The following is a 121,896-nucleotide window of genomic DNA, read 5'->3' on the forward strand; positions in this document are numbered from 1 at the left end:
ATGACCACTTTTTACACATATTTCTGCATCATATAAATACATATATACATACTCAATTGGTGATTTAAAAGCATTGAAGGACTGGTTTAAAGGTGTGATATTTTGCTCTTTTTTTTAAATGGAATTATGCATTTTAAAACATTTCCCTGTGGTCTACATAAACTGTAAATGCTATGCTTGGGTCTGAATTCTTCATTAATTCAACTCCACAGGTCCATCTTCAACCCTATTTCTGAGTAATGACACCAGAAAGGTCGTTTGGAGCGCTGGCCCCTTAAATGCAAATGAGCCACTTCAGACCCCATCCCTTCCAGGTAGTTGACTGTGTCTGTCCCGTTCAACCACAACAGTTCGTTAATACAACCATCAACTGAACATTTTAGGTAATCAGCTTGAAGTTTGGACATGTTTTCAGTATGGACTACAACCGCTGCTGCTGACAAACAGTTATGTCGTACTCTGAGAAATGTTCGGCGGAAGTCTTGACCTTATATGTGCAGATGTTGCAACATAACTAGTTATAGATGTCACAAATTAAGCAGGAATTAAAACAGGTTGTAGAAATCCACTTGATTTTTGCCAAAATGAATTTAACCTCTTAAGACCCAGGACATGTCAGCAAAGTACAAGCTTTTTTGTTATGTATAAATATGTGCCTATATTGGAAACATCATAATGTAACAGTTTTTTCAGATGCAGTTTTTAAAATTTTTATGGAATGTCCTTTGTGGTGGACAGTTTTCTTTCTTTTATTTTGTGTAAAGTTGTGAAACTCTTGTCCACAAATGCGGACAGTGGGTCCTAGGAGGATAAAGATAGCTTTGCAGCACCTGGAGGGTTCAAATTCAAACTTTTGGAATACACAAATAAATGTACTAAAGACTAATAAAAGTGGGTTTAGCAAAATATAACCCCTTTAAGTCCATAGTTTAATTAGAGGGCCATTTGTGTAAGTTGGTCATATATATAAGCTCAGTAAGTTGCTGTCAGACTTACAAAAGCAGACAAAGTACATTTAAAATGTTGCACCAACATTTGAATATGTGTAAAGGAACAAATGGATGGTTTTTTATAAATGTTGTAGTTGAGACAGCAAACCAGATAAGTACAAACCAATATTTGGTCAGTCCTCTTTCTTGGGACACTTCACTATCACAGATAAAATCATCAGCTAATTTAAAAGCTTTCAATAATAAGGCACATCTGTGAATGTCGCATCACATCCTAGCACTGGTCTAAACTGTCATTAAATTCTTGATGGTCAGTTGGTATTTAAGCTTGTTTTTCTTTTCTTAAGTTGCACTGTTGTTTGTCTGGCTCCCGATCTGTGTTGTCATACTTTCAACTTTTCTTTTGTTTTTGGTCTTTATTCTTACAAGCCTAACTAGGGACCAAGGTTATTATCGTTAACAAAAGCTGACAAAATGACGAAAACTAGAATTGAAATAAATAAAAACTATTATTAAAAGAAAAAATGATAACTAGCTGAAACTGTATTGTGTGCTTACAAAACTAACTAAAACTTATAAAAAGTTATGGATAAAATTCTCTTAGTTTTCATTTTTGTTGATGTCGGATTGATATGAAATCGATTTATTTTACTCGAGCAATTTTAGCTGGCGGCACCATTCGGCACTTCACGGTCTGTCATTTATCGTCACTTGTCATTTTGAGTTTGCTTCTTGTCTCCACTCTACCTGGAAACATGGAGACTAAAGTTGGGAGGAAGCAGCAGAGTCCTGTATGGGATTTATTTGAATACAATGGCAAGGAAGATAAAAGATATGAAAAAACTAAAACTAAGCAATTAAGAAAAAACGAAAACTAATAAAAACTTGCCAATCTGCTCTAAAAACTAATTAAAAGTAACTGAATTAGAGAAAAAAAGTCAAAACTAAATAAAACTAAACTATAATGAAAAACCCAAAACTATTATAACTTTGCCAGGGACAAGGTCTACAAATTAGCTACCACAAGTCCTATTTACATTGCATCAGGTGCATACTTTACAAGTGTAGCAATACCTATATGTATTGTCTCTATCAAATAAAATAAAGATAAAAATACATTTTTCCTTTCTTTTTCTGCCGCCTATCCCCTCTGCAGACATCCAGTTATCATCATACCATAATAGTGTCTCAAAAGGACATTAATATATAATCACACAGCAAGAATCTGCTACATGAGTGTCTGATTTAACCAAACCAGGCAAACTGATAAACAAGTAGTTTGGTGTTGGGAATGTAGGGAGTTTCACAAATTATAATGACATTATGCATTTTTAGTTTTAACAGAGAGCTGGATGCTTGTTTCCACTAAGACATGGAAGTTTTTTCTAAAGTAAACCTACTTTTTTCCATTTTCTTAGAACATACGGCAAAGAAAACAGTACTGTACCTCTATATTGTTTAGGGTTAATGGCTTTAACCATTTAATGGCTTACTAATGACCAAGAATGATCCCAAAGTGGAGGAGAAAGGTTTAATACCAGAGGCAGTGGAATGGGAAGGAGGAGGCACCATTTGACTATGAGGGGGAGACTTTTAGAGTTTGGTCTGATTCTGACAGACCTGGGATTTCATGGTCAGGTGGCTCTTAGATGAGGATATTGTTATGACTAGCTGCATTGTACCCGTGGTGCCATTGTACCATCGCATGAGAGGCTAAAATCGCCCGGCATACCTCACAACATTTGAATACGGACATAAAATTGTGCCTAGTAGATCATCAGGTAATGTGTCTATTCATTTGGCAAGTTTGGCGGTGATCGGGCCTGTGAAGGTCTGTGGTGAGCTCGGACTTGGTCTGAGGTGAGCTGGGACCCGGTCTGTGGCGAGCTGGGACCCGTTCCAAGGTTAGCTGGGACCTGGTCTGAGGTGAGCTCGGACCCGGTCTGAGGTGAGCTGGGACCCGGTCTGTGGCGAGCTGGGACCCGTTCCAAGGTTAGCTGGGACCTGGTCTGAGGTGAGCTTGGACCCGGTCTGAGGTGAGCTGGGACCCGGTCTGTGGCGAGCTGGGACCCGTTCCAAGGTTAGCTGGGACCTGGTCTGAGGTGAGCTCGGACCCGGTCTGAAGTGAGCTGGGACCCTGTCTGTGGTGAGCTCGGACCCGTTCCGAGCTTAGCTGGGACCTGGTCTGTGGTGAGCTGGGACCCTGTGAAAATCGCCCAGCATACGTCACAACATTTGAATATGGACATAAAATTGGGCCTAGTAGATAGTCAGGTAATGTTTCTATTCATTTGGTGAGTTTGGCGGCGATTGGGCCTGTGAAGGCTGAGGAAAATCCGTACAAAGGCCCTCCTGTGCTGCAACATCGATCAGACGGACACCGGACACAGAACGTGCATTATATAGTAGGATAGGATGTGATGGACAACCTCACTTAAAGGATAAAATGTTTGCAACCAGCACATTCATAAAACTGTTTTTTTTTTTTTTTTTTTTAGCAGATAGCGTGTTGAACAGCCAACTCTTAAACAGCTGAATGGGAGTTGTGTCAACTTTTGTTTCTGTTTGTTTGTTTTTTTTCCATTTCTATTATTTTCCAGTACCAGTATTAACTGACTTTTTTCTTAACAACTGGATTGCCATGAACATTTGTACACACATTTACTCAGCAGCTGAACCAGTAGCTATTCACTCTTAACTTTCTTTTTTGTCTTTTGGCATCTTTGACTCTTTATGTTCATACTTCCCACTAATCCTTCTGCTGTTTTTCCTGTTGTTGTTTTGTTTTTTTTTTAAATCATCATGTTTCAGTTCCTACCCTCATGTCTCCAGATTAAATGATCACCTCCTCTGGACTCACCCTAAAGTCATCGCTGTGTATTTGTGGTATAATTTTCTTCTCCTCTTGTCAGATTGTCTTTATTCATCCCTGTGTCTTCATTGTTTTCCGGCAAGTCTTTCTTTTTTTTTTGTCGTTTTTGGGTCTGCCTTCTACCCAGGGGCACCAATACCAATTGTGGGCCCCATAAAAGGTAGCTACACTTTGTGGACCCTTTCATAAAATTCAGTATTTTGTCAATTTGTAAAAACGGATCGATTTGTTAAAAAACCAGAGGGTTTTTTTTTTGTTTGTTTTTTTTTGTTTTTGTTTTTTTTTTTCTTTTTTTTTTTTGTCGGGAGTTGTTGTTTGTTGTTTGTTCTGAGACTGCCAAAAGTTCAGTTCAGGTGAACGTTAGTCCCAGTAATGTAGGATATAGGTGTAAGAAAACTGTCACAACCTGCCTGTTATTTCAATTAGTTGGTTGCCCCCCGACCCAAGGATGAAACTCATTGAGCAGAAGTATGGATGTAAAAACCTGAGGGGAGGTTGATCCCCCCCACCCCTCCTAACAAATCACACCCTGGGTAAATGTATGTGGGGGTGCGGTCCATACATAACGTTACGTGCACTAGCATGAAATGAAATTCAAACTTAACATACTTTCAACGTCCAACTCCCGACTTCCACGCCTCTCTTATACAACAGATCTTACACGAAATCTTTAGAACTTCCAGCCTGTATCCACTGGACCCCCTCCACTGCTCTATGGACCCCCCAGAAATGCTGGGCCCCATGAATTTGTGAATTTGTCATGTTTACCCCCCCTTATCAGCGCCCCAGCTTCTACCTGCCTAGAATTGTTTACCTACTGAACTTCTCGTGAAGACTTTCTGTTTCTGTGAACTGCGCATTATACTCCGTTCTTTGTCATTTTCTTATATAAACTATAAAGAAGCAGCTGTAGGAATCAAACACACTTTCCTCTGTTTACTTCTAATTTACATTGTTCTATACCTTTACAAGGAAACCCAAGAAGTCATGTTCATTGCGGCAGAGACTGACATATTATGCATCTTGCACACCACATGTTAGGCTCCAAATACTGTGGTAACATAAACAGCACAATCTGCCTTTAATACGTGGTATCACCAAACAGACCTGAACCAGGTACTGTAGTTTTCTGCACAGAAGGCTTCGTAAGCGTTACATGTACTGGTCTGTTGATTCCCCTAACTCATATTAAATTATTTTCCTGTTTATAATAGTGATGCATTTTCATTATACGTGCAACAATGAATTGTGAGTGTGATTTTGGCTCCAGTGCATCTCATTTGTCAGCGTGAAACATGGTGGAAAACAAAACATCTGGTAATGAATTTGTCTTGAAGATGAGAGTATGGTTTTGGAGGTAGTAACCCATTCTCATCTTTTATACCTCCCCTCTTTCTTCCTCCTCTTCCCTTTCATTTATTTATCCTCCTCTTTTGTCATTGCTGAAGAGGTTGCCTGATACACCCCACCACCGCCGCCGCCACAGCCAACAACCCGCCTCACTTTTTGCATATTCATTTCATGTTAAATTGATGGATTAAGTTATCCCTGGCTCAAAATCAATCTTGGCTTGCTATTCCTTTACACTGGACCACAATCCCAGAGAGAGAGATGGAGAGAGAGAGAGAGAGAGAGCAAGAGAGGGAGAATACACTGAGACACTGATAAGGCTCAGTCCCATTATATGTCATTTTAAACAAAGAAGCAAAGCAGCCTGTGGAGACTCCCTATCAGCTATTAAACAGAGACGTAGCATGCAGCCTGAGATTGATGATTAGCATTTTCTCCTGGTAGAATAAAGATGCCGGCCTGGCCCAGCGATAACCGGAGAGACTAAAAAGAAATGCTTCCTTTCTTCTTTTCTCTTCTTTTTGTATTTTTTCCTCTCTGTTGGCTCTCGAGTCCATAAATATCCATAACTGCTATTTTTTTTTTTTTTTTTTTTTTTTTTTTTTCTATTTACTACCCTTTTCCGGTTTTCTTTCTTACTCTCATCTCCCTTTCCCATGTTCCCTCCCTCCTGTCCTTCTCTCTTTACCAAGGCAAATAAATGCACAGGCCATCTTGCTGTCCTTTTGTCTTGCGTCCTTGTTTAATCTGTTAGGAGTGGACAACACAGAATCCCTTATGTCACAGTCGGAGACTTGTAAGTCCTGGCCAGATACAAGGCAGAATGACACAGAATGAAAGCGGGGTAAAAGGGGGGATTTAAGTAAGAGTTTGATAGGAGCATGTAGGACTATTGTTTTCTTTGCTGCAAGACCAATGTCAACCATTGTGCTGGGACAGTTTAAACACCATGTAAGAGCTGCTAGACAGCTGGGTTTTAGATCTAAAGAAAGAATGTTTCTGCCTGATAATCTGTCCACTGCTGAATGTCACTTTATGCAGCCAAGAAGAAAATTGTATACTTTAAAGCCTACATAGGGTCCTCTCATTGCATTTTCTGTTTCCGCTATAAAGCTATTTTTTCATATATTTATTAGTTATTCAACGTATTACGGCAGTTTCCAGGGTCACGTCCTCACTGACCTTCGCTATTTCACTTTCCTCCAGTTTTCTTAACTTTTTTTCAAAGACATGCCAATGCATTTCCAATATTTGGATTGTTTTTTGTTTGGTTGATTTTTTTTTCATTTTGCCATTTTTGCAGCATTTGTATCCGTCTTCTGTGGTGTGAAAAGGCTTAAAACTGCTGTATTTAATTTTTTTTATTTTTGGGCTCATTACTTTTGGATCACATTTCCTATTTTGTCACATTTTCTTTAAAAAGCAATTTTGAGATATGTGGAATCATGCAATTTGTGCTTTGTTGTAAACGTGAGATGTGCTTATGCAGGAGGTTTTTATATTTATTTATTCATATCAGTGGGGCTCGCAGAAAATCATCCCCAAAAACTCTCCACTCAATTTTTTACTGTTTATCATCTACAGTTAGTAAACAACACAGACATCCTCATGAATGGATAGATGGTGACACAGACAAACTTTTTTTTTTTTACTTTGGCTTCACCAGTTATTTCTCATTAAGTTTGTATTGAGTTCCTCACCTGAACTTAAAACAAAAAAAGTACATTTTGAGCTTTTTTTCTTTTTTACTATCTAATTTTAATGTTATCAGTACTGGACTTTTAAAGTTAAAGATGTGGAGTCTTTATTGTATTCAGAAGTTGGACTGTGCAAATATAGAATATAGTGCTGCCATTTTCTTTGTTTTCTTGTGAAAGCCCAGTTATTCTGTCTTAAAGTGATGATAAATGCATGGAATTTTGATGTAAATGTTGATATATATGAATAGTACGGTAGCAGTAGGAATTGTTACATAAAACCTTGTTATAGAAATCAATCGAGATTTTTCAAAACTACATAACCAACCAAACACAACATCATAATTTGCCATCAGGCTAAGATAATATTTTGACTGGTGACCACAGTACAAGCTATAACCACATTTTCGTCTTTTTTGAACCCACACACACGCATGCAGAGATGCATAAACATTAACAGTAAGGCGGCTAAAACACACATTAAGTCAGATGTAGGTGGATGTTCACATGTGCATAGACAGAGACACACTTGTTTGTATAGAGGTCCTCCTGGTTGTCTTCCCATGTGGTCAAAAGTGCATCACTAGAGCTCCACCATTTGCTCACAACTAGTACTGCAACAAAGACCCCATGGTTTTTCTTTGACATCATGCTTTGTTTTTAAAATGACAATATACAGTATGGTTGATACTCATATTTGCTTTCTATATGTATTTTGATTTGTGTTGTGCAATTACTGTGGTTTACAATTCAATATAAACAGCAATAATGTGCCCACATTCTTCATTAACCCATAAAGACCCAAACAGCCACCAACTACCAAAACCATCTACTGATCTAAAATGTTTAATAACTTCTAAACTGCTAATCCTATCAATCCATGTAAATAATTGGTGTAAAATACCGTTTGTGATCTTTTCATGGTCATCAGATATGACCCATTTGGACGTTCAGAGGTGCCGTAGTTACCATCGAAAAACCGTCATCTACTACAACATTGATTCACCAGTAAAACCCATGGAGTTGGATCAATGACAGTGGATGGACACACTGGGTTTATGTTCAGTTAATGATATATTTTGCTAAAAAAGTCACTTTTTGATCAAACATCCCTCAACTTTAATCTGAGCTTTTATGAACATCTACATTTACATTTATGCATTTAGCAGATGCTTTTTTCCAAAGCGACTTACAGGGGAAAACCAATCAAATCAATCAATCAAATTTTATTTATATAGCGCCAGATCACAACAAAAGTTATCTCATGACTCAACTGGTCAAAACCAGACTCTAAGCCAATTTACAGAACTCTACATGATCAGTGAATTAAATATAAGAAAATACCTGATAGTCACTGAAAAAAAACACAAAATACAGAGGATAATATCATAATACATTGTAATAAATCACCTAAAAAAAGATAAATATAGAAGAAAAATAGTATTTTGGAACTGCCATAAAAGTAACACTGGGTCTTTATGGGTTAAACAAAAACAATGTGAACTGATGTTGCCATTTTATGAGTTAAAGTAAATCTACATGAAGAACACACATGACACAGAAACTGACATGTACTATATTTAACCATTACTTACAACAAATAGTTTAATAGTGTGTAACAGTGTTATTCGGTTTAGCTTCCCAGAAGTAACTGGTGTTTGTTTGTTTTTCACTGTACTTTTTACCATTATGATGCTATGCAGGGTTTCTAGTGATTCACTTTTTCTGCCCATATTTTCCCAGGTCCGAGGCTTAGAACTGGCAACCATTCAATCATAATCCTCTAACTTCTCAGTTGTCACCACCACCATTGAGATTTTGACTAGATGCTCAGGAGAAGATGAGGAAATGACCGAGGAAAAGAAAAAGAGAAGTCCGACAGGAAAAAGAGAGCAAAAGCAAAATCCCATTGCTTTGATACCTTTGTCATCACTATAGATGGTCAATTAGACTAAACAGTATCTGCCTTACAGAAGAGGGCATGATGACAAGTTAGTCAGGGAGAGAAAAGACGAGACATTTGTTGCCATGTTGACAGATGTGGAGACACGGATGGACATTTCTCCCCCACCATGAACATTTGACACAAGAAATGTGACATCAGCCTTTCACCGTGCGACTGCATATTCACCCTGCTATACCAGCCACGCTTCTTCCATTCCCGCATTCCCTGACCACTTGTTCCTATCAAAGGCGAGTAATTTTGTTTTTGTCTACATCTTTCCAATCTGCTTGTCAAGGAAGGAATTAATCCTCTGTCTTGCTCTCTTTTTCTTTGCTCATACTTGTCTACTTGACTTTTGCCTTGTAGCAGTATGACAAGAAAGAAATCACTTCTTGCTCACTCAGTTTGAATGTGTTTTCAGATATTTTTTGTTTCCAAGCTTTTATCGTAATACATGTTTGGTACATTATGCTTCATTTTTAACCTTCCGGTATCTCGTCCAGCAAGGCCCTTACAAAGCACCAAGTGTGCCTTTTTGGCACACTTGTGGAATAATGTCAAAAAAAATTTCATACAGTTTGTTTTTAATTCTTTTACACTTTTTTCTATTTCATCAACTCAAGCTGTAAATAAAAATACCAAATACTCAATAATTATCACATTTTTTAACCCTTTAAATGCTGTGTTTGTAATGTAAACAAACCATTTTTTTGGATGCAAAAAAACAAAAAAAAAATTTTTTTTCAATGTACTACATAAAAAGTGGATCACATATTATTTGATTTTTGCAGCCTGGCATATGTCAATGATTAACAGCAACAATGGTTAATTTGAATTACTATTTTTGGCGTTAGGTCAAATGTTCAAAAATACTAGCATCTGTCACCAAGTGTGCGTAAAATGCACACCTATAAATCAAACAATTAAATATTATATATTGATTTACTTTTCTCCTTTAATTTGATTATATTTTTGTAAATCAAGGTCAGCCCTAATCATACATATCAAATGGAAGGAATAGTGCGTTTTAGGCACACTTGGGAGACAGATGCTAGTCTTGTAATTTTCTTTTGTTTACAATGTGCAAATTTTAGTTGGTGGCCAGAATTTTAAAGATCATGCAAAAATGAACAACTTCTGAATTCTAACCTTATTTCAATTGTGAAAAATAATATGAAGTTTTTTAAAACGAAGTGCAAAGTGTGCCTAAAAGGCGCACCCAGATACCGGACGGTTAATATCAACACAACACAACAGATACACATTCAGAAATAAACAGCATAGATAAAGTGAGAAAAGAGGAAGGAAAGAAGGACAAAAAAAAAAACAACATACAATTTAGCATCTCATCCACCTCCAACCCCCTTCCCCATCCCCAGATACATAGTGGATCAGTTTGAATGTGTTACAAAAATGATTTGCCTTTACCTCAAATACAGTAGATGTGAAATATAAAACTAAATCGATCATAGATATTTTTCATCTTCTGGTGTTATTAGCAGAACCCGACTGACATGAATATCTACAGCAAACACAGAAAATGTTAAAGCTGTATTTTACACTCTTCACTGGAACACAACTCCACAAAGTGAGTATCATTTAAGTCAAATCATATGCATAATAGATTATTCCTGCTAAATAATGTAGCGTGACACCTGCTACACCACCAAGCTGGCAGCGTTGTTAAACTTGAAAAAGCAGAGTGACGCTTGTTGAAAGATCTTAACCAGTGTATCATGATAGTCTGGTGTGAGACTGGGCGTGCATTGTGAAGTTGTATATAAATACAGCATAAAAAAAGGGGGTCAAATATTCAGCCCGATGATAACAAAACATAAACCGCATTTATTCCATCTCCTAACAAAGGGAATTTCACGTGCGTCTCTCTGTGTTTCGCTTTCATACATACACAAATAAACACAGGCTCAGGTCACCGACGTCCTTGTGTCTTATCAAGGTTTTAGCGCTGAGGCAGATCAGTGGTTTCTGTCAACCAACACTCGACCCTTGATGATAGCACAAAAGGGTACATGTATCTGAATCATGTTGATGTGTGTGTGTGCACTGGCAGCATGCTCCAGTTTATCTGTTTCCTTTTCCTCTCGATCATCCAGTCACATTCCGATGCCATGACCTCCCCATTCACTGGCAAACTGGCTCCCATGTCTATTTATTGTACCTACCCTGGACTTCTTTCTTTCTTTCTTTCTTTCTTTCTTTCTTTCTTTCTTTCTTTCTTTCTTTCTTTTTTCCTTCCATCTTTCCTCCCTCCCTTCCTTCCTTCCTTCCTTCCTCCCTCACTTCCTTCCATCCTTCCTTCCCTTCCTTCCTTCCTCCCTTCCTTCCTTCCTTCCTTCCTTCTTTCCTTCCTTCCTTGCTTCCTTCCTTCCTTCCTTCCTCCCTCCCTCCCTTTCTTCCTTCCTCTGTTCCTTCCTTCCTTCCTCCCTTTCTTCCTTCCTTCCTTCCTTCCTTCCTCCCTCACTTCCTTCCGTCCTTCCCTCCCTTCCTTCCTTCCTTCCTTCCTCCCTCACTTCCTTCCATCCTTCCCTTCGTCCCTTCCTTTCTTCCGTCTTCCCTCACTTCTTTCCATCCTTCCTTCCCTTCCTTCCTTCCTCCTTCACTTCCTTCCGTCCTTCCCTTCCTCCCTTCCTTTCTTCCTTCCTCCCTCACTTCCTTCCATCCTTCCCTTCCTTCCTTCCCCCCTTCCTTCCTTCCTTCCTCCCTCACTTCCTTCCGTCCTTCCCTTCCCTTCCTCCCTTCCTTTCTTCCTTCCTCCCTCACTTCCTTCCATCCTTCCCTTCCTTCCTTCCTTCCCTCCCTCTTTTCCTACCTTCCTTCCTTCCCTCCCCCCTCTTTTCCTTCCCTCCTTTCTCCCTTCCTCCCTCCCTTCCTTCATGTTCACTCCATGCTGACACACATTCTTAAGTACCTCAAGGTCAAAGGTCATCTCTAAACTATTCCAGCTGAATGCTTCTCTTACTTATCACATACATGTCACAATTTGTTCCGAGTATCAGTGTTACCACTACTTTTTTGAGATGAATGGTGGTGCTTCTATTAAACATTACCCTTCAAAAGAGGGCACTCAGTACCACTCATGAATTCGTACAAAGAAAAGACACACAAACACACGCCTACTTAATCCCCCTTTACACGTAACCCTGTGTAGCCTATCTTTGTTTTTCCCTGTGTAAAATTACAATTGTACAGGTGTCCAGCCGGCAAAGCATTGCTGACAGACAGGCATGCAAGAGGACAGCCAAGCACTTGTGTTCCTCACAAAGATCTTTCTTGTCTTACAACTGGCTGTCCTGCCCAACATGTGGCTTTGGTTACAAAACCCGCTCTTCTAGCAGGAGCCCTCTTCATCTCCCTGAAGAACACAGAGGACGATGGAAGGTGCTTTCCAAGATGAGCTGCAAAGTGGCTTCCTCTTTCAAAGGACTGAGGATGTACATGGCTCATGGATTCCTGTGTTAGCAGTGAGATAGCGTGGCACCTGCGGAGGCCAGACAGGAAGAAAGGACAAGAGACGAGAGGAGAGAGATGAGAAAAAACAGAGGGAAGCCGCTTAGATTCGATGCCAGAGAAAGAGCCGGCAGCTCTCTCAGATTTCAAACGTCCGTTGTGTGAAATTGTGGTTTCAAACGCTGACAATGTGACTACGTCCCCACCCCTACCCCCATAACCTGCACTCATCGGAATATCATGAAATGTGCAGATTAGTGCTTTCACAAAAGCATGCTATACAGAACCGACTGTGTATCCCACTCCTACCTAGATGTTTTAGTCCAATTCCCAGTCTGGGATAAACCAGCTACATTACACTTTTGTTTGAGCAGCGATATCATAGCAAAATGCGAATTCTCATGGAGCCACATGTAAAATGTATTTATTTCCCATTCAAAGGCAAATGAAACAAAAGGAATTTGTACTTCAGGCTCGGGACAGGGGTAAAACAAAGGGCCTTAGGTGATTGACACATCCAGAGAGTCTCCTGCCAATCTTGCACACAATCCATTTCCTCAAGCCAAAGTGTTCTTTTTGTGTGTTGAATATGTTTTGGAACATGCCGACCATTGATTGACATGGGCGCAGGGGCTGGTAAAACATTACTGTGGTGTGAAGCAAACAACGGTCCGTCTGTCACTCTGCCTCAGATGTTTGGCCTGAGGGGGTATACTGGTATAATAGTGGTACAAAAATCCGGACATTCACTCTTTTGTTCTCATTCTTTTTCTCGACCCCTTTGCCTTTTTACTCATTCATTGCTCTTCTAAAACTATCACGCTCATTTATATTTCTGCTCTTGAATTATCTTTCATCTTTCAACCTTGTAACTCTGCTCCGTATTTGTCTAGCATCCATGGTCTTTGTATTCTCTGTCTCAGAAAGGACCCATTGTTTCTTCGAACATCCCTAATGGCCAATTTCCACAACCTTTGTCCAGAAAGAAGAAATTTCAAGTTTGGAATTACAAGGTTAAAAATACAGCATCACTCGGAGGCTTTTCATTTCTCAGATCCTCTCTTACAAGTAGAATGCACTGGAATGGCAACTTTTATCACGTTAAAGGAACTATTACTACTTATATGATGATTATACTGGGATGCTTACCTAACAACATAAATACATTGATAATTGTGGCGTAGATTGTACATGTGACTGGTGCAACAATGATAGCAACATTTTATACTTGTTTAGGTTATTGAGACTTCCTTTTTTTTTTTAAACAGTTCGAAGGCATAGCAGTGACACCCAAACTGAGTCACCACCTTACACCTTTGGGTTTCCAGATGAAAACAATAAAAAAAGCTGTATATATAAAATGTCCTCATACTTGTGTATTTCCAAAATGTCATATGGATTGATTCAACACCAGCATTACAATTTTAATCAGCGGTGTAGAACCAGGTGTTAAAACGCATGCGGCAGCCCTTCAGGCCATAAGAAATTGGACAAGGCACCAGGAAATTGTGTCTCCTCCAGAAACAAGTGTTTTGTGATTGTTTACCCCATGTCTTTAAATTGCATTTCTTCCTTTTTAATTTAAGCACCTCAGCTATGGGATTCAAGGAAAAAAAAAAAAGAGAAAGGGAAAGGGGGGTGTAGGGGGAGGAATGGGGGAACCTTTTCTGCTATTTTTCTTTCCTTTTTTCAATCCCTCCATCCACTCCAGTATTAACCCTGTCTGATGTGATTCCTGTCAAATGCAAATGTCACGACCTGATATGGTCAGCCCACAGGGCACTTTGACTACATGCTCCACACCCAAATTAAAATATGAAGTTGAATGCTTTGTGTATATGTGCACCTGCAAAATGTGCAGACATTTGTTAGGATGTGTGGTGCTGGTAAAGGATCATGTTGGAGCATTTTAGGCTGTGTGTGCGCACACATGTGACTGACCTTGATATACTTGAAATTACATAAAACCATAAGGAAAACATGATTGCTGCCAGGTCAGGCAGAAATAATGTGTAAAGAATAAAAAAGACACATTACAAAGTACGCTGCTCTTGCTCTTACCACACACTTAGGTTCCTATAAGAGAGAACCATTAGCTTTGTGGGGCTTTAAGCAACTGTACATGCACAATTTAGCTCAAAGCACTGTGGCAAGAGTTTTCATCTCAAACACAGCGTAACCATGGTCTGTTGCAACCCACAAAAAATGACAGATCACTGCGTCTTTATGCATTTATGTGTGAGAAAGAAGGAGTGAGATAGAGAGGTCTTGTTTACACGGTTTAAAATACATCCTGGTTGATCAGATCACAAGTGGACAGCACTAAATATAAGCAAAGAATGACCACCAAGACATATCGTGATCAGTCGCAGCAGTCTTAGATTAATTTAACCACATGTCTTTTGTGTGTAAATGCTAATGTGTGCTGCTACATCCCCGACAAGGAAGGAAAAAAACAGCATCAGTATCAATACAGCATAAAATTGCATGCAAAATTATAGTAGAGTACAGATGTATGATCTCAACAGTTGGGTAAACTTGAACTTTTTTTTTTTTTTGTTTGTTTTTTCTTTACCAAATCTGGTGCTTTTCCAGTAACAGAATGATGTAATAACTGTGTAAAAGGAGACATTAGCAGGAACAAAATGTGAGCACTCAGCTGGACACCTCAGAGATGCATGACATACACAGGTGTGAACGTCCATGTGGCTTTGCTGTCACTTGCTTTAGGATCACCCATAAAATCAAGTGAAAACTGGTATCACATGTAAAGACAGAATATTGTGTGTATGTGGATGGGTGTAAATAATAAGACAAAGGCAGATGTGTATTACAGAGATTAGATACTGAATATAATATATTTTCATTAATTTATTCAGCAGTCATTTAATCTCTGCGTATGCGCCTCATTTACATGGTAGCTACAGGAAAAAGATGGGGAAAAAACAGAAAACAATGTCGATAATAGAGTAGATTGATAATTTAGAGTCCAGCTCTTCAGATAGCAAGAGGACACAGAATATTTACTGCAAAACGAATTGTATGTAAAAGCTGTTTGTGTGTGTAGGCACAAATACACACAAATATGTATACGTGTGTATGTGCATGTGTGTGTACAGGGTGGGGAAGCAAAATTTACAATGAACATTTAGTTGTTTTTTCTCAGCAGGCACTACGTCAGTTGTTTTGAAACCAAACATATATTGATGTCATAATCATACCTAACACTATTATCCATACCTTTTCGGAAACTTTTGCCCATATGAGTAATCAGGAAAGCAAACGTCAAAGAGTGTGTGATTTGCTGAATGCACTCGTCACACCAAAGGAGATTTCAAAAATAGTTGGAGTGTCCGTAAAGACTGTTTATAATGTAAAGAAGAGAATGACTATGAGCAAAACTATTACGAGAAAGTCTGGAAGATACTATTAAAGAAGAATGGGAGAAGTTGTCACCCCAATATTTGAGGAACACTTGCGCAAGTTTCAGGAAGCGTGTGAAGGCAGTTATTGAGAAAGAAGGAGGACACATAGAATAAAAACATTTTCTATTATGTCAATTTTCTTGTGGCAAATAAATTCTCATGACTATCAATAAACCAATTGGTCATACACTGTCTTTCAATCCCTGCCTCAAAATATTGTAAATTTTGCTTCCCCACCCTGTACATGTGAATGGAGTTGTACAACATTCTTAAATTCACCACTATAGATGTACTTTGTAGAATTCACCACTAGAGAGCAGCATATAATCACTTATACATAGCCATTGAATTGACGCACTACATGCATACAACCAAATGCTCTTTGCACATTTCAACAGGTTAAAACTATTGTTCATAATGTGTTGCAATACAATACACACGGTGCAATACATACTTGTTTTTGAAATAACCAAGCATTTCAGTAATTGTTATATTCAAAGTTAAATGTCCTCGCAGTTTTCATTACAAATTCATTTAGATTGTGGCTCTTAACCTCAAAAGAGGTAATATTATATAATCTCCAGTTTCTGTGTCTTATCAATAACAGATAACTTCTAATTAGTTTGGTAATGCTTGTGCTGTTTGTTTTAACATCACTAGTTATTTTTATTTGGAGACCTGACAAAATTAAATGCTGTCCACATGCACAGTCTTAAATGTACCGGGAGCTTAATATAACAGAGGTATTCTAAACCTTTGTACTTGACAAGATCAGGATATTTTTGTTTTTACACTCATTTGGACTCACAGATTTTATTTGAAACACAGCTTATTGCCTACAGCTTATTGCCTACAGCATGCAAAATAGTCAATTATGGATACACAGTGCATCATATCCATACATAAACACCAGCAATCACTATAAAGAAAAGCACCTTTACAACAGTACAAGACAACCAACACAACTAGTATAAGACAAGTAGAGCTGCACACACAGTCCAACAAAATGAATAATATGCTGTAGCCTATAAATGGAGAACATTTCCTATGTTTTCTATATTTTCGCAGAAATTAATATTTTTTGTCACATAATCCTGCTGTCACCTACCATGGAACAGACCTATTGTTGTATTCATTCACATATAGTCACCTCATATTACATATGAAGAATTACTCCAGTAAATAAATAAATAAACTTCACATTTTAAACGTTGACAGAAATACTTGACTTAAAAAGTTGTACTTTAAATTGAGATATATGCTCAAGACAGAATGGTAAAAAGGAAAAATCAAACAATTAAACAATATTATTTTATATCCTTACAAAAATGTAGCATTCATTGTGGAGTATATTGTATCTGCCCGTTTTAATCTCACATGTTCACGAGTCATTAATTATTCCATTATACTCTTAATCAGGGGTGTCAAACTCATTTTAGTTCAGGGGCCACATGCAGCCTGAGAGGATCCCAAGTGGGTTGGATCAGTAAAATAATACAAGTGAAAAATAAAAAGGAAAATTACATTAGGAAAGTGTTTACATCTACAAAGTATTCTTTACAAAATTGTGAATAACATGAACAACCATGAAAAAGTTGAAATTTCTCAAGAAAAATAAGTGCAATTTTCAATCAATCAATCAAACTTTATTTGTATAGCACTTGTCATACATGTTACGTGTAGCACAAAGTGCTTTACACCAAACCCCCCATTGGCCCGCAGTTATAAATAAAAATAAAAGCAACAGCGTAAAGCAATGTTAAAAAATAAGAGTTTAATTAAAAGCTAAACTAAAAAGACACAGGCGTTGGACAAAATAATGGAAACACCTTCTATGATGCCACAATGTTAGGTGTTTCCATTATTTTGTCCAACCCCTGTAGGTTTTAAGTTTACTTTTAAAAATATGAACACTTGCAGCAGACCTCAGGTTCTCAGGAAGACTGTTCCATAGTTTGGGGCCATAAAAGCTGAATGAGGCCTCACCATGAGTTTTAGTGTGGACTCTAGGAACAGTTAAAATATTACTTAATTTTAACAATATTATGCCTCATTTTATCATTTACACATGCACATTACAACTTACAGACCACAGCGGATCTACAAAGACACAAAACATCGAGTAGCAGACAAAAATACTGTTAGAATTGCACTTAACATCTCTTAAGACATTTCGTTTCAAATATTTTTATTTCGAAGCTTCATCACAGTTACAGGTTTGAAATCCTCTGATTGGCACAAAATGCTTCATTTTTAATATCAACACAACACTGCAAACACACATTAAGAAATAAACAGCATTAATAGAGTGAGAAAAGAAGAAAAAACAAAAAATAAAAAAATAACAACAATTTAACATATCATCCACCCCCCGACCCCCCCCTCCCCATCCCCGGAGCCATTAAGATAGGTTGGTGCAATGCTATGCTGTGGGCTACTGCTTATGTAGTGGATCTTAACTATTTGGCCCCTCCATATATGACATCACTGGTTTCCAATTTTTTTCAAATCCTCCCAGCTTGTAATTAAGTGTGTATCTAATCCTTTCTAAGTGAAGGGTGTCCATCATTGTTGTTATCCAGGCTTTAAAAGTTGGTGTCTCTTTTGACTTCCACTCTTAAGACATTTCATGTTGTTCGTATTTTTTTATGTTGTGTACATTTGTTTGTGAAAATATAGTTTGTAAATGGAGACATTTTCATGTAATTTTACTTTTTTACACTAAAACAAACAGAAAAAATTAAAGTTGTCATTATTTGTAGGTTATTATCATAGTATTTTACTGGTCTGGCGCAATTGAGATCGAATTGGACTGCATGTAGCTGAACTAATAATAATTTTGATACCCATTATTGCTTATATCTTCAGTGTAATTTTTCCATTTTATAAATGTATCCCTTGGCTGACCAGTTTTGGCCCACGGACCGTATGTTTGACACCCTTGTTCTAAATCAGGGGTGTCAAACTCATTTTCATTCGGGGGCCACATTCAGCCCAATTTGATCTCAAGTGGGCCGGACTAGTAAAATAATAACAGTGAAAAAAGTAAAATTATATTATGATCGGGTTTACATCTACAAAGTTTTCTTAAAAATCTGAACATGAACAACTTGAATTGTCTTAAGAAAAACAAGTGCAATTTTACCAATATTCTGCCTCATTTTATCAGTTTATCACTCACACATGTGCATAACAATCACACAAAACATTTAGTAACAGACAGAATATTGGTAAAATTGCATTTACTTTTCTTAAGACATTTCCTTTTGTTCATATTTGTTCAGGTTATTCACATTTATTTGTAAAAGTATAATTTGGTAATGTAAACATTTTCATGTAATTTTACTTTATATATATATATATATATATATATATATATATATATATATATATATATATAAAACAGAGAAAATTTGGGGTTGTCATTATTTATAGGTTATTTTATAATATTTTACTGGTTCTGACCCACTTGAAATCTAATTGGACTGAATGTGTCTGTATGTGGAACCTGAATTAAAATGATTTTAACACCATTAATTGTTAATATCTTCAGTGTACAAATTCACAAATTCATCCCGGGGGCCGGATTGGACCCTTTGGCGGGCCGGATTTGGCCCCCGGACCGTATGTTTGACACCCTTGTTCTAAATAATGCCGTGCTGAGATTGAGGATGGACCTGAGTGGAGTAGTGAAGGCAGCATCACAAGATACAGTATGTAAGGATGGATACAAGTGATGCTGCTGCGCATGCGCACTGTCAACAGAGAGGAATCGTGGCTCAGTTAGCATCCAGAGCTAGCGGACTGGATGGGAAACACGGTGTAGAAGAAGGCGTCTTGCACACCGTAGGCAGAAAGATATCGGCGGCTTCAAATATCCCCAGCTAATCCTTGAGCTACCATTATCCCCCCATGCTGTCCGGGAAAGGAAGATAACGTTAATAACCTGCACTGCCACCTCAATTAGCCACCGTGCAAGACAGATAAGGGTAACTGCGTCGTGCGTGAAGAGTCTTCCTCTTAGGCAGAGGAGTTTCCTTTTCTGAAAATCAAAATTCAGTCTCGACCAAGGTTTCTACTAGAATGAGGTTGCCGAATAATCGACAATGTGCGGTGGAAGGAGATGGGAAAAAGATGGACCAAGCTCCTCCGATCCGAAACCCTTTTGTGCACGTCTTGAAATTCACCCCTCTGGAAAAGGCAAAGGTAATATAATGTTTGCAGCCATATAGTTTATCCTAATACGGGCGCGTTTATATTATTTTATTTGTTTAATTTTAACCAATTCATGCGGCACACTAAAAAGACTGTCATCATTTTGTTGGTAGTTTTTTTTTTCCTTGATTACATTCTGTCAGCACAGCTAGTGTTAGCTAGCCTGCTAACATTAGCTACATACATGTTGCTCTCTTATTTACTTGGCTTTCCTACTTGCTTTAATTTTGCTCTAGAGGGCTGGGAAATATTGGTTAGAATACGGCAGCATCAGACTGTAGTTTGTTCAAGGAGTATTCTCATTTATAAGAATCCACTCTTGACATCCAGGAATCCGCTAACAGTCTACTTCTATTAGAGGCAGTTATTCGAGCATGGCCGCCTGTCCAGGATGGGCCTAGCTTGTTGCTTTCTAATTGTGCATAGCTTCAGAATGCTCCTGTCCATTAGCAGGTATTAGGAAATTAAGCTTTAACCTGTGACTACACTTTCTATCTGTTGCAAACATGGGACAATTCTTTAGCTTCTTTGCATTTTGGATTAATTTGTTGGTGCGTACCTCTTTACCAGCATCTGACACGTGTGGATTTGGAGGCTGAATAATGGGATGGGAAACTGACAGCAGTGTTCTTTTTTTACCTCCCAGCCTGGCATAAACTAGATTTACCAGCTGATATGACAGATTTGCATCCTACATTAGCTATGCAGCTGATAATCACTTCATACATGGAGCCACCTTGCAGGTTGCATGAGTTTTGCAGTCACTGGTGTTCAATTTTGTGATGCTGTCTGCACAGAAGTCATACAACAGGATTTCTAATAGACTATCTGGATACATATTGTAACTAATAACAGGGGGTCTTTCTTGTGGGCAGGTGAGAATATCTTGCATATTTGCATCTGAGGTTTGCTGTAAATTTAGAGGCACATGTGTGGCTTTTTTTAAAGCTCACCTCTCATGAACTGTCTGATGGCTTAAGTAGTTAAGAGAACTTGGATGGGAGTCAATGACTGTTTTTAACCTTGTACAATGAGACACTGCAGAGTATTTTTGTTTTGTATTCACTGCTGAGGCGTGTGGAGCTTTGTCCCTGGTGCTCCACGTGTACATAACTCTTGGAAATGCACCTGCTACATACCACTGTCGGTCATACTAGTTAATGAAAGTCCTCTTCATAAACTTTTGAAATTTTTATTTTAGTCCATCTGCTTTGGGTTACTGTTTGCTCTACAGCACTCATGTGTCATATAAATTACATTTGGTGTCCAATAATGAAAACATTTTCTTTGGATGGACAAAATAGCTACTGTTAATTTTAATTATGGTAGCCTGTATAATTTGTAAATGGTTCATAAAGGATAAAATAGGACAGAGGTATGATGTATTTCAGGAACAGGTTTCAGTCGAAGGATAGAGTGTATGGTAGTGTTCTAGCACAACAGAAATAGTGGAGTGTCTTGTTACAAGAAACAATGGTGACCTAGGGAGGTTCACATATATCTCTATACTTGTAACTCTTTCAACAAAGACAGGGAGGAAACAAGTAGAATGTTGACCACATCACAGCCGGGGCAGTGAAGAGGTTACATACGTTGAGGTTTGTTTCAGCAGGGCTATACACATAATTTTTTTTTTTTTTTTTTTTTTGAGTTTGCATTTGTGAGGTAACAGCGGCTGCATCTGTAAAACCACAATGTTGGAACAGTAAAGATCATTTCATGACCCATTTACCATAGGTCATGAAACAATGAAAATTGGTTTCCTAGTTGTTCTGATGTGTTTTCTGCATGTTGCTGTAGTCTTGCCCCTTTTCTCAGTTATCAAGTTGTAGTTCCTTTTTGCCTCGACTCATCGCCCCTCCCACGAGAGATACAAATGGAGGAGCCGAGGAGAGGATGGAATGGAATGGGCATTTAACAAAATAAGACATCCTTGCCTTGGAGTTGTCAATTTACACCAACTAAAGTATCATGTATGGAACAGCTGCCTCATCCTTCAGTTGTTCTTTTGCAATTTACTACTATATTCTATGATCTCTGTCAGATGAGTGTTCATGTAAACTTATTCATTTTTAATTCAGTTTGCAGTGTGGCATAATGTAATAAGTAATGTAAGGATGTGAGATTATTTTAAGGCAATTTATACAAGTTTGATCGCACATTTGATCTTTCTAAATGACTAAAACACTTCAGGTTTAAGAAAGTTTTGATTTTCAAAGTCCTGTTCAGTCATATCTTCTATAGCAGTTCTCATGGTCCTCAATATGCATTTCAGGGAATTCAGACATTCTTAAAGCTGCGTGTGACTTTCATCACCAATTTTTCATCAAATCTGTAAAACCCGAGTCAAAGCCAAAGTATCATTAATCTGTAAGTCTTTTTGTGATTATGCATCTGAATCTCTTCCCCCACAGTGAACAATTTCAAAGTGTACTCCACCATACACTTTATGTGTTTACAAACAGAGCTGGTAGGTCACTCGGACATTTTCAGAAATTTGTAGGGATGTGCACTGTGCGGAGTTCCAAGCACCCGCTTTCGCTTGGTCAACATGTTTGTTGTTGCTGCTACTGCGGCTGCATGGAGCTCTGCTTCCCACAGTGCATGTTGCTACAAATTTCCAAAAATGTCTGAGTAACCTACCAGCTCTGCAAACATAGAGTGTTTATGGTGGAGTACACTTCGAAATTGTTCATCATGAGGGAAGAGATTCAGGTGCGTAATCATGGAATGGCTCACATGTTCATGATACTTAGGCTATGATTCGGGTTTTACAGATTTGATGAAGAATTGGTGACGAAAGTCATACACAGCTTTAAAGACTCCACAGCCAGATTGATTCTTATGTCACAATCAAGGATGGAGTCATGGAAGTGAAAAACAGGGGATTGAGAACAGCCTTTGCTGTCATGTCCACAGCAACATGAGAGAGAAGCTGAACTGAAACACAGATGACTGGAGCCAAATGTATATCCCCCCTAACAACCTACTGAATCTACCATCATTTGTTCAAAGAGAAAGGTGGTTATGACTGAATGGAACAGAGATGATGGCATTGTTTCATCAGAAATGAATTGTACATTCATATGGAAAAAGGTTTCAGGTTATCTCCTGTACTTGTTGAATTTACTCACTGTGAAGTATGCCTGACTTGAAACATTAAAGCTGCTGTAAGTTACGTTTAAACACCGATCCTGTAGATGAATTATAAATGACACCATTTGTAATTAGCTAAATTAACCTTGTTACTCATAGTGGAAATTTGTGCAACCATATAAACAAGAGGAACTGGACACGTTACACGTCTTTCCATCCTGTGACTTTCAGTTCTTTTTGTAAAGAACACGTGTCTAGAAAGGTCACCGTAGTGGCGTCGACTCTGTTTGATCACAGGAAATGTAGAGCCTCCTTCAGATACTCATTAGCAGATTCTGCATGATTCAGTATTCATAAAGACTCTCTTGCAGTTTTGCACCTTGATGAGACAATGAATCAATTTATAAAGATGATAGACACTTCTCCACTGTGGGAACATGCTGTAGGTGTTTTTGTCATTAATGCATTTGAGTAAGCAAACTTCCCATTTCTCATCTACCCTGAAACGTTAAAAAAATGGTAAGATGTAAATTGGCCAACTGTTGTTACAGTTAATTTAATTAGCAGTTTTGCAATGATGAACCTAATCTACATTCTTGTGATTTATTGTGGAAACCCTGCAAACACATAATCCTTTTTGATCCAGCTAAAGTAGCAGTGAGTCAATAGTTTATTCCCACACTGCTAAGATGGATATAGCTTGAACTGTGGCATCAATGAGTAATCCCCAGTATATCAGCTGCCCCTGTACAGTATTGACTGTCATTCAGATCTGAATTTGTGTGTCAACATGGATAAAGTCAGTCCTTTGAGGCCTTCTTTTTATTGACACATCTCTGTCTGCTGTGTTTCTCAGTTCATGTCCTCCAGACTTATGAATGTATTACTATATTTTATCTCATCACCAGTACCTGAAGTAACACCCCACGCACACCAGTGCTGGTTCTCTCTCTCTCTCTCTTTTTTTTTTTTTCTCTGACAGAGCTATTTTTGGTTCTGACTACCTGCGAACAGAAGAATGACTGGTGCTGAGGCACAGAGTGAAATTACCTATGGATGAATAAAATACAGAAAACTCTTTTTGCAGTTAATTTACAGTTTGGTTGCATTGTAAGCCTAAAAATTCAAAAAAATTAATTTCCCATCCATTAATTTTTAAGGTTCACACATGCATGTAAAAACTCCTTTTTCAATGGCTGAATTCACTCAACTCAAAAACAACCTCTTTGCTTTGTATATTCCCCCTGCTGTAATGCTAAGTGACGTACATGCATTCTTGTGGTTTGTGTCTAAATAAATTTTTCAACAAATGCATTACATTGCAGTTGTAAAACATTCTCTGCAAGGCCCATTTTACCATTTAAAAATGTGCATTCTGACAGGTCTGGGTTTTAACTGTAGACTTCATATTTGTTTTAAAGAGAATAATATGGGGCATGTATTTACCATAAATAATAAATGTATCTTAATGCAGCTTCAGAAAGGTAAGGAAGCTGTACACATCCAAATATACTGATAATGTTATGGCATTGCAGACATTATTTGGTATGTTAGACTTTTTGGGTGGAGGTAGTGGAAGAAGAAATGGGGGAAATTATATATTGAATATGTGAAAGCCATTCAGTGATATGCTTCTCATTGATTGGTTTTGAATTGAATGTACAACCAGACAGGAATTTACTCTAGATAAGATGGTCTAAATAGACTTCATGCCCACCAGTAGTGTTTGCTATCAAGACAAATATTGACTAAAGATAAGTACTGCTATCAAGGGGATGTAAAAAAAAACTGCAAAATAAACAGTTGCCGCTTAGACCTGAACACTGATACTCAGTTTTGTCAATCTGAAAAGGATGTCTGTCTGTTGTATATAGCCTTTTGAGGAACAACATAGGTGTCTTTAGCCGTAGTCAGTGATTTAATGTATAAAACACACAATTCCTGCTTTACTGATGATCAGGGGCTGCACTGTGAAATTACTGCCTTTTCAATGGAAGCAGGATGGCTACGTACAAGGAAAGGCCTTATACATCTGTGTTGCTCCCCCCGCCTTTCACTATTTGCATAACTTTTGTATTTGCAAAAAAAAAAAAAAAAAAAATCAAAACATGTATTTGCTCAGTACGTTTATTGTTACTTGTTGATTTGTTTGAACTTTTCATCACAGACCTTCCACTGCTTGTCACATTAGTCACATTACATGAAACATCAATAGAAAAGTTTGGAAACTAGAGTGAAAGGCATGTTCTTGCATTGCTTGTATTATTTAACCTAATGATCAAAGTAGAACAGAAAACAGTGTGGGGTAGGATGGGATTTGAAGCGAAAGAAATAAAGAATGCACACTTATACACAGGGCATTTCCACTGAGTCATTTATGGAATTGCACTTGGTTTCTTCTAACCTGTTTCTTCTTGCTCTTTTCTTTATCTCTTCCAGATCATGTTAATGACAGTCACACTGTTCCCCATCCGTCTGTTCATAGCTGCATTTATGATGCTGCTGGCTTGGCCTTTCGCCTTCCTGGCCTCAGTCGGGCGTTCTGAGACCACCGTTGAACCCCAGTGCCTCTGGAGGAGGTGGGTGAACTTACTTTACACTGTGGTTTTTATGCTTACACTATAACATAGGAGCTACCTACATGTCAGCTACTAACGTCACAGTTGTAGGCTTAGCTATAATAACCACAGTGGGATTTTTGTTAAACATCAAATTTATTGTGAGGCTTTAATAACTGCACTGTGGTAGTGTGTGTGGGTTTTTCTTTACTATATAATTTATTATTTGTTCTCGACTGATAAAGTAGATGGCTCATTAGTCTCATTTTTGGACTTTATATTCTCTGAAATATTGTGTCAAAGAAACTCCCACGCTATTTGCAAGTTTCTGTCTATTCTAAAACCAAAGACTAAAAATACCCTCTGAAAGGTTAATGAACACGCATGTGAAAAATGTATGTTAATAGTGGACTTGAATATACAGAGGTTGGACAAAATAATGGAAACACCTTCACCTCAAGATGATAATGCCCCAATCCATACAGCTAGAATTGTTAAAGAATGGCATGAGGAACATTCTAATGAAGCTGAGCATCTCGTATGGCCGGCACAGTCCCCAGACCTCAACATTACTGAGCATTTATGGTCAGTTTTAGAGATCCAAGTAAGACGTCAATTTCCACCGCCATCGTCTCTAAAAGAGTTGGAAGGTATTCTAACTGAAGAATGGCTTAAAATTCCTTTGGAAACAATTCACAGGTTGTATGAATCAATACCTTGGAGAATTGAGGCTGTAATTGCCGCAAAAGGTGGACCTACACCATATTAAATTATATTTTGTTGATTTTTTTAAGGTGTTTCCATTATTTTGTCCAACCCCTGTAGAAGATTCAACACCGGTGAGAGAAGTCTAGAGACAATACACGTGACTTTTTAAAGAAAAATAAAGGTGTAGTAGATGAAAAGAGGAGTGAAAAATGTATGAAATGAAAGGTCTTCATGCATATTCTTCTTTTCAGACTGGTGGACATAATTCTGAAGATCATCATGCGGGTCATGTGGTTTGCGGGAGGTTTCCATTGGATCTCTGTAAAAGGGCGGAGGGCACTGCCTGCTGAAGCACCCATTCTCACCTTGGCGCCCCATTCTTCTTATTTCGACGCAATCCCAGTGACTATGACAATGGCCTCTATTGTCATGAAGGCCGAGAGCAAGGATATACCCCTCTGGGGCAGTAAGTTACACTACACAGATACAGACACATACATTAACATAGATAAGTATATTGCTGCATTTCTTATCCTCAAGATTATGGCCCAATCCCAATTCACCCCTTGGCCCTACCCCTCCATTTTACGCATTCACGTGAAGGAGTAGGGGTGTCCTGATTCTCAATGAGTCGGAGGGAAAGGGCTAAGGGGGAGGGCTGTTTGGCCCTCGAAACGGAGATTTTTCAGGACCAACAGAGGGCTATGAGAAATCTCCCATAATTCCGTTTGAATAATAATAATAATAATAATAATAATAATAATAATGGATTAGTTTTCTATAGCACTTTACATTATTGATCCATTATTCAGTTGCTCACACATTCTCACTTTGGTTGTGGTAAACAACGTTTGTGGCCACAGCTGCCCTGGGCAAGATGGAAGTAAACACAGCAAAAAAGTGCAGCAGTGTGATGAAAGAAACACACAAATGTAACAATTCTTTCAGAAACAAAGTTGTCGCATCTGTTTATAGTGGCATCGATGACTGCTGATGACGTAACATGTCTCAAAGGGTTGTCTCATTTCATAGGGAAATATTTCAACCCCTACTCCTTGCAGCTCTGTTTCAAGGAGTAGTGCCAAGTGCAAGGGCCAAGGGGTAGGGGTAAGGGGGAGGGCCAAAGGATAGATTGGGATTGGGCCTATGACTTAAATTTGTTAAGAGGAAACAGGGGAATCTAATGCTGTCATTCTGGAAGAAACAAGGAATCTAATCCAGGACTTTATTTTAAAAAAATTACTGACTGTAATACACAGTGTCTTTATAAAGTTGTTACCCAATCATGTTCAGTCATGTGGAGGTTTTAAAGAAGTTGATGATTATGTTACATTTTGTGGTGTCCTATCTTGTGTAATATCTTGCAAAGGGCAGGTCATAACAACTTCTTTTATTTTGCTCCTGACATAGAAATAAAAGAACTACCCAATCAACCCAACAAAGATTTATGAGTAGAGGAGGTTAAAAGTACAACTTGGCTGAAGTTTACCAAGACAGACTTGGCAAGCTAGTTCTGGAAACAAATCTCATCTCTGTAATCTTTTTAGTCATATTTTGAAACCATCCATCATATGAGAAAGGAGGAACACTGCACTTACGACTGCAATTATGACACGCAGAAAGTGTCACAAGATTCCATACCACTACCTGTTATTCAAGACATATACACCCATCATGACCATAGAAACAGGATTTAATTTGCTGTTTCTGACAGAATGTCATCTGTCCCACAGCCTCATTTTCTGGTGAAGAGACCGTAAAAGTTTGGGTTTTTACGTCACCCTATCTGCTCCTTATGGTCTGTGCACACTTTGTATAAATCTGCATCTCTATGCAGTTCCTGGTAATCAAAAAAGTTTGAGAAAATGTATTCCAGCCCAACGTTTCCTCTAGTAGTAGTTGTCTTTGCTGTATTGTGTTTCAGACTAAAGTATGATCTTTCTCCCTGTTGTCATTAGGTTTGTTTTTACAGTTTTGTTAGAGCTATTGTCTGTCCCTCATGGTCACATTAAGCTAAGTAGTCCCGGTGTATTGTAATCATCATACTTTGTAACAGTGGATCTAACTAGTTGGTGTGTGTAGTAGGTGTTTTAGCTGATGATTTAGGAAGTTGTTCGAATGCCTCTGGCTGCAGCCTGTTATGGACCCATGTGTATATTATCTTGGCCTTCCTTTCTCCTCTTGCTCTACCTACACATTCAGTAATGAGCCAATTTGTTACCATGGAGTTTTTCTTGCCAAGTTACTGCAGTCTTACTTATTCGCAGTAGAGCCAGATGCAGTATATTTGGACACATTTGTTCAGTGTCACTAAGTGCCAAACTTGGTAATGTGAGGTACCTGATGAGGCCCTCTGACCACTGGCCAGGAGCCGGGCACCGGCACCAGTACCCGGCCAAATTAGTGGAATCCAGAATAGGCATTAAGACCTGATCAGCCAGTGTGACGTGTGTAGAGTTTCTCAAAGGACTAGCTCGAGCCCTAATCCCTTCCTGTCAGGCAGACAGTTGGAATCAGCTTCTTCTTCTGTTGGCCTCACTCTCTTCCTCCTTCGTGTAATGTTACTGTTGTCCCTCTGAGCTTGGTTTTCCTCTTTCTTTTTGACTCTTTGGTCCCAGTCTTTTTATACACATTTCCTTGTGTTTTTTTCCCCGTTCTCTGTTCCTGTAAAAATGCCATACATAGTTAAAATTTTTATTAGGTCAACCATGCTTTAAAATTCTCCAGTTACTAAACTTTTTAATTTAGGATCATCAGGTTAAACATCATTTAGTTTAGATGCATTGTTTTGCAGTTTAAGTCTGACACAGACAAGTGGTTTTCTATAGGAAGTGAAATCGGCAGTTGTGGTGTCACGCAGTAGTTTAAAGTGTGTCTAACGGTCAGTGGCTGTTGGGTCACTTTAAAGACATGAGAAGATAATTCTTCCACTAACAATAGTATTTTTGTTGCACGTTGTTTAGTTTGAGCCAAATATAAATTTCAGTATGAACACACAGAAACGCATGACCCTATATCATATGCAGGGTTTTTCCTCTCATGGCTGAGTAAATGCCACAGTTCCATAGAGGAATAGTTCAAACAGTCACATTCTCCTACTTCATCCATGCGATGAAGGCATGGGGCTCGATCCAAAGAAGACTCTCTGTCCCTTCACGCCTGGTTTAATCATTAGTGTTATGGGTGGAGTAAGCCATTCCCGACAAAAGACTGTTGATATTGGAACTCGGTCCTTCTCCTGAATTTGACAGAAAGTGTAATGGATAGTGGCAGTGTTATATGAGGGAATGTTTCGTATTGCTGTGCAATGATCACAATGAGCATTTGAGGTATGGGGGAAAAAACAAGCATTTGTAGCAGTGTACACATGATATGTAATTTAATGTGTCAGCAGTTTTTTTTTGTTTTTTTTTTAAATTTATTTCTAATGATTTTCTCTTTCTGCGTTCTGCTTTCAGCATTGATTAAATACATCAGACCAGTCTTTGTGTCAAGGTCAGACCAGGACTCCAGAAAAAAGACAGTTGAAGAGATTAAGCGCAGAGCTCATTCTGGAGGTGAATGGCCACAGGTAAATGAATGGAAATCTTTATGCATGCGTACAAAAATCTTGTTGTTGTGGCCACAGTAGCACCTGATTTTAACATGGATAAAAAAAAAATATTTAATCATGTTTGCAACACAAAAAGAGGAAATTAAACAATAAAAATTGTCACTGGTTTGGTTTTTCTAATACACTAAATCTGTATAAAAAACATTTATATTCTTTTACAAAAAATAGATATAATCGTGCTAACATTGCTAAAATGTTCTTTTTCTTGGACACTATTTTCCTGCAGATAATGATTTTTCCAGAGGGAACATGCACCAATAGATCCTGCCTAATCACCTTTAAGCCAGGTAACGCACCCCCCCCCCCCCCCCCCCCTTTTCATTTAAAGTCATGTTGCTGGCTCTTTACCCACATCACAGAATTGCAATGTCATGGTGTATTATACATATGCAATGGTCATTTGCCTTCACAAAAATAAGAAATAAATCAAATGTCATATTTCTGATGATGTATTATAATTGATTGAAAGAAAAGACAAACAGTCAACATGGGTGAATACTGAATGAAGATCTGACCATTTATAGTTGATGTCTTTTACACATCTGTAAGCCATGTTGTATCTGCCAGTGCTGAACCGTTAGTATCTGAAACTGTTTGCTGACATGTGACATATATCAAACATGTAAATGAATCCAGAAATTGGCTTGATGACATTTTGCCACTGCAGTAAGTATTGTAATATCCATGCTGTTGTTGTTCAGCTAAATTCAGTGTAATGGACATGTATCTCTGTATATTTTGTCTTGTAGGAGCTTTCATTCCAGCTGTGCCAGTGCAGCCCGTGGTTATTCGTTACCCAAACAAACTGGTAAGATTTCTGACGTGTTATTAACACAGCTCAGTCATAATTGAGTTTCCATGTAACAGTCTTTTTTTATACAATAGTGTATTCAAACAGTGGTCTACAGCATACTCAGCATCTGTATTAATAATCTCCTTTTTCCTCAAGGAGAGAGGACTTGTAACATACAGGGTTTGAAAATGCTTGAATTTCAATGTTGTGTTTTCAAGGTCTGAAAAGTGCTTGCAATTATAACTCTGTGATTTAATTTATTTATTTTTAATATTAACTCTGCCAGGTTAGATCTCAAGCCAAAGCTACTTACAGATAGGTGATACATTTTGAAAAATAAAACTTTATGTCAAAAAAGAAAATTGCCAGGTGTCTCAGGTCGACTCCAGGTACATTTTTATTTTAATCTTTGGCTCGGTGCGATTGTGTGTGAGGAACACCAAGTGGCTTCCCTTTTTTTGGATAAAACTTTGTCTTCTCCTTTAACTTCTAAAATTTTGCTATTATGAAGCATAATTTTATATGTTTATAGTTTAATACAACGTACATCATTGTGATAAAAAAGTGAAGAAAAAATGATGAGTATTTGTATTTCTGTGGTATGTGTTGCTGGGTATTGTACCTCAGTGATAAGGTGCTGTGCTGGAAAATGACCCTTAAAAGTGCATGAATTTGACCTTGAAAAATGTGTACAAACCCTGAACATATGCGTAAATACTGTATTCTCAGCAGCAATATGAACGGTTTTGAGATGAAGGGTCAGTGCTAAGTTGTATCTGTGTTGTTGTAGCTCTCTTGGCATCCTCATGGTCACACAGTGGGGGAAAAATATAATGGAGAAACTGTTCCAAGGAAAGCGGAATCGTGTTGCTAATTCAGCAGAATTGCATACATTAAAGCTGCAGAGGGCAAAAGTTGGGGTGGGGGGCAGAATATGAAGGTACCTTGATTCTGCAGCAATCGTCTCGCTGTTTAAATCAAAATAGTAAATGTAAAGGAGGATAACCTTGTGCCATTTCATGGTAATATGGAAAACCAAAGCTTCTGAGTAGAGATCTTCTCTACCTTTCTGGAAACACGTATGATTGACTAAAATGTTGTCATGGGTTTGATTTTCTACAGCCTGTAAATGGCACCAAGGGGAGGTGCAGAAGTTTAGCTCCCGGTCAGATCGACTGAATTGTTATTTGATGAATGATGATCATGAAATGCCAAAATAGTGCCATCATTAAAGTCATAGTGTGGGACAAGATGACTCCTCTGCCAGATCCTCTGGTAGTAGTAGCATTAGTGATAGTAGATTTTTAACAACACAATTAGATTGATTGTAGTTCTGTTTTTTATATGTATATGAGAATAATTGGTTAGTCAAATGGGGAGTCTAATCATAATGTTATTTACAAGGTGAGGGCCTTTGTTTAGTTGTTTTATTGGGCTGTGGCAACCTTTTTTAAAATACTGAAAATGGAAAATGAAATTCTTAACACAATACTGTCATGTCTATGGAGAAAACCCTAATGTTTGCAATAGCCTGGCTTCAGAAATGCCTGACCTTTTTAAAGCAGATTTTCTGTTTACACAAAGCATTAGCAATAATTGTTTACATATTATACTGTACGTGTTCAAATAAGCGTCACCTGCCTCTCAGGTGTGCAGTGAACAGTTCGGAAACGGCTTTTACATTTCATTCATTAGTATATAGTTATTTATTTATTGTTTTCCTGAGTGGTTAATGTCTGCATGACTTAATTTGTTTGTACAGGACACAATCACATGGACGTGGCAAGGACCTGGAGCGTGAGTACATCTTTCTGCATTCACTTACCCCCCCTACTGTCCTTAAACTACTTAGTGTCTTTGGATTTGGCTTTCATCACTATGGAGGCAGGATGCTGTTGGCCATCTTCCCAGCATTGCTGAGCTGGAGCAGAAAACTGCAGACTTAAACTAAATTTTAAAATGTACACAAATACAAGCATATGCATAGTGTTTAATGTAACCATAACACAACACTTATGCATGTATCTACATATGTATCGATTTAACTGTTTACTTTTTATGTAATTTAACGAACAGTCACAAAATCTGACTAAAGCACAGCATAAGTCATCACCTCTCCGTCTCTAATTGTCATATCTTTGTGTTATCTAGGTTTGACATCTTGTGGCTGACACTCTGCCAGTTGCACAATGAGTTTGAGATAGAGGTAAGCATTTGATCAAAGTATTGAATGCATGTTCCATTAGTTGTTTTGTGTTACTGGGCAGTCATTTTTGCCCCTATATTTTAATTTTGTATTTGGTCTTTCCATGAAACTGGGTTAATTTTGGTATCTGGCACTTTGACAGCTTTTTAGACCCAATAATCAAAGAGAAATTTAGACATATTTCCCCCCAGGATGTACCTAATGATGGCCTCAGATATATACAAAAAAAAATTATACTCTTGCTCTGAGCCATCCCAAAATTAATGCATTTTTAATAAAATATTGGGGCCAAAAACAGGACCAAAATTGGGACATGAAAAGCTACCTAGGTGTTTGATCTGGAAAACATGGCTTGAAATGGTCTTATGTCCCGCTAGAAATAAAGACACTGTTAAATGTGATGATCCTAGTGGTTTTTCTATTCCAGACATGAATCAGTAGTCTCATTCCAGGTTTTGTGCATAATCCATTGTGTCCACTCGTGTTACATGCAGAACCTGCCCATTTAAACACAAATAAATCGCAATTGATTTTGCAACAGCAGCCACTTTTGTGAAACACTCTGCCTTGCATATTTACTTCGATTCCCAAAATGTACCTGTGAGGGAATAAAAAGATATTTGAAACTTTTGGGTCCTTTTTTACCTTGGTTACATCAGGATAATCATTGCATGAAGATCCACCCACTAGTCATAATTTCAGGGGAGAACTCAGATATCACTGAGTTGTCTGTGGGTTTGTCTTGTGTAATAGTGTGGGTATTAGGGGAAAAAGATCTGAAAGAAAAAGATGGGGGAGTTCATTTTAGAAACCTGATGTCTGTGTTACATGAGGATTTTTATCTGCGTGTGTCAAATAAAAATGTGTTTTTATCTGAAAACTAGTTTGTCTTTTATCTCAGTAAATATTTCTTGCTTCATAACAGTCTACATCTTGTTTGAATTTTTAGCTCCTCTGTCCTGCTTTTAGGGACCAGTTTCATTGAGGCACCCATTTCCACATCGATTAAATTATCTACAGGCTTCATATTATGTTAGGAGTAGTTATTTGCTCAGGCTGTTTGAGGTAGTGTAATTTGTGCATATCATTGTAATTGCATCTTTTCACATGAAAAATAAATGTATTAACTTTAATGTCTGGCGTCTCTGCAGTTCCTTCCCATCTACACACCATCAGAGGAGGAGAAAAAGAATCCTGCTCTTTTTGCCATCAATGTGAGGCGCATCATGGCTAAGTAAGTGCAAATATCTTGTGTGGCAGCTCAAAAAGGTTGACTGATCATAGCTACTTGCTGTCTTGTCTGTTTGACTCATTCTATCTGTTATCTGTTCCTGAGGATTACTGTTTTAAGGGTCAGGTCACAAGTTTCTTAAAATCATAGCAGCATGAGGTATCAGAAGTTTTGATAGTTGGGCCTCATCTTGTCTGCTTCAGATGTTAAATGGGACATGGATCTGAGACTGAGATCTTCATGTGTTTTAATATCTCTTTTAAATTAAGTCGGCTGTTTGATTAAAAAAAATATCCTTTTATTAGCCAAGGAAATATTTTTTAGTGCACTTTAATTTGTACTGGCAGAAAAATGTCAAATTCTGTTCACTGTAATTAAATATAAAGTATTGGGTATTATTGCTGTTACTATGTAAGATCATAAACATTATCCTTCTGCATATGACGCTTGAGCTATTATTTAAAAGCCTCACTGTGTATTTTCTGTACAACTCAACCTTAGTGTCAATATGGAACGCTGAGACTTTTTTATAGACTGCTATTACTACCATTGATTACTGTAAACACTCCCACACACTGTGCTTCAAGCTGGGAATGGGAAACTTAAGTACTGGAGATAAACAAACCAAAAAAAAAAAAAATGGTACACTATTCTCAGCATTAGTGTTGCTATATTGGCTGCTGCATTGGCCCTAGAGCACCTTTTTAAACTAAGTTTGTATTGACTCTCACACATTGATGTCCTGTCTTTGTCTCCTCCTTGCTGTGCTTAGAGCCCTGGGGGTACCCATCACAGACTATTCATTTGAAGACTGCCAGCTGGCCATGGCAGAAGGCCAGCTGAGACTGCCAGTCGACACCTGTCTGTTGGAGTTTGCCAAGCTTGTCAGGAGGCTGGGGTGAGTGACTCAAACCCTCTAGTGCAATACATGCAACCAGGAGCACTAACTAAGGGGCAAAACCAAGAGACAGAGGCGACACACTCGCCTAACACCACAGGGACCCGGATTCAGTGGTATCTTTGTTTAGCATTCCAACAGATGCCATATGTCATGTGGGCAGATGGAAGTCGGTTCAGGAGCATGTCCACCTTGCAGTTCCAGTGGCACCTCTTAGTTGTAAGGTGGATTGTGTAATCTCTACACACTCTGCGTCATCCCAGGGAAAACTCTCTCTGGCGGTGACAAAGAAAACTGCTGGTGATGCCCTGTCTGACCCCCTCCCCAAGCCAACAATTGAGTGAGCAGTGCCAAAGATCAGGGATTCTACAGAGGTGGAACAAAGGTGTTGGACAGGATACAGAGCAAACAAAAATGACCAAATGATACAACAATCCTCTGCAATAAACTACAGATAAATAAATCAAATGAACACAACTGCAGCTTGGTTCTGTTTTTAAGAAGTGGTTGTATTTATGTTTAACATTTAAATAAAATCTGTTCCCGTCTTAGGCTGAAACCTCAGAATACCGAGAAGGTCCTGCAGGAGTACGGGAACAGAGCCAGGAAGCTGGAGGGGCAGAAGCTGAACCTGGACGACTTTGCTCAGATCCTGGATCTGCCCGTTTCAGACATGCTGCGAGACATGTTTGCTCTTTTTGATGAGGTAAGGCTTAAAACTTGCAACAACCAAGACAGCTCCAAAGTCCTGCTTCATTGTGCTTGGGATATTTTTCAAATCATGATTTAGAATTTGAATTTAGTATGGTCGTCCGTTGAGGTAATGAATGCATTACAGAACAGTACATATGCCAGATGCTACTTAACACTTGCACTGCCATTGTTTTTCCTATGAGATCTAGTTTCAGTTGCAGCCCTGTGTTCTTCAGCTACTTGTGTTAAATAAACTATGCATAAGCTTACATCCAATGTCTTAATGTTTTGTACATTTTTTTTTCCCCTCCGCTGTTTTTCCAGCATGAAGATAACTGCATGGATATCAGAGAATATGTGATAGCCTTATCTGTTGTATGCAGACCTGCCAAAACTCTGGAAACGATGAAATTGGCCTTCAAGGTATGTTCTGTTTCAAGCTTCACGCTTATCTTTGCAGCCGGCAGAATAGAGCTCTCTGTGTTCGCTTTGGATCAGCATGACATTTGCTGTACTAAAATGTCATGTACTGTAGGTTGTCCTGGGTTTTGCACTGCAGACTAGAAAAAAAATCTTTTTGTCGTCAGAACACAGCCCGCTGACACATCTGTACACTCACCTGGTTTTAGCAGTTTTTTTCACTGTTTACATTCAGATGAGTGTTAACATATCAGCACTTGAAACGAGTGTTCAGGGAATCCATTGGATTTTTTTCCTTTATCATTATTTCAGAATGAATGATTTAACTGCCCCTTCATCTGAAACTGTTAGGTGTACCTCTTAAGGGTAACATCTACATGAGATCTGCATTTTAATTTTTTGACATTTTATTTTCTCCAGATGTTTGAGGCTGAGGAGAATGGAGCCGTTACAGAGTCAGAGTTGGCAGTCATTCTGAAGACAGCTTTAGGAGTGGCTCATCTCAGTGTGTCGCGTCTGTTTACTGCAATCGATGCTGAAGACACAGGGAAGATCACATTTGGTAAGAACACAAATTAAATAAATCAGCTTTTTTTTTTTTTTATAAAGTTCTCCCTGGCATGTAATGTGGTGGGGATATACAGTAGTAGTCAGCATGTCCATCTGTGTGTCAGTAGCTGGGTTTCCATTACCCTCAGAAATGCGCAAAATGTAAATTGCGCAATAGAAAACTAGTAATGGAAACACCGAAATGTCGCAAAAACTGTCAAAGATCACAAAAAAGGTTTTCCACTCTCATGAGGTGGTTTTTGAGATGTTTCAATATAGAAGTATAGTGCAAAAGTCTAATGGAAACACATTTTTGCGCATTTTTACGCATCTGTGTGCAGTGGTTTTGCTCAGGACAAACATCTCACCTATGACCCTGTACTCAGAACAGGTACTAGTTTGTATTGAGCAATAGACACCGGCTTTTGTGTAGGAACTGTTTCCCGAGGGTATGAGAAGTCTGATGCCACAAGAGGTTCAGTAACATCACACAGTTCATTAAACGTTGCCCGGATCTTTCGGAAATTCTGGATCCACAACTTATTGGTGAATTCCTGATGTACAGTTCTCTCCCAGAAATCCATTCTGCGTGGCCAGTGCCATAAATAAGGACTTTGTCTTGGGACGGTTATACTTTTCCCTTCTTCTTTTGTTTAAGACAGTCACTGCAATAGCAGTAGATGAACAGACACGACAGTGCCAACACTGTGGAGGTTTGGCATCAAACTCAGTGCGTCCATCTTCCTTAAACGAGCGTCTTGCGAGAACTGTACAGTATTTTATGAGAATTACAACATGTTGCAAGATGCGACTTTACTAGAATCTCACATCAGAAGCCAAACACTCTTCAATGGAAACACCTACAAGTAGCACTTTGTTGAAATTGTAGAAATATAGCTTTTATTTTTGTTTGTTTGTTTGTTTATTTATTTATTTATTTTTTTTCTGTAATGGAAACCCAGCTAGAGTGGTCTCCAGAGCAGAACTGGGAAAAGCCTTCACTATTTTTCCACTCGACTTGCTTGAATTTGGTCCGTTACATGTTGAGGTAGGCCCTCTGGTATTTCGTCTTTGTTTCATGCCTTCTGATGTTGAAATTTTGATCAAACTTTGCATTTCTAAAATTCGTAAATGTATACAAATAGTTTGCCTTGACAGTGTAATTTGACTTTTTTGCAAACGCCTTTACAACAACTGAAACATAACGGCAAGAGAACTGGCAAGTAATAAATCAAATTTGTACAAATGAGCTGACTGACTTCATATTTGTATATATCCTCTGAAACTGGGGTAGTATTTGATGTTTTAAATGAAATATCTGTAGGAAGAAATCATATTCATCTGTCACAAATGCTTTTCCTCTACTTTAAAGTCCAATTCATACTTTGGGTAAAGTCTACTGAACTGTACAGTCAGCATCTGTTCCAAATACCAGTTGAGTTTTCTGTGCCGTTCTGACTCAGTGCACTTCCTTTTCGCTGTTCAATCAGTGAAATTAAGCTAACATATTGGTTTCAACACATTTGCTGCATTTTATTTTATTTTGCCCTTGTTACCAGTGTTTGATCCATGTTACCCACTTATCAGCCCTTCTTTCCTAATTTATTCCAGAGGGGCTGTAAGCCTATGGATATTTCTCAGAATGTAGAAAGGATCCTTGAAGGTTTCATTAACCAAGTCCTTCGTCTTAAAGGATGCTTCTGTGGTTTCTCAGCAACGTTTAAGTGGCCACAATCCTCTGCCTGTGTCTTTCTTGCCAGTAAATGAGGAAACAGCGAACCAAAACCACGAATAAAACCTCAATGAAACAGCTGCTCACTTCACTAGAACAAAATGGATTATTAGGAGAAATTTATTTACAGTATACAGTGCATTTTGATGTGTCAATAAGTAAGTGGAACATCAACAGAGATGCATTAAAGAAACACTTTGAGAATAGAAAACCCTGAATACATGAAATCATAAGAATCTTTTAAATGATTAATTGAAGGCACAGTATTCCTGAATTTACCAACAGCAAGTCATACAGTCAGTTAAGTTTTAATTAAGTGTGAATTTAATACATTTAATATTTGGGTTTATAACTTTTTTTTCATGTTGCAGTAGAACAGATAAACATTACTTGACCTTTATTTTTGCCTTTTGTAGATGTATTTATTAGTTTCTATTATACTGTTTTATTAATACTAGAGGGTGGGTGAAAAGTAACTAGGCATTAATAATTGGTAATAAAATCCATATTCCTGTTACAAATTTATTTCAACAAATGATACATGTTCTTTATCACATGGGAAAATGAAAGTAAATCTTCATATTTCGACATAAGCGCCGGTGGTTTCAACCAGTTTCCTCAAACGGCCAGGGATGGAATGAACAACCCTCAGAAGGACGCTGTCTGGGATATTATTAAGAACCTCCTGAACCCGTGAAATAAGACGATAAGAAAATAAGAAATCCTCATTAGTGTTGTCTCTTTTAAAAATTGTTTTCCTCAGGACTTCAGTGATACTAAAAAATTCTCTAAGCAGTTTCTAACGCCTAGTTACTTTCCACCCTGTACTTTTACGTGTACCGGACGGTGCATTATGGAACAGGGCCTTTTCGGTTCTCACTTCAACAGACTCCTGAGGAAGGAGCCTTGACGCTGACAAACAGCCTATAGGCTCCTCTCAGTCCTTTATCTTTCACCTCCTCGGCTCTTTGACTCCTCGACACTCGATTGGTGACCTGGAAATTGATCTCGGAGCACCATCTTGAAGGAGGTCTCAATTCCCTAAAATGCACATTGAGGAATGAGGAGTGCCCAAGTGTATTCTGGGTATCCTGTCATTACTTTGATGAAGTCTTGCAGAAGTCTATTCTGCAGTCAGATCTTTTGTGTAGTTGAGGTGAAGTCTGGATGATATAAACCACTGCATGGGCAGAACAGTTAAAGTTTTCCTCAATTAAAAGTTGTATTATTTAAAATGATCATACTTTAGTCGTAGTAGTTGGAGTTTATTCAGTCATTAATTACTAAGAACAACATATCCATTGTTCCGTACACAGTGTGACCAAGAGGGTTTAGGCTGAAGTAAATACTTATTTTGCCTCACCCTATTTACAGTTAACACAGTGTTTTCACAAAGAAAACAAACAACAAAAAAAAACTAAAATTTACACCATGTTGGGAATTGATTTAAAAGTTAATAATAAGGTTACATATACACCCATCTGTCAGATATAAAATACAGTGGTGGATTACCCAGACAAATGGATTTTCCCAGAGCTATCACCACAATAAACAACTCACCCTAACACCAATCGAACACCTGTAATAACACTGATTTTTGATCCAGTATCTCATCTCATTATATTCAATCACATGTGCAATATCTGTTTACTGTTTACAGCAGGGGTCTCAAACATGCGGCCCGGGGGCCAAATGCGGTCCGCCAAAGGTTCCAATCTGGCCCCTTGGATGAATTTGAATTCCACGGTCAAGGCTGTGGAACTCATTTTCGTTCAGGTTTCACATACAGACCAATATGATCTACAGTAAAATAATAACAGCAGAATAACCTACAAAAAAGAATGACTCCATATTTTCTTCTCGGTTTGATGTGAAAAAAATATTACATTATGCCTATAAACTTCATATTTTTGTATGTTTTAATGCAAAAAATAACATTAAATTGTGAAAATATTTACAGTTACAAACTGTCCTGTAACAATAAAATGCAAATAACCTGAACAAATATAAACAACCTGAAATGTCTAAAGAAAATTAAGCACAATTATAACTACTTTCAGCATGTTACTAAGTGTTTAGTGTCTTTGTAGATCTGATCCATAATGCACATATAGAAATGATAACTTGAGGCAGAATATTGTTAAACTTGCACTTATTTTTCTTAAGAAATTTCAGTTTTTTCAGGTTATTCACATCTTTTTTGTATGGATAGTTTATGAAAGTAAGTATTTTCATAATTTAATGGGTTTTTTTGCTAGTATTTTACTGGTGCGGCCCACTTGAGATCAAATCGGGCTGAATGTGGCCCCTGAAAGAAAATGAGTTTGAGACCCCTGATTTACAGTCTTTCACTATTATTTTCACACTATATATCTTTGCCCATCTATCTTCTCATCACAATTGCACTATTTGTCATGTTATTTGCGCTATTTAAATTCAATTTTTTTACAAATATTTTTAGTTTGCAATTTTTTTTTTTATGTAAATTACTTAATTCTACTGTGCTTTTTTATTTTACTGGTATTTGTTGTTTTGTCTTTTAATCCTTTGCACTGAACCGGAGAGCTCTTGTTGTATTTGGTACAATGACAATGAAGATATTCTGATAAATAAATAACACTGGGTTACAAAAAAATGTGTTTTGCAAGTTGTCTAGGTTTTTTCAACTGAATTAGCACCATTTTGCACCGCTAAATCCAAAAATGACATCTGTTTTTCTCAATCAGGTCAGGTTTTTTTGCTAATTTGATTTTGAAAAAATTGATCTTCTCACAAAATTGATTACATTTTTGTGACTTTATCAGTTGATTTTTTTATATAGTTCTCACCCAAAATAGGTTTTAAGGGAAACAAAAATCATTTTCTAGTAGGATTCCTGTTAGGTACAGTGATGTATTCACCGCAGATGTAGCAGAATACATCAGGCTTAATTTTGCAAGATCTTCTAGTCGAAGCCATTTCATTCGCCTGTAATATTAAAACAACCATTAATCATAAATTGGCAAAAGTAAAATCTTCAGAACTCGTTTATTGCAAGAAATTTGAAAGAATTTTGTATCATATGATGTGAAAATGCCCATAAATGTAAGCAAAAATGTTAAAAAGCCAATATGTAGCATAGTTCAGAAAGTTGACCTGATTGAGCAAAATTAATGTGATTTTTGGATTCAGCACACCAAAATTATCCTAAATCAGCTCAAATAACTTAAACAATAAATTTGTTGTTGACCAGTGTAATAGACAGCTGTTATATGCATCACGTTTAACTTCTTTGTAAAATGACCACTCCGAGGTGAGGGTGTCTCATGTTGTTAATTGGCCGTCGTTTCGCCTCCTCTCCTCACATCTCTGGTGGGAGGAGCAAAGAATTGAGGCGAGGAGTCGAGGAGAGCAAATGCGGTCTGTCTCCGGGTGTTTCTTCTGCCTTCTGTTTAACACTGTCGTTGTCTCTGGCGCCCTCTTGTGTCCTTTCTCCAGACAAGTTCAGAAGTTTTGTGGAGCAGCACCCAGAGTTTGCCGAGGAGTACCTGTACAGAGAAAACCCAGGCCTCCTCCACTGCGGCTCCTGTCACGGCCACCAGAAAAAGCCCAGCCTGTCCTCCCTGTCTTCCCTCACCCTGCAAGGCACTGCCACCACCAAAACTGCAAACGGTATCTGCCCCGATTTCAGCGACGGGGCCGTAGACGGACTCCTCAAGAAACACAACTGAAAAAGGTTTAGAAACGCGGCAGGAGGAAAAGCGGAACACCTCTCCTGGCGAGAGAGTGTCGTGTGCGGGGCGTTGAGTAGTTAGTTACTCGTCTGATAGTTACTTGTATGAACAGTAAGGGACTATATTTCAGTAACCAAGACTACAAAAATGAAGATGTTTACCTTACCCTTTTTTATTCATATCGTATCTATGAAATTTGAGATTATTTTCTTTCTGGTAACACCTAATTTTGTTATGAATTCCTCCTGTTTTTTTTGTTTTGTTTTGTTTTTAATTTCTGTCATAGTGAAGATCGTCAAAATGCCAAACAGTGGCTGTTTCAGATACAATGCTTGAATACTTTTAAGGGCAAGCACTTATTCAAGTTCCAGGGGCAAAGGTTATTTTATTTTCTTCCTTCTAACATAGTACTGACTGTGCATGTTTTTAAAAGGGAGGGAGGGAGGCAAGACAAAACAAGCCCTGAACAGTGAAGTGGACTTTTTAGTGAAATCAGTGTTGGATTTATTTGTAACTTTTATCTGTTTTCTCTCTTTAATGGTAGCTGCCTTTTTTGAAGTGAAAGAGCAGAATGCATGGGCTCATATAATTTTGAGCAGTGTTGATGGTTATTAATCTTAAGAAAGAAGGCCTGAGGATACCGGTGACAATTGTTCGTCCGTTTGAAGCATTTCGTTTCATTCGGCACATTCGAGGTGACTCAGGTCTGCAAGTTGATGGTTATAATTGCTATGAGCCTGTTATAAATAATATATATATTTGATTTAGCTCAGGGTTCAGCGACAAAAATGAAAAAATTTACCTGTATGATGTCATCATTTTTGACGCTTACTGGGTTATACATGTGTTTTTGTTTTTTTGTTTTTTTTTTTCATTTTTCTTTGAACATCAGTACTCTTCTCCCCCCAGACATTCCCCAGTTTCATAAAATTTCACCCTGTTCTTTCATTTTCAGGTAACAAATTGAAGTGTCTTTTTCATCATTGTTTAAAATACACAATGTGGACCAAAAATGCATTGGGTGATTGAGCGTATCACCAGTGTGTGTGTGTGTGTGTGTGTGTGTGTATACTGTCCTTTTCAGTTTGTGGCGTAGTGGCTTTAAGGGAGAAATTCACAACATGTTACCAATGAAAGCACATTCACCTCAGTTTGTGTTTCCAAAGGCAAAGTCATACCACTACCCCCTTCTGCCTTTACACTGCCACATTATTTCAGCCATTCATACCATTTTTCCACCTATCATTCCTCAGTTTACGACAGTTTTTACTGTTACAGTATGAGATGAAGGATACTGGAATTAAACACTGACCCCTTGGTCGCCTGTAATGCCCCGTCCACACTAACACAGATGTTTCGCAAAATGGATTTTTTTTTTTTTTTTTTTTAACATTTGGGCCTCTCATTCACATGTAAACAGTATTTAACGTCCCAAAAATGAGTTTGTGCATTTGCGTGTCTATTCTGCACATGTCTATTATTTTGTCTAATGAACCTGCACCTGAAGCGTCAATTCCAGGTGTTTAAATAAGTGTATGACCAGCAGTCGATGGAGGTCAGCACCGATACCATAAGGCACAGGTGTCAAACATACGGCCCGGGGGCCAAACCTGGCCCGCCAAAGGGTCCAATCCGGCCTGTAGGATGAATTTGTGAAATGCAAAAATGACACTCAAGATATTAACAGTCAATCCTTTTACTTTAGGGGCCATTTAAAGCCCTACTTCAGTCTCAAGTGGGTCACATCAGTAAAATACTACCATAAAAACCGACAAATAAGGACAATTCCAAAATTTCCCTCTGTTTTAGTGTAAAAAAGTGAAATTACATGAAGGTGTACATTTACAAAATAGTCTGTCACAAAAAATATGATAAACTAGAAATGTCCTAAGAGAAGTAAGTGTAATATTACCAGTATTCTGCCAGTTACTAAAATATTTTGTGTATTTTGCAGATCCATTGTGATCTGTAACTTGTAATGCACATTTACAAATGATAAGCAGAGGTATAATATTAAAATTGCACTTCTTTTTCTGAATAAATTTCAGTTTTTTCATGGTTCATGTTATTCCAATTTTTAAAAGGACAGTTTATAGATGGAAATGTTTCCATAATGTAATTTAATTTTTTTCACTATAAAATATATTGAAATGTTTGGCGTTGGCATTATTTATATATTATTATGCTATTAATTTACTGGTCCGGCCCACTTCAGATCATATTGGGAGGCTATGGCCCCTGAACTAAAATGAGTTTGTGTATTCGTGTGTCTATTCTGCTCATGTCCATTTTTTTGTATAATGAACCTGCACCTGAAACGTCAGTTCCAGGTGTTAAAATAAGTGTATGACCAGCAGTCGATGGAGGTCAGCACCGATACCATAAGGCACAAGTGTCAAACATACGGCCCGGGGGCCAAACCTGGCCCGCCAAAGGGTCCATTCCGGCCTGTAGGATGAATTTGTGAAATGCAAAAATGACACTCAAGATATTAACAGTCAATCCTTTTACTTTAGGGGCCATTTAAAGCCCTACTTCAGTCTCAAGTGGGTCACATCAGTAAAATACTACCATAAAAACCGACAAATAAGGACAATTCCAAAATTTCCCTCTGTTTTAGTGTAAAAAAGTGAAATTGCATAAACGTGTACATTTACAAAATAGCCTGTCACAAAAAATATGATAAACTAGAAATGTCCTAAGAGAAGTAAGTGTAATATTACCAGTATTCTGCCAGTTACTAAAATATTTTGTGTATTTTGCAGATCCATTGTGATCTGTAACTTGTAATGCACATTTACAAATGATAAGCAGAGGCAAAATATAGTTAAAATTGCACTTATTTTTCTTAATAAATTTCAGTTTTTTCATGGTTATTCATGTTATTCACATTTTTTAAAGGACAGTTTATAGATGGAAATGTTTCCATAATGTAATTTTACTTTTTTTTCACTATAAAATACATTGAAATGTTTGGAGTTGGCATTATTTATATATTATTATGCTATTAATTTACTGGTCCGGCCCACTTCAGATCATACTGGGAGGATGCGGCCCCTAAACTAAAATGAGTTTGACACCCCTGCCATAAGGAGACAGACCACACCTTCATTATTTAATCTACATCCTCTAAAGAATACACTTTGACAAACCAAACCAACATTTAAGGTAACTGACATTTATTATTTAACCTGTTATTGCTGCTTTCCTTCATGACTGATGCTCCGTCCAGTATTATCCACAATGTCCAACAGAAACAACGGTTTGTTTGTTCTAATTTTCCGTTGTTTTTTTTTTTTTTTTTTGTGGTGTTTCAGAGGAGGAAAATATCCATATAGAAAAGCATCTGTTTGTGTGGACGAGGTATAAATTTGAACTGAACATTTACACTTTGAAATACGAGCACATTGGCATCTAATTTGTAATGAGAAAATACCCACCGGTGGTAATATTTGTTACTCTTAATTCTTTTTTTTTTTTTCATGAGATGTAATTGGTCCAAAATATTTATCACAGAATGTGACTTGACGTGTAATTACTCCTCACTACACTGATGTGCAGCCTGTATGATGAGTAGAAATAACTTGAATGTTTTGTAATCGTGTTCTGTTGAAGTCAAATGAAGGAATATGTAAAGATTTCATCTCAAATTCAGTCAACAGTGGAGCTGGTTGAATGATCAGTTTTAAACGACAAATCTGCCCAGACATTCTGTAAGATGAATTATACTTTTTTGTTTAGTTTTGTTTTTTTTTATTACTCTTCCAAAGCTACAATCAGTTGATCTCTTTTCAGGTTTTGGAATTTGACAAATCGATGTACCTTTTTTTAGAAAACAAAAGGTGTCTGTTTGCCAACTTTTTTAAAAATATTTGTCTCAAACAGCTCAGTCTTCATGTCATTCTATGGGCACTAACTAGATGTTAAAGGGAACTTTTTACCTCTACTGTTTGTTTGTAGCCACTTGTACTTGGAAACTGTGGATGGTTTGATTCTGCTGAGGAATATCTTTTGATTTATGACTGATTTCCTTTTTTTTTTTCTTTTTCTTTGGGCTGTAAATTCATTACATCTGTTGTCATCACATTCCCATCATACTCATGTCAGTGCATACCTTGGCTTTCAGTGAAGCAATATTTCACATCTCTTAAGCCTTTTCAAGATATATGCTTTTGAAGAGTTCTGATATGTATTTTGAATATTCCAAATGCAGGACATTTTGTGAATTTTTGATATACGTATATGAATGATTTTTATTTTCACTGCCATGAAAAAGATCTGTGATCTTCTCTCCTCTGCAGATTGTATTGATGGTGAAAAATGAGCCACATGTTTTTTTTTTGTTTGTTTTTTTTTCTCCTTTGTATAATACTGCAGTTGTTTTGTGCTCTATTCCTCCTACACAGTGTAAATTTTTATTGTTATATAATTACTATTATTGCTAAGTTGACTGCTTAAACAAAAATGCAGATTTCATATGGAAGCCGATAGCCTTGAATCTATTGAATTTTTATGCTAAAAAGAGAATGTATAGACAATCTTGTCACGATCAGAAGCTTGTCAAAGCGCTGATCTACAGTGGACATTTTCCTAAGAAATCATGGTTTTCACATGTACACTTTAATCCTGTTCCGATCCTTTCTCCATCCACTTTTTGTACTCGAGGCGTGCAGGTTGAACTAAGTAAAAGTGTGAGTTTTCCCTGCGAGGCCTTGAGGTGATTTTTGCCGCCACATGACGGGCCACACAGCACGGAAACTCCAGACTGCACGCACATCCTACCATTTGATATTTTTAATCACAATGCTTTTAGTATTGTCCCCCTTTTACTATTATTGTCCTTTTTAAACAATTTGTATTCGTGCTTGCACTTTAGATTATGTTCTTTTATTTTTTTAACAAATACCACATTGCTGTACACGTTAAGTTTGTAGGTAACAGTATTGAACCTCAACTTTTGAATATAAAATAATTTTGAGCACAGAAAAATTAGAGGTCCGTAAGTCAAAGACGCTGCCCTTTTTTCGATCTATGTTAAACGTCTACTTTTCTGCTTTTTCCTCAGGATTGTGTAAAGGTAACAAGAGAATTGCTTTTAGGACTTTGCAACAATGTACAGATTTGAATGACTGTAACTGCACCGTGGAATGGAAAGTATTATATGATATTTGCTCCTAAGAGATGTGATGTTGGAAAATGTGGTCCATTGACTCTTTATATATATATATGAGGGAAACCGTACTGTTTTTGTACACGACTGAGGCAATTTGACTGTGAATTCCAACTCAAACAATGAGACTGAAATGTGTTCAACCTAGTGACTGCAGTTTTGTTTTTATTATTTTTTCTACACTCTGAATTTTCTTTGTTCATCAGCAACTCGGATACATTTCACATATTATCTCGGTTCTGAACAGTTCTGCTTGGGAGGGCTGTATGGAAAATAATGGCTCTTCTTTCCAAACTTGTTTCATTCCCCTTTATTTCAAGTGGATCTCTTTTCTTTCTTTCTTTCTTTCTTTTTTTTTTTCTGCCTGCTTTTCTGAAACAAATTGTAAACTTGGCCACAAATGAACTTGTATTTATGCTACTGCTGCCTGCCCATGACCGTTCGTCCAGCGGTGAGCCTAAGACGAAAGACTTGTGTACTCTGTGAGAGCGATATTGTCTTTCCGATGGTTCGCTGTGTGGAATGAGAAACTAAAGTCTGTCTTTCTCTGTAGCTTTACTTCCTGTCTTTTTCTATACTCAACAGGTTTTATTTTATTAATGCATTTTGATGAAGAGTCATTACTGCAAGCTACTTTGAATTTGTCTGTTCAGGACTGCTATGATATAACTTGTTAATGTGACTCTTGGATTGAATTAAAAAGAATCATTAACACAATTCTGTGTTTCTTGGAACTGGTGATTATTTGCTGTGACACATAAAGCCACATAAAGTTGTCTTAAGTATAATTTTAACCCTTTCATGCATGAATTATAAAAACCTTAATCAAATTTTTTTCCTGAGTGTTTTTATTCTTCTTTAGGCATGAAAAAAAAAAAAAACACTGAATTTTTTTTTTTAACGAACCTATTTTTCATGGAATTGCAAAAAAATCCACTCAGTTGGACACCATGAGTTAAATTTTTGAAGCAAGGAAACATGTATTTACTAATATTCTGTGTGAAAACTATGAAATAATTTTTTTAATGCTGCTAATCTGATGTTTTGTCACATTTTAACATAGTCTAATATTAATTACTCACTTTATGGAGATAATATGTAAAAAAAAAAAAAAAAAAAAAAAAAAGTTAATTACAGTCTAATAACAATAACAAAGGAATTGACTTACACTCGAACATGTTCCTGCAGATCAGTTTTATCAAGAACAGCAAAGTTACAGCAATGGTACGTCCGCTTTATTGGCTGATATGGAACTTAAACAATAAAATCCATAAATATATAAGATTACAGCTTTGAATAGCTGTCCACTGTAGTGACCACTATGCATGAAAAGGTTAATTTATGCAGGTGTTCCAGTGATATTTATGCACATTTAATCCATAAACATACCCTTCAACATTTATTGCAAAATGTCTCCCTCTTGAGGCAAAATAATACACTTGCAGTCCCTTATACTTAATGTTTTGGCCATTTTTTTGTAACACATGCAAAGATTTTTTAGTAAAGTTTTTCATGAGCTGGTACATTCTTTATACAGTTTTACTCAAAAAGCCGCATAGAGCTGTTGGTGTTGCTGCAGGAAGGTCATCAATATTAGTCGACCTGGATGTCAATATCGGATAGGCCTGTGATATATGATGTGGATTTTAATTGGCAAGTTGAGTTCTGATGCCTATGGATGTTCTGCAGATGGTTGTTCTGAGGCCTTGGGTGGATTTTTTTTTTTTTTTTTTTTTTTTTTGCAAGACTGTGATTGAATGCTGTCCATCGGCAATTTGTTGCTCTTATTTTTGCCTGCCTATAGCGAGCTATTTAGTGTTGAAAGATTTCAAATACACTGCTGTCTGTCTCTCTGCAGCTTGGCCTATGTGACACTCTGTGACTTCACTGCACAATATCCTGAACCCTACTGAAATGGTTGGATATAAAGGTCAATTTGTTGCTCTTACTTTTGCCTGCCTATAGCGAGCTATTTAGTGTTGAAAGATTTTAAATACACTGCTGTTTGTTCCTCTGCAGCTTGGCCAAAGTGACACTCTGTGACTTCACTGCACAATATCCTAGACTTTACTGAAATGGGTGGATATAAAGGTCAATTCAATGAGTATAACAAGTGGTACCAGGCACAACAAACTCTGCCCCTTGCACTTATTTTGGCATGATTCAGCTGATGTCATGTCTATGCATGTGGTTATGTCAGCATACAGGGTGGGGAAGCAAAATTTACAATGAACATTTAGTTGTTTTTTCTCAGCAGGCACTACGTCAATTGTTTTGAAACCAAACATATATTGATGTCATAATCATACCTAACACTATTATCCATACCTTTTCAGAAACTTTTGCCCATATGAGTAATCAGGAAAGCAAACGTCAAAGAGTGTGTGATTTGCTGAATGCACTCGTCACACCAAAGAAGATTTCAAAAATAGTTGGAGTGTCCATAAAGACTGTTTATAATGGAAAGAAGAGAATGACTATGAGCAAAACTATTACGAGAAAGTCTGGAAGATACTATTAAGAAGAATGGGAGAAGTTGTCACCCCAATATTTGAGGAACACTTGCGCAAGTTTCAGGAAGCGTGTGAAGGCAGTTATTGAGAAAGAAGGAGGACACATAGAATAAAAACATTTTCTATTATGGACATTTTCTTGTGGCAAATAAATTCTCATGACTTTCAATAAACTAATTAGTCATACGCTGTCTTTCAATCCCTGCCTCAAAATATTGTAAATTTTGCTTCCCCACCCTGTATAATATGAAGTAAATTGAAATGAATTTTTTTTTTTTTTTTTTGAAAGATGTGAAATTTCACCCATTATAAGTAAATGGGAGAAGTAAAAGGTTTTAAAAATTCATGAAAAATGTGAACTTTGGTCTACTTTCCCCAAAATTTAATGACATCTATTCTGGGTCACTGGAAATCTATAAACCCAATTTGGTGTGAATTCAACCAATAGTTTGGTTTCTACAGACATTTGAAATTTCACCCATTATAAGTAAATGAGGAAAAAAGGTCCTAAAAATGTATTTTTAAAAAATGTGAACTTTGACCTACTTTTCCTAAAATGTATTGACATCCATTCTGGGTCAGTGGCAGTCTATAAACCCAATGTAGTATGAATTCAACTAATTGTTTTGTTGCTACAGACATTTGAAAGTTTGCCCATTATAAGTAAATGGGGAAAAGCAAAAAAATTATAAAAATTCATAAAAAAATTTTAACTTTGACCTACTGTTCCCAAAATGTATTGACATCTATTCTGGGTCACTGGCAATCTATAAACCCAATTTGGTATGAATTCAACCAATTGTGTTGTTGCTACAGACATTTGAAATTTCACTCATTATAAGTAAATGGGGGAAAAAAAGGTTTTAAAACTGTATAAAAAATTTTGACTTTGACCTACTCCTCCCAAAATGTATTGATATCTATTCTAGGTCAATGGCAATCTATAAACTCAATTTGGTATGAATTCAAAGAATAGTTTGGCTGCTACAGACATTTGAAATGTTGCCCATTATAAGTAAATGGGGAAAAACAAAAAAAGAATACAAAAATTCAGAAAAAAATTTAACTTTGACCTACTTTTCCCAAAATGTATTGACATCTATTGTGGATCAGTGGCAATCTATAAACCCAATTTGGTATGAATTTAACCAATTGTTTTGTTGCTACAGACATTTGAAATTTCGCCCTTTGTAAGTAAATGTGAAAAACAAAAAGGATTTTAAAAATTCCTAAAAAAAATTTAACTTTGACCTACTGTTCCCAAAATGTAATCAGATCTATTCTGGGTCACTGGCAATCTAAAAACCAAATTTGGTATGAATTCAACCAACAGTTTTGCTGCTAGAGTATTATATAAACAAACAAACGGAGCCAAAAACAATACCCCTTGCCTACCTTTCGGGGGGGCAGGGTAGTAATAATAATAAGTCTAACAGGGCTTTTTTTTTTTGTCATCCTTGCAACTTGAAACAAGCTGCTTGTGACATTCCTCATTAAGTTTGCAGACAATACAGTGAATATTTAAAGGGATCGCTGAATAATTAAATGTTTTCTTTTAATCAAGAACCACTCTGTGCTAGATCTTATTATGCACAAGGTCATTTATTGCTGAATTAAGCTGCACTTTCATTACCTTTGCTCTGCAGGTGGAAACATGTTTAATTGTCTACAGTCAGTGAATAGAGTTATAATAGACTTAGAGATAAGAATCAGTCCTCCTGCTGCTTTTTTCTTCACTTTACAAGACTGTACTCTGTTTTTAAACTGTTATTACAGTTTTATAACATGCAGTAAATTGTAAATGACTGCTGTGTTCTGGGAAAATATACAAAAGATGTCACTCACAGCATGTGTTCTGACTTTTTTATGGTCAAAATAAGAGAAAAAGTCCAGTAGGCCCATTTTAGGCTTAGGTGTTACAGGGTTAAAGATGATCTAAAACAGGGGTCTCAAACATGCGGCTTGGGGGCCATATGCGACCCGCCAAAGGTTCCATTCCGGCCTGTGGGATGAATTTGCAAAGTGCAAAAATTCCACAGTCAAGGATGTGGAACTCATTTTAGTTCAGGTTCCACATACAGACCAATATGATCTACAGTCAAATAGTAACAGCAGAATAACCCACAAAAAAGAATGACTCCATATTTTCTTCTCGGTTTGATGTGAAAAAAAATTTACATTGTGTCTATAAATAATGACAACTTCAAATTTTTGTCTTTGTTTTAGTGCAAAAAATAACATTAAATTCTGAAAATATTTACATTTACAAACTATCCTGTAACAATAAAATGTGAATAACCTGAATAAATATGAACAACCTGAAATGTCTAAAGAAAATTCAGCACAATTTGAACAATTTTCTGCCTGTTACTAAGTGTTTAGTGTCTTTGTAGATCCGATCCATAATGCACATGTAGAAATAATAAGTTGAGGCATAATATTGTTAAAATTGCACTTATTTTTCTTGAGAAATTTCAGGTTTTTCAGGTTATTCACATCTGATTTGTTTGGATAGTTTATAAAAGTTAGTATTTTCATAGTTTAATGGGGTTTTTTGCACTAAAACAAAGACAAAAATTTGGAGCTGTCATTATTTATAGGTTTTTATTCTTTCATTTTACTGGTCCGGCCCACTTGAGGTCAAATTGGGCTGAATGTGGCCCCTGAAAGAAAATGAGTTTGAGACTCCTGATCTAAAAGTTTGATCAGAGCATCAGGGAAAGGAAATTCCAATTGAAGGAGAAACTTTACTTTTATCAGCTTATACACTTATAATATTATAATATTTACACTGCATCCTCTTTATTTATGTATTTATTTTTGGCTTGAATGATCCTAAAAACCAAAGTGTACACAATTTAAGCCCATTTCACACCCTTTTCTATTTCATTTCTTTGCTGATCTACATCAGGGGTCTCAAACATGCGGCCCGGGGGCCAAATGCGGCCCGCCAAAGGTTTCAATCCGGCCCATGGGATGAATATGCAAAATGCAAAAATTCCACAGTCAAGGATGTCAAAGTCATTTTAGTTTGTTCCACATACAGACCAATAGGATCTCAAGTACAATAATAGCATCATAACCTACAAAAAATAATGATTCCATATTTTCTTCTGGGTTTGATGAAGAAAAAAATATTACATTGTGTTCGTAAATAATGACAACTTCAAACTTTTGTCTTTGTTTTAGTGCAAAAAATAACATTAAATTATGAAAATATTTACATTTACAAACTATCCTTTAACAATAACATGTGAATAACCTGAAATGTCTAAAGAAAATTCAGCACAATTTGAACAATTTTCTGCCTGTTCCTCAGTGTTTAGTGTCTTTGTAGGTCCGATCCATAATGCACATGTAGAAATGATAAGTTGAGGCATAATATTATTAAAATTGCACTTATTTTTCTTGAGAAATTTCAGGTTTTTCAGGTTATTCACATCTTTTTTGTTTGGATAGTTTATAAAAGTTAGTATTTTCATAATTTAATGGGGCTTTTTTTGCACTAAAACAAAGATAATTAAAGCTGCAAGCAGCCTTAGGCGGGACCTCACACCGGGCGTTCCACCTCCCGTGCACTCCGCCTCCCTTGACCGTTGACACCTCAGCTCCACTCACACCTCTCCGTTCCGACACCAGCCCCCTCCCTTTTGCATCTGTCCTCCTTTCATCCCTACAGAACACCTGCGCCCCTCTGCTGAAACCACCATCACCTTTTAATGTGGCTTTTATTTTGAAAAGCCTACTGTGTGTGTGTGTGTGTGTTTGCAAATGTGTGTGTGACAGACAGAATCTGTTTGAGTGACTTGAAATTTTACAAACAGTTGAGCATAAAACTTTGTTGTGTATGTGTGTGTGTTTGTGTGTGTGTGTGTGTGTGTACCATTCACATTTTTATCATGTCCTCATTTTTATTCTAGTTTATATGTCATTATTTATAGGTTATTATGCTATTATTTTACTGGTCCGGCCCACTTTAGATCAAGTTGGGCTGAATATGGCCCCTGAAAGAAAATGAGTTTGAGACCCCTGATTGAAAAGTTTGATCAGAGCATCAGGGAAAGGAAATTCCAAGTTAACCCTTTCATGCACAGTGGTCACTACAGTGGACAGCTGTTCAAAGCTGTTCTCTTGTATATTTATGGATTTTGTTGTTTTATTTCCATATGGATATGCTTATGCATTATCCCATACACTGTAATTCACACCATTACTGAAAATTTGCTCTTCTAGATAAACCTGATCTGCACTAACATGTTTGAGTGTAAAAAAAAAAAAAAAAAAAAAAAAAAAAAAGCTATTTGTTATTGGACTGCAATTAACTGTTTTGTTTTTCTGTTGTGTTTTTTTTTTTTTTTTTTTTTTTTTGTATAGTATCTCCATGCAGGTATGTTAAGACGTGAGATAACATCAGATTAGCAGCATCAAACATGTTTTTATTTCATAATTTTCATGCAGTATATCAGTAAATACATGTTTCCTTGCTTCCTTAGCTGAGTGGATGTTTTTGTAACTCCATGAAAAATAGGTTTATAATTTTTTTTTTTTTTTTCATGTCTTAAGAGGAATAAAAACACTCAGGAAAAAATATCTTGATTAACCCTTTCATGCACAGTGGTCACTCCAGTGGACAGTTCTTCTCCAGCTGTTCTCTTGTATATTCATGGGTTTAGTTGTTTTAGTTCCATATCAGCCAACACAGCGGACACTTATGCATCATCTTATAAACTGCAATTCATACCATTATTGTAACTTTACTGTTGTTGATTGGTTCTTGAGTGGAAATCAATTCTTAATTGTTATTTTTTGCATATTATCTCCATGAAGTGAGTAATAACTAGCATTAGAATATGTTAAAATGTGAGAAAATATCAGATTAGCTGCATTAAACATGGTTTCATTTCACTGTTTTCATATCACTTTATCATATTGTGTTTTAAATACATGTTTCTTTGCTTCAAGAATAAAATTCATGGTGTAGCTGAGTGGACATTTTTGTAAATCTATGAAAAAAAACCTCAATCTCATTGGTTTTTTTCATGCCTAAGGAGGAATAAAAACACTCAAAAAAAGAAACCAAAACAAAACAAAAACTCAACTATAAGGTTCTCATAATTCATGCATGAAAGGGTTAAGGAGAAACTTTACTTTTATGAGCTTATAAACTTCTAATATTCACGCTGCATCCTCTTTATTATGTATTTATTTTGGGCTTGAATGATCCTAAAAACCAAAGTGTTTACCATTTAACCACATTTCACACCCTTTTCTCTTTCTTTTCTTTGTTGATCTACATCTTCCTTGTCATCCCCCCACCCTCCCCTCTCCCTTCCCCCTCCCCTGTCCGTCTGCTGTGTGCCCCCCCCCCCTCTTCCTCGCCCTCCTTCTGTCTGGGTCTCAGCTGTTGCGTTTATGAAAACAAGACACTCGATTATGTTCACCTCATCATTGTCTAAGCTCCATCGGAAACCTCATACATCCAACGCAGCTTTAGTTCGACCCAACGATTTCTGATACGAGGCCTGAGACTTGATGGATGATCGTGCTTAAAAAAAAAAAAGAAAGAAAGAAAAAACAAGTGTGTGCGTGTCGCAGTGGCCACGTTGTTGGGGAAGAGAAGGGGGGGGGGGGGATTAATGGCTGATTGATCATTATGATTGGCTTCCAAACATCGAGATGTCGTTTTGGACGTGAGCGTTCGTAAATCTGTCCGTGGGGAGCAGGCTGATTGTGTTATTTGTTGCTGCAGTCCATGTTTTGGTTGAGTTTGACACGGGAGCGGTCTGAGTGTCAGGACTGATTGTGTTTATGCCAGTCAGACATTACAGGTAATGAGATTTCTGCCAGTTGACAGGACAACAGAACAGGCGAAGGGGGCCTCTTTGGGGTCTAGGTTTAGAGAGGAACCCACGACAGAGGGAGGAAATGGGACTGTGCGTAATCACCCAGAAACTCAGGTGAGGTAGGACTTCAATGCGCCAAACAATTAATAAACAGTTGAATTTTTTAATTTACGGATCCCAGGAGGTCATAGATGAACAAAAAACCCATCACAGCTCTCAAATCTGTATTCTAGATCTAATAATTCATGTTCCCGACTTACTAATTAACCTACATGTCTCCATTAATAAATTCTACCCCCGTGCGTAAAAGTACTCGTATCTAATTTTGGCGTACGGGTTAATTATTCACGCTGTCGAACTGTACGCTTTTGGAGAACTTCTAAAGCTGGGGTGTCAAACATGCGGCCCGGGGGCCAAATCCGGCCCTCCAAAGGATCCATTCCGGCCAGCGGGATGAATTTGTGAAATACAAAAATTACACTGAAAATATTAATCATTTTAGTTGAGGTTCCACATTCAGACGAATTCAATCTCAAGTGGGTCAGACCAGTAAAATATGATTATAATAACCTATAAATAATGACAACTCCAAAATTTTCTCTTTGTACAGGGTGGGGAAGCAAAATTTACAATGAACATTTAGTTGTTTTTTCTCAGCAGGCACTACGTCAATTGTTTTGAAACCAAACATATATTGATGTCATAATCATACCTAACACTATTATCCATACCTTTTCAGAAACTTTTGCCCATATGAGTAATCAGGAAAGCAAACGTCAAAGAGTGTGTGATTTGCTGAATGCACTCGTCACACCAAAGGAGATTTCAAAAATAGTTGGAGTGTCCATAAAGACTGTTTATAATGGAAAGAAGAGAATGACTATGAGCAAAACTATTACGAGAAAGTCTGGAAGATACTATTAAAGAAGAATGGGAGAAGTTGTCACCCCAATATTTGAGGAGCACTTGCGCAAGTTTCAGGAAGCGTGTGAAGGCAGTTATTGAGAAAGAAGGAGGACACATAGAATAAAAACATTTTCTATTATGTACATTTTCTTGTGGCAAATAAATTCTCATGACTTTCAATAAACCAATTGGTCATACGCTGTCTTTCAATCCCTGCCTCAAAATACTGTAAATTTTGCTTCCCCACCCTGTAAATGTAAACATTTTTATGTTATTTTACTGTATTTATATTAAAACAAACTATAATTTCTCATAAAAAAAAATAGTAACCTAAACAAACATGAACCTGAAATGTATTAAGAAGTGCAATTTTACTAATATTCTGTCTGTTATTAAATGTTTTGTGTATTTGTAGATCCACTTTGATCTGTAAGTTATAATGTACATGTGTAAATGATAAACTGAAGCATAAAACTGTTAAAATTGCACTTATTTTTATAAAGAAATTTCGGTTTGTTTCTGTTATTCACATTTTTTTAAAGATAGTTTGTAGATGTAAACATTTCTATAATGTAATTTTACTTTTTTCATTCTAAAACATGGAGAAAAGTTTGGAGGTGACATTGTCTGTATATTATTATGTTATTATTTCACCGGTTCGGCTCACTTCAGATCAAATTTGGCTAAACGTGGCCCCTGAACCAAAATGACTTTGACACCCCTGTTCTAAAGGTAGAGCTTCTCACAGACTTATACAGTATTAGTCTCTCAGCTTGGATTTAGTTCAATTCTATGGTTTGGTCGATTGCAGGGGTCTGCAACCTGTGGCTCCGGGGCCACATATGGCTCTTTAGCATCTCTCTATGACTCCTCTGGTCAAAAAATATAAGGAAGACTTGGAAATGAACTAAATTAGTCATTACTTTTTAAATTTGGTATAGGCCTAAATCTATTCTAACTTTGTCCATGTGTAAAAATGCACAGGCTTTACACAAAATAAAAAAATTTTTGACAGCATAAAAACCAAAATGTAAGTAAGTAAGTAAGTAAGTAAGTAAGTAAGTAAAGCTTTATTTATATAGCACTTTTTAAAACAACATGTTACAAAGTGCTTCACATAAAGGAGAGACAGATCAAATCAAATTTTAAGCCAATTTACAGAAACCCAACAGAATCCTCCAGGAGCAAACACTTATGACTGGTGACAGTGGCAAGGAAAAACTTCCCTTTAACAGCAGAAACCTGGAGCAGACCCAGACTCCTGAAGGATGGCCGTCTGCCTTGACCAGTTGGGGTTAGAGCGAGAAAGTAAAGGAGGAGAAAAGAGAGAGCGATAGAGATAGAGAGAGACTGGGGGAGAGGGGAGAGGTAGGGGGAGACGCATGCACAGATAGCTGAACTAGAACATCTATAGAACAGTATAATAAACACTATCGTAACTATATGGATAAGTGAGTGATGATGATGAAGGTGGAGAGAGGCAGGACCACAGCAGCAGGTCAAGAGATGATCTTAGGAAAACCTGTGATGATCCTGGGAAAATCTGTGAGGTGATAAAGCACAGAGACTCCAGGGAAGAAGTCAAGTCAGTAACATAAATTCACTGGGGCGTAAACAGAAGAGATTTAATGAAATGCTTGTTTATAAAAGTGAGGGTTTTTTTTATTTTTTTTTATTTTACCTTTATTTTACCAGGAAAACCTCAGTGAGATTAAGAATCTCTTTTTCAAGAGTGTCCTGGCCAAGACGGGCAGCAGTACATTAAATAGTTACAGACAGACTTCCATACATAAAACGAATACATAAAAAGCACATAGACAAGTCAAACCTTCCAAAGTCAACTCAAAAAGTGCTCATGAAATGTAGACAAAAGTGCGTCAGGTAAAACATCTGCAGCCAGATATCTCCCTCTCTAAGTCACACAGCATCCTCTTAAAAGTGACCAACGAAACCAGATCCTTCAGCTTCAGGTCTTTTTGAAGTTCATTCCAGGTGAATGGGGCCGCATACCTGAAGGCCTTTTTCCCCTGTTCAGTTCTAAGTTCTGTTTCAGAGACGCTGAAGGTGTCTATAGAATCTGATGATCTGATGTGATGGGGAAGACTATTCCAGAGGATTGGGGCCAGAATTACAAAAGCACCGTCACCTTTTGTTGTGAAGTTGGAGCGGGGGATGGATAGGAGGTTAAGGTTTGATGAACGGAGTGGTCATGATGGTGAGGTTAGAAATGTAACTAGGGGCGAGGTTGTGCAGGGCTTTAAAAGTAATTAGGAGTATTTTGAAATGGATTATTTTCTTGCCAAATTCAATACAAGGTGCTCAGTTTGCATTTGTTTGTACTTTGTAAGTAAGCCACTATACATAAAAGTTGCGCTTTTTCTCCATTACACAATGTAATTGTGTTGTATGTATGGAAATAGTGTCCATCATTAAAAAAAAATTGTACAAATCTTGAATGTTTTCTTTCTTGTGGTTGTATAATTTCATAAAAGCACCAGACATTGCATTATTGTAATGGAAATACAAAGTTAGATAGCAAACTAATCAGAAATAGAATACATCAGAGTAACCACCTCATAGTAAAATGTAGATTGGTTTAGATATTTTTTTTCATGGGTCTAATCAGTTTTCTTTCTTTTTTCAGAGACAAAAATGGCTCTTTAGGTTGTAAAGGTTGCTGACCCCTGGTCTATTGTTTGTAAGACCCATTGCTACCAGTGACTTTTTTTTCTCTCTATTTTAACCTTTCTTTATTATAGTGTTTTTTAGTGTAAATCCTGTATTTTCCTATATTTTATTCACTGGTCATGCAGATTTTCATAAAAGCTCAGAGTAAATTCAATAGTTACAATATCAAAACAATGAAAATGTGACTTTTTCAGAGAAATATATCATTAACTGAATATAAATCAAGTGTCTCCTTCACTGTCATTGATCCAACTCCATGGGTTTTACTGGTGAATCAATGTTGTAGAAGATGACGGTGTTTCCACGTTCACTTCGGAGCCTCTGAGCGTCCAAATGGGTCATATCTGATGACCACGAAAAGATGAAAAACTGCATTTTACACCAGTTATTTACATGTATTGATAAGATTAGTGGATAAACTGGTATTAAACAGTTTTATATCCGTAGATAATTTTGGTCGATAGTTTGGGTCTTAATGGGTTAAAATACACTCACTGGCCACCTTATTAGGTACACGTGTTCAACCACTTGTTGACTCAAATATCCCATAGACTAATCACATGTCAGAAAATCAGTTCATTTATGTACACTACCGGCCAAAAGTGTTAGAACACCCCAATTTTTCCAGTTTTGTATTAAAATTCAAGCAGTTCAAATCCAATGAACAGCTTGAAATGGTACAAAGGTACAGTTTAGATCAGTGACGTTTTTGGTCGATGGTGGTTGTTTGGGTCTTCATGGGTTAAGGTCAACACCTGTCTGCCACTGGTATAATGGTAGAGTCTTTTACAATAGCAACAAATCCAGATTTATCCATAGAAATTAGACACAGAGTTTTGTAATGATGGCTTCATTACAGTTTAATAGTCTATGTTTCAGCCATGATCCAGAATAATTCATGAAGTCTAAGGACAGGAGTGAGTATTTAAAACGTGATTATGTTAAGTTATTTGATGATGAGAATGGGGGTGGAATTAAATAAGTTTTTCTTCTTCCCACTCCTTTTTCGAGTGTAGATGAATGATTTTGGAATTTTGAATTTGCATGTATTCTGTAAATGCTGGAAATAAACAAATAAATGAATAAATGAATGAACATCTACACGACCAGTGAATCAAATATAAGAAAATACATGATTTACATTAAAAAAAAAAAAATACAGAGGATAATACTATAATAAATGGTGTTAAACCACCTAAGAAAGGTTAAATTACGACATCTTCTACAACACTGATTCACCAGTAAAACAAATGACAGCTTATGAAGACACTTGTTTTTATATCTTTGCTGAAAAAGTCTTTTTCTTCAGTTTTTTCTGTTTCTGATATAATAACCCTCAAATTTAATCTGAGCTTCAATGAACATCTACACTGAACAAAATTATAAACACACCACTTTTGTTTTTGCTCCCATTTTTCATGAGCTGAACTCAAAGATCTAAAACTTTTTCTATGTACACAAAAGGCCTATTTCTCTCAAATATTGTTCATAAATTTGTCTAAATCTGTGTTAGTGAGCACTTCTCCTTTGTCCTTTGCTGAGATAATCCACCCACCTCACAGGTGTGGCAGATCAAGATGCTGATTAGACAGCAAGATTATTGCACAGGTGTGATTTAGGCTGGCCACAATAAAAGGCCACTCTAAAATGTGCACTTTTACTGTATTGGGTGGTCCAGGGAGGTCAGAAAACCAGTCAGTATTCGGTGTGACCACCATTTTCCTCGCACAGTCTTCTTCATGAATTCTCTGAAACACCTTTGGAGATGGCTTATGGTAGAGAAATGAACATTCAATTCACAGGCAAAAGCTCTGGTGGAGATTCCTGAAGTCAGCATGCCAATTGCATATTCCCTCAAAACTTGTGACATCTGTGGTATTGTGCTGTGTGATAAAACTGCACATTTTGGAGTGGCCTTTTATTGTGGCCAGCCTAAGGCACACCTGTGCAAAAATCATGCTGTCTAATCAGCATCTGGATATGCCACACCTGTGAGGTGGATGGATTATCTCAGCAAAGAAGAAGTGTTCACTAACACAAATTTAGACAGATTTGTGAACAATATTTGAGAGAAATAAACCTTGTGTGTACACAGAAAAGTCTGAGATCTTTGAGTTCAGCTTGTGAAAAATGGGAGTAAAAACAAAAGTGGTGTGTTTATATTTTTGTTCAGTGTACATTATCAGTCAATTAAATACAGGAAAATATGTGGTTTTTATTTTAAAAAAAAAACAAAACACAAAATACAGACGATAGTTTTGCAGTAAATGGTGGTAAATCATTTAAGAAAGGTGAAATCTAGAGAAAAATGCCACAAAAATGATACTGGATCTGTATGAGTAAATAAGTTGTTACTCATAGGACGCATAATACATCCAAAACATACTTTTTATAGTATGCTTTTGTCAAACATTTACTATCAGTGCTGATCTTTTACCAACTGATCTCTATCGGATTATCTTTTACTTGCTCTTAGAAAGTGTAAATTAACTATTTATTATAAATCAGTGAATAAAATTTGCCATAACCCTATAACGCCAAATGTATCATATTTGATACATGAGTTTTGAAGCCCTCTGCATGATCAGTGCTAACCCTAATGCTCGAAATAAACAAACAAACAAACAAATAAAATAAATGTAGTATAAGCAAATTTATCTCAGACAGTAGGATGTTTATCTATTGCTTTGGTTTTCAACCAAACTGTATAAGGTTAAAACAAAAAAAAATTGATAATGTAATGCCATATTTGTGCATAAACAAGCTCATTGTGGTTTTTATGCTATGTTATGCTTATATGTTAATTAATTTAAGTATTTTTTCTGGGTAAATTAACTAGGTCTTTCATGTTTTGTTGTAATTTGTCTCATTCTGTCCTCCTTTACGTAAACTGTTGATCATAAAGATTTCAGACACATTCCTCTTATTATTCTTATTTACACACATCAGTATCACCCAAGAATGAATCACATTGTCACAATCATTTCAGGAGAAGAGGTTAAAAAAATATTTTATTCCAACTTTATATGCATGAATGAATATCTTTTAATTGGGTTTGTATGGGTGCAGCGGATAGAAGCCCAGAGCAAATTTCCCTGCACTGTGGCAAAGCAGTAAAGTGAATCTTGAATGTTATAAATAGGATCTTTTGTCAGTGAACTAACCGTGACATTTAACTTTGAGCCACAGCAGTTCTGTCTCTGGTCAAAGATGATTTATACGTTGAAAATATATGCATGTGACCTCAAGAAAAATGACAAGGATTTTGAAAGTAATGAGACGAAATATATCAGCGGTAAGGAATAGTCATTTAAAAAGGCTCAGATTGTGTAAAAAATGTATAGCAATCGAAGAAGGAGGAGGATCAGACAAGTGAGGAGGGAGGAGAGTGATGAGTGTGTGTGTGTGGGGCGGGTGTTGATTGTGGCTCATATTTCAAGAGTGGTCCCGCAGACAGATCTCCATACCACACCACAGGGTTCTCTGGTCTCTGTGTGTGTCACTGGAGGCAAGGAAGGAAAAAGTGGGAGGGTTTTCTGCAACTCATCATAGATTGCAGTTTCCCCCCTCATCTTAATCTGTCTCTATCCTCGTCCTCTGTTTCTCTGTGACTTTCACCCTTTTCTCTGTTTTTTTTTTTTTTTTTTTTCCTCCTTCAATCCGAGTCTTAACTTATCAAAGACAGTCTCTGCACAAATATGGTCAACATCAACACGCAGCGCAACCGAGAAAACCAGCCCAAGTGGAATTAAACTGTCTAAGCTGACAGCTGGAAGAGCAGTCACCTTTCAAGGTAAGCCTGGTCATTTTTAAATCAGATTTTTTTTTGTTCTTTTGTAATATGTTGTATTTGTGAGGAATTTCATTTCGACTGTTACGGTGAGAGAAATTTTACACAAACTATCAATTTACATGTAATTTGTCAAAATAAATGGATAAATTCATCTTAACAGAATGATGCAGATCATTTCTGATCCACTGAAATAGATGTTCTGTTTTACCAAAGCATTTCATCATTATTTTATAAAAAAAAAAAAAAAAAAAATCACCAGAACTATCAAGTGTGTTGTATCATAAATAAGGAATCTGACCAAAAAAAAAAAAGATACCTTTCCAAAAACTAATATTCTAAATAAGACTAAAATCTACTGAAGAATATATTATAGTTTGATGGGTAAGTAAACGCAGCCAAATGATGATGAACAAAATGGCGATCAACAAGTGTGAAATGAACCTGCTGTGATGGCCTTGTATAGACCCCCCCGACCCCCCCCCCCCCCCCCAACAGCAGATTGAATCTCTCTCCTTTTATATTTTTTACTTTACTCCATCTGCACATGTAGGACGCTAAAACTAAATGAAAATCCATTTAATCTTAATGAATTTCCAGTTGTTGTTTACTGTGTTGGAAAAACTCGACTGATTTCTTTTATTGTATTCAGCTTTTTCATGCATTTATTCAATGTTTTAATTCTACAGTCACGGAAAAAAAAAAAAAAAAAAAAATTATTAGACCATTATAAGTCATCCAAAACAATGGTTAATGCAATGCAGTAGTAACTCCTGTGTGTATCATGTGACTAAAACAGACAGAAAAGAAAACATGGAATACCTAAAAGCACTGTTTTTGTCAGTACAATGTCACAGATATTAATGTAAGAACTGAAGTGATTTGGGTTATTATCAAGAAAAACCATGGAAAATGCCTTAAATGTGATAAAATATCCTAAAATCAATAAAAACTTAAATGACTAAAAAAAAAAAAAAGAACTGAAGTGATTTTGGTTATTATCAAGAAAACATGGAAAATGGATAGATATAAGCTCTGAAATTCAACTCTTATGAGCTGTTTTTGTTGTTATCATTATATTTGTTAGTTGTACCAGGCATTAAAATGAACAAGAAATTAAAGAAAACAAAGGTGGTCTAATAATTTTTTCCGCGACTGTATATGTCTGCATATGAAAATGACATCTTATATTTTCTTTCAAGGCTCTTTGGCTGCATCTGCCTACTTCCCTCTACAACCTGCAAGACTCCCCCCACCAAAAAAAAAAAACAAAAAAAAGGTTGTGAACCCCTCCATGCTCACAGAGAGTGTCCCTGTCGGCCTGATGTCCTCAGTTGTAGCCCCGGAGAAACCCACCTCCAACTACATGGGCCCCAAAGAGGTCAGTACACGTCCGACGTATGTGAAATGATGGAATGCACTTCATTCTTGGTAATAAGAAAAATGACCATGCCATGAGAATAAAGGCATTTTAATGCTTAAAGAGAGTGCCTTAGAGTGTTCTTTCTGTTTGTTATGTACTTTATAAATCCCTTTTTCCAAACAGCATCTCGAACAAACTCTTTTTTTGGTCCTAAAAGCATTCCTTCCTGTGATTTTTTTTAAGAGAAATGCACTTGAATCACTACTTTGGTACTGTGGAGTTAAAAAGAAAAGGAAAAAAAAGGCTTGGTGCATTTTTGTTTGGTTTAATCTAATTTTTGCAGAAATAAATAACAAGATATTTGCATAGGGGAAAGAAACTAAAGGTAAATTATCTGCAAGTTTCTGATTTGTAGGGGTGAATTTTTACTTTATGTTAACAAATGGGGAAACTTTTTATCAGAAACTATCTATTTTGGTGTCCATCTGTGATTATAATGTCTTTTCTGTCTAGTTTTCTGACCAAACTGCTTATAAAACTGATATAAATACAAACAAAAGTTACTCTAATAAAAAGTATAAACTTGTGCAGATACATACAGTAGCGGAAAAAATTATTAGACCATCAAAAGTCATCAAAAACAATACTGATGCAATCAAGTACTAACTCCTGTGTGTATCATGTGATTAAAACATGGAATGCCTAAAAGCGCTGTTTTTGGCAGTGCAATGCCATAGTTAATGATGTAAGAACTGAGGTGATTTTGGTTATTATCAAGAAAACCATGGAAAATGCTTTAAATATGATAAAAATGTGAAAAAATATTTTAAAATCAATAAAAAATGAAATGACAAAAAAAGAACTGAAGTGATTTTGGTTATTATCAAGAAAACCATGGAAAATGCTTTAAATATGATAAACATGTGATCAAATATCTTAAAATCAGTAAAAACTTAAATGACAAAATAAGAACTGAGGTGATTTTGGTTATTATCAAGAAAACCATGGAAAATGCTTTAAATATGATAAAAATGTGAAAAAATATTTTAAAATCAATAAAAAATGAAATGACAAAAAAAGAACTGAAGTGATTTTGGTTATTATCAAGAAAACCATGGAAAGTGCTTTAAATATGATAAAAATGTGAGAAAATATCTTAAAATCAGTAAAATTTTAAATGACAAAAAAAAAAAGAACTGAAGTGATTTTGGTTATTATCAAGAAAACCATGGAAAATGCTTTAAATATGATAAAAATGTGATAAAATATCTTAAAATCAGTAAAAACTTAAATGACAAAAAAAAAAGAACTGAAGTGATTTTGGCTATTATCAAGAAAACCATGGAAAATCTTTTAAATATGATAAAAATGTGATAAAATATCTTAAAATCAGTAAAAACTGAAATGACAAAAAAAAGAACTTAAATGATTTTGGTTATTATCAAGAAAACCATGGAAAATGCTTTAAATATGATAAAAATGTGATCAGATAACTTAAAGTCTTATAGTCTGCATGAAGTTAGTAATAACTAGTATTAGAGTATGTAAAAATGTAAGAAAACATCAGATTAGCTGCATGAAAATGTTTTTATTTCATAGTTTTCACGCAGTTTATCACTTTCTGATGATGGGTTTTAATCCATGTATCATTCGTTCATTCGTTTTTCAATTTAAAACCAGTAATCAAAAAAACAAAAAGACCACTCGTTTTTTTGTTTTTCATTTTCAAAACCACAATGAAAAACTGATAAAGGTTCGTTTTTCCATTTCCCAATTTTGTGCTCAAATGAAAAATGGAAATAATGGAAAACGAACGTTTCATCCGATTTTGCTATTTTCAATATAGTTCAGTTGTCTGACCCGGAAGTAGTCATTACTAGGGAAAAAATAAACAAAAGGAATTTTCTGAATTAACGAGATATTGTTTTCTGAAAAAATTTAATTCGGCTCTGTTTTTCTGAATTAATTAATTAATTAATTAAAACAGAGCCGAATTAATTTTTTTCTGTGAATGCAATACACTTCCGTACGTATCAAACAGCTGCTTAATTATAGCAAAATATTCCTCCAGTCCGGCCATGATTCCGTTTGTTTATTTTTTCCCTAGTAATGACTACTTCCGGGTCAGACAACTTAACTATACTGAAAATAGCTAAACTGGATGAAACAGTTGTTATCCGTTTTTTCCATTTTTCATTTGAGCACAAAATTGGGAAATGGAAAAACAAACCGTTTTCAGTTTTTCATTCTGGTTTTGAAAATGAAAAACAAAAAAACAAGTCATTTTTTTGTTTTTTGATTTTTGGTTTTAAATTGAAAAACGAATGAACGAATGATACTCAGATTGGTTTTAAATACATGTTTTTTTGCTTCAAAAATTGGTGTCCAGCCGAGTGGACATTTTTGCAACTCCATGAAAAATAGGTTCATAAAAAAATTTCAATTTTTTTTTTTTTTCATGCTTAAAGAGGAATAAAAACACTCAGGAAAAAAAACTCAACTAAGGTTCTCATAATTCATGCATGAAAGGGTTAAAATAAACAAGAAATTGAAGAAAACAAGGGTGGTCGAATAATTTTTTCCGCGACTGTAGAGGTAATCACTAGCTTTTAGTAGCTTTAATATGTTCTGGGTCATATAACGCGTATATCTGATTTTTGCATATTTAACTGTATATAATCACTTCTAATCCTCAGGTGGAGCTGATCCTGGTCAAAGAGCAGAATGGGGTTCAGTTCACTTCGACCACCTTAGTGGCTCCCACTCCCACTCAGACCAACCCCAGTGGGGAGGAGGAGCGGGAGACATGGGGCAAGAAAATCGACTTCCTCCTGTCTGTGATCGGATTTGCCGTGGACCTGGCCAACGTCTGGAGATTCCCCTACCTCTGCTATAAGAACGGCGGAGGTGAGGGGAGAAAGAGGGGGAACGGAGATGGATAGAAAGGAGGGAGGTTACAGGGGAGGGTTATACTTAAAATATAACTTAACCCATAAAGACCTAGTGCTACTTTTGTGGCAGTTCCCAAATGATTTTTTTCCACATTTCTACCATTCTTAACTGATTTATTACCATTTAATATCTATCTATCTATCTATCTATCTATCTATCTATCTATCTATCTATCTATCTATCTATCTATCTATCTATCTATCTATCTATCTATCTATCTATCTATCTATCTGTCTGTCTGTCTGTCTGTCTGTCTGTCTGTCTATCTATCATCCATCCATCCATCCATCCATCCATCCATCCATCCATCCATCCATCCATCCATCCATCCATCCATCCATCCATCCATCTATCTATCTATCTATCTATCTATCTATCTATCTATCTATCTATCTATCTATCTATCTATCTATCTGTCTGTCTGTCTGTCTGTCTGTCTGTCTGTCTGTCTGTCCGTCCGTCCATCTATCATCCATCCATCCATCCATCCATCCATCCATCCATCCATCTATCTATCTATCTATCTATCTATCTATCTATCTATCTATCTATCTATCTATCTATCTATCTATCTATCTATCTATCTATCTATCTATCTATCTATCTATCTATCTATCTATCTATCTATCTATCTATCTATCTATCTGTCTGTCTGTCTGTCTGTCTGTCTGTCAGTCTGTCTGTCTGTCTGTCTGTCTGTCTGTCCGTCCGTCCATCTATCATCCATCCATCCATCCATCCATCCATCCATCCATCCATCCATCTATCTATCTATCTATCTATCTATCTATCTATCTATCTATCTATCTATCTATCTATCTATCTATCTATCTATCTATCTATCTATCTATCTATCTATCTATCTATCTATCTATCTATCTAAATTATCTTTATTTGTAAACTGTGTATTTTCCTATGTTTAATTCACAGACCGTATAGATGTACATGAAAACTCAGAGTAAATTCAAAGTTAATTATATAAAAACAGAGAAAACTGAAGAAAAAGTCACTTTTTTCAGCAAAGATATTGTTAACGGAATATAAAAACAATTGTGTCCGTCCACTGTCATTGATCCAATTTGGTGGGTTTTACTGGTGAATCAATGTTGTAGAAGATGACAGTGTTTCCACGGTAACTACGGAGCCTCTGAACGTCCAAACGGGTCATATCTGATGACCACGAAAAGATGAATAGTTGTATTTTACACATATTATTGACATGTATTGATAAGATTAGTGGATCAACAGGTGTTAAACAGTTTAGATCAGTAGATGGTTTGTGTCACCGGTGGCTGTTTGGGTCTTTATGGGTTAAGTTGTAACTGCATTGTTGCACGAAAAAGAAAATAACACGCAGAAGTGTAATATAAAAAAATAACACATACAAGGATAAAACTAGACTGTATTATTTTATTAAACCAGCCTTGCATACACGACCACTTACGCACACGTTTGCAGGTGTGTTTGTGTCTGTATTGCAGCTCCTTGTGTATGCTGTTTGCATTTTTTTTTCCCCCCAACCCTTTACAAAGATCAAAAAATAGGGGAAAAACCACCACAGCTGCTCTGAATAGATTAGCTCTAACAATCAGTGCCAGTAATTACGGCTGTTTAACATAGAGCTCTCATTACATTTAAGAGCTGTAAATGATACTGCAGCCACAGTCAAAGTAGACACCCTGTGGTGGGGACGCAGGACCCAAAATGTCCCCAAATGAAACATACTGTCATAACTTTCATTTGACTTGTATTTAAGTTAAATTATAGCATTCTGCATTCCCCTGCATGACTGTCACATGTCACAGACTACTGTGGGAGTGATTGGTTGGATGTGAGTGATTTTTTTTTATATAGACAGAGTTATAGAAATACATATTATACTGCTCTTTGTATGTTTTAGTTTTTATTAACCCTTTCATGCATGAATTATGGAACCTTTGTCAATATTTCCTGAGTGTTTTTATTCCTCTTTAGGCTTGAAAAAAACAATGCAATCAATTTTTTTTTTTTTTTTTTTTAAGGAGCTACAAAAATGCCCACTCATCCAGAGATCATGCATTTAATTTTTGAAGTAAAACAAACATGTATTTAACCTGTTTGACCATATTTTCAGGGGAAAAAAGCCTAAACAGACATACCCAAAGTAAATGAAGAATTACTTCACAATAATAAGGTTCATATGGATGTTCTTGGTGTCTATGGACATTTAGAGACCTCACAGAATCTATTCCCATTGTCTAAAATATTGTATCTATTACTATGTCTGAGTAAACTGTAACAAACTAAAAGAGAAATTAGAATTGTTTTATCCTCGCCTGTTTTTTTTTTTTTTTTCGGCTCGATTGACGATGATATGCATAAATTAATTGTTTGTGTCGGAGATTTTTTAATAGCGTATATTTCGCCCCACAAAGATTAAAAATCATGTTTGAACATTAAAGTTTGCACTAAAATACACTTTTGATGTACTTTTATTAACATTAGGGTCTAAACTTTGAGCAAAAGTTGAAAAAAACATCCATTGTCCTGATGTATTATATTTTTACAGTAGATGAATATTAATATAATTTTTTTTGGCCCGTGGGTGGGTCGATAGGGCTAAAGAGAATATATATTATAATCTAATATCAGAAAGTGATTTGGAAAACTATGCAATAAGAACCTTTTTAATGCTGCTAATCATATGTTTTCTCACATTTTAACATACTCTAATACTATTTATTATTATATTATATTACTCAACTATTTATTATTCACTTCATGGAGATAATATGCCAAAAAAAAAACCAAAAACTTTCTGTGAATTAAAAAAAAACAACTGTTATTTACAGTCTAATAACAATTAACAGTTGCTTTACACCCAAACATGTCACTGCAGATTAGGTTTTATCAAGAACAGCAAAGTTACAGTAATGGACTGAATTGCAGTTTATGGGATGGTGCATGAGTGTCCACTGTGTTGGCTGATATGGAACTAAAACAACAAAACCCATGAATATATAAGAGAAGAGCTGGAGAAAAACTGTCCACTGGAGTGACCAGTATGCATGAAAGGGTTAATGTCTGCTTTTTAAATGATAACATCAGCCTGCCCGGGGACTATAGGCACACTACATCTCTCTTATTTAAGGTTAATGTACATTTGTGCATTGTCCCTGTCTAGATAAATAAAACACAAAAAATAATGATGATGATAATAATAATAATAATAATAATAATAATAATAATAATAATAATAATAATAATAATAATAATAATAATAACACTGGGTTACAAAAAAAATGTTTTTTGCAAGTTGTCTAGGTTTTTTCAACTGAATTAGGACCATTTTGCACCGCTAAATCCAAAAATGACATCTGTTTTTCTCAATCAGGTCAGGTTTTTTTGCTAATTTGATTTTGAAAAATGTGATCTTCTCACAAAATTGATTACATTTTTGTGACTTTATCAGTTGATTTTTTAAATAGTTCTCACCCAAAATAGGTTTTAAGAGAAAAAAAAATCATTTCCTAACAGGATGTATTTATTATTTATTATGTATTCACTGCAGATGTAGCAGAATACGTCAGGCTTATTTTTGCAAGATCTTCTAGTTGAGGCCATTTCACGCACCTGTAATATTAAAAAAAAACATTAATCATAAATTGGCAAAAGTAAAATCTTCAGAACTCGTTTATTGCAAGAAATATGAAAGAATTTTGTATCATATGATGTGAAAATGCCCATAAATGTAAGCAAAAATGTTAAAAAGCCAATATGTAGCATAGTTCAGAAAGTTGACCTGATTGAGCAAAATTAATGTGATTTTTGGATTCAGCACACCAAAATTATCCTAAATCAGCTCAAAAAACTGAAACAATAAATTTGTTGTTGACCAGTGTAATAATACAAACTTAGCAACTCCATTATTTGTTATGTACTGTACATGTGTATCAATCAATCCATCAATCATTTAATTTATTACAATTTTTTTTACAAACAGTCAAATTCGACACTTGATTTTACAAGATACGTTTTGTAATAGGACCCCCCAGAAGCAGTCCTCAGCTTATACACATTAAACATGTGATAGGAGACACAACTTACATTATAATCTTTAACTAGAAAAGCACTCAGAGAGCGCAGACCTCCACCAAGGCAGATCAGTACCCCCCTTGATCACCGCCAAAATGTAATCATTTGTTCCTTGTGCCAGTATCAACATTTCCTGAAAATTTCATCCAAATCCGTTCGTAACTTTTTGAGTTATCTTGCAAACAGACAAACAAACAAATAAACAGACAGACAAACCCCAATGAAAACACAACGGCGGAGGTAGTAAATTAAAATGTTCTAAATAACTGAAAAATATTTACCTATCTACTCTTAGACATATGATGAGAAAGACAATTTACATTATAATCTTTAACCCTTTCATGCATGAATTATGAGAACCATCGTCGAGATTTTTTTTCCTAAGTGTTTTTATTCTTCTTTTGGCATGAAAAAAACAATGCGATTGAAATTTTTTTATGAACCTATTTTTCCTGGAATTACAAACACCATGCCTTAAATTTTTGAAACAAAGCAACATGTATTTCAACCGATCATCAGAAAGTGATAAACTGTGTGAAAATTATGAAATAAAAACATTTTTCATGCAGCTAATCTAATGTTTTCTCACATTTTAACATAATCTAATATTAGTTATTACTACTTCATGGAGATAAAACGAGCAAAAAAAAAAACCTTTGTGATTAAGAAAACTGTTAATTATAGTCTAATAACAATTAGCAATTGATTTAAATCATATTACTGCAGATCAGGTTTATCAAGAACAGCAAAGTTACAGTAATGGTGTGAATTGCAGTGTATGGGATGATGCATACACGTCCACTGTACAACAGAACCCATGAATCTACAAGAGAACAGCTGTAGAATAGCTGTCCACTGCAAGGTTATTATCGTTAACGAAAACTGACGAAATGACAAAAACTAGAATTGAAAAAACATTTTCATTAACTGAAATAAATAAAAACTATAATTAACCCTTTCATGCACGAATTATGAGAACCTTAGTCAAGATTTTTTTCTTCAGTGTTTAGCCATGAAAAAAACAATGCGATTGAGTTTTTTTTTTCTGTGGAGTTACAAAAATATCCATGCATTTAATTTTTGAAGAAAAGAAACATGTGTTTAAAACCCAATATCAGAAAGTGATATGAAAACAATGAAATAAAAACATTTTTAATGCTGCTAATCTGATGTCTTCTCACATTTTAACATATTCTAATGCTAGTAATTACTCACTTCATGGAGATAATATGCAAAAAAAAACCTTCTTGTCTGACAAATAACAATTGATTTACACTCAAACATGTTACTGCAGATCAGGTTTATCAAGAACAGTAAAGTTACAGTAATGATCTGAATTACAGTGTATGGGATGGTGCATAAGCGTCCACTGTGTTGGCTGATATGGAACTAAAACAACAAAACGCATTAATACACAAGAGAACAGCTGGAGAAGAACTGTCCACTGGAGTGTACAGTGCATGAAAGGGTTAAAAGAAAAAACGATAGCTAACTGACACTGTATTGTGTGCTTATAAAACTAACTAAAACGTATAAAAATTATTCCCTTCGTTCTCGTCTTTGTCAGTGTTGGATTGATACGAAAGCGATTTATTTCACCCTAGCAATTTTAGCTAGCGGCACCGTACGACACTTGACGGTCCATCACTTCTCGTCACTTGTGGTTTCCAGTCATCTTCTGGTCCCCACTCTACCTGGAAACATGGAGACTAAAGTTGGGAGAAAGCAGCAGAGTCCTGTCTGGGATTTATTTCAATACGACGACAGAGAAGAAGAGAAAAGATACGACAAAACTAAAACTAAACTAAAACTAAGCATTTAGAAAATAACGAAAACGAATCAAAACTAGCAAACCTGCTCTAAAAATGAATTCAAGCTAACTGAATTAGAGAAAAAAAAGTCAAAACTAAATAAAAGTAAACTATAATGAAAAATCCAAAACTATTCTAACTTTGGTCCACTGTAGTGACCAGTATGCATGAAAGGGTTTTAATACATTCAGATGTTCTAAATAACTACAAACATATTTTTTAAAATATTTACCAGTCTATGTAATGATGTTTCATTTGAATTCCTTCTCCTGAGTCCTTTTGTAGTCAGCACATTCCAATATTTTCAGATAATGTAATAGTCAGACGTGTCTAGTATTGTAATATACTCTGTACTTGTGTGCAGGTGCCTTCCTTGTGCCATACCTGTTCTTCATGCTGATAGCAGGCATGCCTCTGTTCTACATGGAGCTGGCTTTGGGACAGTACAACAGAGAAGGAGCAGCTGGCGTCTGGAAGATCTGCCCCATATTTAAAGGTATGTAATTAAATATTATGAGACACATGCACATACACGAAGCCTGGAGGATATGTATAAATATGCAGTAAAAGTACAGGGTGGGGAAGCAAAATTTACAATGAACATTTAGTTGTTTTTTCTCAGCAGGCACTACGTCAATTGTTTTGAAACCAAACATATATTGATGTCATAATCATACCTAACACTATTATCCATACCTTTTCAGAAACTTTTGCCCATATGAGTAATCAGGAAAGGAAACGTCAAAGAGTGTGTGATTTGCTGAATGCACTCGTCACACCAAAGGAGATTTCAAAAATAGTTAGAGTGTCCATAAAGACTGTTTATAATGGAAAGAAGAGAATGACTATGAGCAAAACTATTACGAGAAAGTCTGGAAAATACTATTAAAGAAGAATGGGAGAAGTTGTCACCCCAATATTTGAGGAACAAGTTTCAGGAAGTGTGTGAAGGCAGTTATTGAGAAAGAAGGAGGACACATAGAATAAAAACATTTTCTATTATGTACATGTTCTTGTGGCAAATAAATTCTCATACTTTCAATAAACTAACTGGTCATACACTGTGTTTCAATCCCTGCCTCAAAATATTGTAAATTTTGCTTCCCCACCCTGTATTTTCCTGACACCTGTGAATTTTCACAGAAAAACTTGCATACAGTATGTATTTTTACACTTTAAAGCCACTTTATGGTGTGAGTTGCATTTTATCCATTTGTCCTTCTGCCTACTGGCCTGTCTGTCTTCCTTTAATATCTACATGTCTTTCTGTCTGCTTGTCTGCCCACATGCCTGCCTGTCCACATGCCACTCTCTTTTGTCTGCTTGTCTTTGTGCTGAGTAGCGACAGGCATTGTTTATCCTCCCAGAACATCAGGTTCTGTTGGCACTCAGATGGAAAGCAAATGAAAATTGGGCTTTTAGACTCTTGTCCTGATTGTCCAAACCCTTCTGTCAGACTTTAGCGAGGTACACCGGCTGACACGCTCTTGGTACTTTTCAACACATCAATAAGCAAATTGCAGTTTAGTAGAATGCCAGCCAAACATACTAATGGAGAGGCAAATATTAAGACCAACTGGGGTTTCTGGGAAAAGTTTTTTTTGCGATGCTGAACTTTTTTTTAACCCTTTCATGCATTGTGGTCACTACAGTGGACAGCTATTCTGTTCTATTGTTTATTCATGGGTTTTGTTGTTTTAGTTCCATATCAGCCAACACAGTGGACTCTTATGCATCATCCGAAACACTGCAATTCATACAATTACTGTAACTTTGCTGGGTTTCATAAGCCTGATCTGCAGCAGTAACATGTTTTAGTGTAAATCAATTGCTAATTGTTATTAGACTGTAATTAAAAAACAATATTTATTTGTTTGTTTGTTTGTTTGTTTGTTTGTTTTTGCATATCCTCCTGAGACCCAGCAATGCATTTTGTCCTCTGTAGGGGACAAAAGTTTGACAGTTTTGCTTTAAAAATGCTGTGCATTGCAAAGAATATTCCATTTTTAAAAAATCAATAAATAAATAAAAATAATTTTAAAAATGTATCTGAAAAAACTGTTGCATCATGCAGTTTCTAATCAAGACAAATTTTTCATGTAAAACAGCTAAAACTGTCAATTTCTTGGGTCTCAGGAGGATTTTATCTCCATGAAATGAGTAATAACTAATATTAGAGGACGATAAAATATGAGAAAACAGTAGCAATTTAGCAATTAGCAGCATTAAAAATGTTTTTATTTCATAGTTTTCACACAGTATATCACTTTCTGATGTTGATTTTTAAATAAATGTTTCTTTGCTTCAAAACTTAAATGCATGGTGTCCAGCTGAGTGGACATTTTTGTAACTCCATGAAAATTAGGTTCATTAAAAAAAAAAAAAAAAAATCAATTGCATCATTTTTTTCATGCCTAAAGAGGAACAAAAACACTCAAGAAAAAAATATTGACTAAAGTTCTCATAATTCATGCATGAAAGGGTTAATGCTGTTTGAACTTCAGTTACTTTTGTCTGGTCCGACATGCTGTTTCCCACCCACTGGTGAAAAAATAAATACTTTTAGATGATGAGTATCAAACTTCAGGGGTCACATACAGCCCAGTTTGAGTTCAAGTGAGCCAGACCAGTAAAATAACAACATAATAAACTAAAAAATAATCATAACTCTAATATTTTTTGCTTTTTTAGTACAAAAAAGTAAAATTACACAATGAAAAAGTTTACTTTTATAAACTCTCCTTTCATAAAAAATTATTTATTTATTTATTGGTTTATTTAATAGGGACCATGCATGTTTCTTTTTAACCCTTTCCTGTATAGTGGTCACTACAGTGGACAGTTATTCTACAGCTGTTCGCTTATATATTCATGGGTTTTGTTGTTTTAGTTTCATATCAGCCAAAACAATGGACACTAACGCATCATCCCAAACACTGACGTTCATACCATTACTGTAAGTTTGCTATTATAGATAAACCTGATCCGTAGTAACACATTTGAGTGTAAATTAATTGCTTGTTATTGTTATTAAACTGCAATTATTTATTTATTTTTTTTAAATTTATTTATTATTTGCATATTATCTCCATTAAGTTAGTATTGACTAGTATTAGAGTATGTTAAAATGTGAGAAAACAGCAGATTGGCAGCATTAAAAATGTTTTTACTTCATAGTTTTTTACACAATATATCTATAAATACATGTTTCTTTGCTTCAAAAATTAAATGCATGGTGTCTGTCATGCTGAGTGGACATTTTTGGAACTCCATGAATAATAGGTTCATAAAAAAAAAAAAAATTCAATCGCATTCTTTTTTTCATGTCTAAAGAAGAATAAAAACACTCATGAAAAAAAAACAAAAAAACAACTTGATTAAAGTTCTTATAATTCATGCATGAAAGGGTTAAATCAAATATATTTATTGATTCTTCTGGTGTGGAGGTAAATATACAATATTTGTTCAATTGATGACAATGTTTTTCAATACAGGAAACAATCATCAGACTGCCAACAATCAAGACAAAACAAAATAAGACAAAAAAAACAAACAAAAAAAACCAGAAAGAAAGAAAAGGACAATTAATTCACTGCCTTTAGAGCTCCACATGATACAGTAAATGAAATAATGTTGTTGGTGTTAAAGTTTGCAGATGAAGTCAGAAGAGAGTTTTTGAGTTATGGAACCATGCACATTTCTGAACATTGCTGTATAAAAAATACACCCATGTAAATATGCCAGAATTAGTAAAAATAACTAGTTTTCTTCTGCAGTCCCTAGGCAGGTGATAGAAACAAAACATAAAACAGCCAACATTAATACATCACTCGTTTGCTATAAATTAAAAAAAATAAAAATACACATAATGATGACATAGACATCATCAAAACAAACAGATAAATAAACAAATAAACAAAAGACAAATAGACATAGGATGATCACAGGGGCATTAGCCTATACATTCACCTCTGTACTTACATACAACTAAATAGAGACAGTGTATGGGTGATGAAATATGTGTCCAAAAAAAAAAAAAAAAAAAGAATAAGCTTGAACAATAATGAACAATCTGAAATTTGTCAAGAAAATAACAGGAAATTTTTTAACAATATCATGCCTCAGCTTATAATTTACACATGTGCTTTACAACTTATAGATCACAGTGAATCTACAAAGGCACTAAACATTTAGTAACAGCATCTGGAACTGAAAAATATAGTATTTAACTTCACGACATGACTTAATTTATTGTGCGCAATTTTTGTCGGATTGGAACCTTTTTTGGTCCTTGAGCCATATGTTGGACCCCCCTGTTGTATGCCATTCTGAGACAACTTCTTTAACCCAATAGAGTATTGACACAGTATGTAAAATGACTTTTTTTTTTTAAAGATTATATTTATATGACTTGTTAGACTTGTCCTGTAAATTCTTGTATGTAGTAACTGTGTTGTTTTTCATGCTGCCTCTTGGCCAGGACTCCCTTGAAAAAGAGGTTCTTAATCTCAATGGGATCTTTTTTCCTGGTTAAATGAAGGTTAAATAATAATAATTTAAAAAAAACAGATCAGCACTACAGTCAAAACAAAAATAGATATTTACAGTCAGCACAGAGAGAGATTCCCATCACATTCATATCTGTATAATATAATAAGAGTCCATTTAAGAGCAGATGAAAGTCTGAGACAGAATTGAGGACACATTTCCTTCAGAACATTCCAAAAAGTGTTTCTAAATGTGGTTGAATATGTTCCAAACATGTCAAAAAGTCAAGTGGAATGCGCTCTAGTATCAGCTTTCTCCATCCAGAAATAGTAGGGGATCCAATGAAGTAATATAAACTTTTTTTTTAGCACAAAAGGTTAAAATATTATACAATTTCCTATTACGTTTATTAGGGGTGTAAGAAAATATCGGTTCTTCAATATATTGCGATATTTCGTTATTGATATTAAAAAGTATTGTATCGATATTTTTAAGTATGTATTCGAATGCAGGTATTGTGGAGGTTCGATTTTGTTTTTCTTTTTTGTTTATATTTTATTTCTTATTATTTAACACTCTTTTATTAAATAATGTTATGATGTTAGTTCTGAACTAATAGAATATGAACATTTGAACAGAATCTTAAACTGTAATGTCCGTAAAACATAATTTAAATTTTAACACGGGAAAATTGTGTGATATAGCATTAGATCCTGTTCTGATCAAATAAAAATGTGTTTAGTATTTGTGAATGCTTCTGGTGTAATTAAATTCTTTCAGGAAATAATCATTTAAAAAAAGAACCAAACAAAAAATTGTCTCTTTAACAGTATCATGATATACCGTGATATATCGTATCGTGACCCTAGTATTGTGATTTGTATCGTATTGATTGATTCTTGCCAATACACAGCCCTAATGTTTACTACTAATACACTTTTTGAGAAGAGATAGAGAATAAAGACCAATGTGGGTTTGGAGAATTTTTCTAATTCACGACATTATATTAACGTCTATAAAACATAATTTAAGTTTTAACACGGGAAAATTTTGTGATATAGCATTAGATCCTGTTCTGATCAAATAAAAATGTGTTTAGTATTTGTGAATACTTCTGGTGTAATTCAATTCTTCCAGGAAATAATCATTTAAAAACAGAAACAAACAAAAATTGCCTTTTTAACAGTATCATGATATATTGTGATATATTGTCATGATAGTAGTATTGTGATTTGTATCGTATCACCAGATTCTTGCCAATACACAGCCCTAATGTTTATTACTAATACACTTACAGAGTTAGAGGATCAAGACTAATGTGGGTTTGGAGAATTTGTCTAATTCAAGTCAGACAGACTGAATCTTGGGGCATGACTAGAGACAATGTGTGAGGCTGCCTTCATGTATTCTACATTTTTTGTGTTGTTTTTTATCCTCCTGAGACCCAGCAATGCATTTTTATCCTCTGTAGGGGATAAAAGTTTGACAGTTTTACTTAAAAATTGCTGTCCATTACAAAAGACATTCCATTAAAAAATAAATAAATAAATAAATAAGAATAACTTCAAAAATGTATGTGAAAAAACTGTTGCATTACAAAGTTTCCAATCAAAACAATTGTTTAATGTAAAAAAAAAAAAAAAAGCTAAACATTTTAATTATCCCGAGTCTCAGGAAGATTTTATGTGTTTTGTTTTACATTCCTTCAGAATGAATGGCATTACCAAGCTCAAACCCAGCCAAAGCATCTGCTGCTTCACAGTATGATTTCATAGCGCTGTCTTGCATTAAATCATGTCATTGTTGGTTCTGAAGGTGGTCCACAGCGTGACAGTGTGCTTTTTGTGTGTGTGTGTGTGTCTGTCTGTGAACGTCCACCTCATGCGTGCGAACATGTGTCATCTGTCAGGGACCCACTGAGTATGTTGACGTTCTAATGACACCCTTCTCTCTCTGTCACTCAGCGGAAGGATTACAGTAATTATTCAGATACGCACATACACACGCTCGTATTGACAGTAATTATTCCGATCAACAAGCTGGGTTCCTCTCAGGATCAATGCATTTGAAGAAAAAGGACTGAGAACAGGGAGACGGAGAGAGATAGCATGGACCGCATGTGGCGTTAATAAGAGGCAACACTCCCCGGACAAATATCACATCCACATTACAAAGGAATCGATAAAGCACAGTTGTGGTCATGCCTCTTAGCAAAGGTTAACAATTAAATTCAGCCTTAGGACAGTGGACGTTATTTCAGATTTACAGAAAGGGTAGATGTACGGATAATTAAGGTGTGAAAAGGCAATCTTTAGAAGTGATGGAGCTTTTTATGAGTATCAGGCACCGTACTCATACTTAGCAGGAGGTTGTGCTTTTGATTTTTGATTCCGTTTCAGTGTCAGAATATAGACATTATTTAGCAAGTTTAACCCTGTAAAGCAGGGGTGTCAAACTCGTTTTAGTTCAGGGGCCACATTCACCCCAATATGATCTCCAGTGGGCTGGACCAGTAAAATAATACCAGTGAAAAAAGTAAAATTACATTATGATAATGTTTATATCTACATCAGGGGTGTCAAACTCATTTTCTTCCGGGGGCCACATTCAGCCCAATTTAGTCTGCAATGGGCCGGACCAGTAAAATAATAGCATGATAGACAAATAATGGCAACTCCAAATTGTTTTAGTGCTAAAAATAACATTAAATTATGCCAGTATTTACATTTACAAACTATCCAAACAAAAAGTATGTGAATAACTTGAAAAAACATGAAATTTGTTAAGAAATATAAGTCAAATTTTATCAATATTCTGCCTCGACTTATCATTTATACATATGCAGTATAGGTCAGATCTACAAAGGCACAAAACATTTAGTAACAGGCAGAATATTGTTAAAATTGCACTTATATTTCTTTAGACGTTTCAGGTTGTTCATATTTGTTCAAGTTATTCACATTTTATTGTTAAAGGATAGTTTGTAAATGTAAATATTTTCATAATCTAATGTTTTTTTGCACTAAATCAAAGAGGAAAAATTGGAGTCGACATTATTTATAGGTTATTATGATACTATTTTGAGTATGATGCCCTAACTTGCACTTTGCAAATTCATCCCGCGGGCCGGATTGGAACCTTTGGTGGGCTGGTTTTGGCCCCCGGGCCGCATGTTTGACACCTGTGATCTACATTGTTTCCTTAAAAATCTGAATAACATGAACAACTTGAAATGTCTTAAGAAAAATAAGTGCAGTTTTAACAGTATTCTGCCTCAGTTTATCAGTTTATCATTTACACATGTGCATTAGTGATTTAGTGATTTATTCCGAACATGCAATGAAATTTAACATATATGCACTTGCAAAACATACATAATAATACAAATATGAAGAATCATAACAATCTTAGTCAGAAGAAAAGCACAATAATTCCATTTACATGCCTGAAAACTACAACTTACATTACAATTACAAATACACAAAACATTTAGTAACAGGTATAAAATTGATGAAATTGCATTTACTTTTCTGAAGACATTTCACGTTGGTCATATTTCTTTAGATTATTCGCATTTTTTGTGAAAGGATAGTTTGTTAATGTAAACATTTTCATGTAATTTTACTTTTTTACACTAAAAAAAAAGATAAAATCTACAGTTGTCATTATTTATAGGTTATTATGACAGTATTTTTCTGGTCTGACCCAATTGTGAGCTAATTGGTTTATATGTGTATGTATGGAACCTGAAATAACATGATTTTTACACTATTAATTAATATCTTCAGTGTAATTTTTGCATTTTACAAATTCATCCTACAGGCCAGATTGGACCCTTTGGCGGGCCGGATTTGGCCCCTGGGCCGCATGTTTGTCACCTGTGCTGTAAAGCCTGAACTCTTAAATTATTGACTGAAAATTCCAGTTCTTTGAAACTGGAGCCTTTATTGGTCCTTCTGAACAACCCCAATTTTTTTTTTTTTTTTCAAATATCAATTTCCATGCAAGGTTATAATAATTTTGGATTTTTCATTATAGTTTAGTTTTATTTAGTTTTGACCTTTTTTCTCTAATTCAGTTAGTTTAAAATAGTTTTTAGAGCAGATTTGCTAGTTTATATTAGTTTTCATTTTTTTTCTAAATGCTTAGTTTTAGTTTTTTCATACACTGGTCTACAAGGAAAATGCTTCCAGAATAAAAATAATGAAATTTTAAAAATTATTCGACCGCCCTTGGTTTCTTCAATTTCTTGTTTATTTTAACCCTTTCATGCATGAATTATGAGAACCTTAGTTGAGTTTTTTTCCTGAGTGTTTTTATTCCTCTTTAGGCATGAAAAAAAAAAGAAAAGAAATTGAAATTTTTTTATGAACCTATTTTTCATGGAGTTACAAAAATGTCCACTCGGCTGGACACCAATTTTTGAAGCAAAAAACCATATTTAAAACCCATCATCAGAAAGTGATAAACTACATGAAAACTATGAAATAAAACCATTTTCATGCAGCTAATCTGATGTTTTCTCACATTTTTACATACTCTAATACTAGTTATTAGTAACTTCATGCAGACTATATGCAAAAAAAAAAACCTTTTTGGTTAAAAAAAACCTGTTGATTACAGTCACTGGTCTAATATCACTGGTCTACAAGGAAAATGCTTCCAGAATAAAAGTAATGAAATTTTACCACATGAGAGTCACTGATAAAGAAAAGTCAAGTCAAAAATGCTGGTTGGCTGAAGTTTCCAAGATACAGCCTTGGGTCAAAATGTGAAATTCAAGAATTAACGAGAGAATGGATTTGACTCAAAAGAAATATTTGTCTCAGAGCTACAAGATCTACTTCAAAACACTGTCTGCACATTAGAATACATTCACTTTCCAGGTTCTATTTAGTGGAAGATTTATAAAACTGTTATATAAATGTACATAAACCAATATATATGTGTAATAACACTTAATCATATACCTTGAAAACATCAGCAAACCGGCACTTTTGTCATTTATTTTCCAATTAATCTTATTAAAATACGTAACATTTAGCACATTTAATCTCTGAAGCAAATCATTTCTAAAAAATTGTAGACCAGTGATATCTTTTATCTTCTTCACTGTCATATTCTCATAAATCCCGTACAGGACTTTGCTGCTTTCTTCCAACTTTAGTTTCTAAGTTGTCAGGTAGAGTGGAGACGAAAAGACGACTGTAAACAACAAGTTATGAGAAGTGACGGACCGTGAAGTGTCACATGGTGCCGCTAGCTAAAATTGCTTGAGTGAAATAAATTGATTTCATATCAAACCGACACTGATAAAGACGAAAATGAAGGGAATTTTATCCATCGTTTTGATCCGTTTTAGTTTATAAGCACACAATACAGTTTCAGTTAGTTTTTGTTTTTTTCTTTTAATTATAGTTTTTATTTATTTCAGTTAACAAAAACGGTTTTTCAATGCTAGTTTTCGTTGTTTTGTTAGGTTTCGTTAACGATAATAACCTTGTTTCCATGTATGAGTTTCAGTTCTGTATCATATTTGATACACCGGGTCTCAGTGCTCAAATATTATTATTTTTGAACAAACAAAAACATAATATAACACAAACATGTCTAACAAATTGGTAATTCCTTTTCAAAATTGCCAAAGTTCTCCCTCCTTCCTCATTAATGACAGTCTTGTAGTGTCACTGGAAAGGCCTCTGGTGAATGAATTACTCCCCCTGGTGGATTATCTGTGTATTGCATGTATCTAATTGTATACATCAGGTTTTTCAAGAAAAAAAAAATCACACTGATCATATAGAGCAGGGGTGTTAAACTCATTCTAGTTCAGTTCCACATTCAGCTAAATTTGATCTGAAGTGGGCCGAACCAGTAAAATAATAACAGAATAATATATAAATAATGTCAACACCGAACTTTTCTCTATATTTTACAGTGAAAAAAGTCAAATTAAACAATGAAAACGTTTACATCTACAAACTGTCCTTTCAAACAATGTGAATTACTTGAACAAAGTGAAAGAATAAGTGTAATTTTAACAATATTCTGCTTCAGTTTATCATTTCCACATGTTCATTATAACTAACAGATCACAGTGGATCTACAAACACACAAAACATTTAACAACAGGGATAACATTGTTAAAATTGCACTGACTTTTCTTAAGACATTTCAGGTTGTTCACATTTGTTTAGGTTATTCACATTTTTTTGTGAAATTACACATTGTTTTAGTGTAAATACATGAAAATATTTACAAAGAGAAAAATTTGGAGTTGTGAGTATTTATAGTTTATTATGATAGAATTTTACTGGTCTGACCCACTGGAGATTGAGTTGGTCTGCATGTGGAATCTGAACTAAAATGATTAATTTCTTAAAATCTATTTTTGTATTTCACAAATTCATCCCAAGGGCCAGACTGGAGCCTTTGGCGGGCCAGATTTGGCTGCCGGGCCACATGTTTGACACCTGTGATGTAGAGGGCTTCAAAACTCATGTATCAAATATGATACATTTGGCGTTATAGGGTTATGGCAAATTTTATTCACTGATTTATAATAAATAGTTAATTTACACTTTCTAAGAGCAGGTAAAAAGATAATCCCACAGAGATCAGTAGGTAAAAGATCAGCACTGATAGTAAATGTTTGACAAAAGCATACTATAAAAGGTATGTTTTGGATGTGCTATGCATCCTATGAGTAACAACTTATTTACTCATAAAGATCCAGTGTCATTTTTGTGGCATTTTTCCTCTAGATTTCACCTTTCTTAAATGATTTATCACCATTTTCTGCAAAATTATCGTCTGTATTTTACAAACCCAATTAAAAGATATTCATTCATGCATATAAAGTTGGAATAAAAATTTTTTTTACCTCTTCTCCTGAAATGACTGCGACAATGTGACTCATTCTTGGGTGATACTGATGTGTATAAATAGGAATAATAAGAGGAATGTGTCTGAAAATGCAGTTATTCCAACTTTATGATCAACAGTTTACCTAAAGGAGGACAGAATGGGACAACTTACAACAAAACATGAAAGACATAGTTAATTTACCCAGGAAAAATACTTAAATCAATTAACATATAAGCATAACATAGCATAAAAATCACAATGAGCTTGTTTATGCACAAATTTGGCATTACATTATCAATTTTTTTTGTTTTAACCTTATACAGTTTGGTTGAAAACCAAAGCAATAGATAAACATCCTAATGTCTGAGATAGATTTGTTTATACTACATTTATTTTATTTGTTTGTTTGTTTGTTTATTTCGAGCATTAGGGTTAGCACTGATCATGCAGAGGGCTTCAAAACTTATGTATCAAATATGATACATTTGGCATTATAGGGTTATGGCAAATTTTATTCACTGATTTATAATAAATAGTTAATTTACACTTTCTAAGAGCAAGTAAAAGATAATCTGACAGATTAGTAGGTAAAAGATCAGCACTGATAGTAAATGTTTGACAAAAGCATACTATAAAAGGTATGTTTTGGATTTACTAAGCGTCCTATGAGTAACAACTTATTTACTCATAAATATCCAGTGTCATTTTTGTGGCATTTTTCCTCTAGATTTCACCTTTCTTAAATGATTTACCACCATTTACTACAAAACTATCGTCTGTATTTTGTGTTTTTTGTTTTTTTTTTTTATAAAAACCACATATTTTCCTGTATTTAATTGACTGATCATGTAGATGTTCATAGAAGCTCAGATTAAAGTTGAAGGTTATTATATCAGAAACAGAGAAAACTGAAGAAAAAGTGACTTTTTCAGCAAAGATATAAAAACAAGTGTCTTCATAAGCTGTCATTTGTTTTACTGGTGAATCAATGTTGTAGAAGATGTCATAATTTAACCTTTCTTAGGTGGTTTAAGACCATTTATTATAATATTATCCTCTGTATTTTATTTTTTTTAAGTGCAAATCATGTATTTTCTTATATTTGATTCACTGGTCATGTAGATGTTCATTCATTTATTCATTTATTTGTTTATTTCCAGCATTTACAGAATACATGCAAGTTAAAAAAATTTTTAAAAAATCATTCATTTACAATTGAACAGGAGTGGGAAGAAGAAATACTTATTTAATCCCACCCCCATTCTCATCATCAAATAACTTAACATAATACCATTACTCACTCCTGTCCTTAGACTTCAAGCCAGAACAATGAACAAAAAAAATAGGCCTATACCAAATTAGAATCAACTCATTTGACAGTATTTACATTATATAACCAAAATGTTCCTAAAAGCTCAGAGTAAATTCAATAGTTATAATATCAAAACAATGAAAACTGAAGATAAAGTGACTTTTTCAGCAAATATATAAATAATTAAACATTAAACAAGTGTCTCCTTTCACTGTCATTGATCCAACTTCATGTGTTTTATTGGTGAATTAATGTTGTAGAAGATGTTTCCACGGTAACTGCGGAGCCTCTGAACGTCCAAATGGGTCATATGTGATGATCATGAAAAGATGAAAAACTGCATTTCTTTCTTTCAAAGGTCTTTTTTTTTTTATTAATAACAGAACATGAATAAGACATTCACTATACAGGAAGGAGATTTTTTGATTTTCTAAACAACATCCACCAACACATAACACAACACATAACCCTTCCCAGACATGAACAGATGTAAACAACCACTGAAAAAATGGATGAAAAGACAGAATGAAAATCAGAAAAAATATTAACAACCATGTTTAAAAAGCATTAATGAGTGCAGTATAAAAGAACAATATTAACCCTTTCATGCATGAATTATGAGAACCTTAATCTAGATTTTTTTTCCCTTAGTGTTTTTATTCCTCTTTAGTCATGACAAAAAACAATGTATTGAGCATTTTTTATGAACCTGTTTTTTTATGGAGTTACAAAAAAGTCCACTCAACTGGACACTATGCATTTTATTATTATTATTATTATTATTATTATTATTATTATTATTATTATTATTATTTATTTATTTATTTTTATTTTATTTTTTTTTAAATTTAACCTTTATTTAACCAGGTAAGTTAACTGAGAACTGATTCTCATTTACAATAACAACCTGGCCAAGAGACAGCACACAAACAGAATGAGTAGTAGCACAGGCTGCATGTACAAATGACATAAAAAGATTAAAAATGACATTTTTGAAGCAAAGAAACATGCATTTACTGATTTACTGTGTGAAAACTATGGAAAAAAAAAAAAAAACATTTTGAATGCTGCTAATCTGATGTTTTGTCACATTTTAACATACTATAATACTAGTTATTACTCAGATAATATGCAAAAAAACCCAAACAAACACTTTTTGATTTAGCAAAAAAAAAATGCTAATTACAGTCTAATAACAATTAGCAATTGGTTTACACTCAAATATGTTACTGCAGATCAGGTTGTTACAGTTACAGTAACGGTATAAGTTGCAGTGTATGGGATGATACATAAGCGTCCACCGTGTGGGCTGATATGGAACTAAAACAACAAAAACATGAATATACAAGAGCTTTGAATTTGTCCACTGCAGTGACCACTATGCATGAAAGGGTAAAAAAAAAAAAAGACAATAGAAAAAAGAGCAAGGGAAAAGAAAATAAAGAATATAAAATAATAATAATAATATACAGGGTGGGGAAGCAAAATTTACAATATTTTGAGGCAGGGATTGAAAGACAGTGTATGACCAATTAGTTTATTGAAAGTCATGAGAATTTATTTGCCACAAGAAAATGTACATAATAGAAAATGTTTTTATTCTATGTGTCCTCCTTCTTTCTCAATAACTGCCTTCACACGCTTCCTGAAACTTGCGCAAGCGTTCCTCCAATATTCAGGTGACAACTTCTCCCATTCTTCTTTAATAGTATCTTCCAGACTTTCTCGTAATAGTTTTGCTCATAGTCATTCTCTTCTTTCCATTATAAACAGTCTTTATGGACACTCCAACTATTTTTGAAATCTCCTTTGGTGTGACGAGTGCATTCAGCAAATCACACACTCTTTGACGTTTGCTTTCCTGATTACTCATATGGGCAAAAGTTTCTGAAAAGGTATGGATAATAGTGTTAGGTATGATTATGACATCAATATATGTTTGGTTTCAAAACAACTGACGTAGTGCCTGCTGAGAAAAAACAACTAAATGTTCATTGTAAATTTTGCTTCCCCACCCTGTGTTTATTTCTTAAAAATACTCAGATTACACTGGGTTACAAACAAATATTTTTTGCAAGTTGTCTAGGTTTTTTCAACTGAATTAGGACCATTTTGCACCGCTAAATCCAAAAATAACATCTGTTTTTCTCAATCAGGTCAGGTTTTTTTGCTAATTTGATTTTGAAAAATTTGATCTTCTCACAAAATTGATTACATTTTTGTGACTTTATCAGTTGATTTTTCATATACTTATCACCCAAAATAGGTTTTAAGAGAAAAAAAAATCATTTTGTAACATAATTCCTGTTAGGTACAATGGTGTATTCACCGCAGATGTAGCAGAATACATCAGGCTTATTTTTGCAAGATCTTCTAGTCGAAGCCATTTCATTCACCTGTAATATTAAAAAAAACATTAATCATAAATTGGCAAAAGTAAAATCTTCAGAACTCGTTTATTGCAAGAAATATGAAAGAATTTTGTATCATATGATGTGAAAATGCCCATAAATGTAAGCAAAAATGTTAAAAAGCCAATATGTAGCATAGTTCAGAAAGTTGACCTGATTGAGCAAAATTAATGTGATTTTTGGATTCAGCACACCAAAATTATCCTAAATCAGCTCAAAAAATTTAAACAATAAATTTGTTGTTGACCAGTGTTATTGTTGTGGGTTTCTCATAAAATACCAAGAAGGGGAGCCATATTTTGTAAAATTTGCCAGTTTGAATTAGGATTAGCTGGATCACTTTGCTTAAGTGAAATAGCTCGTCAAGTTAGTAAAGACGCAAAGGCCAGGAAGTTGAGTATGGGATGACAAACTGCATTTTACACCAATTATTTACATGTATTGATAGGATTAATGGATCAGAAGTTGTTCTATATTTTAGATAAGTAAATGGTTTTGGTCTGCAGGTGCTGTTTGGGTCTTTAGGGGTTAATTTGACTTAAACGTATTTTCTTGCAGCGTTTAAAACTTTCGTTCAGTCTACATACACTACAAACAAAAAGTTAAGGATATTTCTTTTTTTTTTTTTGGTCATTTTTTTGTCATTTTTGCCATTTGTAAATAAAACTATGTCTGGTCATGAAAAAAAATGTGTTTCAACTGAATTCACACTCACAAAAAAAGTAAAAAGCGCTGTGTAACAATGCCAACTGAAAAAAATAGCCCAAAAGTTTAAAATATCCTTAACTTGTTTTTAGAAAAGTGGTGTGCAAAAATATTAGAACACTTGTCAAATCTGAAGAAACTGGTGGTTTTTTTTTCTTTCCCAGAGCCTGAATTTCACTTTTTTGCCATTGCAAAAGGTAAAAGCAAAGGTACTGAGAATATTTCAGCGACAAATTTATCAGTCCAGTCCTTTTTCTTTTTTTTTTTTTTTTTACATTTTACTCTAATATTTAATGTGGCCCCCCTTGGCAACAATCTAAGGAAACTCTAAGGAAACTCTGGAGTGAGCTTCTGAGAGCGTAGAATGACATTGCGGTTGAAACTCTCAGAAAATACATGGACACAATGACAGAAAGATGCGCTGCTGTGACTGTTGCCAAGGGGGTCCACACTAAATATTAGAGTAAAATGTAAACAAACAAAAAAAAAAAAAGGACTGGACTAATAAATTTGTAGGTGTGTAAGAAAATATCTGTATCGCAATATATCGTGATATTTCATTTCACAATACTGTATCGATATTTTGTTTTTTTGTTTTCAGGCTGTTTTATTTTTATATTCACCTGGGTATTTTACTTTTTTATTTCTATATTTACATGGGTATTTTGTTCTGTTTGTTTACTACAACAGTACTACTGTGATATTGCAGGTCATAAATGTAGTTTTTTTGAAATTGATAACACTGTTTTGTTAAATAATGGATAGTTCAAGCATCCGAAAAGCACTTTTTACTGTCTGAAAGAGGTAAATGTTTGTCGTTTGATGTTTGTTTGCTGTTTTTTTTTATTGGGAATGCACAAAAATAATTTTCTGACATTGGATGATTCAGGGACTGAACACTATGGATTCTTCTCACAATAGAATACGAACATTTAAACAGGATCTGAAACTGTAATGTCTATAAAACAGTATTTATTTATTTATTTATTTGTGGGGGGGTTTTCTACTGGTAAAGCCACATGTTAAAACTTGATTTATCCAAATGCTGTACTATAAGTTTTTCCAGGAAATAATCTTTAAAAAAAAAAACAAACAAAGCAAAACAAAAAAAAAATCACCTTATTTATTTGTTTGTTTGTTTGTGGGGGGGGGTTTGTACCGGTAAAGCCGCATGGTAAAACTTGATTTATCCAAATGCTGCACTATAAGTTTTTCCAGGAAATAATCTTGGAAAAAAAAAAGCAAAAAAACCCGAAAAAAACATCGCCTTATTTATTTATTTATTTGTTAGTTAGTTAGTTTGTTTGTGGGGTTTTTTTGTACTGGTAAAGCCGCATGGTAAAACTTGATTTATCCAAATGCTGCACTATAAGTTTTTCCAAGGAATAATCTTTAAAACAAAACTAAACAAAACAAAAAAACATCACTTTATTTATTTATTTATTTATTTATTTATTCATTTATTTGCACATAATAAAAACAGCAATGGGAAAAAACAACTTTCAAACAAGTAACAAAATTGTGCAGGAGAGGTTAGAAGCCAAAAAAAAACAAACCTTATATGAATACCTCCCCCGAAATGAACAATACACAAAAAAAGAATTTAAAAAAAATACAATATAACTGAAATAACAGACTAAAGTAAAAACATTAAAAATGTAATCCACATTACAAATCATCAAGTACAGATCAGGTGACATACAGCCTGACATTTTTCATGAATTAAAGTCCTTTTCTGATGCTTTTTAAACAATGATAAAGTAGATGTTGATTTGAAGTTCAGGTCTTAGATTATTCCACAGATTTGGTCCATGATATTTCAGAGAATACTGACAGACTGCCTTGTTAACAGAATCGTGATATATCGCGATATATTGTATCGCGATCCTAGTATTGTGATTTGTATTGCATCGCCAGATTCTTGCCAATACACAGCCCTATACATTTGTCAGTGAAATATTCTCAGTACCTTTCTTTGCAGTGACAAAAAAAGTGAAATTCAGGCTGTGAGAACAAATAAACCACCAGTTTCTTCAGATTTGACAAGTGTTCTAATATTTTGCACACCACTGTATACGTATTAACCCTTTCATGCATAGTGGTCACTATAGTGGCAGATATTCTCCAGCTGTTCTCTTGTATATTCATGGGTTTAGTTGTTTTAATTCCATGCCCTCCTGAGACCCAGCAATGCATTTTTGTCCTCTGTAGGGGACTAAAGTTTGACAGTTTTAATAATAATAAAAAACAAAATGCTGCTCATTGCAAAGGACATTCCATTAAAAAATAAATAAATGAATAGAATTTTAAAAATGTATCTGAAAAAACTGTTGCATTATGCAATTTCCAATTAAGATGACTGTTTAATGTAAAAAAAAAGCTAAAGATTCTCATTTTACTGGATCTCAGGAGGATATCAACCAACACAGTGGACGCTTTTGCATCATCTACACTGACATTCAGACCATTAATGTAACTTTGCTGTTCTTGATAAACCTGATATGCACTAACATTTTTGAATGTAAATCAACTGCTAATTTTCTCAAACAAAAAGTTTTTTGTTTTTTTTTGCCTATTATCTCCATAACTAGTATTAGAATATGACAAAAAGTGAGAAAACATCAGATTAGCTGCATTAAAAATGTTTTTATTTCATAGTTTTCACACAGTATATCACTTTATGATGATGGGTTTTAAATATATGTGTCTTTGCTTCAAAAATTTAACACTTACCGTCCAGCTGAGTGGACATTTTTGTAACTCCATGAAAAATAGATTCATAAAAAAATTCAATCGCACTGTTTTTTTCATGCCTAAAGAGAAATAAAAACACTCAGGAAAAAAATCTTGATTAAGGTTCTCATAATTCATGCATGAAAGGGTTAATGTTTGTAGAACCAGAAGAAACGAATCAGCGTTTTAATACAGATGATTTGATTTCCTCCAACAGGTGTAGGGTTTACAGTCATCCTCATTTCCCTGTACGTCGGTTTCTACTATAACGTCATCATCTCCTGGGCGTTGTTCTACCTCTTCTCGTCATTTACCGGTGAACTACCCTGGGTCCACTGCAACAACACCTGGAACAGTCCCAACTGCTCCGACTGGGCCGACAACACCACTGTCAGTGACATTTACAAGGCCACCCCTGCTCAAGAATACTTCGAGTGAGTTTGATACTTAAAAAAATACTTAAAAAGGGTTTAAATGTCGTGATTATTAGATCTGCATACACAGGTTTAGTAATGTCTTAGAACACAGGTGTCAAACATGCGGCCCGGGGGCCAAATCCGGCCCGCCAAAGGGTTCAGTCCGGCCCGTGGGATTAATTTGTGAAATATAAAAATAGCACTGAAGATATTAATCATTTTAGTTCAGGTTCCACATTCAGACCAATATAATTTCCAGTGGGTCGGATCAGTAAAATACTATCATAATAACCTATAAATACTCACAACTCCAAATGTTTCTCTTCTAAATGTAAACATTTTTATGTCATTTTACTGTATTTACACTAAAACAAACAATCATTTCACAAAAAACATGAATAACCTGAACAAATATGAAAAATTTGAAATATCTGAAGTGTCAGTTTACCAATATTCTGCCTCTTTATTAAATGTTTTGTGTATTTGTTGATCCACTGTGATCTGTAAGTTGTAATTTACATGTGTAAATGATAAACTGAGACATAATATTGTTAAAATTGCACTTAGTTTTCTTAAGAATTTCAGTTTGTTCATGTTATTGACATTGTTTTAAAGGATAGTTGGTAGATGCAAACATTGTCATCGCATAATTTTACTTTTTTTGCTCTAAAACATAGAAGAAAATTTGGAGTTGACATGATTTCTATATTATGTTATTTTACTGGTCCGGCCCACTTCAGATCAAATTTGGCTGAATGTGGCCCCTGAACTAAAATGAGTTTGACACCCCTGTCTTAGAATATCCAAACACACAGGTGGAACTGAAGTGGACGTAATGTCATTTTTCATTCAGACATGGTCTTGGTTTAGCTGATGTAGCCTCTCTGTGAACTGACCAGGTGTCTTCTTTTCTTGCAAGTGAGGGGTTGTTCTGTTGTGACAGTTGAAGCATTTAATCCATGCCAGTTGACATGGCAGTGTGCTATTTCCACAGAACCACCTGCAGACAATTTCAGCACATCAGTCAGTCGAATGTTGGTGGACTTTATTTAGCCTCATCTCTCTCTGGAATGATTTGAATCATCGCAGGCACCAGTGTTCAGTGACTTTATCATCCTGCACATACTTTGATTCTATATATACCATAGGAGAGGATACTTTTCAACTGAATTCTTTTTATTGCTGGAACTTTTTTTCTGCTTTCTTTTGCTGTCCTAATCCTGTATAACCTCTACCATGGAGGTTAATACCTTCACCGGGAGGTATTGTTTTTTTTTTTTTTTCATTTTTTATGGGCTCAGCTGGCTGACAGGCAGCTGTCTGTACCAATAAGGCAGCAGCCGACACCAACTGTACTCCCAGTCATCATTGCCCATTTTTCTAACACCTTTGCTTGTGTATCCTCTTTTATTTGGACATTTTACCAGGGAGTATCTCACACTACTTTTTTTTTTAATTTTTTTTTCTCCTACTTGTATTGTCCAGCGTCCTAACAGCAGAATGGTAGTCTGGCTTCCTTTTGGTGCTGAACAAATTTGCTTTGCCAAGGGTAACTTCATAAAGTATATGAAGCGCCCTTTGATATTCTACTGTGTTTATTCTGAGTTTTGTTGAACCACATTTCGATGCCGGACCTGACATGGGGGGTGGGGGTGGGGGGGGTAGAAGAAGGGGAGAGAACAAGAGAGAAGAAGGTGGCGAAGACCCTCACAAGAAAGTATCAACAATACAAACAGCAGCAACCATGGAGACAATTATAATGGTGACAATAACTACAACCAGAACTGAGTAAACTGGGCAGAAGAGAGAGAAAAAAACAAAACAAAACAAACAAAACTACAAAAAAAAAAAAAGGGAGGTATTGTGATCACTTTGCTTTGGGTGTTTGTTTGTTTGTTTGTTAGCAAGATAACTCAAAAAGTTATGGATGGATTTTCATGAGATTTTCAGGAAATGTTGATACTGGCACAAGGAGCAAATGATGAAATTTTGGTGGTGATCGGGGGGGGTTGGCAGATCTGTCTTGGGGGAGGTCTGCCCTCTCCGAGTGCTTTTCTATTTTCTAGAAAAGACAGCGCAGACCTCCTCCAAGGCCGATCAGTGGGGCCCCCCCTGTGGACCCCCCCCACCCCTGATCACCACCAAAATTTAATCATTTCTTCCTTGTGCCTGTATCAACATTTCCTGAAAATGTCACCCAAATCCATTCGTAACTTTTTGAGTTATCATGCTAACAGACAGACGAACAAACAAAAAATACCCCCCCCCCAATCACCACCAAAATTGAATCATTTGTTCCTTGTGCCCGTATCAACATTTCCTGAAAATTTCATCAAAATCCCCACCACCACCACTACCACCACCCCCCTGATCGCCAACAAAATTGAATCATTTGTTCATTTTGGGGGGGGGGGGGGGGGGGGGGGGGGGGCAGATCTGTCTTGGCAGATATCTGCACTCTCCAAGTGCTTTTCTTGTTTGTTTATTTGTTTATTTGTTTGTGTGATTGTTAGCAAGATAACTCAAAAAGTTATGGGCAGACTTTGATGAAATTTTCAGGAAATGTTGATACTGACACAAGGAACAAATGATTAAATTTTGGTGGTGATCGGGGGGGGCTGATCTGCCTTGGCAGAGGTCTGCGCTCTCTGAGTGTTTTTCTAGTTCACAGGTGTCAAACATGCGGCCTGGGGGCCAAATCCGGCCCGCCAAAGGGTCCAATCTGGCCTGTAGGATGAATTTTTCTGAAATGCAAAAGTTACACTGAAGATATTAACAATCACTAGTGTAAAAATCATTTTATTTCAGGTTCCATACATACACATATAAACCAATTAGATCTTAATTGGGTCAGACCAGATATACTGTCATAATAAACTATAAATAATGACAACTGCAAATTTTATCTTTGTTTTAGTGTAAAAAAGTTAAATTACATGAAAATCTTTACATTAACAAACTATCCTTTTACAAAAAAAATATAAATAACCTGAAGAAATATGAACAAGGTGAAATGTCTTGAGAAAAGTAAATGCAATTTTATCAAAATTATACCTGTTACTAAATGTTTTGTGCATTTGTAATTGTAATCTAAGTTGTAATGCACATGTGTAAATCATAAACTGATGCAGAATATTGCTAAAACTGCACTTGTTTTTCTGAAGACATTTCAAGTTGTTCATGTTATTCAGATTTTTAAGGAAACAATGTAGATATAAACATTATCATAATGTAATTTTACTTTTTTCACTGGTATTATTTTACTGGTCCGGCCCACTTGAGATCATATTAGGGTGAATGTGGCCCCTGAACTAAAATGAGTTTGACACCCCTGTTCTAGTTCCCTCATGTTTCCTTTATGCAGTATTTGCAAATATTGCCCAGGTTAGTCCAGTTGATTTATCATAATGAGCAGACATCTCTTTACTTTAATGTGTATCTGCTTCAGCTTAGTTTATTTCGAATATGCAACAAAACAAGAGTAATCCCATTTTAGTCCTTAAAAACAAAACAGATTAGTGGCAAAAAAAAAAAAAAAAAAATATTGAAGACTTAGAAAGATGAAGAGGGTCCATGACTGAAATTATGGATTCAGGAAATGTCAGAAAGTTTACATTTGGAAAGGATTTGCTTTATTTAGAAGGATAAATTATGTAAATTTGAAAGGTCATGATTTTAAGGTTTATCTCAATAACAGGTGAGAAGGGGTTGTTTAGAGGGTGCTGGAGGGGTGTGGGGGTGGAGGGGGATATTGTTTGGTTTGTTTGATTCATGTTAATTTGTGATTTTTTTTTTCTTGTTGTTTGGGCCCTGTCAATAAAAAAGCGGAAAAATTATATGTAGAAAACAAGATTGTAAGAAAACATGAAAACAAAACATGACCTCATTAAAAAAAGAGCAGGAGGAAGTTTAACTATATTGTATATTGTGTATATTTCTAGCCTTCATATATGTGTAGTGGGAAAACAATTAGTTGCTGCAGTTCACTGGTTAATGTCTGGACATATATGCACTGGCTTCTTTGTGCAGAAAATGGAAAATGGGGGAAGTTTTAACCCTTTATGTATGTGATAATGTGCTCCAAATACTGATACACAGTATAGTTTAACCCTTTCATGCATGAATTATGAGAACCTTAGTCAAGATTTTTTTCTTGAGTGTTTTTAGTCCTCCTTAGGCATAAAAAAACCAATGTGATCGAGTTTTTTTTCTATAGAGTTACAAAAATATCCATGCATTTCATTTTTGAAGTAAAGAAACATGTGTTTAAAACCCAATATCAGAAAGTGATATGAAAACTATAAAATAAAAATATTTTTAATGCTGCTAATCTGATGTCTTCTCACATTTTAACATATTCTAATGCTAGTAATTACTCACTTCATGGAGATAATATGCAAAAAAAAAAAAAACTTTTTGTCTAACAAATAACAATTGATTTACACTAAAACATGTCACTGCAGGTCAGGTTTATCAAGAACAGCAAAGTTACAGTAATGGTATGAATGTCAGGGTATGAGATGGTGCATAAGTGTCCACTGTGTTGGCTGATATGAAACTAAAACAACAAAACCCATTAACCCATAAAGACCCAAACATCCACCGACGACCAAAACGTCTGCTGATCTAAAATGTTTAATAACGTCTGATCCACTAATTCTATCAATCCGTGTCAATAATTGGTATAAAATGCAGTTTGTCATCTTTTCACAGTCATCAGATATGACCCATTTGGATGTTCAGAGGCTCCGTAGTTACCATGGAAACATTGTCATCTTCTACAGCATTGATTCACCAGTAAATCCCATGGAGTTTGATGAATGACAGTGGATGGAGACACTGGATTAATGCTCAGTTAATGAGAGATTTTGCAGAAAAAGTCACTTTTTCCTCTGTTTTCTCTGTTTCTGATATAATAACCCTCAACTTTAATCTAAGCTTTAATGAACATCTACATGATCAATAAATTAAATATAGGAAAATACCTGATGTTCACTGAAAAAACACAAATACAGAGGATTATGTCATAAAAAATTGTGATAAATCACTATAGAAAACTTAAATATATAGAAAAAAATATTTTGGAACTGACACAAAAGTAACACTGGGTCTTTATGGGTTAATATACAAGAGAACAGCTGGAGGAGAACTGTCCACTGTAGTGACTTATGCATGAAAGGGTTAATATGAAGGCGACCCATTTGTTGCTTTGCGTTCTTACACTTGCCTAGTATAACCGTAGGAATATAGACCGAATCTGTAATCTAGGTAGCAAACACTTCACACAATAAAAGTGAAGCATTTGACCTTTTAAAACCGCATTCGTGGCTTTCACCGGAGTGTTCTATTTCCTCAGACGAGGGGTGCTCCACATTCAGGACAGCAACGGTATTGATGACCTTGGACGTCCACGCTGGCAGTTGACTTCCTGTCTCGCTGTGGTGATTGTTCTGCTCTACTTTAGTCTCTGGAAAGGGGTGAAGACCTCTGGCAAGGTGGGAGATGATGCAATTTTCATGTTTGCATGTGAAATCTGGGACATTTAATTAAAAGTGAAGTATCTGTGAGGAGACTATTTACACAGCTGATCCACTGAGCTGTTTTAACACCACTTGTCCTTTATGTTTTAATGCATACAGTCTTTTTCACTGCATCCACTGTGTACTGTGGGTATTCTGTATGTGTGTGTGTGTGTGTGTGTGTGTATTGCATGACCCTTTCAGGTTGTGTGGATCACAGCCACCATGCCCTATGTGGTCTTGACTGTGCTGCTGATCCGAGGAGTCACTCTGCCTGGAGCCAAAGATGGTATTAAGGCCTATCTCTCTGTGGACTTCCTGCGACTCTGTGATGCTAAGGTGAGCGCCGACAAGAGAGAGAGGAAACACGTGTGAGGGGAAAGTGGTGGAAGTGCAGAACAAGCTACAACAGGAAAAAGAGTGGCTAAGAGAATGTGATATTTTTTGTGAAATTTTTTTTTGGTTGAAACTATTTATAAAGATTGTTTGAAAACCATGAAATGTAAAGTTTGTCTTAAACACCTAGATGTTTTGTTTATCTGATGTATTTATTTGACTATACAATGAATAATGTGTCATTTTAGTATTAACCCTTTCATGCATGAATTATGAGGAGCTTAGTCAAGATTCCTCTTTAGGCATGTAAAAACAATGCAATTGTTTTTTGTTTTTTTGTTTTTTAATGAACCTATTTTTCATGGAGTTACAAGAATGTCCAGTATGCATTTAACATTTGAAGTAAAGAAATGTGTATTTAACATCAGAAAATGATGTACTGTGGGAAAACTATGCAATAAAACACTGATGTTTTCCCACATTTTTACATATTCTAATACTAATTGTTACTCACTTTATGAAGATATTATGCAAAAAAACCCAAAAAAAATCAAAAAAATCAAAACTGCTCTAAGAGCAATTAGCAATTGATTTGCACTAAAACACATTGAAGCAGAACAAGATTAGCAAAAACAGTAAAGTTACAGTAATAGGATAATTTGTAATTGAAATCTAGCCAGTGATGCATGGCGTCCAATGTACTGGATGTGATTAATTGTAAATTCTTCCAATATAATATAAATATCTGGAATTTTTAACGCTGCTATTAATCCTTAGATCAGGAGTGTCAAACATGCGGCCAAATTGGACCCTTTAGCGGGCCACATTTGGCCCCCGGGATGTTTTTGCCAAGTGCAAAAATTCCACAGTCTTGAAATGAATTAAGCAAAAAAAAAAATTTAGCTTGAATTAAGGAAAAAATCTTGAATTAAACCAAAAAAAAATCTTCAGTTAAGAAAAAAAAAATCTTCAATTAAGCAAAAAAAAAAAAATCTTCAATTAAGTAAAAAAATCTTCAATTAAGCAAAACAAATTCTCAAATTAAGCAAAAAATCTTGAATTAGGCCAAAAAAAAAATCTTCAATTAAGTAAAAAAGCTTCAATTAAGAAAAAAAAAAAATCTTCAATTAAGTAAAAAAAAAATCTTGAATTAAGCCAAAAAAAAATCTTCAATTAAGTCAAATAAATCTTCAAGTAAGCCGGAAAAATCTCAAATTTAGCAAAAAATCTTGAATCAAGCAAAAAAAAAAATCTTCAATTAAGCCAAAAAAAATCTTCAATTAAGTAAAAAATCTTGAATTAAGCCAAAAAAAAATCTAGAATTAATAACTTACATTTTTTTTTTGCTTTGTTTAGTGCAAAAAATAACATTAAATGATGAAAATATTTATATTTACAAACTATCCTGTAACACTAAAATTTGAATAACCTGAACAAATATGAACAACCTGAAATGTCTGTAGAAATTTTAGCCCAATTTGAACTCTTTTCTGCCTGTTCCTCAGTGTTTAGTGTCTTTGTAGATCTGATCCATAATGCACATGGACAAATGAGAAGTTGAGGAATAATACTGTTAAAATTGCACTAAATTTTCTTACGTTTTTTAATTTAAATTTCAATTTTTTCAGGTTTTTTTTTTTTTTTTTGATAGTTTGTAAAAGTAAGTATTTTCATAATTTAATGTTTTGTTTTGTTGTTTTTTTTACACTAAAACAAAGACAAAAATTTGGAGTTGTCATTATTTATATGTTATTATGTTATTATTTTACTGGTTCGGCCCACTTCAGATCAAATTTAGCTGAATATGGCCCCTGAACTAAAATGAGTTTGACACCCCTGCCATAGATGTTACTTGATGCTAGCATATTTTTTTCTATCTCCAGGCGTGTCCTGATTTAAAAAGATTTACCAGATATTCCTGGGACGTTCAGCATTTCTCACTTCCTGTCAGCCATCTTGGTTATGAGTAAAAAAACAAATGCACTTCCCATGACTGTCCAGTAGGTGACAATGTACGGGATCATGTACAGGTGTCCACTGTGTTGGCAACTTAAACATCAAAACCCATAAATATACAAGAGAACAGCTTTGGAATAGCTGTCCACTGTACTGACCACTATGCATGAAAGGGTTAAAAACAGTAATTGTCATATAAAGTATGCTCAGATTGAATACCTATGTCACTTTGAATTCCTAACACATAATACAGTATTGTTAGTCATGACATGAACAAATCACTCTAGCAGTGAGTTTTGTTTCTTTTCTTTTTTTTTTTTTAGTTTTTTGCAACTTAAATCTTTATTGAGTTTTATGTACAATTAATACAGTAACAAAAAAAACAAAAACAAAAGCAAAACCATATAGCAGTGAATTTTTTTTCGACCTTCTTTTTACTGAAGTCAAGGTAAAAAAAAACAAACAAAAAAAAAAACAGCGGCAGTCATACAAGAAAAACAATGCTTTTAGATTTTCTACATAACAAAAAAAAAACCCAAACACATAGCAATGAATTTTACACCATATCATGACATAATGTATTGTATTATCAGCCCAATTCAAGTGAACATGAATAATAAGACTTTTGCTTTTGTAGGAACAGCAAATGAAGAGCAACCAAGTCAATATGGACGTGTTGAATTCAATGTTATTTCTGCAGCATTTATTTCCCAGATGCATGCACAAGAAAATATTAGGCCACCCTGTCAAAAATGGGCCTACAACAACCCCCCAAAAAATATAAATAGATAAATAGGTCGTTTGAGAGGAAAGGACGATTTAAAGTTTTCATGTGTTTCATCACTTGCAAAATCATTTTCCCAAAGCGAGAGAATTGTTGACTTTTTTTCTCCAGTGTTATCGGCTCTTTTGGGAAGCTGAACATGAAGTTGGCTTACAGGAATAATACTACGTTTAACCTTTTTTTTTTTATTCAAATGTTTATTCAAAACAGTCTCATAAGATATTATACAGGAAATGAATATTACAAAGTACACAGTTGCCTTTTTTTTTTTTTTTGAGAAGAAAAAAAGGGGTATCAATAATGCTCACTGAAAGGAAGAAAAAAAAAAAGGTAATATAAGTAAATTAAATAAGTATGTAAAAAAAATGGATGCTTAACCTCTTTTTAACCTAATATTTTTCTTATCATTGAAGCCACTATCACATCTTTTAACAGTATCTTATTTGGCATAATAGGCACTAAGGAACTCAATAAGTGCAGGACTGAAGGATTCACCTATAGACAATGAGAGAGAGAGAGAGAGAGAGAGAGAGAGAGAGAGAGAGAGAGATGCATCGGAGCAATTGGAGAATTAGATTAGATAGATGCATGGAGCAGTAATTTGCAAAATTACCCCCCGTATTCACAAGCGTCTTTCATCTACTGCCGTTGAATGAGTTTCCTGCAATTATCCCTAATAATGGCTTTTTTCCTCTCCTGTGCCTTTTGTTTGCCGCCTCACACAAGTGTGCTTGCTCTGTTGCTCCCCAGGTCTGGATTGAGGCTGCGACACAGATCTGTTTCTCACTGGGAGTGGGGTTTGGTGTGCTAATTGCCTTTTCCAGCTACAACAAATTCAGCAACAACTGCTACAGGTAAAGACAGACTGAAATAAGCAAGAGGGGAAATGTACACACACACACACACACACACACACACACACACACACACACCATAAGCAGGTAAATTACAATAACCTTTGAAGCTCCTTGAAACCCGCTATGTCTTTGACACCGTGCTGTGCAGCAGACAGCCGAAACACCACTCAAAACTGTTGCAGTCTTTGAAAATCCTCCCCATCCCACAGGAGGCTTTTATCTATTTTTTTTTCTTTCCCCTTTTCATTATTTCTGATAGATAACACATGACACCATCCACCTTGAGGATTCCTCTTCAAGGCTAAATCACTGAAAACTGAGCATTTTAATATTTTAACTGGAAAAGCAGTTGGAGAATGCAGACCTCTGCCAAGGCAAATCAGCCCCCCACCCCCCCCCCCACCCCAATCACCACCAAACTTTACTAATTTGTTCCTTGTGCCAGTATAAACATGTCCTGAAAATTTCATCAAAATCCATTCAGAACTTTTTGAGTTATCTTGCTAACAGACAGACGAACAAACAACCCCCCCCCCCCCCCCCCCCCCCCCCCCCCCCAATCACCACCAAAATTGAATCATTTCTTCCTTGTGCCAGTATCAACATTTCCTGAAAATTTCATCAACCCCCCCCCCCCCCCCAATCACCACCAAAACTGAATCATTTCTTCCTTGTGCCAGTATCAATATTTCCTGAAAATTTCATCAAAATCTACCCCCCCACCCCCACCCCCCTGATCACTACCAAAATTGAATCATTTGTTCCTTGTGCCATTATCAGCATTTCCTGAAATTTCATGAAAATTCCTCCATAACTCTTTGAGTTGTCTTGCTAACAGACAGACAGACAGACAGACAGACAGACAGACAGACAGACAGACAGACAGACAGACAAACCCTGGTGAAAACATTACCGCCGTTACACTTGGCGGAGGTAATAAATGAACTTTATTTCCCACGAATACAAGTGTAGGACACTGACGGAGCGAGACTGACTGAGGTTCTTTGATCATCCAACACTGACTGCCTTTTTTCTTCGTTAACATTCTGCTTACTTAGGATGTTAATTAAAGGAGGTCAGGTACTCCCACAGGAGTGGACAGCAGGACTGACTTAATAGTCTTGTCACATGGTAGAAAGGATGGTGACAAACTCGCTGGCAGAAAATCTATAAAAGAAATCAATCAGGAATCTGTAAACGGTTAACCTCTGACAGTTGGCTATAATAGTCTGACAATATTTCCATGAACAAAGTAACAGAAGACTTGACTTCTTATCCCCCCCCCCCCCCCCTTCACATGATGTAACTTGTTGAATAGATTCTTAATCACTGATGTTGACAGTGACTTTTTTTCTGAATGCTCATGTAAACCTTTTCATTCTGGTTTTATTTACACAGAGATGCCATCATCACCAGCTCCATCAACTCTCTAACTAGTTTCTTCTCCGGTTTTGTGGTTTTCTCCTTCCTCGGGTACATGTCCCACAAGCACAATGTGCCTCTGGATAAAGTGGCCAGAGATGGTACGGTACTACCAGTCTGTTTTTACTGTCTTTGTTTGTTAATTGTGTTGTTATTATTATGGAGGACTGAACCTGCCATATTGTAAAATATATACAGAAATATAAAAAAGGCTTGATATATTCATTTCTGTACCATTTATTTATCTATTTTGTCCTTATTTATATTTTTCCTTATTTAATTTTTGTCCCTGCATTTATTTCTGCATTCCTTTTATTTACATTTTATTTATCTCTTCTTATTTATTTCTATTTATTTTCATTTCTGACACCTTAATTTATTGGTATTTTTTAATTCATTGTCATATTTATCTCTTCAGTATTCCCCTTTTGCATTTTCTTCCTCTGTTTACCATTGGGTTAGGGTTAGGGTTAGGTCTGGGTTAGGTCGGGTCCCGTCAGTCTTGGTTCAGGTTACAGTAGTTAGTAGGTCCAAGACCTCAAGCACCAGGTACTTCCTGGTCTATTCAGCACTGACAGCCCAGCCCCCCAATAGAAATGAACCAATAGGAGAAGAGCTGACCTAAGGATACGCTTTTAAAGACCACCCCCCTCATTTGCCTAATGAGGCATAAATGCATACAGAAATAGAAAAAGAACAAGCAGAATTTAAATCCGCAAGCAGCATCTAAAGGCCCTCGCCACGGGCACGTCCAGTACAAGTATGTCCATCGTTCAGCAGGTGGCGCTCTAGCCCCAAATTTTGTGTCTTCTGATGAATGGGTGTAGGCCTGGGAGATTGACAATTGACTCAAATTTGAGACAAATCAGTGTTTGTATGCCCGAACTGAACAAATTTTTGTATAAATAAATCTGTAGGGGGCGCTATGGAGCCAAAATTCAATTTGTTCCATTGAATGGGTGTAGGCCTGCGAGATGTACCACTGAGTCAAATTTGAGCCAAATCGGTGTTCGTATGTCCGAACTGATGCAATTTTCGTGAAGGTAAAGTTGTAGGGGGCACTATAGCACCAAATTTCAAATTTTTCTGATAAATGGGTGTAGGTCTGGGAGATAGACGTCTGAGTCAAATTTGAGCCAAATCAGTGTTCATATGTCCGAACTCAAGCAATTTTAATAAAAATTTTTTTTAAAAAACTTGTAGGGGGTGCTGTAGTGTGAAATTTCAATTTCTTTTAACATAGGTGTAGGCCTGGGAGATGGATGTCTGAGTCAAATTTGAGTTAAATCGGTGTTCGTATGTCCGAACTGATGTCATTTTTGTAAATGTACATTTGTAGGGGGCACTATAGTGCAAAATTTCAAGGGGGAATACTGAAGAAAACGCAGAAATAAATGCAAGGATAAAAATCAAATAAGGAAAAATATAAATAAGGACAAAATAGATAAATAAATGGTATGGAAATGAATTTATCAAGCCATTTTTATATTTCTGTGTATATTTTTCAATACGGCAGGTTCAGTCCTCCATATATTATGAAACTTAACTAGTATATGATGTGGTAGTTTGTATGTTGGGGGGAGCAGACCTTTGGGAAAAGATGTTAGTTTATATTTTATAAGTAGTGACAACAAAAAAAAATGTTTGGTATGTCATTCTTTAAAATGTAAACGACAATTAATATACACTGTTAATACTCAGGTGGACCTGCAGAGTGAAATAGTGGGATACACATGAAACACATGGACCAAGGTGGGGGGGGGGGGGGTAGTTTGTAAGATGGGGGTGAGGTGGGGTGAGGTGGGGTGGGGTGGGGTGGGGTGGGGGGAGTTCTCTATAAGCACTGGGACATACCTTACCTTACCTATCTCTCTCTCTATAGTTGTGGAAAAAATTATTAGACCACCCTTGTTTTCTTCAATTTTTTGTTTATTTTAATGCCTGGTACAACTAAAGGTGCATTTGTTTGGACAAATATAATGATAACAACAAAAATAGCTCATAAGAGTTTAATTTCAGAGCTGATATCTATCCATTTTCCATGTTTTCTTGATCATAACCAAAATCACTTCAGTCCTTACATCAATATCTATGGTCCTGTGAGGCAAGGCAAGGCAAGTTTATTTGTATAGCACATTTCAGCAACAAGGCAATTCAAGGTGCTTCACACAGGACATTGAAATACAACGACAAGGGAAAAAGAAACACATTTAAAACATTATAAAAGAAACATGTAAAAGTTGATTAAACAGCAAGTAAGAAAACAACACATAAAACCCAAAAATATGAAAATACACACATATTAAAGTAAGAGTTGCAGTGCAGAGTTTCAAAGGAGAATATAAAATATAAAAAGTAAAAAAGCTTTTAGTCAAAAACAGTGCTTTTAGGCATTCCGTGTTTTCTTTTCTGTCTGTTTTAATCACATGACACACACAGGAGTTAGTACTTGATTGCATAACCATTGTTTTTGATGACTTTTAATGATCTAACAATTTTTTCCGCGACTAAACATATATCAGTCTCTCTCTCTCTCTCTCTCTCTCTCTCTCTCTCTCTCTCTCTCTCTCTCTCTCTCTCAAATGTCTCTCAGTATGCACAGGCCATATGGCTGCAGGCGACAATGTTAACACCAACATCTCAGGATTGCAGGAGTAAATAAGGTGTTCCAGTTTTTAACTTCATTTCCCATCATGCAGCGTGGTACTGCGCTTCCATAATTATAAGGCGATTGTATTCCAAAATGGCTAATATCTCCAAAAATATTGGTCCTATTAACTTGCCGAGATATTTAATGTGGAGATGAGACTCTTCCTCAACTGTAGGTACCAAATTGGCCAGTTAAAAATGTCTCAATTTGTCAGAATCGTGCTGACACACACACACACACACACACACAGATGCTCTGAGACCTTCCAGTATTATGATAAAGATGAAAGATTATGAAAGCCAGAGCTGCTGATAATGGGTTATCCACAGGCAGCTGATTTTGGTGTTATTTTGTAAAGGCATGTGATTAATCATGTTGGACATCTCCTCTGCGATAGAACATACTTTCTTTCCCTGATTAATATAATTATCACATCCATAGTGAAGCTGTCAAACACAGGTTTATTTTCCCCTATGTTCCTGTCTTTGACCTGGCGTTTCTCTTCTTTAGGTGCAGGTTTGGTGTTTGTAATCTACCCAGAAGCCATTGCAACATTGCCTGGATCATCAATTTGGGCAGTTATCTTTTTCATCATGTTGCTAACACTTGGAATTGACAGTGCTGTGAGTATGCATTTGACCACCTGCAACATCTGTGGTGTCAGTGGATATTTTAGTTGTAAAAGGAACAAAAACAGGATTTTTAGGGTCTGTGAATATACTCAGGATTCCCAAGGGGTCTTAAAAAGTCTTAAAGGAGTGATATTTTGCTTTTTTAAATGGAATTATGCAGTTTAAAACATTTCCCTGTGGTCTACATCGACTGTAAATGCTCTGCATGGGTCTGAATTCTTCATTAATTCAACTCCACAGGTCCATCTTCAACCCTATTTCTGAGTAATGACTAGGGCTGTGTATTGGCAAGAAACTGGGGATACAATACAAATCACAATACTAGGATCACAATGTATCATAATACTGTTAAGAAGGCAATTTTTTGATTTTTTTTTTAAAGGATTATTTCCTGGAAGAATTGAACTACTCCAGAAATACGCACAAATACTAAACACATTTAATTTGATCAGAAGATGATCTGATGCTGTATCACAAAATTTTTCTGGTCTCCTAGTTTCCAAAGGAACTAACATCTGCCTCTCAGACAGTAAAAAGTGCTTTAAGGATGCTTCAAATAACCGTTTTTTAACGAAACAGTGTTAAATAATAATAAATAATATATAAACAATAAAGAAAACCAAAAAACCAAAAATGAACCTCTGCCGTACCTGCATTTGAATAAATACCTAAAATACTGATATAGTACTTTTTAATATGATACAGAATTATGAAATGAAATATCGCGATATATTGCAGAACCAATATTTTCTAATACCCCTACTAATGACACGAGACAGGTCGTTTTGAGCGCTGGCCCTTTAAATACACATGACCCCACCCCCTCCAGGTTGTTGTCCATGCTTTCTGTCCCATTCAGCCACTTGTGTTCGTTAATGCAACCAACAGCTGAACATTTTAGGTAATCGACTCAAAGTTTGGACATATTTTACATTTTTGCTACTGTTGCTGACAAATAATTATATCATATTTGGAGACATGTTCGTTGGAAGTCTTGACCTTATATGTGCAAATGTTGTGATGTAACTAGTTACAAAATGTAACGAATTAAGCAGGAATTAAAACAAGTTGTAGAAAACCACTTGATTTTTGCCGGAATGATTATGAAGATAGTTTTGTAGCACCTTGAGGGTTCAAATTCAAACTTTTTGAACTGTTAGGGTCCAAATACACAAATAAATGAACCAAAGACTAATAAAAGTGGGTTTAGCAAAATATGACCCCTTTAAAAGTCTTGAATTTACAAACCTGCTTTTAATACCTTAAAAAAGTCTTTTAAAAGTATTGAATTTGATATGGTAGATCTTAAGTAATGTCGCTATAAACTGCCTTAAACGTGTTTAAATACATCTGTTAATTGTCCAAAATGCAAAGAAAGTAATGGTAGTCTACTCAGTTACACCCTGACAATTTAGATTGAAATTAGGAACCAATTGTCGCTAACTTTCCAACCCTGGTGACTCTGAATGGTGGGAATTAAGGCACTGAGGTAAATATATACACTACCGGTCAAAAGTTTTAGAACGCCCCGATTTTTTCCAGTTTTGTATTGAAATTCAAGCAGTTCAAGTCTAATGAACAGCCTGAAATAGTACAAAGGTAAGCGGTGAACTGCCAAAGGTAAAAAAAAAAACAAAAAAAAAAAAACAGGTAAGGTTAAACAAAACTGAAAAATAATGTACATTTCAGAATTATACAAAAAGACGAACAAGAAATGGGTAAACAACTTAAAGCAGTTCTGCAGCAGTGGAGGTTGATCAAGCCTGGAAAGTTGGTGCTACCAATTCCTACAGGTGTCCCAACGTTTGTGAATTCCTTCCAACCCCCTCTGTCTGCATAAAAGTAGTGTTGGAACACACTTTGGTACTATACCATTGCAAGCATTATTTGAACAGTATTGTACTGCAGAAAGTAGTGTGTTACTATAAAAATGGAAAAGAGGAAAAGGCAATTAACCATAGAAGAGAGACAGACCATCAGAAGACTGAAAAATGTAGGTCTGTCCTACAGAGAAACTGCCAAGAAAGTCCAGGTGTCAGTAAGTCCAGTTTCCTTCACCATCCAAAGGCACTCAGAAACTGGGGGAAATGCTGACAGGAAGAGGTCTGGAAGAGCCAAAGACGCAACAGAATCAGAAGACAAGTTTAGGACAGTCAACAGCTGGAGTGAGAGGAGACTCACAGGACAACAGCTTCAAGCACAGTGAAGATAGTGGTCGTAGTAAGTCTGAGTTTCAACTGTGAAGAGAAGACTTTCAGTTTATTTTATTTTACCTTTATTTAACCAGGAAAACTTCATTGAGATTAATGTAACGTGAGGGTTCGTTGGTGGTTAATAGTTCATTCTTGATAAAATGAGACTGCAGGATGGAGACAGATTTCTTCATACAACAGTGCTTTACTGTGCATGTGTCGTGACAGCTACAACACTTCCTGAAAAACAACTCACATGACCAAAAACCAGCCAATCAGGAACTAACAGTACCTAGACCGGTAAATGTAAATGATTTAGAAAAGGTACATTCAACACATTATTTTAGCTGCTTATATACAACAAATGAAAATAATTAAATGTATATATGTGTAAATAATAATTCTCCAACACAAATGTAAATGGTTATTTGTGTAAACACTGTCAATATATATTTTTTAACAAATACCTGAGTTAACTTATTCCATGTAATTTACTCCATTGTTAAACCTTACATTCCTTCAACATAAATTATTTTAACTTCTGAGCCTTACATTAAGAATCTCTTTTTCAAGAGTGTCCTGGCCAAGACGGGCAGCGGTACATTAAATAGTAACAGACAGACTTCCATACATAAAACGAATACATAAAAAGCACATAGACAAGTCAAACCTTCCAAAGTCAACTCAAAAAGTGCTCATGAAATGTAGACAAAAGTGCGTCAGGTAAAACATCTGCAGCCAGATATCTCCCTCTCCTCGTAAAAGTGTCCAACGAAACCAGATCCTTCAGTTTCAGGTCTTTTTGTAGTTCATTCCAACTGAATGGTTGCAGGTTTGATCAGTCCCTAACACCTTCTTCCACTCTTTAGTAGTCCACTGGTGGTGTTTCATGGCCCAGGTAAGCCTCTTTTTCTTATTCTGAAGTCTCAGCAATGGCTTTCTTGCTGCAACTCCACCCATCAAACCTGCAACTGGAAGTCTTCTCTTCACAGTAGAAACAGAGACTTGCTTACTGTGTGCATTTTCCTAAATTCTAGGAGTCATGAATTTTTGCATGTATGGCCATGAAATAAGCATTAAGTTCTCTTCAAAGTAGTCTTAAAAAGGTCTTAAAAAGTCCTGAATGTAACTTGTAGAAACCTGCAGGAACCCTGTATACTATATAGTGAGTTCTTTTGGAGTTACAGCGTGGCGATCGTGCTGTTTAAGATTAGACGCCTACACTGACTTCGCAGCTTGACATTGACTGATTATATGTTTATGTCTAACTTTTTCTCTTGCAGATGGGTGGGATGGAGTCGGTCATCACCGGGCTTATTGATGAGTTCAAATTCCTCCACAAGCACAGAGAACTTTTCACTCTCTTCATTGTTGTTGCCACCTTCCTCATTTCTCTCTTCTGTGTTACAAATGTAAGTATAATACCACGTAGGCTCACTGCAGTCATGTTAACCCTTTTATGCATACTGGTCACTCCAGTGGACATCTATTCTCCAGCTGTTCTCTCGTACAGGGGTTGGACAAAATAATGGAAACACCTTAAAAAATCAACAAAATCTAATTTAATATGGTGTAGGTCCGCCTTTTGCGGCAATTACAGCCTCAATTCTCCGAGGTATTGATTCATACAACTTGTGAATTGTTTCCAAAGGAATTTTAAGCCATTCTTCACTTAGAATACCCTCCAACTCTTTTAGAGACGATGGCGGTGGAACTCGACGTCTTACTTGAATCTCTAAAACTGACCATAAATGCTCAATAATGTTGAGGTCTGGGGACTGTGCCGGCCATACGAGATGCTCAACTTCATTAGAATGTTCCTCATGCCATTCTTTAACAATTCTAGCTGTATGGATTGGGGTATTATCATCTTGAGGTGAAGGTGTTTCCATTATTTTGTCCAACCCCTGTATATTCATGGGTTTTGTTGTTTTAGTTCCATGGCTCAGGTGGTAGAGCGGGTCATCCAATAACCGAAGGGTTGGCGGTTTGAATCCCGTTCTGTCCATGTGCTGTTGTGTCCTTGGGCAAGACACTTCACCCTCCTTGCCTCCAGTGGCACTCACACTAGTGTATGAATGCTTATGAATGTTTGGTGGTGGTCAGAGGGGCCGTAGGCGCGAATTGGCAGCCACGCTTCTGTCAGTCTGCCCCAGGGCAACTGTGGCTACAGATGTAGTTTACCACCACCAGAGGGGGAATGTGAGAGCGAATGAATAATGGATCAATAATGTAAAGCGCTTTGGGTGTCTAGAAAAGCGCTATATAAAATCCAATCCATTATTATTATTATATCAACCAACACAGTGGATACTTATGCATCATCCCATACACTGTAATTCATACCGTTACTGTAACTTTCCTGTTCTTTACAAACCTGATCTGCAGTAGCATATTTGAGTGTAAATCAGTTGTTAATTGTTATTAGACTGTAATTAATTGTTATTATTATTATTTTTTTAACAAAAAGTTGGGGTGTTTTTTGCACATTATCTGAGTGAGTAATAACTGGTATTATAGTATGTTAAAATGTGAGAAAACATCAGATTAGAAGCATTTCAAAATGTTTTTATTTTATAGTTTGTACACAGTATGTCAATAAATGCATGTTTCTTTGCCTCAAAAAACTGAACACATGGTGTCCAGCTGTGTGGATATTTTTGGGTTAGGTTTATAAAAAGAATTAAATCACATTGTTTTTTTTTCATGCCTAAAGAGGAATAAAATCATTGAGGACAAAAAAATCTTGCTTACAGTTTTCATAATTCATGCATGAAAGGGTTAATGCTACTTTTATTCCACATGGCTGCGATACTCAAATGATGTTACTGCAAGTTTTTTGACAGTGGAAGAAATTTTCTATTGTTACAGTGTTTTTACAATATTACTTTTTTTTTATTTATTTTTTTTTTATAACCCATTCAGTATCTTTAATTGACCAACATACCATAAGTCCTAGAAATGCCAGATCCTTTATATTAAATCCTATGTCTCCTCTTGTGTCTTCATATTCCAGGGTGGGATGTACGTGTTTACTCTGCTCGACCACTTTGCAGCAGGGACATCGATTCTCTTTGGAGTGCTTATTGAAGCCATTGGCATTGCATGGTTCTATGGTGAGAAAGATGGACAGATGAGAGGAGGAAGTAGAAAGAAGATGATTCATGTTTTCATGGCCAGAAAAGCTGATGCTATATTAGGGGTTTGATGAGAAATCTGTGAGTATAGATGTGCTGTGCCTCAATGCAACATCGTTCTATTAGTCATAAGGATACTGCACCAAGAAGGTCTATTCCCACTAATGGTTTTTGCCTCTTCAGTCTCCCTGTGGATGTATTGTTAAGATACAAGAATATACCGTATCTGTGGTCCCCATGAGGGTTCAGGCAGTTTCAATAGCCCGAGGTTTGCCTGTTATCAGTGTTTCCTCTGTATTCACCAAACGCTGGTGAACCACCAAATAAAGAAAATTGCAGCTGAGGAAGAGACAATTCCTATTTGTCATGAACCGGTGTCAGCTGTCTAATAGCTGGATTGTAGATAGCGGGTGATTAGAGGAGTGACCTCTGAAGTCAGTTTCTCTCCAGATGTCTAGTTTCTGTTGACAGTTCATTTAATGCTCTACATCGCAGGTGTCAAACATGCAGCCCGGGGGCCAAAACCGGCCCACTAAAGTTTCCAATCCGGCCTGCGGGACGAATCTGCAAAGTGCAAGTTAGTGCATCAAGCTCAAAAATAATATCATAATAACCTATAAATAATGACAACACCAATTTTTTCTCTTTGATTTAGTGCAAAAAACATTCAATTATGAAAAGGTTTGCATTTACAAACTATCCTTTAGCAAAAAAAAGGGGAATAACCTGAACAAATATAAACAACCTGGAATGTCTAAAGAAAATTAAGGGCAATTTTAACAATATTCTGCCTGTTACTAAAAGTTTTGTGCCTTTGTAAATCTGATCTGTAACGCATATGTGTAAATGATAAGTTGAGGTACAATATTGATAAAATTGTACATATATTTTTTAACAAATTTGATTTTTTTCAGGTCATTCATATCCTTTTTGTTTGGGTAGTTTGTAATCGTAAATATTGGCAAAATTGAATGTCATTTTTTGCACTAAAACAATTTGGGGTTTTCATTATTTATTGGCTATCATGCTGGTCATGCTATTGTACTGGTCTGGCCCACTTCAGATTAAATTGGACTGAATGTGGCCCCTGGAAGAAAATGAGTGTGACACCCCTGCTCTATATCATGTCTACTTTTCAAATGCCCTTAAATCAGCCTTTGTTTCTGCATACAGTTAATGGGCTTTTCTCCTCCTAAAAACATAGACTCAGGTTTTTACGGTGTGAAACACTGACCTCAATTTTGTACCGAGCAGACACAAAATATTATTAAGGCAATCTGAAGGTCAGAGTGTGGTTGACCTGAACTTATTGAGTTTCATGTCTCATGTCTGCTGAAGAAGGATCCATAAAGGGCTAAATACTAACCAGGCCCCAGGCAGTGGGGTCAGACTTCTGCCCCACTTTGGTGGGTCTTGACCTTGGCAAGCCAAATAAATCAAGCCTAAGGCTTTACTGGGCCTTTTCCTATTCTCTTTAAGTGCTGACAGGAGCCCTTAACCCCTGGACACTGTGGTCTTTCGCTCTGCTGTCCACTACATAAGTGCAATTACCTGTGCTGAATACTGGCTCGTCAGGAAGGATCTGGTCCTGTGCGATGAGAGATGCCCAGAGGCTGGAAGTCAGTGGGATGAGAGAGGAAAAAGTATGATAGGCTTTTTGTAAATGTAAATAGGAATGGTTCTTGTAAATGAGTGGCATGAGTTTAGTCATGGACAACTTTTAATTAGAACAGGCATCAAGTACATGTGTAAACCTGTACGGATCAAATATTTAGAAGACTTACTATTTCTTTCTTTCTTTCTTTCTTTCTTTCTTTCTTTCTTTCTTTTTCTTTCTTTCTTTCTTTCTTTCTTAGGGACAGTGCATATGAATGAACATCTACAACATTTGCAGCTGTATATATGCCAGATTGTAGCAACCGTGTTCATTTCCATCTGTAGTCCCTAGGCAGGTGACAAGAAAGACAATTAACAAAAGACAAAACATCATAAAAACACACAAAACAACACAGTGAGGACAATCTACTGATGGTCACAGGCTTGGTTTACCTTCATCCAATGTTTAAGTCAGTGGTTCCCGACCTTTTTTGGCTCTTGACCCCATTTTAACATCCCAAATTTCTGGCGACCACAGACATTCTAAACGAAGACTTTTGCTGGAAATTTTTGCTAAAATTAATTTGTTTTTGATGATGTAATAGTTTGCTCTACTGTGTTGCAATTAAACGTTAATTTTAGAGGACATTTAGTCTATATAATGTATATTATTATGGACGGAGACAGAAAAGCCAGGTGTAGATTACTGCACAAAGTGAGAATTTTATTTTCCTTGGTCAGGATATGTACAGTCAGTCCAGCTTGGATTTACAAGGCTGACAATTAATACTGAACAAACAAGAACTCAAACTATGAATTATGAAAGAGCTGCAGCATCTGAAACTGACCACAATGAACATTTGAAAGATAAACAGAACCACAGTGCTTCAGTTTCAGCTTCAGTTTGTCTTGTCTGTTATGTATTGGGATTATCTCTTTCAACTCATCATATATTTTTTATCAGTAAGTTTTTTTTTGTTTGGTTGTTTTGGTTTTTTTTTTCAATTACTAGAAATTTCAGGTGACCCCTTTTGAATTCCAGGCGACCCCATGTGGGGTCCAGACCCCAAGGTTGAAAAACAGTGGTTTAAGTAGTGATTTGAAGGAGGCACATGATTGTGAATTTCTTATGGTGAGAGGTAAACTGTTCCAATATTCAGTCCCAGTGACAGAACTATACTATGCTAATGTGCTAATAACAGTTTTAACCTCCTAAGACCCAGGAAATGTCAGCGAAGTACAAGCTTTTTTGTTTTTTATTGAATACGGGCCTATATTGGAAACATCATGATGCAACAGTTTTTTCAGATGCAGTTTTTACATTTTTTATGGAATGTCCTTTGTGGTGGACAGCTTTCTTTTCTTTTTTTTTTTTTTGTATAAAGTTGTGAAACTCTTGTCCACAAATGTGGACAGTGGGTCTTAGGAGGTTCATCAGATGAATACTGTGTTTAGTGTACTTCTGCTGTCAGCCCCTATCGTTACTTGATTCAACACTAATTCTTTCTCTGTGTTAGGAGTCGACCGTTTCAGTGACGACATTGAGGAGATGATCGGCCAACGTCCAGGCATGTACTGGAGGCTGTGCTGGAAATTTGTGAGCCCCTGCTTCCTTCTGGTGAGTATATGCACATGCAGTACAAGTACATACTTTGTGTATCATAAACCCTAATCTAGGAAGGGTAATAAACTATGTAGGATTTACAGAGATCTAATCATAGGAATGTAATATAAAATTCAGAATTATGTTTTCATTCATGTATTAACTTTATAATCTTTAACTCTTTCATGCATAGTGGTCACTACAGCGGACAGCTGTTCAAAGTTGTTCTCTTGTATATTCATGGATTTTGTTGTTTTAGTTCCATATCAGCCAACACAGTGGACACTTATGCATCATCCCAAACACTGCAGTTCATACCATTACTGTAACTTTCTTGTTCTTGATAAACCTGATCTGCAGTAAAATACTTGAGTGTAAATCAATTGCTAATTGTTATTAGACTGTAATTAACAGGGATTTTTTTTTTTTTTTTTTTACTTTTTTTTTTTGGGCATATCTGAATGAGTAATAACTAGTGTTATCCTCCTGAGACCTAGGAAAGGAAAAGTTTCGGCTTTTTTACATTGAATAATTGTCTTGATTGGAAACAGCATGATGCAACACTTTTTTCAGATAGATTTTTTTTTTTTAATTTATGGAATGTTCTTTGCAGTGGACAGCATTTTGTTTTGTTTTTTGTTTTTTTGTTTTTTAATGGATGAACGAATGAATTTATTTTTAGTTTTACATCAGTCATTGTACTCATAACATCAATTGTAATAAACATAAAAAACCAAAAAAGGAATAGGCTAGAAGCAAAAACTTATTTTTTTGCCTATCCTTTTCAACTAATACACTGCTTACATCAACTTAAGTGTGTACAGCAGAGAGCATTCACACCATAATAATAACAAAATTAAAAAAAAAAAAAAAAGTCAACAGCAAAAACACATCTACCATCTCAATTCAATATTTCTGAATAATTTAAACTTAAAGTACTTTTTTTTTTTTTTTTAACTTCGCCAAAGGAGTGGATAACTTAAGTGCATCGAAAGGTCTTAAATAATAAAGCTGTAAAACTCATGTCCCCTGCAGAGGACAAAAATGCATTGCTGGGTCTTAGGAGGTTCTAGTATGTTAAAATGTGAGAACAGATTAGCAGCATTTAAAAAATGTATTTCATAGTTTTCACACAGTATGTCAGTAAATGCATGGTGTCCAGCTGACTGGACGTTTTTGTAACCCCATGAAAAATAGGTTCATAAAAAAAAAATTCAGTCACATTGCTTTTTTCATGCCTAAAGAAGAATAAAAACACTCAGGAAAAAACATCTTAATTAAGGTTCTCATAATTCATGCATGAAAGGGTTAAGATAGAAAGGGTGAAAAATTTAAAAAGGACCTCCTAATCTGCTTATTTCCTATAACTAGATTAATAGTATGTTAGGACAACTTATCACTTTGAAAGAAAAAGCACTTATAAATATGAGAAACTTTTTTTGTTTTTTTGGTAGTTTATGGTGGTGGTGAGTTTTGCCACATTCAACCCTCCAAACTACGGCTCCTACATGTTTCCTCCATGGGCTAACATGGTGGGGTGGTGTCTGGCCATGTCTTCAATGACCATGGTGCCTCTGTACGCCATCTACAAACTGTGCACGCTTCCCGGAAAGTTCTGCGACGTAAGTTCGAACAATTTCCCATTCTTGGCAAAAATGTGTTTTTATGTTTCATTGTTACAAACCTTTTTATTGCCGAGTTTTGAAAATGTCATTTTAACTCCACATTAACCTTAAAAAAACATTTGTATCATATTTGCTACGCCCGGTTCTGAGACCTTTATCTTATCAACAAGATCAGTACTTTCCTTGAAAACCTGTTTTCTGCCCCCTGGTGGATTATCATCCCACTGCAGCCACTGGATGGGCTGTTTTTTGTTGTTGCCCTTTTCAGTATGGCCACTTACAGAAGCTTATTGCATTCACATGAAAAAATTTCAATCAGCTTTGTTTTTCTGAATTAACAAGGTAATTATCTTGTAATTATGACAAAAAAATTATTATAAAAAAACTTGGCTCTGTTTTTCTGAGTCAGTGGGACAGTGGTACCTCTTTATTCAAGCAGAAGTTTTCCGTTGCAGGAAACAAACATGCCCCGACTTTTACATTTAATTCAGTTTTATTTTGGTTTGGGTTTGAGACATTGGGAGATACTTATGTTTTTAAGTAATGTAGATGGCATTGTTATTAGATTGTTGACTTTGCGCAGGCACCTCAATATGGAAGCTTATTGAATTCACATGAAAAAATTGAAATCGGCTTTGAATTAACGAGATAATTTTCTCGTAATTACAAGAAACGGTTCTATGAAAAAATAAAAATTAGATAATAATCTCATAATTAAGGGATAATTATCTTATTAATTCAGAGAAACAGAGCTGATTTTTTTTTTTTCATGTGAATGCAATACACTTTCGTAGCCACCAATGTAAAATCATCCAACACACATTTTGTAGGAAAGCCTTTGGTAATTTAAAAAAAAAAAATGGTAAGAAGAACATTTTTTTTGTTATTTGGTTGAAAATTTAAAAATATTTAAAAATATTGAAATAATGCTGCCATTCAAGGGAAATAAAAAGGCTGTAGAAGCCAATAATGTAATAACAGCCAATAATGTAATAACAGCCAATAATGTAATAAATTTGCCATATTGAAATGTAGTAAGCCAATAATGTAATATCTGGCCAACAACATAATAAAAGTCCTGAACCGATAACGTAATAACTTTTGGCCAATAAAATTATAACTTATTGGCTGGTTATTACGTTATTGGCCTGGTAAAAAAAAATCTTTGCAAATGTAATAACTGAGCCAATAACGTAATAAGTTATAACGTTATTGGCCAAAAGCTATTATCTTATCAATTCAGGACTTTTATTATGTTATTGGCCAGATATTACGTTATTGGCTTATTACATTTTAAAAATGGCAAATTTGTTACGTTACCGGCTGTTATGACGTTATCGATTGTTATTACATTATTGGCTTCTACAAAGGCTGTAAAAAGTTTCATGGCAACCCCCCCCCGCCCCAAAACCAAACCAAACCAAACAAAACAAAACAAAACAAAAACAAAACGTTCTATATTTTTAACATTTTATTGGTAAAATATATTTTGTATCTAAAGTTATCGCTGTTGTTAATAAAAAATGTATTGAACGTGATACAAAAATTATATTATAAACAAAATGATATGGCAAAATTTTTGGTTTGGATTATGTTTAAAGGGCTAATAAACATTTCAATTCCAAAAAAATGGAATTTTGTGGTTAGTCAGGTTGTACAGGGTTAAAAATCTTTTATCTTTGTCTCGTAACAGAGACTGGCCTACGCCATCACCCCAGAGACGGAGCATCATTTAGTAGACAACGGGGAGGTTCGACAGTTCACGGTATGTAAAGACTTGATTCTTATGTATTAACCTACATCACATATTTCAGTTTATTTATAATCAAACTGGTGCGCATATTACCGTACAGTTTATTTAACAATTATCTCATGCTTTTTTTTTTTTTTTCTACAGCTGCATCACTGGTTGGTGGTCTGAAAGCGACAGAGGGAAAGAGATAAGAGAGAGTTTAAGAGTGAGAGAGCATGAGAGTATGGACACGAGGTGAAAGTATACATGCACAGCAAAGCATTGAAGAGCTACAAAGAGAGAAATAGCCATTTAAAGATTTCACAGAGGTGGTGGTGGTGGTGGTGAGAAGAAAGCTTAAAGTGCCAAAACAAAATACACAGAAATTCTAGTATAGTTTTATTTTAATAGTGGATGTATGAACCCGTGCACTGACCCCCTTCACACCAGTGAGACGGAGTCAGTACAGCAGGTACCGTTGTGTTCAACCTGTCACTTCCATAAACATAAACTGTTCTTTAAAGGACACCATGCAGCTTTTAGCCCGTTGGTTATCACTTTGCACTTGTCACAGTCTAAAAAACAAGAAAAAAAAAAAAAGAAAAAAAAAAGGAACGCTACTGATAAAACAGTGCAGAATAAATTACTTTACTTTGTGTCAACGTCAAAGTAAAACTGAAAAAAAATTAGTAAAATGTCAAATATCATCATATTTCTTTTAGCCCAGAAGTAGAATAAAACCATACATATTTTATTATTGTACAAAAAGAGTAGATATTGTAGTACTGGACCAGGAAATGTTTATTTTGAAAAAAAAAATTTTTAAAAATCTCAAATTAGAGTGTTTTTAATATTTTTAATTTCTTTTACAAAGCCACTATTATCATTAGTGTATTTTTTGTTGTATTTGAGCGACTGTTCTTAAATATTTATCATCAACAAATTTGAACAAAGCCACGTACCTTGCATATCTTATTTATCCACTTATTTGCTGTTTATTTTGAACATTTCTCCAAAATCATTGCTATATGTAGAAACCAAAACGACATAATTAATGTTAAAATATAAAACAAGTATGTGAATAAACGCTACCTGACTGTTTTACTGGAAGATTCATCACTGAAATGAAGGAATCGTCAAATCAATAGAATTGATTTTCTTAATATAAAGGTCTCATCCTGTCATTGGGTTCCTGCTTTTGGTTTTATTGGTTGGACCTGAAACAACCCAATCTGAGCAGCACTACAGCTGTGTGATGTTCAGTGGTACGAATTAGTAAGTGTGTTTAACAAGTAATGCTCTCATGGGTGAATATATATATATATATATTTTAAAAAATCAATGCTGAAGTTATTTATCACGCTCACTTTCCAAAGCACTTCAAAAGTTTAGCGCTGCTCCATAGCCGTTCAACCTCAACACGTACACGAACACTTTAATCAAGATGCGTCAGCTTCTGAATTATGGTTTTGCTCAAAACCATCGCCATAGTTTTTAATCATCCAAAGACTAAAAATGACGTAAAAAATACAGATATCTCTTCCATTCATAATAATATTTGCCAAGGGATTCTTTCTTAAATGGGCAGAGCTCAGTTGTTTTGGCACGTAGCAGTCACTTTAACAAATTCTTAAAATTTATTTGATTTATTTTGGTTTTATACTCTTAGAAAAATGAAAATGGTGATGTGTAAACAACTGTCCTGTTTCTTGTTTCCAGAAAGCATAAAGCTTTAATTTTATGGTTTACAAAACCTTATTCACAAAATTAAAGACTGTTTCAAAAGCTGCTTTTTATTAAACCGCAGATGAATAGTGTGTAATGTAATCAATAAAAGTCATTTAAGTTGTATATCTGTGTAATGTACATGTAATGTAGAGGGGCTTGTATTGTAATGTACTGTACGATATTGAAAAACACAAATATACATATATACATATATATGGATTATGGCTTTGTTACTGTGAAGTTGATGCATATTAGCCTTAAGGATGTTAATGACAACTACATGGAAATTCCATCTAAGGTGTTCTTCTTATGAACCTTTATGTTTTGGAAAAAAACATACTATCTGGAAACCAGTTAACCCTTTCCAGACAGGTCAGCATATGACTTGTTTTCACCCTGTGGTACATGTAATAATGGGTTAATTATGCCCCAAATCATATGCCTGTGCTGCTGTACTGTGCCTTGTGGTGTTTCTGACTGTATGATGTTGTTTTGTACTGTCAAATACAGTATACTTGATTAAATTATTACATATAAAATGGGAATTTTTATTGTGTCTTGCACAGTGTGGACGTTTTACCTGATCACACCATTCGTCCTGTGGAAACACACATTTTAATACTGACTTTTCACTTTCACATTAGCAGCTGCACATTGTATTTCCACAATCCTCCTTAACCCTTTATAGGGCACTCAAAGAAATGCTCTGATATTCAAAATTTAAACCTTAGCGTGTGATTGGAGGACATCATTTTTAAATGTTATGTAGAAACTCATTGCCAGTGGAGTTACCATATTTCAGGGGTGTTAAACTCATGTTAGTTCAGGGGCCACGTACAGCCTAATATGATATAAAGTTGGCCGGACCGGTAAAATAATATAAATAATAGGAGAAGAACTTATAAATAATGTCAACTCCAAAGTTTTTTTCTATGTTTTTGAGTGGAGCAAAGTCAAATTCCGTAACGACAGTGTTTACATCTATCAACCGTACTTGAACATAACATGAACAAATATGACCCTGAAAATTCTTTGAAAAAAATAAGTGCAATTTTAACAACATTATGCCTTAGTTTATCATTTATACATATGCATGACAACTTACAGACCACAGTGGATCTACAAATACACAAAACATTTAGTAAGAGGCAGAATATTGGTACAATTCCACATATTTCTCTCAAGAAATTTCAGGTTATTCACATTTTTTGTAAAAGGCTAGTCTGTAAATCAGGGGTGTCAAACTCATTTTAGTTCAGGGGCCACATTCAGCCTCATATGATATAAAATGGGCCGGACCAGTAAAATAATATCAATAACAGGATAAGAACTTTTGAGTGAAAAAAGTAAATTCCATAACGGGAATGTTTACATCTGCGAATTGTACTTGAACATAACATGAACAAATATGTACAACCTGAAAATTCATTAGTAAAATAAGTGCAGTGTTAACAATATTACGCCTTAGTTTATCATTTATACGTGTGAATCACAACTTAAAGATCACAGTGGATCTACAAATACACAAAACATTAAATAACAGGCAGAATATTATTAAAATTCCACATACTTCTCTTAAGACATTTCAGATATTCACATTTTTGTAAAAGGGTAGTCTGTAAATGTAAACATTTTTGTGTAATTCTACTTTTTTTTTTTTACACTAAAACAAAGAGACAAATTTACAGTTTTCATTATCTCTAGGTTATTATGATTACGGCTGTGTATCGGCAAGAATCTTCCGATACGATACAAATCACAATACTAGGATCACAAAACAATATATCACGATATATCATGATACTGTTAAAAAGGCAATTTTTTGTTTGTTTGTTCATATTCTATTAGTTCATAACTAACATCATTATTTTTGTGCAATCCCAACAAAGGAACTAACATCTGCCTCTCAGACAGTAAAAAGTGCTTTTAGGATGATTCAAGTAACCAATTATT

The 121,896-nt window shown here is 35.5% G+C and overlaps 2 protein-coding genes across 3 annotated transcripts; both read left to right on the forward strand.

Moving 5' to 3' along the window:
* Nucleotides 1–19,487: 19,487 nt before the first annotated feature.
* On the forward strand, nt 19,488–43,487 carry LOC115435527 (lysophosphatidylcholine acyltransferase 1). Its single transcript, XM_030157992.1, has 14 exons — nt 19,488–19,913; nt 25,458–25,597; nt 26,536–26,750; nt 29,743–29,855; nt 30,124–30,184; nt 30,647–30,705; nt 32,453–32,487; nt 32,842–32,896; nt 34,048–34,130; nt 34,900–35,025; nt 35,578–35,731; nt 36,043–36,141; nt 36,559–36,700; nt 41,897–43,487. The coding sequence occupies exons 1-14, from the start codon at nt 19,791–19,793 to the stop codon at nt 42,127–42,129; spliced, it is 1,638 nt and encodes a 545-aa protein (XP_030013852.1). The 5' UTR covers nt 19,488–19,790; the 3' UTR covers nt 42,130–43,487.
* Nucleotides 43,488–62,634: 19,147 nt separating this feature from the next.
* Nucleotides 62,635–118,792, forward strand: slc6a3 (solute carrier family 6 member 3). 2 transcript variants are annotated; one of them, XM_030158951.1, is made up of 16 exons: nt 62,635–63,045; nt 64,245–64,423; nt 67,102–67,312; nt 73,607–73,738; nt 91,976–92,192; nt 97,531–97,669; nt 97,898–98,032; nt 101,520–101,623; nt 103,025–103,149; nt 106,209–106,321; nt 109,806–109,934; nt 111,539–111,638; nt 114,773–114,873; nt 116,313–116,480; nt 118,177–118,248; nt 118,381–118,792. In XM_030158951.1, the coding sequence occupies exons 2-16, from the start codon at nt 64,337–64,339 to the stop codon at nt 118,402–118,404; spliced, it is 1,857 nt and encodes a 618-aa protein (XP_030014811.1). In that variant the 5' UTR covers nt 62,635–63,045; nt 64,245–64,336; the 3' UTR covers nt 118,405–118,792. The 2 variants fall into 2 exon arrangements, with proteins under 2 accessions (XP_030014811.1, XP_030014812.1); XM_030158952.1 differs by having other exon boundaries at nt 62,636–63,045; nt 64,347–64,423.
* Nucleotides 118,793–121,896: the final 3,104 nt, after the last annotated feature.

Source organism: Sphaeramia orbicularis, chromosome 16, assembly GCF_902148855.1.
Source record: "Sphaeramia orbicularis chromosome 16, fSphaOr1.1, whole genome shotgun sequence".
Lineage (NCBI taxonomy): Eukaryota > Metazoa > Chordata > Actinopteri > Kurtiformes > Apogonidae > Sphaeramia > Sphaeramia orbicularis.

What these genes read in the sequence shown, in the direction of transcription:
- LOC115435527 (XM_030157992.1), top strand. Translation starts at nt 19,791, where the DNA reads ATGAGGTTGCCGAATAATCGACAATGTGCGGTGGAAGGAGATGGGAAA. An exon ending in CTGGAGGTGAATGGCCACAG is followed by an intron (nt 29,856 to 30,123) that starts GTAAATGAATGG and finishes ATTTTCCTGCAG; the next exon opens with ATAATGATTTTTCCAGAGGG. An exon ending in CGATGAAATTGGCCTTCAAG is followed by an intron (nt 36,142 to 36,558) that starts GTATGTTCTGTT and finishes TATTTTCTCCAG; the next exon opens with ATGTTTGAGGCTGAGGAGAA.
- slc6a3 (XM_030158951.1), top strand. Translation starts at nt 64,337, where the DNA reads ATGCTCACAGAGAGTGTCCCTGTCGGCCTGATGTCCTCAGTTGTAGCC. An exon ending in CTGCTATAAGAACGGCGGAG is followed by an intron (nt 67,313 to 73,606) that starts GTGAGGGGAGAA and finishes ACTTGTGTGCAG; the next exon opens with GTGCCTTCCTTGTGCCATAC. An exon ending in TGAGCCCCTGCTTCCTTCTG is followed by an intron (nt 114,874 to 116,312) that starts GTGAGTATATGC and finishes TTTTTTTGGTAG; the next exon opens with TTTATGGTGGTGGTGAGTTT.